The sequence below is a fragment of the Melanostigma gelatinosum genome (genome assembly GCF_949748355.1).
Source record: "Melanostigma gelatinosum genome assembly, chromosome: 23".
Taxonomy (NCBI): domain Eukaryota; kingdom Metazoa; phylum Chordata; class Actinopteri; order Perciformes; family Zoarcidae; genus Melanostigma; species Melanostigma gelatinosum.
Window position 1 is genome coordinate 2,258,146 of NC_136656.1, and position 101,546 is coordinate 2,359,691.

Here is a 101,546-nt window from a genome sequence, read left to right on the forward strand (position 1 = left end):
TTAAGTAGTTTTGTTGACTGAACCTAAGCAGTTTTAAGTAGTTTTGTTGACTGAACCTAAGCAGTTTTAAGTAGTTTTGTTGACTGAACCTAAGCAGTTTTAAGTAGTTCTGTTGACTGAACCTAAGCAGTTTTAAGTAGTTCTGTTGACTGAACCTAAGCAGTTTTAAGTAGTTCTGTTGACTGAACCTAAGCAGTTGCAGGACGTGAGAGCAGCGCTCTGTGTATTTTAATGCAGTAAAAGAATATTTTGTCCCTAAAATACAAAATAATCAAGACAAAGTCGTCGCTCAATGACGACCGTCTTCGCTGCAGAGCGATGACCTCAGCTCCCAACGCTTTACCCTTTATCAATTAACCAGGAGCACAAAGCGGAGCTGAAACCAGAGACACACACACACACACACACACACACACACCAGCAAAACAAACACAAACATCAGCAAGACGCACACAAACAATCCAATATGAACACACACACACACACACACACACACACAGATGTAACCTGAGCCAGTTTGACAACTGATAGCTGTTTGTGCATGCTAGACAATCACACACACACACACACACCTCAGCTAGAAGGCAAAACTACTGACCGAGTGTGTGTCGGTGTGAGTGTGTGTTTTACAAACCACTGTGCTCCATTAACAGAACTTAATGCTCCATGTAAAAGAATGAAAAACACCAAATTGATGAAAGGAGTTCACGCTGAGTGTGTGTGAAGCCGCAATGCTTCGGCAAAACAAAACGACTTTGCTCCCCGCGCGTCACAAACAATACGACCCCCATCATCGGTGTGTGTGTGTGTGTGTGTGTGTGGGCTACAACAGCCTGCCGTGATAAGAAGAGCCCAGAATAACACTCTCGACATCAGCAACCCTCCCTGCTGTCACTCACTATCGATTCACACACACACACACACACACACACACACACACACACACACACACACACACACACACACACACACACACACACACACACACACACACACACACACACACACACACACACACACACACACACACACACGTGACAAGAAAGCAGAATCTTCCCCCCAAAACAAAATCATCTGCACAACAAACCTGTCTGCATGAATATTCATTGTTACACTCAAGGAAACCATGTGTATTTGTACTTGTAGAGGTACTTTGGAATACTGCAGGAGGTATATTGGGCTATTTTTCAAATAGCTAAATATATATACGAGCGTAAAAAAAGCAAGTGAGGAAGTTTGATACAATGTTGCTGTTTCCGTGCAGCTTTTTTACACAATACTTCATGATGTGCATTCAAAATATGTGAACATAGAAGTTCAAACGTCCCTCTTTATTTCTACATGAATGAATAAAGTTGTGTCGTCACCTCCTGATAAACGTAGAGAAATAAAGAATCACTGATCTTCTTCATCTCAAGTAACAATATTTAAGGATGCGTTCGCATTGTTCACCACTCGTTATACTTCCAGCAGTGAGAAGTGCGTTTACTCAACTATAAGTACAAGTTCAGAGGAAAACGTTGTACTTGTTACTGCACAACATTCATCAGCTGGACTCACTTTACAGATTCATATTTTATGATCAGTTTATAGAATATGATACAGTTAATGTTACCTGGTGTCAAAGCATCCAATAATACATAAATAAATAAATATATAAATAAATATAAATATATATATATATATATATATATATATCTCTCTGAAAGGGATCCAAGAAGTACTTTTACTTTAAGTGCATTTTGCCGTTTGTACTTTTACTCGAAAGTATTCTTTAACATTTTCGTTGTTTCTATTAAAGCTAAAAATAAAAGAAAGCTTTGAGAGCAGACGCTAAAGAGCACTTTAAATAAAACCAACGATTGTAATAAGTTAACATGTAGTGGAGTATTGAGCTCAGCGGCCGTTGCTTTTACACAAAGAAACACAAACGCACACATTCGGTTACCGAGAAGACAAAGTATGCAGAACACCAGTGGGAGGTTTCTCCTTTTTTAAAGCATTTCATTTTCCTTTCTTTTCCCAGAGAGGTACGTAGAGGGAGGGAGGGAGGGAGGGAGGGAGGGAGGCATTAGAGGAATGCCAATATGATTGGAGGCAGAGAGGAGTGTGTGTTCGCTGTGCATTCAGCAACAATAGCTCTCCAGCCGTGTTGTTCCAATGCACATCCACATGATCTGTTATCGGCCCCGACACGCACCGCTGGGGGAGAGCGAGGGAGACGGACGGAGTGATTGAGACGAAGAGACAGAGATGAGGGGGACGAAGACGGGGAGACAATTAAAGACAGAAATACTCTGCTTGATAGGGGTGAGAGATGAGGAGGGGGGGGGAGAAAGTGGGTGATAAAAAGAGACAAAAATAGCGATAGAAACACTCAAGAACAGGGAGGTGACATCAAGCCGAATAAACTCCAGCGTGTGTGTGTGTGTGTGTGTGTGCGTGTGTGCGTGTGTGTGTGTGTGTGCGTGTGTGTGTGGTCAGCTAAAAAGAATACAGAGGTCACTCTCCAACAATCCAGTGACTCCACAGCAACACAAGACACAGTTAATAATCAGCCGATGCTGAACAACCATCACTCGCAACGGTGTCGCCCCCCCCCCCATGTGAAATTCCAGGACTTTTTATTTTTCGAGGAGCTTCCAGAAATAAGTCGCTCAGACTTATTTCTAAACGTGCTTGTTTTCCTCCTCTAGTTTTAGTTTATGCTTTTTTTTGTTTCCCAGGACTGTGATTGAGACAAATGGCCGCCCAAAATAATTCAGCACCATTAAAGGCTAGCCGAATTAGCAGTTGCTGTTTGCATTGTACCCGTTAATGTACAGACCACCATCACTGTGTGACTGACACTGAAGGAGACTTTCTGTGGAGCTCACAGGACGACATGTTCAACCCACTGACGGCTTTCAGGCTTTCTGAGGTCCGGCTCAACATTTCGATGCTAACATTTGCAACAAAACCAGAGTTCAGGTTTTGGTTAGTGCTGCACAGGTGCGGTCTCACCTAGAAGTGGAGTTCCACAGTGAAGAGACGTGTTGAAGAACAGAGGACCTGCTTCATCTGGTGAACGTCTCGATCCTCAACAAGTCGTGTTTGGAGCGCGCTTCAAAATGGTGGAGATCCAAAACGGATGCACGGGACGCAACTTTAGAGATTTAATGTGATGGGACGGTTTAACGGAAAGAAGAAGCCGGTACAGTAGGTCTACACACACACACACACACGCACACGCACACGCACACACGCACGCACGCACACACACACCAGGTATTAAAAAACGTCTGTTTACACAAACACACATTAAAGCTGCATTTTCTGTTCCAACGAACCCGCTCTCAATCTCACACACACATTAACACTTACGTAAACACACACACACACACACACACACACACACACACACACACTGACTGGTGAGGTATAAAGTAATGGATAATGAGAAATGAGAAGCTTTTCCATCAACAGAGTCAACTGGAAAAAGTGTGTTTGCTCTCCGTATATTGTTTTTACTGAAACAAGTGTCTGCACATTTAGCAGCACACACACACACACACACACACACACACACACACTTCCATCAGGCAAAGTCGATACAGTAAAAGCATCATTTTCAACACCGAAGCACAAATAAGTAACGACACTGTTGACAGGAACAGGAAGTCAGTTTGAAGAACGAGTCAATAATTATGTTTTCTAAAAGGATGTCTTGTAAAAATCTCATGTCCAAGCAGAAATACAGGAATATACTGTAAATTTGATGAAATGAGATTCACGAGGAAGGTTTTAGAGATATTAGAGGAAAGTAAATCATCAATAAGGATTCATATTTCTGGCATATTTTGACTTATTAACTGCTTGTATAAAAAGAAAATGTGACACATCGCCTCCACAAATATTCAGTTAAATAAAGTCGAAGTTGTTTTTCGTGTCTCAAACACACGTGACGTGTCTGGTTGTTGCAGGTTGACAGTCGGAATATTACAGAAACATTTAGAGGATTTAGAGCCACGTGCAAAGGAAACCTTCCAAATATGAGAAAGAAAAACGTGCAAAAAGACGCTTCGTTTTTTGCGAGATTTGAATGTCTCGGAACTTGTCGGTAGTTTCGCTACGAACACACCGGGAAGTCGTTGAGTAAATTGCAGCGAAACTGCGAGACTTTAAAGTGGAACATCTGACAGATAATAAAGAACAACAACAAGGCGACTAAAGTGCTGACCGACCTGGCGCTGGTGCAGTCCTGGTACAGGATCTCGAAGTCCTTCCTGGAGATGAGCTTGCAGCGGTTCACGCCGGGCTGGATGGCGCCGAGCCCCCGCAGGACGCGCACCTGCTCCACGGTGCACACCACCGGCGCGATGTCCAGCCTCTTGAGCTTGGTGTAGACGGTGTGCAGCCCGCCCACCAGGTGCTTCAGGAAGAGGTCGAACACCTGCGGCAGGCAGATGAGCTCCTGGCCGTCCACGCCGAAGCTGGCCACCTTCACGCCGTGCACCTCCACCAGCTTGCACTCGCTGCAGAGACCCGGGCTGGCGGAGGTCTGCACCATACAGGGGGAGCCGGGGGTCAGACCGGTCGCGTTCAGCGAGCCGAGCCCGCCGAGGGGACCCAGAGCGGCGGCGGCGCAGCCCCGGTCGTGTCCGGCGGCGCCGCCGTTGCCCAATCCGACCAGCGCGCCCCCTGGTCCGGGCAGGAAAGCGCTGAGCATGCTGCTGGTGAGCCGCGGCGACGGGGATAGGGAGTGGGAATGGGAGTGAGCGTGGGAGTTGGTGTGGCCCGGGCTGGAGGTGCCGGTGGAGCTGACGGAGGTGTGGAGCGCGTCCGGCGCAGAGCGGTAGAGCGCGGCCGGAGTCGGGGCGCCCGAGCCCGGCGGCGAGAGCAGCGGAGGGGAGCCGGGGAGCGACATGGAGCTGAGGCGAGTTCTGTCTCCCCCTCTCTCACTCACGCACTTTCTTCTTCTCTCACTTTCCAGTTGAGAAGAAGAAGAAGAAAATAAAGCCCTCGTGCGTGTTTTTCGGATTGTTTTCCTGTCACTTTTTCTCCTCTTCCTGATTTTCCTCCGGTTCTTCTCTCACTCTCGTTATCCGCGCGTGGAAGAGCGGACTGTCCGGTCTGTGCGTAAAAGCTACTGGATCAGACTCCAGGTCAGCCCCCCCGCCCCCCCCCCCCCCCCCGTTCAGGCCCCGCCCCCTTCAAACATGACTGACAGCTGGCTGGGCCAATCTGAGAAGACATCCCCACCCCTCCCTGTAGGACTGAGGGTGATTGGCGGGGAATGAAAGAGGAGGACTTGATTACACTCCATTGATGTGTGTGTTTTACGCGCGTTCGTGCGTGTACATGCACGCGCGCGTGTGTGTGTGGAGGGTATCGGTCCCATCTCTCGTTCTGTTTCATAAACTTTCTCACGAGTTGCTTGAGTCGCAAACGGGAAGTTTTTATTTTTCTTCTCACCCATTACTGTGTGTGCGTGTGTGTGTGTGTGTGTGTGTGTGTGTGTGTGTGCGTGTGTGTGTGTGTGTCCAGGAGTGGCTCACATGCGAGCTCTGGTGGCGAGACGGACGCATGTTCCTCACGCAATGACCGCTGACCAGTGAACGCATCACCGGAGGTGGAGATGTGAGGAAAAGGTTGGACAGAAAGGGAAGGAGGGAGGAGGAAACGAGGAAGGAAGACAGTGGGTGGGAAGAAATAAAGGAAGGAAAGAGAAGAAGGAAGAAGGGAGGGATGGATAGGAAAGACAAAAGGAAAGAAGGAGGACACAGGAATTTAGGAAGGATGTAAGGAAACGAGAAAGGAAGGAAAGAAGGAAAAAAAGAAGCTAAATGGAACGTGGTGATAATTTATATCACAAAAGAAGAAGAAAGGGATTAAAAGAGAAAGAATGAGAAAAGACATGATCGTGTAGCAGCAGAGAGAATGAATTACGTGTGTGTGTGTGTGTGTGTGTGTGTGTGTGTGTGTGTGTGTGTGTGTGTGTGTGTGTGTGAGAAACAGTGAAATGGGATTGAGCGGTGTGGATTACAGACAGACGGGGTTTTATAATCCCGTGTAATCTCATTACGTTGAGAAGCCTGACTGAATGAAAGAGAAAAGAGACGACGAGACGGAGAAAGAAAAGTTTTTTAAAAATAAAGAAATAATTGAAATCTGTGTGAATAATCGACCGTTCTACTGTTCGATGTTCTATCATTAGAATGTTTTAGCTGTAAAAGCAGGATTTTACTGTTTTAGTTGTCGAGCTGGAGCTCAATTTAAAACTGTTAACTGTTGATTCTTTTTCTTATGGATTAATCTGCTGATTATTTTCTCCATTAATCAATTTGTAAAAAATAGAGAAAATAAAGAGATAAAGCGGTCAGATAAAGAATCAAAAGAAAATGACTCAAGTGAAGGCAAAAACATTGTTCTTCATTTACTGATTGTACGATTTTTGGTTTATTTTTCTTTCATAACTCGTCTTTTTTCAGACGAGTGGAAAGAAAACATTTATTTTATTACTTTATCTGTTTACGTCTGTAGATTTGGTTTAAATTCACCAAAAGTTACCATTAGATAACGCCTCATTTACATATTTAAACGAAACATTTCAGAAAACTTGTAACACATAAAATAATCATCTTAATGTCACTAATGAACCGGTGAAGTTTAATGATATCTATTCGTTGAATATTTGACCCCATTCACCTGTCGTGTCTTTCAGTAAATGTACTTTCCTCAGTCGTCTGTGTTTCCCCCTCAGGAGACCAGGAAGGGATGAAAAAAAATAAATACACAAATAATAAGAATTTAAAAGTGAAAAAGGACAACGAAGGAGGAATGAGCGGTAAAAAAGGTGAGAGGAACAGAGAGATGAAGAGAGAGACACGACGGCAATAAGTCGTCTCTCAGGACTAATAATGATGAAAGCCGAGCTGGACTCAGAGAGAGGCAGACAGAGAGAGATGAGGTCTTAGCGGAGGTGAATATCTCTCTGCGGGGTTATAATGACCGTTATGATCTTGGACTTTGGGATGTGGAGAGGAAGAGGAGACAAAAAAGGGCACATGTGAGGAGAGGAGGAAGAGTAAGAGAGAGCTGCGATGGAAGAAGAGGAGGTGACAAAAAAGTGGAAAAACTTGTCTGCTAAATGCTCTTCATCCCCCACGAGAGAGAGAGAGAGAGAGAGAGAGAGAGAGAGAGAGAGGGGGGTGGAGAGGTTAGCGGTTTTGAAGCCTTGATTTCGGCATTTTGGCCGTCGCTGTCTTGGCTTTTGAAACCAGAAGTTACGCAAAATTAAAAAAAAATTTCGGGCGACCAAAATATTGTAATTAACTTACATGAATTGAAAACACGCTGTGAAAGGGTTAAAGTTGAAAGACGAAAATGCTGTGGTAGCGACCTGTCAATCACAAGGTAGCCCCGCCCCTAAATCATACCCTACTTTGTCACGTTGCTTTGTCACGTTAGTTTGTCACGTTATTTTGTCACGTTACTGTGTCACGTTATTTTGTCACGTTACTGTGTCACGTTATTTTGTCACGTTACTGTGTCACGTTATTTTGTCACGTTAGTTTGTCACGTTGCTTGTAACGTTGCTTTGTCACGTTACTGTGTCACGTTGCTTTGTCACGTTAGTTTGTCACGTTACTGTGTCACGTTATTTTGTCACGTTAGTTTGTCACGTTATTTTGTCACGTTGCTTTGTCACGTTAGTTTGTCACGTTATTTTGTCACGTTGCTTTGTAACGTTGCTTTGTCACGTTACTGTGTCACGTTACTTTGTCACGTTGCTTTGTCACGTTAGTTTGTCACGTTACTGTGTCACGTTACTTTGTTACGTTAGTTTGTCACGTTGCTTTGTAACGTTGCTTTGTCACGTTACTGTGTCACGTTATTTTGTCACGTTACTTTGTCACGTTGCTTTGTGACGTTGCTTTGTGACGTTACTGTGTCACGTTATTTTGTCACGTTATTTTGTCACGTTGCTTTGTAACGTTGCTTTGTCACGTTACTGTGTCACGTTACTTTGTCACGTTGCTTTGTCACGTTAGTTTGTCACGTTACTGTGTCACGTTACTTTGTTACGTTAGTTTGTCACGTTGCTTTGTAACGTTGCTTTGTCACGTTACTGTGTCACGTTATTTTGTCACGTTACTTTGTCACGTTGCTTTGTAACGTTGCTTTGTCACGTTACTGTGTCACGTTATTTTGTCACGTTATTTTGTCACGTTACTTTGTCACGTTAGTTTGTCACGTTGTTTTGTCACGTTGCTTTGTGACGTTGCTTTGTGACGTTGTTTTGTGACGTTACTGTGTCACGTTACTGTGTCACGTTACTTTGTCACGTTACTGTGTCACGTTATTTTGTTACGTTAGTTTGTCACGTTATTTTGTCACGTTACTTTGTAACGTTGCTTTGTCACGTTACTGTGTCACGTTACTTTACGTTACTTTGTTGCGAAACATTGTTAAGCTGTCATTTTAACACAAACCATGATCTTTTTCCTCTTTATTTTACCGTAAACCAAGTAGTTTTGTTCCCTCAACCAAAGCCATTGTTTCAAAACGTTTACAACGTATGCATTTCTGCAACCGTGATATGAGGCTGATATAAAACATCATCAAACATATTTATAAAACATGTTTTTTGGTCAGAAACTTCGACATTCAAAAATTTACAATGTCAACTATTTTTTTTTCGTCGACTGGCTTCAAAGGAACAGACTGTGAAGCAGCATGATTTACTTTAAACACTCAAAAGGTAAACAACCAGCAGATATTTTAGCTAATGTTAAAAAGCAACGCCACCATACAGCAAAGAACATTCCCATTGACATACATTACTTTTTACGTTCAACTGAATTCCAGAATTATAATCACTGACAAACCATTTTAAGTAGAAAACAAGCAGAACTAGACCTGCTTAGTCGGGATAATAAAGAAAGTGGGGAGAATCTTTTTCTTCGCTGTTATCTCTCCTAATCACTCTTCTGCTTCTAAAAAGCACAGGAACGACAGCAGGGAGGGGAAATAATGTAATTTGTGAGTGAAGAGAAAGTCCCTGCAGGATGTACAGTGACACTTGACAATGATGTATGTTCAAGGAAAGTTATCGGGACTCAAACTGAGCGAAGGAAGACAACTGTTAAGTTTGAAAATGGAACCGTTTTGTTTTAGCTTGACCACCGCTGCTTTAACTTATCAGCCGGAGAACCAAAGAACAGCCTGGAATCCCACTAATGAGGCTAAAACACGAAAATCACCACATAATATTTTCCAAAATTTCCATCCGCAGTTTATAATCTTCTACACTGGAAACTAAATCATTATAATGATTGTTACCGTGAGTCACTGAGTGTCTCAGCCTCTGTGTATGTGTTCCAAACAGTAGAAGTAATAAATTAAGCCATGCAGTTTATTTTCTAGGAGACAGTGTTCCCTCTCAACTGATGGTTTCCTTTCACCATGACCACCATCTTTTCCTAACCTGAAAGATGCAATAATCTATATTTTAACAATAAGAATAGGCCAATGTGGTCGTGGTGAACTGCAGCTCCCCTCAGCTTTTCACTGTGAGTTTCAGCTCAATGCTTATCCGCACGGTTCTGGTTCACTCTCATCGCCAGTGTTGCCAAATCAGATTGAAGGTTTCCAGCCCAATCACAACTTAAAACCTGCCAAATATCATTACAAACTCATAAAATAAGCAAAGATAAAATGTTAGATAAATATGTTATCACAACCCACAAGTAGTGCAGTTGGACAACCAAATGCACAAATTCCCATGTCAATGACGGTTAAAAAACAACTCATGGCAGTCACATATTTCTGAAATTCAGAATCGATAATATGAATTAGTGGACAAAAATAAAGTTTCCTAAATTGTCTATGTGTTTTTGCCAATAAATGACAGCTTGTTTGGTAATATATTGGTAACATTTTGACCAAAAGAAGCCCAAATTTCATCAACGCCCAACGCTATTTTCCACCGACCAACTCAATCAACACTGCTCACCACTTAATAAAGCATAATATCACAGGAAGAAGCTGTAAAACGCGTCTATACAGACAGACTCAGTCAGAGACCAGCTGGTGACAACAGCGGAGTATTTATCTCATAAAGATATTTCCATCAGGAGGTGGTGGAGACCAAACACAGAGCAAGAAGAAGAGTGAATGTTGGACTTTAATTCAGCAGGTGGACACAAACACAACTCCTAATTAAAAATAATGTTGCCCTGTAACTGCCGGATGTGTAAATAAGCAACTAGTTGCTAACTAGTTACCGTAACAATCAATGGCGTGAATATTGACAGTGTGTCTGGAGCCCAAGAATTGGCTAACTGGACGCAATGCACTGAGCGAACATCAGATTGTTTCAGTATTTCTCAGTAAAGATGTCATGAAGCGACGTGTCTGCTCCTCCTCCGACGCTGACGCAGTTAATATACTTAGAGAGCGACGTCGCTCGCGGTATTTCTGAACAACTTTTCCGTGCTCCATTCGCCAACGTTTGAAAGACGATAACCCGGTTTGACCGTAACGGTAAAGACGAGTAAAGAGGAGAGAATAAAGAAATAGAAATAGAAGAACGAGGAAAGGAAAATAGCAACAACAAATAAATGAATGAATGTAGCGATTGATTATAATGGGGACAAAAGAGAATGAAAAGAAGCGGAACAGAAGAGGAGAGCGGGAGAATATTTTACACCGCAGTGTCGGGTGACATTGGTCTGCTGGCTTTTTATAATTTTCTTTTTTAAATTTCACTTTGGGACAAAAACATGAATGAGAAAAGAGCCGCGGGCTGTGTGAGAATGTGTGTGTGTGTGTCTTTTCAAACTCTTGTCACACACACAAACACCTCAGTTCTTATCCAAAGTGTTTCTGCAAACACAATCACACACACACACACACACACGCTGCTGTATCTGAGCCATCACTAGAGGCCATCAGGATTTATTTAGCTTTTATTTATACAAGCTTAAAGTCAAACCATCCATCTCACACACAATAGCCCCCAGCTTTCATTACAATGTGTGTGTGTGTGTGTGTGTGTGTGTGTGTGTGTAGCAGATGACATTGCGTGCATGTAAGCAAGTTTGTGATGATATACAGTAATTCCGAGATGACACGTGTGTGTGTGTGTGTGTGTGTGTGTGTCTTTTCCCATCATCCTCGGCACCTCCAGCGATGATGTCGATGGCGGCGGCTCAAGTTGTGTTCTTTAATAATCTAATTCAACACAATTACCAAGTGTCAAACTGCAGCGCGAGCGTCTCGGGGCCGGACGGAGTGACAGCGGCGCGTTGTTTCCATACAAGGTGCTTTTTTAAAATGTTCAATCATCAGCTAAATTACAACTCACTGGACACACTAAATATTGAATACAAATCTCTTGTTTCACACTCAAATGGGGTCGGAAATAGTTTGGTGAATCGCTACGATCGGGTGTTGTGTGGCAGCAGAGAATACCAGATTGTGATTGGTTAGCGAGTGTGCATTATATCCATATATCCATATCAGCATGCTAACATGTTAGCATGCTGATGTTAGCATTTAGCCCAAAGCACCGCTGTGCCAAAGTACAGTCAGGTTTCCTGGAATATTCACTGTATTGTGATGTTTATTAATATTGTGGAATAAAATGACTGTGATGGAAGTTTAGTAGAAGACAATGCAGACTTTTTAGATAGTTTCCAATGGGCACTAGAACTGACTGACTTAAATCCTGCAGTCAGTATTTGGCTTCGTTTTTCTTTCTTTTTTAAACAAATCCGTGCCAAAGTTTCAAATATGAAATAAACGTTGAGACAGAAAAGGGACGGACATTTTATGCCATAAAAATGTTCCAGGGCAATATCAAGTCTGGGGTAATAAAGGCCGAGCTCATTCCTGTTTCCACTCTTTTCTGTCCCCATCTCTCTCCCTCTCTTCCCTCTGTCCTCCACCTCTCCTTCCCTCTCTGCCCTTCATCCCCCCATCTCTTTATCACTCCGCTCATAAAACCTGCTCATCCAGAAAGAACAGACTTTAGAGGAGGAAGGGTGAGAGAGAGGGGGAGGAAGAGGGGAATGAATGAGGGATGAAGACAAGGAGAGAAGAGAAAGAGGGAAAGAGGGAAGACGGAGGGATCATTACGGGCACGGTATTTGAAATAGTAACATTTAAGGTACAAATCAATTGAAATTAAATTAGCACGATTCGTGGATTCACTCACAGTTTTGTGTAGAATCCAACTTTGGTGAACTTTGACACACAGATGAGCGGCGTTGACTGATTGTAAACCGTCTCGCTTGTGCCGACCTTTGAGGGAACTTAGAGTCACAGAGTCCTGATTTGAGCAAGCTATCCATTTGAACTGTGTCGCACCATTTCATTTCATGTAACCTGCTTTGCTGGAGTATAACCCTGCTCCTCAAGAGAGGCTTGCAGTTGTGAGACATCTCTTGGATAAAATGAGTTAAAGACACAGTGTAACATTTTGGGGAAAAACCATTACTTTCCAAAACTGAGTTGAGAAAACTCATATTTCACTCATGTTTAACATTTCAATCTTCTCATTTCACTCTTGGAAAGAAAGCCAATAAGGGTATTTTGCTGGGCTAGCCAAGTTAGCAAGCCTGTTAGCTTAGTGGGCTATTGTGACAAGCTAGCTCTAGCATTGTTTTTGGTGAGTTAGCATGTTATCAGCTAGCTCACCAGTAACAGTGGGTCGCAGTATGTATATTATATATACATCGTATATCAGTACTGGGCCTACTAAGCGTTCAGCACAAATGTCACGAATTTAAACGCTTTCATTTTCCCAAATTGTTGAAGTTAACTTTATGTTGGGTTAGCTAGTTAGCAGGTCAGCTAGCTTGGCAGGCTAGAGAGACTGGTAGGCTAGCGCTTCATGTTATTGGTCAGTTAGCATGTTAGCGCAACAGCTTAAAGTAGGCCGCCTGTATTTGGTCCGACTGGGCACCAGGAGACGGACAAAGAGAGAAAAGGGAGGAAGGGGAGGCAGGAGGCGAGATTACGTGAGAGAAAGAGATAGAACAGGTCTCAAGGTGACTCGTCATTGTCCTAATTCCTCTTTTAAAACAGCTAAAGAGGCCAAATACACAACTCTCTCTCCCTTTTCTTATGTCTCTCATTCGTCATCTCCCTTCTTCTTTTCTCCCTCTATTCATGCCATCGTCACCAAAAGAGGCTAAAAACATCCCCCGTCTCTCTCTCTCTCTCTCTCTCCCAATTTGTTTTATATTTAACTCGTTCTCCTTTAGCATTTACATCCCTTCATCCTAACGCTACCCCCCCCCCCCTCTCTCTCTCTCTGTTCCTGTCGTCTTTGCCAGCAGCGATGTCTTCAGACTCTGATTGATGATGGTTGCCGTCGGTTAACGTTGTGTCCTGCTTTCTGTTTTTACCAAAATACTCTTTATTTCTTTCTCTCTCTCTCTCTCTCTCTCTCTCTCTCTCTCTCTCTCTCTCTCTCTCTTCATCCTCCCACAACTTTTTCAACTTTTTTTTAAACTGCTGATGTGAAAGTCAACTCCCCCCTGCTGGGTTGTGTGTGTGTGTGTGTGTGTGTGTGTGTGTGTGTGTGTGTGTGTGTGTGTGTGTGTTCAAAGTAATGCAGGGGCTATTGCCTTATGCATAACAAATAGGGTTACTTGTGAAAATAGTACATCAAATAAATACGTGGAATATTTTAAAGAAATGTATATTACATTAGATATGTTTTATTTAATCTTTATCATTTTATATTATATATAACTATATATTCTTTATAATATAATTTTTTATAATTTTTACAAAATGCATATCCATTGTCTTTTTAATTACCTGTATATTACATTGTTTATTAAATTATTTCCATGCATTCCATACTTGATTTGGATAACATCATCATCTCTTTTGTCTTAACCTAAATCTCTGACTGCTTAATCATTTCTTATGTATTTCGTCTCCCAGATCTCTGAATCATCTCAACCTCAATCATCTCCCTCATTGGTTGATGTTGATTGTTTTCTGTCACTGTACTGTTCAATTTATTATCATTATTATTGTTGATGTGCGTAAAAGTGTGTTTGTCACCTTTCATAGTGACGACCGTGAGGTAAGAAATATAAATATATTCCGTCAGTGAACACGTCAGACCTTTTTAATTGCTGAAAAGACGTTGGTGATGTTTTCTTTTCTTTATTTTTAAAATTGAATTAGCAGATAAACCTCTTGAGATGCAGCACTCAGACATTACGCCATCATCAACAGTATTTTTTTGTCGTCTCTCCCAAGACAGACAAAATAGCAACAAGCGTGCACGAGATTGATGCAACTGTGCAAGATGTCATAAGTCAACGTTTGTTCCTTTGGTCAACATGACAAACATTAAGTTAGCTGCTTTTTAGCAACAACAACCACGTCTGTGACTAAAATAGGACGGATTTAACCCTGGCTTCTGATTGGTTCGGTCAAAATAACAACCGCAGATGCATAGACGGATGGACGGATGGATGATGGAAGGACAGACAGACATAGATAGATAGACGGACGGACGGATAGATGAATGGATGAACGGATGGACATAAATAGACGAACAAAGGGACAGACGTACGGATGTAGATGGACGGACGGACAAACGGACGGATGGATATATGGATGGGTGGATGGACAGACTGGTAGACGGATTGACGGATAGATAGATAGAAATGTAAACAAATAAACAGGTAGATAGATAGTGTGGTTGGTTCATTAATAGCGAGCTTCATTGAATGTGTTTTTAATGTTTATTTCATTATTAACATATAATCAGTGCCATCAATCACTATGACAGCCACCTATTGTCAGCCTGGCTGTCACCCCGCGCCGCTGTGTGTGTGTGTGTGTGTGTGTGTGTGTGTGTGTGTGTGTGTGTGTCGCAGAGAGAGAGACATAGAGAGGGAGAGACGTCGAGTGTGTGTTCGACGCAATTTCAACAAGGTGTGTGAAATCAATAGCCCTCGTCTTAAGGCGAAGGACATGTGGGAGCCGCTCAAGGAGACGAGGGAAGGGAGGATGAAAGGAAGGAAGGAAGGAAGCAACAAAGAAAGGATGGATTAAAAATAGGTGAAGAACGGAACTGGAAAATATAAAAAGGTAAAGGAAAAATAAAGAACAAAGGAAGGACAGAAAGATGACATCATGAAAGGCAAAGGCGGAGAAATTAAGTGTTTTCTTTTTTTAAATATTAAATTATAACAACGATCCTCATGGCTGCGATATTTGATTGAGTTTCCTCCCGTTCTGTCGAGTGAAGCCGATGCTTCATGTGTTAAAGCTGCATTCTCTCTAGTGTCCACCAGGGGGCGACTCCTCTGGTTGTATAGAAGTCTATAGAAAATGACTCTACTTCTCTCTTGATTTATTCCCTCAGTAAACATTGTAAACATGAGTTTATGGTCTCAATCTCTAGTTTCAAGTCTTCTTCAGTACAGCATGATGTTCATTTAGTACATTATGGTCCATTTAGAGTCACACAGACCATAAAGCAGGGGATGCTTTAGGGCGGGGCTACAGTGTGATTGACAGGTCTCTACCAGAGACGTATACGGCGTCTCTCACTCCTCAGTCCAGATATGCTCACTTCCTGTTCACTGGTTATGAAAAACAGTCTGTGGTTCAGACCGCAGAGCCTCCGTGACATTAAACACTACAGTGTATATTTTGAAAATGTCCGTTCCGAACAACATTATTGGTGAATTCCTTAATCTGCGGTGCGAAAACTCAAAAAATAAAAAAATAAAACCTCTGAAAGAAAAAGTACATTCCATATCGTCTGAAAGTTCTAAAATATATGAACGTATATTTAAAAAAACAACAAACTCGATGTGTAAAGTTAGGGTAGTGTTGTTGTTTTTGTACAAACATTTGATGGATACCAACACAACAATAATTAATCACTTTTATTTTTTTATTATGATTATTATTATCATCATAACACATAAAACTGAATCTGTGGTTCAGGTAAAAATCAACCTCTTTGAGTGCTGCTGCAAAAAATTGGAAAACAAATCAAAAGTATTTGATTATAAAAGAACTTCACTGCGGTAAAACAGTGTTTCAGCAAAAGAGTCAATCATGGACCGGTTAAGAAGCTCAACATTCATTAAACATTAATTAAACATTAACAAAGAAAGAAATACCTTCAATGGAATGAAGCAAAGCTGCTTGTTGTTGTGGGGGGGGGGGGGGGGTGAAATCAACGGGGACGGGGACATGGCACGGGAAGAGTGGACGCTTTTGGACGAGGGCTCGGCTTCTTAAAATTTGACTCGGAAAACTTTATTGATCCGAGTGCCAAGCGGAATTACAGAAACGAACCCCCGGAGCTCTGAGGAGAAGTTTCACTGTCGTTATCGGAAGCCCCTATCATCCATCATCTCTGGGAATCAAATTAACATATATTTACACCAACACGCACACTTCAATGCAACACTCACATGATTCCACTGTCTCTGTCACACACACACACACACACACACACACAGAGAGGCCAAATCATTAGTTGTAGGTTAATTAGTGTTATAATTAATAACCTAGCAGACACGTGTATGTGTGTGTGTGTGTGAGGTGTGTGTCTGAGTGTGTGTGTAACGAGGGGTCGGGAGTTAAATCACATTCATTTCAACATTGATTAAGCAATAAAAAAGACTTTTAACTAGCGGGGGTGTATATCACTTCACCACACAGGCATCGCAATTTACATCTATGTATTAATTAAAATGCACGTGTGTGTGTGTGTGTGTGTGCGTGTGTGCGTGTGTTGCCAAGCTTGGAGGTTTCTAGAGCGAGGGAGGAAGGGATCAACACTCTTTAACAGAGATAAAGAGGGAGAGAGAGGGGGGAGGGAGATATCTGAAGGGGGGAGTGATAGCAAGAACATGGATGTAATTCAGAGAAAAAGGAGCAGAAACGAGGAGGAAGAGGAGGAAGAGGAGGAAGAGGAGGGGAGTGGGATCGAGGGACTGTGTGAGAGGTTTAGATAAAATGAAAAAAGGGAGGAGAGAGAGGGAGGGGGAGAGGGGGGAGAAAGACTGACTGCTGTGTGATTGGATAAGCGCCAGTGACTCTTTGAAATTGCGATCTCCTCAGATATGCATTTCAACGTACAGCTTAACTTTTCCTTTTCTTTTTTCCTCCTCTCATATAGATAACGGCTTCGTTAGCGCCGGAAAAACTTTTTGCTGCCGGTTGCCAACTTGAAAGCCGTAAAGAGAGCATTCCCGCCCTTAACCCCCCCCCCCGTCTCTGGTTGATTGATCTGCTTTGAAGGAGGCGAATGCAAAAAGAGGTTTTTTGACTTGGGACGGGTTCACGTGGCAGCGACTCTGAGGTGCGGAGGGTTCCTCGGAGCTGGGGGGGGGGGGGGCGCAACAAAGGTGGGAAATAATTGAGTCCTAACTGCATTGTTGAAGCGCTGGGAGTGAGTTACTGGCTGAGTTTTGGCTGCCAAGGCCCCCCCCCCCCCCTTATACCCAAGACCCTGCAAGGCCCCAGTGAAGGTAAGCTCCATAAAACACTGCAGGCTGGAAGGTCAGCAGGTGAGTCTTATCACAAAGTAGAGCCGCAGCGTGAGAGGACGTCTTCTCAAAAACGGACTTTAATTGGACTTTCTGCTTTGATTGAGCCGTGAAATGTCCCGTTGAGATGGAAAATCCCACAAAGTTCTGGTGGAGGTGGCAGCAAAACAAGGAGAGGAAGGAAAACAGAATTAAAAGTGAGGCCAATGTTCTCATATTTACTCCAACAGTCCATCAAAGGTACAATTTAAAGTGACGGATTTAATGGACGAGAACAAACAATTTGTGTGTGATGGAAGCTGAAAACCTCTGCAGGCTCACTTATTGCTGACATGGTCGTCAGCTGTTGGTTTGTAGACTGATGTTTTGAAGCCTCGAGTTTGCCGTTTTGGCCGCCGCCATCTTGGATTTTTGCAACCAGTGAACACAAGTGACCATATTTGGACTGAGGAGCTCTGGAAGCAACCTGTCAATCACCGCGTAGCCCCGCCCCAAAGCATCCCCTGCTTTATGGTCTGTGTGACTCTAAATGGACCATAATGTACTAAATGAACATCATGCTGTATTGAAGAAGACTTGAAACTAGAGATTGAGACATAAACTCATGTTTACAATGTTTACTGAGGGAATAAATCAAGAGAGAAGTAGAGTCATTTTCTCATAGACTTCTATACAACCACGTACACAAAGTAGGAAGTGATGCTTCACCTTTCCATGAACATGAGTTCTTGTTATGGTTATTTATATATATATATATATATTTATATATAAATATATATATATAATATATATATACATATATATATATGTATATATATAAATATATATATACATATATATATTTATATATATATATATATATATAAATATATATATAATATATATATATATATATATATATTTATATATAAATATATATATATAAATATATAAATATAAATACAAATATATATATAGATATATAAATATATATCTATATATATATATATATAAATATATATATATATTTGCAATGCTAACTGCGTCCAAGTTGTACCTTTAACAGCATGAAACTAAAACAAAACAACCTCATTGCACAAGGAAAAAAACAGACATGTCAGGTTTAAACACACACACACACACACACACACACACACACACACACACACACACACACACACACAGTCACTGCAGGGTGTTGGAGAGAAAAATGATGAGAAGATCAATCATCAGCTGTCAACAGTGGCTAATAGAGTATGAGAACAACATATTAACTATACTGGTCAGATTAACACTCTCTCTCACACACACACACACACTCACACACACACCGATACAATGTTAACTATTGATCAGTTTCACAGTTGATTGGTTCGACAGTCAGACCCTCTGTGATAAACACACTGTTTTACTCCTTGAACGCACAAAGAAATTGACACGCAGCTTCAAAGACGCAGTAAAGTGCACCGAGGCAATGAAAGCTTTGATACCTGCCGCTGCCCGGCTGCGTGTCATGGTGGTAAACACGTTGATCTCCAGGGAGACACAAACCTCCTCAAACCTGCCAGAGAGGAGCAGAAGAAGAAGATCGCTGGACTCTGGATACCAGAGGGTTGATGATAAGAGCTGGAACGTCACCTGGAAGGATGTGAACTCTTCTAACGAGGAGGAGGTGAGAGGAGTGCTTCACTTACGTTAAAGTCCAAACAGCAAATGTGCTTCTTCGCTTTATTTAAATGAGTGGGTCGACGTGAGCTTCGCTTCGCACAAATACTGGAAACAGCTGCTCTGGCTTTGTCTCCAAGCTAAAAACAGATCACACATATTCATACAACTTGAAAAAGGGTTAGTAATGTAACAGAACAGCTGGTTAATTGTTACTCAGGCAGGAATGAATGGGGACTACTTTCAGCAGCGGATGATTGTCGTGAGGCTTTGGAGCAGCGGGACGGTGGAAGTGGGACTGAGTCAGTTTTCTTTCTATATTTTGACTTATTTTAATATCAACAGACTTATTCAATACATCTATGGAGCTAATTAACCTTGAGGTTCAGCATCTAGTGGCCATTAGCGGTACTGCAGCGCCAGTCACCTCCACAGTGACTTCCTGAATGCAAATACTTACTAAAACCAAGAGTACAGCTGGAAATAAAATGCTAAACACGTCCACGTGAACAGGATTTCTGACACACACAGTCGAGTTATTTTATGACTCTGGGCGACACTCCATTGACTTACACAGAGAAGCTCTGAAAGTCGAATTTCGCACCTTTAAACAGAGAAAAATTAACAGGAAGCAACAGCGCTGCTATCTTTGACCTCCTTAATGATTCATTACAGCAGTGTGTGTGTGTGTGTGTGTGTGTGTGTGTGTGTGTGTGTGTGTGTGTGTGTGTGTGTGTGTGTGTGCGTGCTGACCTTTCCCCAGTGTTAGCCGGTCGGAGCCATCACAGGAGGTATTAATGGACTAATCACATTAAACAGAGAATCATTAATCATCTCCCCTCAGCGCTGTCACTGCCACGCAACGCCTAATCAACTCTATTGTTTACACACACACACACACACACACACACACACACACACACACACACACACACACACACACACCGGCTGGCATGAGCCTGCCACAAACACTGATGCACACACACATACGGGGGGAAAAAGACACTCAAGCATGAAACGTGCCATTTTTTGCAGCAAAAACACAAAAATGAGCAAATTATTCACCTTAAATCTTACATTTTTTTTCGTCAATGGTTTTTATCTCTCATCACATTCTACACTTATTTTATTTTTATTTCTATATTTATTTTCCTCCCCTCTCATCCTTTTCCTTCTCTCTCCTCTTCTTCATCTTCTCTTTCTGACTCCCCACTCTTCCTTTCGCTCTCCTCCATCACCCCTCCGACTCTCCATCTTTCATCTTCTTCCCGCTGCGTGCTGTTTTTGCTGACTCAGCAGCGGCGTCATTAAGACACACACACACACACGCACACGCACACACACGCACACGCACACACACACACACACACACTTTGCATCTTTAATAATAATCACACACGAAGCTGAAAGTGACACGATGCTGAACAAAGCGAAAAATATATAAGTTCATCTAAATTCAAATTTTATTGAAATTTCCTCACCTTGGTGCTGATTGGCTGTCATTTTACTTTAAGTTTCCTTTTGTTTTTTGTCGATAAATCAGCTAATTTCATTATGTTTGAGCTCCAGAGTTCGTCCTGAATATGCACTACGCTGCAGTAAATCCACCTGAAAAACTAAGATTTCAGAATTGACTGCAAAATAATTATTTAAATAATGTATATATTTTGATATATATTGATATACTATATGTATTTATGATATAATATACGACACTTACACTATACCATATGTTTTATATCGCTGTACGATACAATACATTGTATTATGTTGTACAATTTCTTTACACGATATTATGCTGATACATAATACTGTTAAATTACATTTTATAATTAGATTTCGACTATGTTTCTATATTAGCAGTCAACCAGAGGATACATATTATACATTAGTCGGGCGATTCTTATTTTAGTTTATATTTCTTTTACTTTCTCTATTTATGTGTATTTATTATATATTATATTATATATATATATATATATTTATTATATATTATATATTATATATTATTATATATATATATATATATTTATTATATATTATATATTATATATTATTATATATATATATATATAGAGTTCTAGCAAAGTAGTCAGACCCAGATCCTCCATCAGAGACCGGTCCACCGTGGACAGACCCAGATCCTCCATCAGAGACCGGTCCACCGTGGACAGACCCAGATCCTCCAGCAGAGACCGGTCCACCGTGGACAGACCCAGATCCTCCAAGTCCTGATAGTAGCTTTAAAAGATCACGTTCATGAACCCTGAAAATAGTTTTTTGTTTTGAACTGTTGAAGTCACCGTTGGGCTCATCAGCTCTCAGTCGAATATTTATGGGAAAGACTTTCGTGCTCACGAGGCGCCTGGTTCACCTCGATGGTTTTTGTGAAACGCGAAACTCAGAACGGATGCTTGTTCTTCTAATAAATATAAGATGATGATTGATGATGGAGTAAACAAATAAAAGCTGATTTATTGTTTAAAATACTGTCATTTTAACTTCACAGATCTCACTGGGGCCCCCTGCTGGCCGACGGTGGACACTACGTGGTGCTGCACACGTCCTGCTGCACGTGCACGCTCCTATTGTCACTTTAACATGTGAATGATTCATTGACACTTGAACGCCTCGCGGGGCAGTTTTTGAAACGGGTGCAGGCAGATGTTTCGAAGGCCGGACCCAGATGTGACGGATGATGAATGTAAAACAGAGAAACTATTTAAAGAAGGCTCTGTTGTTCCTGACAAAAAGAGGAATGTTTTTTCAGTTGTTCTTCAGAGAGCTGCCAGTTAACACGGCTCATATATTCCACCTCCGCTCATCCAATGTAACTGGAAAGTGTGTCAATGATTAGACATGGAAGAGAGGGAGGAAAGATCGGGGGAATTCCTTCACTCGGAAAACACAAACACAATTATGTGAGAAAAGGAGAGAGAAGAGAAAGAGGGAAGACGAGCAGAGAGAAGTGAGATTAAAGGCGGTCGATCAACGTTAACGATTAACGGGGAGCAACCGAGGACGGAAGAGAAGCAGAGTGCAGAAAGAAAGAAGGTTACAGAGAATCACAAACATGTTCAGAAAAAACTAAAAACGAAACCAAAACAAAGGAAAGAAACAGATCAACAAACATGTTCAGGAGAAGATTTTAAAAATGAACAATAAAAAAGTCAACATTACAAAATAAAAAAGGTGAAATGAGACGATCACACCATGAAAAAGTATGGAGGTAGAGAGCGGAGGATGAACGCAGGATGAACGGAGGAGAGGAGGATGAACAGAGGATGAATGGATGATGAATGAAGGAGAGGAGGATGAACGGAGGATGAACGCAGGATGAACGGAGGATGAACCGGAGGATGAACGGAGGATGAACGCAGGATGAACGGAGGATGAATAGAGGATGAATGGAGGAGAGGAGGATGAACGGAGGAGAGGAGGATGAATGGAGGATGAATGGAGGAGAGGAGGATGAATGGAGGATGAATGGAGGATGAATGGAGGATGAATGAGGATAGGAGGATGAACGGAGGATGAACAGAGGATGAATGGAGGATGAATGGAGGGGAGGAGGATGAACAGAGGATGAACGGAGGATGAACGGAGGATGAACGGAGGATGAACGGAGGATGAATGGAGGATGAACGGAGGATGAATGAGGAGAGGAGGATGAACGGAGGATGAACGGAGGATGAACGGAGGATGAACGGAGGAAGAGCGTCTGTGTCTCTACGTCTAATAAGATGAGCGAGACAGAGAACTAACCAAGTGGAAAACTATGATTAAACCTTCTACTGTAATTATGAGATCTACTCAAATCCCTTTAACACCACACACACACACACACACACACACACACACACACACACACACACACACACACACTTCAATCCAGGATTTTTTTAAATTTAAATTTCAGGTCAGTGGTGTAATTTGCATCAGTGTTTCTGTGTTTCACTTTCAGAGCTCATCCTGCGTTTCCTGTGTTTGATTTGCAGACTTCGTCTTCAAGTACAATTACTGAAGTATTAAAGTTACAGTGAGGAACTTCAAACTGGTCCTGAACCAGTCTCAGTGGAGTCCTGATCCTCTACCAGGGCTAACAGCGTGGAGAAGTGAAATCTAAACCTTTTAATCTCTGTAATTGTCAAAGCGAAACCCTCCAACAAACGTTTCACACAGACTTCCATCCCCGGGTGTGAAATGGGCTCTTCAGCCGTCCTAACTGGCTTACAGCCGTCCTCTTCTGTTTCAAAGACAAATCCTATTTTCAGCTCTCATCAGTCAAGAACGGACACGAGGATGTCTCATTCAACCACACACACACACACACACACACACACACACACACACACACACACACACACACACACACACACACACACACACACACACACACACACACACACACACACACACACACACACACACACACACAGCCTGTTGCCACAGCTGCATTTGGAGACAAATCCCTTTTTCTGCTTTGCCCTCTCAGACAAAAAACACTGGTCTCATTTCCTAACCCTGCCTGTTGCACAAGATAAAAGAGGACTTTGTGTTATCAAGTGCCTTCGTTTACGTTCTCTCTTTTCTTCTCACCTCCTTCCTTTCATCCTCTGTTCTGAGCTCCTCTTTCCTCTGCTTTCCCGAAGACTAAATCATGCTCTCTGTGTGTGGCCGGGACATGAAACCTGCAAATTACGTTCACGTTTAAATTACAGTTACGTTACCCCGTTACGTTACTCCGTTACCCCGTTGCGTTACCCCGTTGCGTTACCCCGTTGCGTTACCCCGTTGCGTTACCCCGTTGCGTTACCCCGTTACGTTACTTCGTTACTTCGTTACGTTACTTCGTTACATAATTTCATGTTGTAACGTTACATTGTTATGACTTTTACATTACATTGTTGCATTAGTTTATGTTGTAATTGTATATTATGGTTTGTTACGTTACGTTATGCTACGATGTTACGCTACGATGTTACGCTACGATGTTACGCTACGATGTTACGCTACGATGTTACGCTACGATGTTACGCTACGATGTTACGCTACGATGTTATGTTGCGATGTTATATTACGACGTTATGTTGCGATGTTATATTACGTTAGCATGCTAACGTTCATGGGTTCTTCATCGTGTGTGTGTGTGTGTGTGTGAAATAGAGTCATGCTTGAAACAGGTGGGTAGCCAGCGAGGCTCCTCTGCACTCACTCAGTGCTGCAGGGACGGAGGGATGAATTGGAGGAGAAGAAGTGGAAACGGGGAGGATGAGGGAGACTAAACAGAGGGAGGGATGACAGACGAGGAGGAGAAGAAAGACAAGATGACAAAGAATGAATGAAATCAGTAGAGAAAGAAAGAGGCACGAAGGAGAAGAGAAAGAAGAGATTAAATCACAAATACATGAAACTAAGAAAAGGAAAAAGATATTTAAAATTTAGAAAGAAAGACAAATAAAACTGAAAAAAATTAAAGTTGGAGAGGAGAGAAATATCAGGAGGATGGAAGGATGACGAAGCGATAGCAAGCAAAAAAGAAAGAGAAACAAAGAATGAGAGAAAGAAAGAAAGAGAAATCGAGAAGGAGAGCGTTGTTGTGAAAAAATGTTGTAGCTGTCTTTCACACTTAGAGCAGGTTTAAGAATGAAACAGAAGCTCTCAGAGGCGTATAGTTAAATCAAAGCAATAGATTTATTTATCAACAGAGTTATTCAGCCCAGCCATCAAACAAGCTTGGGTGCTAATGGATGAACTTCGCAGAGATTCACCATGAGACACGCTTCAACACATCAGCGTGAAACTTAATATAGGGGTCCGCCCCTTGATACACATTGGCCAAAGTCAAAGATGCAGGCGTGGCACGTTTGTACGTTATGGCGCCTGGATGGAGGCCGTGAATGTCCATTCACCTTGGCCCCTCCCAATAGGCGTTGGTTTCCATCAGTGTGAGTGAGGTGTTGCATGCGAGAGGTCCTAAGAAAGAGTGTGTGAAGAAGCCGGGCTCAGCTAGGGCGTTGGCCCTCGCTTGAATCTCACTGTCTTATCTATCTGAAGATGGCTGCCTGTTCCTTGTGACGCAGTTAAATAAGTAACCTTTCACCTGCTTCTCTCTGGCCCTGCTGTGTTGTGAGCACTGTATAAGTGGTTAATAGAGCTGCATAAGCTAATGGTTATTAAAACTACAAATATGCTAGTGATTAATTAAACTGTATATAAGCTAGTTGCTACTTAAAGCTGCATATAAACTAGCTGCTGATTAAGCTGTATATAAGCTAATTGCTGATTAAAGCTGTATATAAGCTAATTTTATCAACAGCGTCGGTCTGGTTGTTCCCAGCAGATAGGATCTCCGTCATCAGCTTTCTTTTGGTTTTCACATCGTTACAATCAGACCTCCATTATCTCCCATTAAGCAGCAGGAAACACCGCGCTGCTTCCTGCTGCACTTCACCTCCAGGTCCTTCAGTCCTGATCCGACACAAATCACAGACATGTTGTAAAATATCACGCTGATACGACACAAATCAGAGACATGTTGTAAAATATCAAGCTCGGCCTTAATGGCACAGGAAGTGACTCCGACTGAGGTCATCCATCACCGAGACGGAAAAAAAGATGCAATCTCAACATACAAAACAGTTTTCTTTTCAATATTTACAAAGAAGTTCACTGCAGTCACACACTGGGTTATTGCCATTGATTCATCACTCCATTTTTTTTCATTTATCAACTCATCTTTTACCCACAAATGTCCGAAATTCGTCATAGATTCGTCAATTACAAAGTCCCACACAGCGGCAACCTCCGGTTCTGTAGAGTGAAGTCAATGTAGACGTACTTTAAAGCTGCATTCTCTCTAGTGGCCACCAGGGGGCGACTCCTCTGGTTGTATAGAAGTCTATAGAAAATGACTCTACTTCTCTCTTGATTTATTACCTCAGTAAACATTGTAAACATGAGTTTATGTCTCAATCTCTAGTTTCAAGTCTTCTTCAATACAGCATGATGTTCATTTAGTACATTATGGTCCATTTAGAGTCACACAGACCATAAAACCGCCGACAGAGTTACAGCTGCTCACATTATAAGACAACGATAAGATCAGGGAAGAGATCATAACATGCATAATATCTTGGCTACGTCCAGAGAGAATACGTCCAACATTTGCCAAGTTGTTCTTTGTGGTTTTAAGCATCTATTGTTTTGTTTTTTACAAGTTTGTTGAAGTTCAAATTTGGATCCAGCATCACGCTAACATATTAAAATGATTGTTGTTTTTTATGGTTTTAGAGAAAAACAAACCTTTAGTCGTGTCAACGTTTACACTCAGACACCAAGAGTTTGGATACAGGATAATGCTGTGAAATGGATTTCATGATGAATATTCGTTTTTGCCTCTTTTGTTCGGACTCCGTCAAAGTCTGTTTATAAGTGATTTGCCTCCAATTTTCAGGCACTTTTTCTGGGACCATTGAGAGCTTTTAATTAAATGTACATTGTTTTTGGGTGAACGATGCCTCTCGTCTAAATAACCTCTCGACAGTTTCTCACCTCTGGTCCTCAGACGTCCATCGGAAACAAAGACAGGGAAAGACCGCACGAGGGCGCTGGGCGTCAGAGACGGCTGGTAGAGACGAAGAAGCAGAAATAAGTCATCGTTAAAATGACAGCGGAAAACATCCTGAATACATTTCCTGCGCAGCTCGACATTAATCCAGTTGAACTTTTAGATTTCATCTGGATCTGTGAGACACTTTCAGAAGAAAAAAGCCGACAAGAAGCGAGACGGGACGTCGTCTTAATTCAGCTTCCTGCTTCTCTTATTTCCATAATTTTCACTCCAAATTAAGTTTAAACCAACAGCTGACGTTCTCTTCGGTCACATTAATCAAGATAATGAGATCAACACGCTGCAAAAACTCTGCTTTTAACAAAACGGAGATATTTAATTTAAAAAAAAATTGTTTTAACTCGATGTGAAAAAAGCTGAAAAAGGTGTTTGTTTCGAGCTGCAGGGTGGAGCAGGCGGGTGGAGTTTAGTGAAATTGGGGGGCACAGAGTCTCAGGTGATAACTCGGCGGTGGCTTTAAATGGTTTCCTGTGATTCTCTCTCACACACACACACACACACACACTATTTGACTTTCCATGCAGCGGTTAATGGTTTCCACCTGCTCTGTTCTCTGCAGCTTTTTCCAGCGTATCCTTCATCAGCACTCACTCTGTGTGTGTGTGTGTGTGTGTGTGTGTGTGTGTGTGTGTGTGTGTAAGAGAGAATTCTCTCTTTTTCCACATCATGTCCCCTTCCTCGTCACGCTGCATGTCTTCCTTTGCTTCATCTTGTAGAAGCGCCAGGATCCATGCGCACGCTTCCATGTTGGATTTTCCCTCGAGAGGGCCGACAGATGTCGACATCAGGATTTCATCTTCATTTTCGGGTCAAAGGTCGCCACAGCCGACAGATGACGCGACGCTAACTTCACGTCCAGAGGTGATGTCTGCTACTTGACGAGATGTGATAGAAATGTTCACAATCGAGCACCGTGCGACGTTTTATCTTTGATATGTTTTGAAGTTCAGTTCAGTCTTCTTATTGTCTAAAGAGACACTTTTAGACTCTACATAAGAAGTGGACGTCACTCATTGATTTGTGGACTGATTATGAAGCCTTGAGTCGCCATCTTGGCTTTTTGCAACCAGTAAACAGGAAGTGACCATATTAGGACTGAGGAGGAGTGACGTAGAGACGGTGTATACGTCTCTGGTAGAGACCTGTCAATCAGCGTGTAGCCCCGCCCTAAAGCATCCCCTGCTTTATGGTCTGTGTGACTCTAAATGGACCATAATGTACTAAATGAACATCATGCTGTATTGAAGAAGACTTGAAACTAGAGATTGAGACATAAACTCATGTTTACAATGTTTACTGAGGGAATAAATCAAGAGAGAAGTAGAGTCATTTTCTATAGACTTCTATACAACCAGAGGAGTCGCCCCCTGGTGGACACTAGAGAGAATGCAGCTTTAAGACTCTTCCTCATCGGCTTCACTCGGCAGAACCGGAGGTTGCCGCCTGCTTTGGACCCTGGTCAGAGCTGGACGATGCTACGCTGTTATTGGCCGGTTTGCGTTGGAGGGGCGGGTCTTAGCCAACGGTCTATTGACTCGTCTTCCAAAATGATCTGCTAAAATGTTATTTATTTAGACTTCACATAACAGTGATTTCTTAAAAAAATGTGATCAAACACCGTATCAGCCTCCATCAGATGTTATGGAGCTTCATCATAATCTACGTATCCGTCTGTGTTGTTATCTTTAAAGGCAACGTTCCCTCTTATCTAAACCGTTTCATTTAACTTCAGCTTTCTATAAGAAAATGAATGATAAACAATGGGAAGAAATCTAGTTTTTGTTCCTCATGTCATCAGAAATAGAAATATGTAGTTCCAGCACTGGATGAAGTAATGTTTCACATGTTAAGTCCTGGCATGAAACGAAGGGTCAGTCCGTTTCATTCAGGAGTGAAGGACTCAAACTGGACCTGTGTGTTAAAGCTCCGTTTATTCTGATTCCTAATGTTGAAATAGTTTTGCTAACATGAGCTGTATTTTGTTTTAAATGTTTATTATTAAGCAGACGTATCACCTGAGAGTCTCAGCAGGTAACCAACGTTAACCAATGTGAACCAGCGGAGTTTAGAGGACGACGGCTGCTGCAGTGCAAGAATTATATGAGAGGGAGAGCTGTCAGTGTGTGTGTGTGTGTGTGTGTGTGTGTGTGTGTCTCAGGTGGGAGGCAACAGCATAAAGATGCCAGATGCTACTGTGTCAGGCAGGTTAGTGTGTGTGTGTGTGTGTGTGTGTGTGTGTGTGTGTGTGTGTGTGTGTGTGTGTGTGTGTGTGTGTGTGTGTGTGTGTGTGCGCGTATGTGTGAGACAGACAGAGAAAGTGAGACGGGTGAGGAGAGACAGAAGGAGGGAACTGGAGACAAGGGATGGAAAAATTAAAAGTGTGTGTGTGTGTGTGTGTGTGTATGTAGGTGTAGGTGTGTGTGTGTGTGTGTGTGTAAGTGTAGGTGTGTGTGTGTGTGTGTGTGTGTGTGTGCGTGTAGGTGTGTGTGTGGCAGATGGTGAGTCGAGACGGAGAGGTTCATATTACAGTGTCAAAATATCTACTCATGTTTACTGGACGTGTGTGTGTGTGTGTGCGTGCGTGCGTGTGTGTGCGGGTGTAGGTGTGTGTGTGTATGAGAGTGTGTGCGTGTGTGTGTGTGTGTGTGTGTGTGTGTGTGTGTGTGTGTGTGTCTCTTCCATCAGCTGCTCTGGATGATCTTCGGGTCTTTATCTCCATCTAGTGGTCTGTTGTGATAATAAAAACAAAGTCAAATGTACTTTATTTTATATTGATGTCTGTACTCTATATGTCACATATACTCATAGTTATACTTCTGTCTATTGTACTTGTACCTGCACTTTATGTTGTGGTAACCGTCATGTTCATACTGTACTTGTATATCTTAACGTCTTCATATTTACACTCTTGGAAATAAAACGTTCTAACTAGAACCATAAATGGTTCTTCAGTTTGTCCTATAAGAAAACCGTTCTTGGTTCCTGGTAACCTTTTATTTTATTTTTTATTTTATTTTTTATTTTTTTATCTGTGTATGTAATTTATTGACCCTAGGGTCACATTGTGTTTTTTGTCTGTGAAAAGCGCTCTATAAATAAAATTCATTCATTCATTCATTTTATAAAGATTCCATTTGGAACCCTTTCAGAGGGTTCTACCTAGAACCCAACATAGACGCTTATACCTACAACCATCTGTGAAAGGTTCCACCCAGAACCCTCTCAAGAGGATTTGTGCATAAACCTTCCATCTTCTAAGGGTACCGACAAGAACCCACCCTTTCATATTCCAAAGGTTTCATCAACAAACACCTTGGGGGTTCTACAGGGAACCCTTTCATATTCCAAAGGTTTCATCAACAAACACCTTGGGGGTTCTACAGGGAACCCTTTCGTATTCCAAAGGTTTCATCAATAAACACCTTGGGGGTTCTACAGGGAACCCTTTCGTATTCCAAGGGTTTCATCAATAAACACCTTGGGGGTTCTACAGGGAACCCTTTCGTATTCCAAAGGTTTCATCAATAAACACCTTGGGGGTTCTACAGGGAACCCTTTCGTATTCCAAAGGTTTCATCAATAAACACCTTGGGGGTTCTACAGGGAACCCTTTGATATTCCAAAGGTTTCATCAATAAACACCTTGGGGGTTCTACAGGGAACCCTTTCGTATTCCAAGGGTTTCATCAATAAACACCTTGGGGGTTCTACAGGGAACCCTTTCGTATTCCAAAGGTTTCATCAATAAACACCTTGGGGGTTCTACAGGGAACCCTTTCATATTCCAAAGGTTTCATCAATAAACATCTTGGGGGTTCTACAGGGAACCCTTTCATATTCCAAAGGTTTCATCAATAAACACCTTGGGGGTTCTACAGGGAACCCTTTCGTATTCCAAAGGCTTCATCAATAAACACCTTGGGGGTTCTACAGGGAACCCTTTCGTATTCCAAGGGTTTCATCAATAAACACCTTGGGGGTTCTACAGGGAACCCTTTCGTATTCCAAGGGTTTCATCAATAAACACCTTGGGGGTTCTACAGGGAACCCTTTCATATTCCAAGGGTTTGATTAGAACGCAGTCATGAGGCTCCTCAGGGACCGGGCCGATGTGGTGCAGCTCAACCCACAACCATCTTCGTTCACGATCACAGCTGTTTGTGGGTCTGAGAGGATCTTTTAACACCCATGCTTTCAACAATCTGTGAAGAACGCTTTCTTCCAAAAAGGGTTCTTAATGGAACCCTTAGTCCTCCAGAAAACCCTTGAAAAAGGGTTCTTCCGAAGCAAATGGTTCGAACATCAGCCCTGCAGGAGGAACCCTAATTTCTTAGAGTACCTCTTCTATTACACTCCTAGATACTGGTTTTTAGAGCTTACTTCCTGTTTGATGCAGTGCTTGTTCTCTGTGAAATGTCAATAAAGTTTAATCGAATCGAATGTAAGTGTGACTGTGTGCATGTGAGTCAGTCACAGAAACAGACAAAGGAAACAGAAAATGTCTTGACCAACATTCTGTGTGTCACTCTCACTCACACACACTCACACACACACACTCACACACACACACACACACACACACACACACACACACACACACACACACACACACACACACTCTAAGTGCTCAGTCCATGCTGGAGGCGAGTGGACGCATTGCACTACCAGCCTACTTTAGGACGGGTCAGTCCTCTAAAAGCGTCCAGCCACCGTGAAATTCATATTATTCCCATGGAGGACACACACACACACACACACACACACACACACACACACACACACACACACACACACACACACACACACACACACACACACACACACACACACACACACACACACACACACACACACCATATTGATTGTATTCACGCGCCAGTTCACAGAAAATACAAGAGCAGAAAAGAAGACTTCTACAAACCTGAGACTGGACTTTTCAGTGAAGGAACGTTGTGTGTTGAGCAGCGAAACTTCTGAAATCAAAAAATATGATTTACATATCAACCAATGTATGTATTTTAGTTTTTTTCCATTTTGAACAATAGTAGACAAATACATTTAAAACATAAATTATTATTCCAAGCAGAGTATTTTTTTGACCACTCAAATAAAGTACCTGAAAGTGTATATTAGTGTAGTAATTGATTAAATGTACTTTTCACTACGGGTTGGCTTAATAATAATAATAATAATAATAAGAAGAATAATAACAATAACAATCGTCTCACGAGGACTCATCTGCAACATAATGAGTACTTTTAAGTATTTTTCTGATGATATTTCAGTACTTTTACGCGAGTATTATTCTGAATGCAGTACTCAGTACTTCCTCCACTGTAGTACTGTAGTGAAGTAAAGTGTGGAGAAGCTGTGTTGGTGGAAACAACGTCACGCATCTGGAGAGCGCGCGCGCTCCAGCGGCAGCCACGGATCCCCGGAGAGGATGAGGATGGTGCGATGATGAAGAGGAGCGCGTGAAACCGTCGTGGTTCTGCTCTGACGTTTGGATTTACCGGCAGGATGGTGGAGGGTATCACGGAGGGAGTCCCGTGGTTGTAATCCCTCGTGAGAGACACGGAGATGGGGGACCGTCCCCGGCGGAGACTCGGGAGCCTCCCGACCAGGTCCCGGGTCTCCAAGGAGACGAAGCTCCGGCTGCGCGTGGTGTTCCTGGATGACAGCGAGCGCACGTTCGAGGTGGAAGTAAGTTCGTCACCAGCTGAAATAAATCGGTTTATTTGTACTTATTTCGCGTGCGCACGTGCAGCCCTCTCTATGCTACACATCGTTTACTACCTGCGGGCATTTCATCAGGTCCACTGTGAACTTAAAGTGTTTCCATTTTGATGCGACTATCTTCTTCCACACCAGATTCATTTGAGAGCTTTATGGTTTGTCTACTTTTATAATCCGGGACTTTTAGTCACAACAGAGTATTTTTTACCATGAAAGTAGATCAGAAGTAAAAGATCAGAGTACTGACTGCAGGCCTGAACAGTTGCGCTGTTTCAGTTCACGACCGTTTCCTCCCACATAACCACAGCTGCATCTTGATTGTTGAGGCCTTCACTTCTGTGCTTACTGTAAAACCAGCAAAATAAAAACTAAATGCGTCACGTTCACAGCTCCATAGTGTCCCTTCACACCCATTTATGAGAGTATTGCTTCTTCTTAAACTATCCATGAATTAAAACCAGCAACAGTCACCAACGTCTCATATTTACTGTATTTACATATATTCTATCCAGGCTCCACTCATCCATCCATCCATCAATATATCCATCCATCCATCATCTATCAGAAGCATGAGACTACAAAATATAGATTTGAAAGATTAAGGTGACATAAAACAGATGCTTAATGCCTCAGAAGCGGGCAGAGGTACCAGATATACTCACATCACTGCCTTTCATCAAACGCTACAGACTGGACTGTCATTTGAAGTTAAAGTGTTAAAACAAGAAAGTCAGCTTCTCAAATGTTCATTTGTGTCTTCTATGACACTCAACTAAATATATTTGGGTTTAGGTTCGTTGGTCGCTTTTGGTTTTAGGAAATACAAATAATAAAATCATCAGGAGATGAATGATGAAAAGCATCGTTTGTTGCAGCTGTAGATGGATTCCTGAGACTAGAAGACACGAGCACATGAAATATGATGATTATCATGAATGAAATATTGTTCTTCCTCTAAGAATGAAATGCCAACTCAACAACACGTCACGCTAAAATCATTCAGTTACTCAACTTGAGCTTCATACAATATCATTATGATTTACAATAAACACAGAGAATTGGACTTATATAGATTTCTAATTAAATATCTTCGGGAATCAGATAAATACTGAGGACATCAAACAGTTACAGATGTTTCCCCGGCTGCCAAACATCTGTGTGACGTGGAAACGTCTGGATGTGAAGCGTGAACCCTCATGTGCTCCGCTGCACAACAGCAGAGTTCAACACGCTGACGCCGCCTTGGAGGAGTAACGCAATCTAAAAAGTGCGCGCGCGCGCGTGTGTGTGTGCGTGTGTGTGCGTGTTACTCGCAGTATTGTGTTAGCAAAGTAGCTCCTGTCGGTTTCCCTCCGGGACATTAGTAGCATCTCAACAAGAGGAGGAAGAAAGGAAAAAAGAAGGGATGAATGGATGGATGAGGACAAAAATAAACTGCAGCCACCCTGTGATACATATAGTGTGTGTGGTAAGATGTGTGTGTGTGTGTGTGTGTGTGTGTGTGTGTGTGTGAGAGAGACCAAAGTCATACTAAGATGTGGAGATAAAAGACGGATGGATGCGTGAAGGAGGAATGATGCTCGACAGACTTAAATGTTCTCTCAAAGTCTATTCTATGAAAAAAATGTAACTTATTAGTTCTTATGATTTCAGGAATAGTAAAATAATGTGTCAAAATGAAACCATCTTGGAAATATATGTATATATATATATTTATATATTTATATGTATATATGTATTTATATATATATATATTTATAGATATATATGTCGAATAAGAAATGTAAGACTTTGGTGCCACTGCTACAGAGGTCTCTTCTCTCCAACTCCACACCTCCGTGTTATTTTTCATTTTTAAACTTCTCAGTCGACATAATTATAAAATAAATCATTTTAGGAAAAAAAGGATAATCCGCGTTGTTCTCCATCACCATGTCCAGCAGATTGGACCGTCAAGTTGCTTTCCGCTCCGTTGAGACTAACTGCTCTGTTGTTCTGGGGGCGGCCATTTGTTTCAGTAATCACGGGTTTTGGGCCCGTGTTCTCTTGATAATGGCTTACAGCTGCTGCCTCCCTCCTCTTCCTCCCTCCTCTTCCTCCCTCCTCTTCCTCCCTCTACTGACGAGTTAATGAAGGGCGGCCAGCGACCCCCGCGGGGCGATGAACGCCGGAGAGCAGACTAAAGACTAAAGAAAGCAACCTGTGCTGCAATGCATGAACAGCATCTCTGTAGAGGAGAGAGGAGAGAGGGAAGGAGAGGAGGAGAGGAGGAGAGAGGGAAGAGGAGAGAGGATAGGAGGAAGAGATTAAAGAAGGGAGAGAGGAGAGAGGAGAGAGGAGGAGAGAGGAGGAGAGGAGGAGAGAGGGAAGAGGAGAGGAGAGAGGGAAGAGGAGAGAGGATAGGAGGAAGAGATTAAAGAAGGGAGTGAGGAGAGAGGAGAGGAGAGAGGAGAGGAGGAAGAGATTAAATAAGGGAGTGAGGAGAGAGGAGAGAGGGAAGGAGAGAGGATGAGAGGAGGAGAGAGGGAAAAGGAGAGGAGAGAGGATAGGAGGAAGAGATTAAAGAAGGGAGTGAGGAGAGAGGAGGAGAGAGGAGAGGAGGAAGAGATTAAAGAAGGGAGTGAGGAGAGAGGAGAGAGGAGAGAGGAGAGGAGGAAGAGATTAAAGAAGGGAGTGAGGAGAGAGGAGAGAGGAGGAGAGAGGAGAGGAGGAAGAGATTAAAGAAGGGAGTGAGGAGAGAGGAGAGAGGAGGAGAGAGGAGAGGAGGAAGAGATTAAAGAAGGGAGTGAGGAGAGAGGAGAGAGGAGAGGAGGAAGAGATTAAAGAAGGGAAAGAGGAGAGAGGAAAGGAGAGAGGAGAGAGGGAAGGAGAGAGGAGAGAAGGAAGGAGAGAGGAGAGGGAAGGAGAGGAGGAAGAGATTAAAGAAGGGAAAGAGGAGAGAGGGAAGGAGAGGAGGAAGGGATTAAAGAAGGGAAAGAGGAGAGAGGAGGGAAGGACAGGAGGAAGAGATTAAAGAAGGGAAAGAGGAGAGAGGAGAGAGGAGGAGAGAGGAGAGGAGAGGGAAGGAGAGGAGGAGAGAGGAGAGATGGAAAGAGATGAGGAAGAGATTAAAGAAGGGAGAGAGGAGAGAGGAGGAGAGGAGAGAGGAGGAGAGGAGAGAGGAGAGGGAAGGAGAGGAGGAGAGAGGAGAGGAGGAAGAGATTAAGGGAAAGAGGAGAGAGGTTTGAGGTGGAAAGGATGAAATGAGAGGAGCTGATCAAATACAAATAAATAAATAAATACAGACAATAAAACAGTCTGAATAAGATAACTTATCAAAAATGATTTTGGATATCTATTATTTGAAGAGAGCTGCACCATAATACAACATGTAATCATTATCACCGTAGAAGAAAGGGGGAAATACACAAAGTGTACGTGTTACAGTATGTCGCAGTAAAAAGACAAAGACACGAGGAAAGACAAAGCAAACAGAAGAGACGAAAACAATGTAATGTGTGTGAACTGATATCAGCTGTTAGCCAAACACACCGTCCAATCAAAATCTCTGTTTCTAAAGTGAACTAACATTCACGAAAAACTCTCAATCTCAACCTGATTCCAACACAAGTTCATGTGCGGAGCCCGACTCACGTGTTGCATGTTGGAGCACATGCGTTGACCGATGACATGAAACCGCAGCACAAACAACAAAGTTCGTCCTGCAGTCGAACCACACGCTCACAACAAAACGCATGAAATCAGCATCGAAACGTCTCGTTAACACCGAGACATCTTTGACTTCTCTCCTCTTTCTTTGTGTGAAAGGCAAAGAGTCGATGGACCTCCAGCTGATACTGTGAACAGAGACTATTACACACACTCTCAACATGCAAAGTCAGCTAATTAACAGAGAGCTGCACCACATAGTCTGGTCCCCCGAGTGTTCCTCCATCTTTTAATTCTCTCTCAGCAAAAGGTTGTAGGAGGCGACTTCTTCAACAAAGTGTGCGGTCATCTGAAGCTGCTGGAGAAAGAGTACTTCGGGCTGGAGTTCAGACACCACGGCGGCAACTACGTAAGAGAAGGTGAAACGCACGCACACACAGATTGTTCTGGATTTCTTTGTCATATCGCTGTGTTTGGGTTGCAGGTGTGGTTGGAGCTGCTGAAGCCGCTGGCCAAACAGATTAAATGTAAGTTCCTGAAGAAGCTCTCATCTATTTTGTGGTTTCGCTAATTCCGGCTAAAATAATCCTCTTTTGTCTTTCATCCAGCTGTTTGAAAGCAGTGTGAGGATTCATTTACCCATTTATCTTGAATAACACTGGGCTCTTATTTTGAAATTAAAGCCAAATGAGTCAGAAGTTGGAACTGTGATCTGCATTCATGCGATTGTGGTTGAGAGCTGATTATGCGTGACGTCTCATTTTATGTGTGATGCATGTTATGACTCCTCCTGGATAAAACGCATCGGGTAAGATAACCTTCCATTTGTGCGTGGAACATAGCTAAGTTAGCTCGCGAGCTAAATTTGGTTATTTTTCAGTGTATTAACTTTCATTGTGTTGTATATTTCAGCTGTGCTTCTCTTTCTCCTCCCTCTCTCTCGTGTCAGACACCAGCGATCTGTTCTTCAGGTTTATAGTGAAGTTCTTTCCACCAGATCCTGGACAGCTGAAGAGAAGCCTCACCAGGTAACAGCGTCCTCGGATATCATTGATGCTTTCTGCTGAATTTGCAGTCATAGATTGTGGTATTGTTTGTGTGTAGGTATCTTTTTGCCTTACAGATGAAGCAGGACTTGTGTCACGGCAGTCTGACCTGCAATGACAACAGCGCCGCCCTGCTGGTCTCTCACATACTGCAGTGTAAGCATTACATCGTAACAGTTCCTGTCCAGGTAAAACCTCGTATCTCCACATGTGTTGATGTTGAATGTTGGTCATGTTTTCCTTTATGTGTTGAGAAACATGATGATCTTATAGAATATGATGCATTGGTGTAGATTAAACTAGTTAAAAACATGCAACTTGCACATTAATGCAGCAGTAATATTAATCCAGAAACATCTTTTTTAACGGCTTTTTTTTAATGTAAGTGTGTGTGTGTGTGCGTGTGTGTTGCAGCAGAGCTAGGCGACTATGACGAGGAGCTGGACAGTCACCATTTAGAGATGAAGCAGTACGTCCCAAACCAGGAATATCTAGACCACAAGATCACCAGGTTTCACAGGAAACACAGGTACACACTCTCCTGAGGATGTGCCGATTTCAGGCGGCGACCTCCGGTTCTGAAAAGTGAAGCCAATGTGGAAGTGTCTCAAAAGCTGCATTCTCTCTAATGTCCAGCAGGGGGCGACTCCTCTGGTTGTATAGAAGTCTATAGAAAATGACTCTACTTCTCTCTTGATTTATTACCTCAGTAAACATTGTAAACATGAGTTTATGTCTCAATCTCTAGTTTCAAGTCTTCTTCAATACAGCATGATGTTCATTTAGTATATTATGCTCCATTTAGAGTCACACAGACCATAAAGCTGTTGTCCGGTCTGGGAGTTGTCCATGTTTTTGTCTGAGAACTTTAACTCTTCCACAGTGCGTTTTCAATTCATGAAAGTTAACTCTAAGATTCTGGTCAACTACAAATGTTTTTTTCAGCGTTCGGTTGTAATTAGCTCCGCCTTTTCATGTCACCTTTGGTTGTAAAAAAACAAGATGGCCACAAAAACCAAGATGGCGACGGCTATAAAACCAAGATGGCGACGGCCAAAAACCAATAGGTGACGTCACTGTGACTACGTCCACTTCTCACATAGTCTGTGGTTGATTTTGACCCAAACACATGGCCACAAAACCTCACGTTAATCACACCCATCGTCATTAATGGTAAAAATGTGTTTGGTTCATACGTTCTCCGTAGAGGTTCGTCTCCAGGAGACTCGGACATCCAGCTGCTGGAGGTGGCGAGGAAGCTGGACATGTACGGCATCCGGCCTCACCCCGCTCACGACGGGGAGGGAATGAGGATCAACTTGGCGGTCACACACTCTGGAGTCCTGGTCTTTCAGGTTCGTGGTTCACAGTTCCAAACATAAACCTGGCGTGGCTCTAGTCCGCCAGCAGGAGGTGCTGTTTATGTCCACAGTAGCAGCTCAGTTCTCGGGAGGGTTCATCCGTTTGTTCGTCCAAAGCGAAATATCTCAACAAATATTAAAAGGATTGCCATGAAATTTGGTACAAACATTCAGGGTGTCCAGAGGACGAATCCTAAAGAATTTGGTGATCCCTTGACTTTTTAATTTAGCGCCATGAACACGTTAAAACGGACCACATTCTGGACATTTTGATGTTTTTTGTTCTGCACTTTCTAGGGAAACACCAAAATCAACACGTTCAGCTGGGCGAAGATCCGCAAGCTGAGCTTCAAGCGCAAACATTTCCTCATCAAACTACACGACAAAGTCGGGGTGAGGACCCGTTACGTTCCATATGTTCAACATCCATCTGTGCACGTACTGTGTGCCTCTATCGATGGGAAATGTTTGTCCATGCAGCCGTCGTGTAAGGACACGCTGGAGTTGTCCATGGCCAGCCGAGATGTGTGCAAGTCCTTCTGGAAGACGTGTGTGGAGTACCACGCCTTCTTCAGGCTGTCCGAGGAACCCAAGACGATGCACAAAACACTGCTGTCCTGTAAAGGCTCCAGCTTCAGATACAGGTAAAACACACTGCGGGGTGGAAAAGGTAATAAACTCCAGTCGGTTTGCTTTTGTCACATTTTCTTGTTTGTCTATTAAGTGTCATCACATAAGGTCTGAATTAAGGTCCGTGTTCAACAAAAGCTGAGGAGATTTTAATGTTTTGTTCTACGATATAAAATAGGTCGGTAAATACCCCTCTGGTGAATTTAGAAGCTTTTACGTGACTAAACAACGAGCGTAATGGTGGTTACGTGAAGTCATGTGGAGTTCCTTCATAGATTGTATTCACGCTTTCAAAGATCATAAAAATGGTGTTCATTTGTGAAGATGATCTTGATGAACAAAACTTCATAAAGGATCATAAACGAGTACATTTTCTGCAATAATCCAAAATGGCTTTTTGTCGAGGGAACCAGTGAGATGCTAACTTCCTGGTTGGCCTTCAAAAATACGTCCTCCGTGCAGCACTTTATACTGAAAGCTTAAAGAGGATGATGAGGATGTTTTTTTGTTTGTGTGTCAGCGGACGGACGCAGAAACAGCTGCTGGAGTGTATGGGGTCAGGGAAGAAGCCTTCGCACTTTGAGAGGTGAGACTTGATCGTAGTTTACACTCATTCTGATGCTAAAATTCACCCGTTTTATGAAAATACCACCAAAAAGGTGCAAACATTGTGCTGATCCACCCGAAACTAGAGCTTCATAATTACTTCTTTCAATCAAAGAACTTGGATGATCGAGTCCAACTCTTTGATCTATTTTCCTCCTGTGAACCTCAGGTAATCATATAAAGGGAAATTAGGGAAAAGATAAAAACAGGATAAAGAAGGCTAGAAAGGCCACTTCCTTTGGTTCTCATATCTTTTTGTCTTCTCGCTCTTCATCCAGGACTTCCTGTCAGTCAGACTTCGATCCCAGACAGTGTCGCTCTTCTCCCGATCTCCTCACGGATGTTTCCAAACAAGTAAGAAAAACCACCATTTATGCACATAAAGATGCATATGGACTTCCTTTCTCTTAGTACACATGATGATGATTTTTGTGGCTCGATCGAAAGCGAAGGCAGAATAACACTTTGACCAACAATGGCTCGCAATTTTTGTTGGCTTGTTTTTTAACAATGGCTGAAGAATGTTTCTCAACTAAACTATTAGAAAGATGGAGAGAAAATGTTGCTAATAGCTGATTAATAGCTAATTAAAATAATTGTTGCTTGCAGTATAGGAAAGTCTAATGTTTGTGTTTCTTACCTCCTCAGATGTACGAGCACTCCCACCTGTTCACCCGGTCGGGTCACGCCTTTGCGGTCTGCAGTCAGGATGAGTCGGACCCACACCACCGAGGCGTGGATGTCGACATCAGAGGAGGAGGGGCTAAACGCAGCCAATCATCCGTCGAGGTCACCCAGAGGTCCCGTCCCCTCACCCAAGTCACCCCCCTCTCTCCGTCTCTTCACATGTCAACCCCCTTGCCCAAGACGAGATCTGCCTCCACATCCCTGATGGAGGACCTGAGGGGGGGCCGGATCGGGGTGCAGCGCCAAGCCCAAAGGCTAGCCGGCGTCTACGGTAACCGCTCACGCCGTCGGCCCAACCCCCAGCCACACCCGGACGCCGCTCAGCAGCTGGTGCTCCTCTACCCGAACAGTCCAGCCTACCAGTATCACCCCATCCTCCCAACGTTCCCACTGGCCGGTTCCTCGCCTCTCAACCGGCACCCTTACTTATTGGACTACGTTGCCGTTTCCTCCCTGGAACGCTTCCCGCAGCCGAGGAGGCGGGATTTCGTGGCGACGGACGGCCCGTCGCGGACGCCTTTTTATCCACGGAGCTACGGCTCGCCCTCGCTCTCGCCAATCAGGAGGAACCTGCGCCCCTCCGGGTCCGGCGGGTTGGGGTTGGCTCGGGTTTACCATCCGGGTAGTAGCGGGGCGAGGCTCCTGGCCGTTGGGCGCACAGAGGCGGGTCATTACAGCGACGACTCCAACTTCCTCCCCGGGCTGCCTCGCCGCGTGGTTAGCCAACCCGATGTCAAGTTTCACCTGTCGAGGATTTCTAACCCCGCCTCTGAGTTCCGTCCCCTTGGTTACTACCCCCACCTGACACGCCCCTCCAGACCCACCTACCTCCCGCTGAACTCCTCCCCTCTGCCCGATCGACCCGCCTCGCTTTGCGTGATCGGAGGAACCTCGGGAAGCTACAGCGACTCGGACCCGGAGGTTTTCTACCCGTACTACTGCCCACACCCCCTCGGTAAAGTGCCGCGGTCCGCCGGACTCGCCAGGATGAGGTACTCCTCCGGGAGCCTCCAACTGGACGAGGAGGAGGAGGAGGAGGCGGAGTATAGAGCAGCTAGAGCAAAAACAGAGTTGAAGGGTGAAGAAGATAAGAAAGCGAAGACTGCAAAGATCACTGAAGTCACTCTGTAGATGGAGGAAAACAAAAAGGTTCATGATATGATCACACTCAACACTGGCAGGATGGTTTAAGAAATAAAGAGCCGAGAATAAACAAAGACATTATGTGTGTGTAACAGAAGTGTTGTTTTTTAGGTGTACTGGCAGATGAAATGTACTGTTTTTGCCTTGTTTTACTGAAAACCTCTTTCAGTAGCATCATTACGGGTACAAGCTAGCTCATCATCAAAGGTCCAACAATTTGTTGCAGCCTCGGCCTTACCCACCGACCTGGTTTACAGATACTTGTCTCTTTTTTATATCCAGTCATCAGTTCACTCGTTATTGTATTTCTATAATGGCGATATATTTAATTAAGTCAGATTTTTGTGTTTGCATGATGTGAAAATTTACCACAAGACGCCACAGCATCAGGGTGAAGATGTGAGTCAAACTAATGTGAGGATTCTACTCTGTTCCCGCCCTGTAGCCGAGTAGCTAACGCTAGCAGATATCATGTCTCATCTGAACACAAACAGCTGCTTAGTTTAATAAAAATAGATTTGTTTTCTACTTTGTTGAAGCATCTAGTATTGACAGTCCATATCTGTATGGGATGCATTATTCAAATTATCCACAAGGATGTTTGTCGAGCAGGTGGAGCAGCTCAATTATATTGCTTTTGCTTAGCTGTCTTTGAAAATGACGTTTTTATTCTTCTGACGTTTGGCAGAACATTAACTTTTCTGGCCACATTGCCTCGTCCTAAATTCAGTAGACCTGATGTCTGAACTCTTGTCGGTTTGATGCGTGCGTAGGTCATTGGATAACTTTATGGCTGCTGTAACTGGGTATGTGCTTGTTATTTTCAATGAATGGTTCTTGTGAATTCTGTAGGAAAATGTGAAGGTTTTTTGGTTTAAAGCACCAATAAAATGAATAAACACAGAAGGAAATTATGGTCATATTAATAGAATGCACCAAGACCTAAAAATTGAATGATTCTGGTATGTTCTCTACGATTTATCACATCAATGTTGGGTATTTTCACCCAAGCAATCAGATCACATCTAATTGTTTAAACACATTGTGAGAACAGAAAATCACATGCAAGCAAAATGGTCCATTGACTAACACACAAAATTTCTAAAATTTACATTTATGAAAACTTTCATTCAGAAAAATCGCATTAAATTAAAGAAGAAACATGTTCCTCAATCAAACTTAAATATTTATTCATAAAACTCAAAGTCCCGCTACTAAAAAAACAAAAAAAAGTACACTTATGTAAATCTTTCATCTTACATTTCCCCCCTCAACAAGCATTTTCACATCCCTTATGATATATAAAAAGACAAAAATGTACAATGACCACGTTTTATAGTGTCTTTGGTACAAACTATCAGTAAAGTCTTTGATTACAGCTCCCTTCATGCTCTTGAAGAAGGACCTGTGCTACTTTCCTAGGTATTAAAAACAATGTTGTTACACATTAAGCATTTTGTTAAGAATCAACTTTCAGCTCTCAAAAATGTTTTCCCAAACTCGATGCATATTGAAAAAGAGTACAGTCATTTCATGAGCAAGTGGAAGACCTTTGCGTGGTTGCGTCTAACTTGCAGATCCTTGAAAATACTCTTTTCCATTTATTTCCACTGAAATCTTATTCCAAAGACACTTTTTGAACATCCCAGAATTGAATCTTAACCAACATTTACATCTAGACAAATTAAACCATTCATTTATGTTATTTCCACAAGCTAACGTTTGTACAATGCTACTTGTTGTGTTACCAGACAAGTAACTCCAGTGATTGTATTCAAATGGCAGCCATTTTGAACATTTAGGTTGTCACTTTATCTTAACAAGCTTAATAAACTTGAGGATCTTCGACATTAAATGGTTTAATTTAGCGAGTTACTTTGGAAACAACTTCACAACAGTTAGCTAGCAAGCTAGCTTACGTGTTAGCAAGCTACAAGCTGCCTAGCTAGTCTGGTAGCTTCCAAAAATGAGTCAGACATTTGTCTGGATTTTTGTTAAATTGTTGCTTTTACAGTTTAAGAAACTTGAGCATTTTAAACATTTATATAGATACATTTGGCGAGTTACTTTGGAAACAGTTAGCCAGCTACTTGTTAGCAAGCTACTAGCCAGCTGGGAGCTCCCAATAATGAGTCAATAATGGGTCTGAATTCTTAAAATTGATTTATTTTAATAGTTTCACCAGGGAAAATGTTTCACCTTGGATGTTCAAAACAATCACCATTTGAATCCATCAGTACAGCTAAAACTTGTTCCACTGGTGGGTCACATATTTAAAAGCATGTATGATTTCCATTGTTGTAAAACAAACTTTATAAGTTAAAATGACCAAATATAACCCTGAAAACTTAAAGTTTCGTGGGCCCTCAACTGAATTCCGGGATGAGGGAACTGTAATTTAAAGCATTGCTGAAGACAACAAAAAATATGTAATATTGGCATATAATCTGTCTCAAGTGCTACTGGACGAACATATAAACATCTATAAACATCTACAAAGTCAAGACGAGTCGTGACAAAAAAACAAAACATACCACTGCTAACGGACGAGAACCCTCTTCTATATATTTCTCCGTGTATTTTCCTGTGTACTGTGTACGATTAGAAAATGACTGCATAAATAATCAAGGCACACGATGGTCATTTTAAGAATGTTTAAATTGGGGACTTAAATTTGCATTAAGTCTGACCCAAAAAAAAGAGAAGTTCATGAACCTAAAAAGGGGAAGGAAAACCATAAACTTTTAAGATTGTTTTTTCAAAACTTTAGAGCAGTTGATTAAAAAATTCAGCGAACTCGGGGGAGAAAAAAGGTCTTAAACCTGCAGCAGTGAATATATATATATTTATGTATTTATAATCTAGTGTATATATTACATTAGTAGTGTGTGTGTGTGTGTGTGTGTGTGTGTGTGTGTACAGCGAGGAGACATCGCACAGCAAATCTCCTCCATTTTTCCAAAATGGTCCAGCAGCGTCACCGTACGGAGACAGTCTCTCTTCACATAACGTTTACTTCCTTCTTCCCCACAAACAGTTCAGAGTCCCTCAGTTGGTCGAGAATCTGAGGCCGAGTGACGGAAATCGAGAAAGAGGAGAGAAAGAATAAAAGCATTTGGTAAATAAATGATGTTAGGATACGGACATATTGTTCTGAATTACAACTCAAATAAAAGAATACGAAGACAAAAAAAATTAAGAAAATTGCAGAAAAAATACACGTATACAAGTTCATGAAATGAGAAGAAAAAGTAACAAACAAAAAAGGAAAGACTGACAAACTTGTGGTACCTGGCAATGATGTGTGTGACCATCCTGTCCGTGATGCCGGGACAGACCTCTTCAGCCAATCGGATGTTGCGTTCAAGCTCCTCGATGGCCAATCGCTGCTCAGAGTGCTCCTTGTGCTGCTGCTTCAACTAGAAGAAGAAGAAGAAGAAGAAGAAGAAGGAAAAGGAGAAGGAGAAGAAGAAGATCATCACCTGCGCCTCATTTTCTACAACACATTCAGCCGCATTCCATTTATTTTGGTGCATTTTTATTTTAACCACAAGATGCCGTAATGTGTAAAGCACAGAGGCGGCGAGACCGATTTGATGACGCCTCGTTGTGTTTGGAAATGTGCTGTATTTATGTGTGTGTGTGTGTGTGTGTATATATATATATATATTAACCTCAGTGAAGACAGGAGAGATGACTGTGGTCAGACTGGCAGATTTAGTCAGCTGGTCCTGACCCTGCACAGGTGAGGAAGAGGAAAAACAAGGTGAGTCCAAAATGTAAAATAGGGCACACACACACACACACACACACAACTGACCGTTCCATTGAGGACCGTCCCTTCCTTCGGTGCCTTCGGTGTCTTCGGCTTACGGACGACGGTGAAAGACCACTCAGGTGAGTCGCTGTTCTCCTTATTGCTGGACTCACTAATACACACACACATAAATAAAACACACTTAGCACTGCACCATTGCACATGCAGACAGGACACAGATCAGCGCTTCCTGCTTTAAAGAAATGGAGTAATTAAATTACCCGTCCGAGTCGTCGGAGCTGCTGCCGCTGTGCCCCTCCTCCTTCCACCGCCTGTACCTGTCAATCAACTCGCTGAGGTAGGACGTCTTCTTACAGTGTTTGATGATGAACTTGTGTTTGAGGAGCTCTTTGGCTGTTGGACGCTGCAGAGAGAGAGAAACACAAATTCACTTTCATGAGCTTTTTTGGGAGAGAAAGATGAAGAAAGGAAGAGTCTCGCTCGGTTTGATCTTAAGATTCTTTTTATGGGTCATTTTTTACGGAAGAGGCGCTTTCTGTCCACCAGGGGGCAGCGAAACGCAGCTACAGCCACACAGTAAAGGACATGAAAACACACTGATGTGACTCAAACCTCTTCACCTTAATTAAAGAATTTAATTTACAGGATGACCAACAGAACAAATGACAAAGAATACTGAAAAAAACAGGGAACCGTGAATAAAAAAACGATAAAAACATGAAGGTTTACAGCTCAAAATCTCATTCCTTATACTTCCTGTATAATAACAAGATGTTGGTATTTGATACATTTAGTTATTTATTTATTTTTTCATCTCGATTTAACATTTTTTAACAATTCATTCTTTTTGCCAGACTGACCAGTAAAATAAAACTGTAAAAGTCTGTAAAGTGTGTTGAACCAGTCCTGGAAGAAGTATTCAGATAATTTCCCCAAAACGCAAACATGTTCCGAACATCGGGGTCGGGCTCCTCCAAAAGGTCCTGAGATGATTAACGGGAGAGAAGAAGAAAGTTCTGCTACACCAATCACTTCTCTTTATTGTGATAATTTGGGACTCAAAAAGTTATTTATGTGAGAAACGTGGAGGTGAAATGTCTCTTTGGTGGAACTGAAACATGACAAGGGGCCCAAACTCAACTCCAGTTTATTTTAAGGGCCCATGAGGGGTTTAATATTTCAAAGATGTGCAGAAATAGAAATAAATAGCGTAAAGGACCGAAAAATGCCCCTTAAAATGTACAAAACACATTTATTGAGCTTGAAAAAGTGTCACAATAATGATTTAAAAAGGGGGAAAAGATCCTTTTGAAGACCTAAAATAAGAACGCAGTCTGAATTCACTGGAACTGAGCAGTTGTTTGTGCGTCTTACGAAGGTGGGGTCCTTGTTGAGGCACGCTTCGGTGAACTCCTTGAAGCTCTTGGAGAAATCGCCGCTCAGCGTCGGAGGAGGAGACTTGGGGATGTGGAACAGCACTCGCATGGGATGCATGTCCGAGTTCGGGGGCTCACCCTTGGCGAGCTCGATGGCCGTGATGCCCAGCGACCAAATATCGGCCTGGAGAGACACACACACACACACACACACACACACACACACACACACACACACACACACACACACACACACACACACACACACACACACACACACACTCTGTTACGACAGACACTTGGCAATCAAACTGGGAATCGTTCCTGTGAAAATGAGACGTCTTTTCAAAAGGTTGGCGGTGTTTTCTTTTCTTTTCCTCCAGGGATTTTTGTTGACTAGAATTTCCTCAGAAGAGTATTTATTGTGTCATTGGAATCATAAGACCGACTCTGTTTGCGATAAACCTTCAACTGCCGTAAAGCGTCCGCTTCGCCGTAAACCGCCAACTGTCATCGCAATTAAAAAGACAGTTTCTGTGTTCTGTGAGCAACAGATCAAACCCCAAAGACGTTCACTTCATAACGATATAAAAACATGAGGAAACCACGTTTGAGGAGCCGGAACCAGAAAACAATGTTTTCCCCATTTAGCTTGATGAATAATTAAAACAATACACCAATAGTTTGATACTATTTTGTTACAAACTAAAGTTCATTCCGAATAAAGTAGTGAAACAAAATAATGCAAACACACACACACACACACACCTACACACACACGTTCAGGGTCACATTACAACAGGATGCTAAGTCACTGTTTGACTGTTAACTCTGCCGGCTCCATTACTGTTACACACTAACGTCAGCTCGTGATGTGCTTTGAATGAAGAGACGGCGTTTGCTTTGTCATCGGGGATCACAGCCAACTATCTACTTTTGTGTGTGTTTGAGTGCAGCAGGTGCAGCTATGCATGCAGGAGGGTTCGATGCGGCTCATTTGAGACGAGGGAATCCCCTCCACAGTCAAACATTACGAGGATGGATTCGAGGTCTAAAAACTGTATCATCTCAGAAGTCCAGACTGCTTGACACGGTGGGAGTTTCCTCTGAAGAAAACGCTGTGGAAACAATGCAAACGACCTCAAAGCCAGACAACATCAAGCCCACGTGGCGGCGGTTGCTACAGCGACATGCAAAACAATGGCGCACGGTGTGACGGCGACAGAGGACACGAAGCCATAAAGTGAAGCGTGAAGCCAGACGAGCCGTTTAACGACGAGGGAAGTTTGTTTGTGCCGACGAGAGCAAACACACACAGAGAAGAGTGCAAAGACAAACACGCACTCGTGGTGGAAGTTCTGTTTTGAGGTACTTGTACTCTAGTATAATAAAGATGCAACAATAAAAAAGGCTTTGAATGCATGAAGATGTAACTGGTTACAGTTGCTGAGCTATGATTGGACAATTAAGGTTTTAGGGGAGGGCTTTAGCAAAAAAAAGAAAATGTATAGGAGCTAAAGGCGGCTAAAAGACGTTGCAGCCTCCGGCGGCTTTACGGTGCTGAAGAAGAAGAAGAAGAAGAAGAAGAAGCAGAAGAAGCTACGGTGACGTGTCTGACCTTGGAGTCGTAGGCGGACTGCTGGATGACCTCGGGCGCCATCCAGAACGGCGTTCCCACGAAGGTTTCCCTCTTGATCTGCGTGTCCGTCAGCTGACCGGCCACCCCGAAGTCCGCCAGCTTCACCTGGCCGTGCTCCGACAGCAGCACGTTGGCAGCTAGCGACGGAGTAACAACATCGTTATGACGAGCTCTGGCTCAAAGTCACATGATTCATTTAAATACGACTTTAGCCTCACTGATTGGCTAACGTCAAGTAAAACACAACAACAAAGAGCAATGTTATATTAAAGTGTAATAAAGTGCCACACTAATCACTGGACCGACACCAATCAGCGAGGAAGACGACTTTAAGAGCAGCGGATCTTTGCACCTTTGATGTCTCTGTGGATCTTCTTCTCAGAGTGCAGGTAGTCCAGACCCTTCAGGATCTCCTTCAGCATGGTGGCAATCTGAGACTCATCAAACGGACCCGCCCGAAGCTGCACACACGCACACACACACACACACACACACGTGATGACACGGATAGAAAACACTCACTTGACATGCCTTTTGGCCTAATTGTCAGTCCGGTTTTGAGCTAGCGTCACTATATTGGCGTTTTCTTGATTTACTTTATGATTATCCTGTAATAACACATTGTTAATCATGCAGAGCGGACCTGTGTCGACTCCTTTGAGAGTAAAACAACAGAAATGTCACCGTCAACTTCCAAAATGGCTGTTATTAGAATAAACTGATCACATATTGTGAATGATTTAAACTTCTTGAGAGCTTTTAAAGAGTCAGTTTTTTTGGCAAGTAAATGATATAAACCAGAATATAAACCAGTCTTTGCATTTAATTCATATCTCTTTCCAACTTTATTATCCATCCAGAATGACTCAGAAACCTTTAATGCGAGGATCACGTCTGAGGAAATGCTGCACCGTATTCACATCATGGCGATTTATCTTCTTATTATTCGACTGAATGAGATCAATAAATGTTAAAACTCACCAAGTCGAGCGCTGAACCTCCTCCCAGATACTCCATGATAATCCATAGTTTACTGCCCTGGAACAAGAGACAACGCTACATTAACTCAGATTATGAATTCAACACAATGAATCAATTACTAATCTAGTAATAAAACGTTTATTATTCTGCATGACTTTCGGCGCTTTAAGTATATTTGGACTCCGTTACGAGTAAAAGTATTAGAGTATTTCTAGAGCGTGGTAATACTACTTTCACAGATAGTATTGGTGTATTGGTATCTACCTTCAGATAGGAGCCGAAGTACTTGGTGATGTACGGACTGTCGCACTGACTCAGAACGGTGATCTCCTGCTGGATGTCCTCGATCTCGTCCTCAGCCTCCTCCAGATCTATCGTCTTTATGGCAACTACGCTCTGAGTACGGTTATCGATTCCTTTGAACACCTGGAGGAGCAGGAGGAGGAGGAGGAGCAGGAGGAGGAGGAGGAGCAGGAGGAGGAGGAGGAGCAGGAGGAGGAGGAGGAGCAGGAGGAGGAGCAGGAGCACGAGCAGCAGCAGCAGGAGGAATTTGGGAAAGGAAAGAAAATTTGAAAAGAGTCAAAAATTAAAGATGGTCAAAAAGAGAAGCAGATGAATATAATAAAGAAAAATAAAATAAAGTAAAAACTTTAACAATTTATCAGATAACTTTATAAAATGAAATGTGAACTATAACACACACCTCTCCAAAAGATCCTTTTCCAATGCGATCCAATTTAGTGAACAACTCCTCCGGATCACTCTGAGAACACTGAGAGGAGGAAGAGGAGGAGGAGGAGGAAGAGGAGGAGGAGGAGGAGGAGGAGGAGAAGAAGAAGAAGGGAAACAAGGACAGGAGAGACAAACGGAAATTGATTAATTTGGATATTTACACAGGAATTAAATCATAAAAAAAATGGACATAAAGTTTATAGAATATATTATGCAGAATATTCATGAAAATAATGTTTAATTAAGTATTTCTCATGTAAAGTCCACAAAAATATAATTGAAGCCGTTTTGATCACTTTCCCAGCAACTTTGACTCTTATTTCTCCACACACACACACACACACACACACACACACACACACACACACACACACACACACACACACACACACACACACACACACACACACACACACACACACACACACACACACACACACACACACACACACACACACACACACGCACACACGCACACACACGGAAGCCGGCATGCCAGTTGAAGATAACAGGAACTAAACACACAACTTATCTCTGAATTATTGCCACTGACTTGCATTCATTTCCTAAACTGTGTTGCGTGTAAAACTCTTGAAGGCCGTGTGAGTTTACAGGAACAAGCGTCGCAAATGTGACTCTCACGTTTCCTGTCTTTTAAATTAAAAACATCTTCCGTCACATTTCAGCTCATCACGTCTACAGCTTCAAAGAAACTCGCACTCTGAAGACTCTTCTGAAGAGGAACCACAGAGGATTTTAATGCGACGCTTCGGATTTGTTCCGGCGTCAGAGGACATGTCACGAGACCACTGAAATGAAAAGGGTTCCTCCTCTGGGGAGCATGAATGCGTTTGGTTTCTGTGTGCACGACTGGAACGTTTTGTTTTTACCAGCAGAGGAAAGTGAAAACTTGCTAAATGCAGCTTTCACAGGAGCGATTGTTTGACGGTTCAAACGTTTAACCCTCTGAGCCCCAAACACACCGGGGGGGATTAAACAGCATTTCTTTAAACAATTGCCGTCCACTGATTATTTGGAGTGTGTGGCCACACATTACATATTAAAACTGCAATATCTGTCCAACACACACACACTTTTGCTCTTAAAACTCAAGAATTGCTTGGATGAACATTTAATAAACACACCCACAGACGTGTATGATATTCCTACAGTGCTGGTTGAGTTTCCTCTCTCTCTGAACTAAAAAAAGAAACACACACACACACACACACACACACACACACACACACGGTGACCACAACGTTGCCACACCCAGTCAGCAAACACAGTGGTTACTGTCTGCTGATACTTTTAGCTCATTGCAGAGAGACGGAGAAGCCGAGACGAGAGAGCAGAATAAAATAAACTCACAATACGATGAGATAAGAAGCATAACAGCAGCAACTTTAATCATGACATGGAACTGAAGAAAATTACCTTTAAATGTTCTAGTTTCACAAAGATTTAGCGGAGCTGCAACAGTTTGAACGCAACTTAAAAAGCCATAAACCGTCACAACACTCAACAGAACAACTCAAGGGTTAAAATAAAGTTTGAATGAATGTGTAACGGGTTGGTTGAACGGTCAGAAGCATCAGTAGTTCACTGTTAGTCGACAGAGAGGAGGGTTTTAACATAATAGGAACTATTTAACTAAAAAAACAAGGTGTTGGTACCATTAATTCGTGGCATGGCTTTATGTTTTCAGAATAAAACGTCAGTATTTGGTCCTCATCTTTCACACATTACCACCAAGAAAATGTACCAAAAACATCCTTTAATTTCTCTTTTGTGTTTGCCATCCTGGGAAAATGTAACCGCACGCTGCTATGATTCACCTCGCGGCAATAAGGAAGTCAAGCAATCGGCCGTTTAGATATCAATTATGATGTCATAATTTGATCAGCAAACAATGGGGCTTCGCCAGCGGACTATGAACTCTCATCATAACGGCGATTATTACTCAAAGAAAACACATTATTTCTGGGTTGTAAGCACTAAAATAAAGTTTTTTTAAGTTGTTATATATCGTGAACCTTCAGATCATAGGACAGAAACACCAAAATCAAACAATCGTTTGTCGCCAAACTCGGGGCTCCAAAACCGTGGTCCACCAACCGATGGGTGACAACGTCCACTTCCTGTCCACAGTCTTTGTGTTTACCATGTTCACTACTTTAGTTTAGCTGGTTAGCGCGCTAAACTTTTGCTAACTAGCACCAAACACAAAGTACAGCTGAGGCTGCCGGGAATATGAATAAAGTTACTGTCAGTGAATATTCTACACGGTTGCATTATATTTCTTATTCCAATTTAAGTTCCCAAAATACATCCTGAGAAGTGCTTTCATATTTATGCGATATTTAAATTTATTTAATGCAACAAAATCAGCAAGACATGAAATGAATTGAGGCGTTTCTCAACAACAAATACCTCCAACATCAGGAACATTTGACTTGTGAAAGTATAAGGAGTATAAATACTAAAAGCCTCAAAGATGAAATAACAGATTCAAGAGGGATGATATAAAGCTGAGAGGTTACTCTTTGACCTTTCTGTAACAACAACAGAGACGGAAGTTAAACATTCAACGCTCTCTCAATCATTACAGAACACTTCTGTTGTTTATAGATAAATTCTGTTTCCACAGTCGAGGAGCAGAAACTGTAAAAACGACACAAGAAACACGCTTCCAGTCAATGATTCACTGACGGTTTATAATCAGGAAAACAACTGTGACACGCAGTCTGGGAATTTTTATTTTTCAGCGTGTCAGTTACAATAGCGTAGTTCAATGAGAATCACACAAATGTAAACAAACCTACGTTCCAGATTTTAAGAAGCCGGTTGGTGTTAATGTTTAACCGGAGCCACAATGTCAAGAGAGGATATGGATCACGTTGCTCACTCTTGATAAATCCGTACGCCGTAAATCTCCCAGAAAGTGTTTAAATATCTACGAAGAGAAGCAGGAGGCGTGTTGCTGTGTTGTGTCTTCACTGTGCATCCATTAACCTGCACAAGCTGTTAGATAACCAACCAGCCAGCAGGATCACTGGACACAAAACACAGCAAACATGTTACATGAATGAGTTTCTTTTTCACTGTCTTTAGACGTTTTATGTAAAGCACTTTTAATTGCCTTTTTGCTGAAATGTTCTTCATAATTAAACTTGCCTTGTATAAAAGAATATGGTGATTGTTGTTAGTTGTTATGGTAAGAACCACAACACAGACAGATGGCAGGCTAGATAGCCAACCAGGGCTGCTGCCCGGCTCATTTGACCTTTGACCTGTAACTAATGCAGCATTAAAGCATGGTGGCATTGGAAAGCTAGCCAACTAGCTAGCTGTCCACTAGTTAGCTAACTAGCTTGCATTAAAGCATGGTGGAATTATCAAGCTAGCTAACTAGCTAGCTGTCCACTAGTTAGCTAGCCAGCTTGCATTAAAGCATGGTGGAATTATCAAGCTAGCTAACTAGCTAGCTATCTGTCCACTAGTTAGCCAGCCAGCTTGCATTAAAGCATTGTGGAATTATAAAACTAGCCAGCTGTCCACTAGTTAGCTAGCTTGATAATTCCACCACGCTTTAATGAAACACTGGTTACAGAAAACGAGCCGAACAAAGTTGTCACTCGTGTGTTGATGGCTTTTCTACGCCGCGACAAGAGTGAGTGAAGCATACAGTTATTAAATTGTACTCATTCAAAATAAGCAAATCATTATTTGTTCAGAATGTCGATTCACAAGGTAAGTTCGTTATTTTCCATTTGGCTAATTTTCCAAACAATTTCAAGCCACTGCTCATTCTCTGGGGGAAACTACTCTAACTTTTGCGTCGGCTTATGAAGTCTCAGAGACGCATTACAGCACATTTGACATCACGTTAGCCTGAATTTAAATGCAGACAGAAGATTTAAATACTGACAGAGGTTAAATGGTGATAAGGGAAACAGCGGTGAGAGAAGTCAGCTTCAGGTTGAAGCTACAAAGACAGAAAGAGAAGGAGAGTTTTACAGGTCAGTGAAGGCAACATGCAAACATTCAGCTGCATTCAGGAAAACTTGGCCGCGACTGTGGAAACTCTGTGTGCGATTAAGAGAGTGTGTGAGTGATCCATGTTTTTACTAACAAGTGGTGTCCAACTATCCAACCAAAAAGGGGTTCAAAGGTCACAGCTGCTGGAGGAGGAAGTACAAACACAGCATTCTCAAAAATGACCTTTGCAAAGTCGCATCATGTGAACATCTCACCGCTCTTCAAACATTTCCTGTTTCGTTTCAAGTCGACAAACATGACCTGTTGAGTCACATCAACGCCTGTTGTTTTTGTTTTAATTGATGAGTTACAAAAACTATTTTTTTCATAATTATCAAAGAAATTCCACCTGCGTTTTGTTCTTTTTTAAGATTTATGTCATAATAACTGTTATTCTGCACTGAAGACATGTTTGAGTTCTCTCTACTTCCAGCCATGGTTGTGATGTTTCCATAGCGGTGCAGACGGTAAAGTATCGCACACACGTCGTCAATGTAGTCGTAAAAACTCACAATCTGTGCGATGAACAAGCTTAAAAACAAGGTTTAGACAACAAGGAGGTTCTGCAACTTTGACGAATCCATTTTCTCCAAAACAATTTGTTATTATAAACATAAACCTGTGTTTTTGTAGTTTCAGCTGAAATTTGAACCAAAATGAAATCAGTGTCTTAAATCATTTATTAGTTAATTGGCGGATGCTTTTCTTTGAAATCGAACATGACGACGACCGTGATCCTGAGCGAAACTGGCGACTTTGACTCAATCGGACTCGCCAGATGTGTGACGCGACATGTTGTTGAAACTCCAATAAGAAGGAGCCTCTGGTGTAGGAAAATGTAAACAAACCAGAACATATAAAAAGCTATGATTCAGACCACAGAAAGACTGACTCACTGCCCGAAGCCAACACCAAAGAAGCAGCTGATCATTTCTCACCCAGGAACACAACAGTCTCTTTTAAGTGTCAGTCTGGTGGAGCCGGTGATTGTGTCGTGAAAGAGAAGAAGAAGAAAAGGGCACTCCCCGTCTCTGTCGACACACCTGCAGACGGCTTCCATGCAATGTCAAAACAACCTGCCAGCGCTGCACCTGTTCACGTCAGAGCGGGAGACTGATTCACTACGGGAACTTTTCACACCAGATGTTGGGAAAGCTTCAGCTGAAAATAAAAAAGTATGCCCCGCAGGAGTCACAGTTTAGCGTCAGATAGACTATAAAGCAGAGTATGCTTCAGGGCGGGGCTACACCGTGATTGACAGGTCTCTACCAGAGACGTAGGCCCTTTTGGGAGTAGTCCGTGTTTTCGTTTTACAACTCTAAACCTTTCACACCGTGTTCCCTTCATGAAAATTGTAACATTTTGGTCACCTGACAATTTAAATATTCAGCCTTTAGTTGTCCTTAGCTCCACCCTCTCGCGTCACTTCTGGTTTAAAAAAACAAAGATGGCGACGGCCAAAATGCCAAACTCGAGGTTTCAAAATCGCAGTCAACAAACCAGTGGGTTCGAGTCAGAAAATCTGATGATTTTCATTTGTGTAAAGAAAAAAAATAATTCACGCGCCAGATCAGCTGTAGACTGTAGACAGTCAGCGAGTACTTTCCTAGTGTCACTTCAGTCCATCACTTAAGCTCATAGAGAGATATAATAGATTATGTTTTAGTTATAAACAGAAGGAACTTAAAAGCATCATAATTTAACTGAACCTTCGTTTGTTAGCCGTTAGCGATGCTGCTAACGTTACCAGCTTCTCCTGTTAATTTATCAAAAACAAGAGATCGTCATTTATGTTTTTCTAGTCGTCGGCCTCTGATGACGTCCCACTGTGAACAACAAATTCAAATAGATAGGAGGAGACTGTTTTATGTTTTACTGCTGCTAAAAAAACAGCAAATCCTCATATCTGAAAACACTTTGATCAGCAAATGCTCAGCAGCAAAAAACAACGATGGAACCTGATTTTTATGAGCTAATGCAGACATTTGAGTTTCTGCAGTCTTTGAAAGACAAATCTCTCAAATTTGGTCATAAAATACAGGATCTCTCTAGAAAACCAACAACTGAAACACTCATTCAATAGTTGGCCTTCTCCGTCGAATGTAGCACTTCTGATAAAGTCTCTCGAAAGGATAGATGTTCATAACAACGTCCATCATAGTTTAATAACTTCTGTGGGAAACCCTGAAAGAGCATAAGCCCGAGGCAGCAAAATGTTAGTGTTGAACAATAAGTGTATTCTTATTAACAGACTTTAAACGCATTGTAAAGAATTGAGTCGTGATGAGGGCATCGTTTTGAAATGACATCAGAAATACATAAAAAGGATGTGAAGACCAGCGTCTGTGATGAGCGAATAACCCACTAAACGGTCAGCCGCCTGGTATCGGTGAGGGTTTCACAACAGTGTCATCCATTGATCAGAAAACACTGAGGCGCCTTTTGAGATGATAGCAGCTTTAAGTTACCAGAGGAAGTGGTTACGTTTTCAAATTGACACGGTTACTTGTACAACGGGGTTTTGCAACGAAATACAGTCTGTGGTCACATTTTGGTACATCAGAAAAACACAAGAAAACGACGTTAGCCTGAGGAAAGAAGCCACGCTGTAGTCTGGTGCTACAGCAGCTGATCCTTCTGCATCTCCTTCCAGAGGGCAGCAGGGTTTAAACATGGCTGAATATGATCTTTACATATCCAATGGGCTCTTCGCAGGCACCCCTCGTCACCAATATCACTTGGTAGACGCGTACCAATGATGTTCCAATCACCGACTGTGAAGACAGTTTCTATTGTTTTCAGTCAGGGAACATTACAGCACTTGCTTATGTACTTAGAGTAACTTTAGGAGTATTACAGGGACCGCTTTAGAGATATTTACACTATAATGTTACTATAACGCCAGTTCGTAGTACTAAAGTCACATTTGAAGTACTTCAGGAGTGTTACAGACACATCTTAAGAGATATGTATACCACAATGTCACTAAAAACTAATTTGGAGACTTCGTCGGTGCAGCAGCTGCTGCCGTGGCGTCAGGTGTGTGTGTGTGTGTGTGTGTGTGTGTATTTAACAAGCCTTTGACACCATTACCGCCACACCCACCTGAGGCGAACAGAGCCGGCAGAGCGAGTGCACCGCCAGCCAGTCCCACAGGTGGACACACCTGAAAGCCAGGCAAACAGGAGGCCGATAACTCGCCCTGCACACCTGGTCGAGGAGCCGGAAACTACCGACTCACCTTCACTACGCAACAACAAGGGTGACCCTAGAATAAACATTGAGTCTTATCATACAATCCAATGTCCAAGCAACAGTCTAATCAAAGACATTAGTCTATGAGTAACACTATAGTAGTATCTCACACTATCATCTGAGGGCAATCTAATTATAACTCATATAAAAGCAGATAAAGATACCGAGCCATAAATACGCCTAAAATAAGCTCTCAGACACAATGAGTCACTCTGTGAGTATTACAGGGATAACATCACACTCAAGAGCCATTTTATCATAAAACAACGACCCAAAAGTGCCAAAAACAGGTCAGTATGGGGTTCCACAGACACAATGAGCAAATAAAGGAATATTTTAAGAGATGTAAACACCAGAAAGTCAGTGTGACGTCAACATGGAGCACAAAAGTCACATTATGGACCGTAGAAACAAGAAGGACTGTACTTGTATGGAGCTTTTCTAGTCTTCAAACCAGTCAAAGCGCTTTAACACCGCACGTCATCATCCATCCATTAACACCCATTCATACACTGACGACAGATATCAGTCACCAGGAATATTTTAGAGACTTCTAAAGAGATATGAACACAGGAAAGTCGCTTAAAAGGTCAGTACGGACGACCGAAACCACAGCACGAGTCACCGTTTGAATACTAAAGGGACGTCTTAAAGGGTTGAACACTACTGGGTCACTATAATGGCATCTTAAGAGATATTAACACCACAATGACACCAACAACTCAGTTTAGAGCACCAAACCTATGTTTGAAGTACCTTTAGGAGTATTACTACACCTCACTGTCACTATAAACTCAGTTTAGAGTACTAAAGTCACATTTGAAGTAACTTTAGGAGTATTACAGATACATCTTTAGAGATATTTACACAATAATGTGACTATGAACTCAGTTTAGAGTACTAAAGTCACATCTGAAGTACCTTTAGGAGTATTAGTACACCGTAAACTCGGTGTGGAGCGCCACATGTTACATAAGGAGCTTCTTAAACAGCACCACGGTGACTTTTCTTCAGACTGGAGACAGAGAACCGTTCGCTCGAGCTCACAAACCTCCTTTGAGTTCAAACATCACACAGAAACACGACACGAATGTGTCGGAAACGGCCCGTAGTTGCACAATTACCCCCCCCCCCTTCCCTCCCTCCACTTCATGATAAACTGGTTCAGTTCGCTCCCAACGACGACAGAAACAGACCGAACAACCTTTACGAACTAATCCACAACCGAGTGCACCTTTCTGCTCACCTGCATACCAGGAACTTCCATGGTTTACTCCTCCAGGTGTGCGTTTTCTTCTTCTTCTTCCCCTTCTTCTCCTTCTCTTGACTCCTGCTTTCTTTCTACCTCCTCCTCCTCGAGAGAAAAAACAAACTCCAAAAAGAAATTAGGTTTAACTTCGACGAAGAAAGTGGAGGAGACGTATCCGATAAGAAGAAGAAAAACAGGGCGGTGTGTTTTTGCAGTTGAAAAAAGAGAAATGAGCAAACTACAAAACACGACCTGTTGAGTCTCTGCAGCAGCAACACATGAAAAGAAGTGTTGAGCGAAACGAGGCGGATGACGAGGGGTTACTGCCTACTTCAGGGGCGGAGCCACAGAGTCGTAAATGACAGTTTTTATACACGAGGAAGTCTGCTGACACCTTGTGTTTATATACTGGCAGCACTTGAAGGGGAAAAATAATTTATATATATATATTTAATATATTACAGATAATTTTATATGTTTGTTATATACATATTAATATATATTTATATTAATATATGTATGTATATATATATATATTCAATATTATTCTCAACAAAATAGAACAGTCTGACAAAATACCTCAAAAACCAAAGTACAAGATAAAAATAATAGCAATAAATAACCAAGTAGTGAATAAATATATAAACACCTACACATACATGCATGTACAGTACACACACATGCATATGTACACGCATACACACATATATATACATGTACACAAAAAACAATATTAATAAGGAGGAGAAACAAAATATAATATAAATAAGTATATACATTACCATATTAGTATTATATTTAGTGGATTTTAATAATTGAACAGATCATTTTGCATGTGCTGGCTTAAACAATGAAAGAATCTTTAGTAGTTGTGAAGTGTAAGACAATGTCACTGAGACATCGGTGTGAGTAGTTGTTGCACAAATAGTTTGCAGTTGTACTTCCTCTTTTGCACACATGTGCCAAAAACATGTGCAATTTACTGGAACGAATGAGGAATTAAAATCAGTTGTGAGCAAAATAAATGTTCAGAGATTTGGACTCAATGTTTTGAAAGAAAAAAAAAGTCTCATCGAAGAATTAAACGAATGCGAATGAGAAGGCAGCTTTATGTTATGTACTTAATATATCATATTCAGTGGACGAGAATATATATCAGGAAAAGCTGAAGTGGAACTAGCAGATTTGCTGTTGTTTTATATCATCGAAAACTCAATATTTTTGAGTTTCGGGGCTTTTTGTTGGACAACAAATGCATTCAAGGAATCTATTATTGTCAATATTGTATTGTTGCACAATTAAAATGTAGTTGTAGCCCCTTCAATCCAACACACACACACACACACACACACACACACACACACACACACACACACACACACACAGACAATGTACATACCAAAATTACAATTTTTTAAAATAATAATGGAATACAAACAATAAATAGAGCCATGTATGCACACTCAAACGGAAGCAATGCAAATAGGAAAAAACGTATAATTAGTTTTATGTATGTTAAGTAAATTGTCGTAAAAATGGAAAACTTTGGTTCCAGAATATTTTAATACAAACACCTAATATTCGACCACGTGCGTTTCATTATTTTGTCATTTTATAGATCAGGAACAAATAAAGGCCGTTTTTGAATTATTCTTCTTTAAATTTGATTGGCGGGTCGCAACCAACTTGTATAGGTGCATACCGCCACCTACTGTACCGGAGTGTGCAGTTTCAGGGTAACCTTTTCTTCACTGTTTCCACCTAAATCCTGCGGTCTAATCCCGTTTCTTTAAGAAATCGCAACAGTGCTCTGCAGCACTCTCGCCATTCTCCGTCCACTGCCAGAACTCTCTCCAAACTCCACTTCCGTCCCAACTGACATGTTTTTTGCTTCAAGATGTTCCTGTCTGAATTGTATCTTTGACATTTCAGGATAACATGCTCCACGTCTTCAGTAACATTTCAAATAGTGCACTTATCTGAGTCCATTTCCGTTTTTTAATTGAGTGAACTGGCCCTTTAAGAACAACATTCGATTTTCTTACGGTCCCGGAAAGCAGCGTCAGGTTTAAGCGTGACGTTCCCCGGAAGCGGGAGGAGGGGGGCGGAGCCCGGAAGAAGATGGCGCTCGTCCGCTGTAGGCGAGACCTCTGCGGCGTTATCTGTCTGATTTTAACTTATTTCAGCGTGTTCTACGCGGACTACGTGGTCATTCAGTATGTCCTCATCACCGCGTACTCGGACAGGTCGGTGCTTTGTGTATTTGTGTCGTTTAAACCGTTAAAACACCGACATGGCGGCTGCTTCTCTGCGCTGTCTCCATTCATTTGACCGGAGCTGACAGCTTCCTGCTCTCACGCGCTGTCTTTCTCTGCTGAATCTAAACCAAACTTGTATTATTTTTGATGACACTAACACGTGTTTATATGTATTCAGGTGGTTGTTTCTCCCGGTTTTATATTGAAGTGACACCAGAATACGTGTGTTTCTTTGGTTTACTATCAGCTGTAACGAAGGAGGTTTCTGTTGTTTATCTCTGATACATTACACTATATTTGTCATTTATATTTTACTGTATTCATTTTTACTAATTAACAGTGGCTGTGTTTTAACTAAGTACTTAAGTACATATTCGAGGTATTTTTACTTTGAGTATTTACACTTCATGCTACTTTATACTTTTATTACATTTCAGATATTATTTTGTGCTTTTTACTAGTTACTTTAAATATTAACGATTTACATAATACTAATTAATAATAATAAATATACATATTATAAGATAATGAAATAAAAGTGGCTAAATTAATAATAATATTTTGATCAATGACACAACAAATGATGCTTTTTATTGGTTCTAAACGAGCTGATCTGTGCATGAAGTTGTGCTTCTCTGACCCTCTGACAGCGTGTGGTGCTCTCTACACGGATCTGTGTTCAACCTGATTCTGCTGCTGCTGCTCGCCTGCCACGCCAAGGCCGTCTTCTCAGACCCCGGTCAGTACGAGTGTGTGTGTGTGTGTGTGTGTGTGTGTGTGTGTGTGTGTGTGTGTGTGTGTGTGTGTGTGTGTTTTCTGAATCTGCAGCATGTGTGTCAAATTGGTGAAGAATGTTTTCTTAATTCGTTTTGTGTTTACTGTCAAGTTGTAGTGCGTTCGAGAGGCTTAGGGGGGAAAAGCACCAAAAATAGTGTTGCTTTACTTAATGTGTGTGTGTGTGTGTGTGTGTGTGTGTGTGTCCAGGTATGGTGCCTCTTCCTGAGACAGCCATGGACTTCTCAGACCTTCGCTCCCAGTCGTCTCGGATGAATGAGCGGGTGAGTCTCGAAGTTTAACATTTTGTAAATACACAAAGTTCATCGTTTTACTGCAAGTAAACCGTTACTGCAACAGTTGAATTTCTTTGCTGATTTATTTTACAAAAATTGGCAAGCAATTAATCTATACATCCACCATTTTGGTAAGTTTACACAAGTGGAGGCTCTATATATCTATATCTATATCTATATCTATATCTATATATTGAGCTATTTACATTTTTACAGCCTCTCCTCTCTCTCTGTGTTCAGCAGAAGTTCAGTCAAAGTTTCACTGATTTGTTGTCACATGACTGTTGGTCTCAGATGAAACAATCATGGTTTCACTGAGGAGCTCAGAATTTAATGGTTTTAACAGAATCTGTTTAAAGTAAACGGTTTATTCAGGGCGAGATTTAAAATGAGAACATGTAGAATAAAATGTTTTTGATGTGTTCGTTACACATGATGCGTTCAAGGACCGTCGGAAAGATGAAAATCTTCAGATAATTATGTTTTTAAAGCTCCTGGCTGTGATAATCGGTGTAGTTTTGGTGATTGTTTGAAGAAAACATGCTTTAGCTCTTGAGGTCGACTCACCTGCGATTACCATTTACAGCCACAGGGGCCGCCAAAGAGAACGAAACGGAAATCTTTCTATTCTTCTTAAAAAATAAGTATTTTTGGCTGCACACAACTGAATGTCAGAGTTTACAACTAAGAATTAAAGTAGACTTGTCCACCTTTTGGGCGTGTTTTGGTCATGAATTAAACAGTTAAAGGCTGATGATAGAGAGCGCTTCTCTCAGATTATAATTACAATATTACCAACTGTATTTATCTCACGGCGTCTCTGTTTTTACATCTCAGCAGCTGTACTTATGTCTGCTCTTGGGCTTGTTATTATGTACTTATGATGTCTGTGAAGTGACGTATGTCTCTATAGCTCGACTCAAAACAGGAATCTGTTGTTCTGCGGTGATGATATTGGCAGATAGGTGTTGGTAAAATTGCAACTACAAGCTTCAATTTTATATTTTTTAAAGATTACCTCAGTAAACATGAGTTTATGTCTCAATCTCTAGTTTCAAGTCTTCTTCAATTCAGCATGATGTTCATTTAGTACATTATGGTCCATTTAGAGTCGGCTGTGAAGCGGTTAGATATGCATCAGTCTGCAGGTGTTTCTTCAAACCTGCTGTCCTGTTGTCTTCCAGGGCTGTGAAGGCTGGACGGTGTGCAACAGCTGTGAAACCTACCGACCTCCCAGAGCGCATCACTGCCGCGTCTGTCAGAGGTGTATACGCCGCATGGACCACCACTGCCCCTGGTGAGGAAACGCACACGTTTATTTCTCCTCTTCCTTCCTCTGCTCTGACTTTGTCTCGGTCCCCTTTTTTAAAAATAGAAATCAGTTGAGTCATCTTCTCCATTTTTTTATTTGTTTTAGGATCAACAACTGTGTCGGAGAGCTCAACCAGAAGTATTTCATCCAGTTTCTCTTCTACACCGGTGAGTGTAGAAGAATTATAGCTTTTATTTAGACTGATTTGGGAATGTTTTGACCACTACTGGGTATTATATATGCGTGTATGTATGTACATATGAGTGGCGCTCGTAAACACTACCGCTTTCATCCACAGGGACCGCCAGAATCAACACAAAATGAAAGTTCCTTGTAGTAACTTCCAGTAAAGGATCTGGATCTTCTTCCACCACTACGACTGTCGTTAAAGCTGCTGATGTTGTGATTGTGTGTTCTCCGTCTTCACACGCAGGCCTGGCCAGCCTGTACTCCATGGCGCTGGTGGTGTCGGCCTGGGTGTGGCAGATAAGGAACGAGAGAGAAGGCGACGCAGAGAAAGAAGCCGAGGAGACGCCCAGCAAGCACCTGATCGTGTGAGTTACCAAGCCGACGGCCGTTTCTGTTTCACTGTCAAACCGTCTCAAAGTATTGAACTGGATCGTTCAGGGCGTCGGTGGTTCTGATTGGTCGGCTCGTTGTTGCTGTCCCTTCCTCTCTCGTAGCGCTCACTACATCATCCTGCTGGTGGAGTCGGTGTTGTTCGGCGTGTTCGTCATGGTCATCGTCTACGATCAGGTACACGCAGCAGAACTGTACTCCATTACAAATGCGAGGTACTTGAATGTGTACTTCTCCTCCACTACATCACGACGCCTGAAACAATTCCTCAAATGACGGGAAATAATTAGAAACTGCTGATTTTCCTTTTGCAATGAGGATCATTTTAACGTATTAGTAATAAAGTTACTGTGAAGAAACAAACATTACATGTTATCCATACATTATCCATATATGTGATGTAATTCTGTACTTGCTTCCCTCCAGTTGGTCTCCATAGTCACAGACGAGACTCCCATTGAGCAGAAGAAGAACAGACTGATGATCAAGGACAGAGCATCTTCATCCTCCTCCTCTTCCTCTCAGCTGCCTCACCCCCCCACACACACCCGCAAGCCTAAGCTGGCTCTGCTGCGGGAGGTTTTCGGAAGAGGTGGGGTTTGTGTTTCATCGTCTACAATTTAAACTTTGCAAAACATTGGCGAATCATCGTTAGTTAATCATTTGTTTTAGTTCCCCTTTAAATTTCAGATCTAAAATAGTGTTTGATCTGTTTTCATCTCTCCAGGTTCGGTCTTTTGCTGGGTTCTTCCCCTCCACTCCAGCCCTCCGGCGGTCGGCGGCATCACCTACTCCGCCCTGCCCGACTACGACGTCTGATCTTGGCGAGGAAAGGTTTTGTGTGTGTGTGTGTGTGTGTGTGTGTGTGTGTGTGTGTGTGAGAGACAGAGAAAAAAGAGTGAATTTTCTGCCGAGCTACGATGTCTTACCTTTTGGAAAGGCGGATGAAGACCGGGATGAATGAAGTTCATCTGATTTTTTTTTTTCCTGGTGTTTGATGTATTAATCTACTTCACTTTGTCCATTTTCACGTCCAGAAATTGCAAACATTCAGCGCCAGATTTAATAAGAATTAAGAATATGGATCAGGAGGGAATTTATTGGTGGATTTAATAACGTAGTGATCCTCCAAAACAGCTGCGGTTCAAGTCCACCAAAAACCGATTATTGAAACACAAATTTGGCGTTGCATTCCTTTTAACGTTGTCGAACTCACGCTGGACAGGTTTTCAAAAACAAAGGGTAAAAATCGATGCAGCAGAATCGGAGATTTCATCTTTTCTTTTGTTCCATTTTTCCTCATCAAAACCTGGAGCCTACATTACCCAGAATGCAACGCGACACGGTTTGGGTGTGTTAGTAGACACCAAAACTGTCCAGTGGAAACTCCAAGATGGTAATAATGGAGTCTAATACACATGATGCAGAAGTATTTCTGTATGAATACGAGAAGGATTGATCAGCGTTGACCCACATATCAGTCCGACCCGCTGCTTTTACTCAGTCAGTATTTATGACAGAAGATTTAGAACAAACTTTACCTTTTACTCAAACAAGCATCAGCCGCTAGTTGGCATGTTTAGTGACCAACTTATTTTTAAAATATATTTATTTTATCCACTAATATGTCATTTTTTACGAGATGGAAAACAAAACGATGGCCTGTGAACTATTGCCACCAAACTGGTACAACAATAGAAATAATAGAAACGAAAACGACGTGTTCATGTGATGCCTCGGGTTCATAAGCAAACAAGAAACAAGAATGTCCTCAAAGAGATTCATTTTTGTGTTCATTTTATTGCCTCATTCTTGTGTTTATTTGTGAAGTACAACTACGTTTGATGTGTTAACTAAATAAACTGAGTTACACTTCTAGAACTAATACACACACTCAGAGTACACTTCTCAGTATTCTGCTAAATCTCAGTGAAGGGACGATTTTTTAACTTATTGTTTAACTATTCCGTGGAGTTATCTCCACCAATAACTGTTTTGTTTTTTAATGTGACGGGGTGAGGTCGTCTTTGCTGCTGTTGTAGGAGCAACAATTAAGTGTGTAGTGGGGAAACAAAACAGTTTGAGGGTGAGGTTTAAGGCCGAACAAAACTACTTTCTTAGGTTTAGGCAACAAAACTACTGAAGTTAGGTTTAGGCAACACAAATACTGAAGTTAGGTTTAGGCAACACAAATACTGAAGTTAGGTTTAGGCAACAAAACTACTGAAGTTATGTTTAGGCAACAAAACAACTGAAGTTGGGTTTAGGCAACAAAACTACTGAAGTTAGGTTTAGGCAACAAAACTACTGAAGTCAGGTTTAGGCAACACAAATACTGAAGTTAGGTTTAGGCAACACAAATACTGAAGTTAGGTTTAGGCAACACAAATACTGAAGTTAGGTTTAGGCACCAAAACTACTGAAGTTATGTTTAGGCAACAAAACAACTGAAGTTGGGTTTAGGCAACAAACCTACTGAAGTTAGGTTTAGGCAACACAAATACTGAAGTTAGGTTTAGGCAACAAAACTACTGAAGTTAGGTTTTGGCAATCAATCGGTGATGTAATCGTGTTTTCAGCATGCCCCATTTAATAAAAATAAAAATGGAAAGCCAAAAATGTCTTTGAGAGAAAAGTGGCAGAAAAACCGGCAGACGCAAAGACAACTTCACCCCTCTGTGTGTTTTTATGTGTGTAAAGTTATTCTGTGTTGTCTTCATTTTTAACAAATGTTCCTCAAATGCTACAAAAACAACTGCCAGTTGGGAGATGGTGTCACTTGTTGACTAATGTCAACCGCTCTCCAAACACTTGTTGACGGGCAGGTGTCCCTTACAGTACATCCTCGCCCAGGTTTGGTTCAGCTGTACATAGGAAGGTTCATCATTTATATATCGGTGATGTGCAATTTTCATGAAGGGAAAAGTTTCTACTTTTTATTTTTTTCTGTGTTTTCTATCGTGATCTGGATAAAACAAAACAAAGGTTTGAAATGTTTTTGCATGAGTTGCGCGATGGATTTGTCTCATCTTGAATTTTAACATTTAACTGTTGAAAAATGCAGTTGATCTGTTTTTTTGTTTCAGTTGTTTTTTGTAACAGGGGGCACTTGTTTCGGTTCCTCCGCACTGGTTCTATCATGTAAAAAACATTCACCAGCTGTCAGCTGAAACAAAACAAGCGCACCCCACTTTGCTGTTTTCCTTGACAGCGGGAAGGAATGCGTGTACAAACAAAGAGGGCCTGAGATTAATGATTCGCAACCAGCCAAACATTTAACATTCACTCCTGCTAGCCTGGCAATTCAAAAGCATGTACAACTGTATTGACTTCACTTTCCCTCCTCGAGCTACAGTGGCTTGTAATTGTTGCAAAGCCGGGGGTTTTTTTAATCATAATTTTGAAAAGTAGTTCGCCAATAACACAAAAAATTCAACCAAAGAAGTAATATACCAACATTTGAAATGGTGTTTTGAATATTAAACACATACAAGTTAAATGAAGTTTGATATCTCCGATGTGGTTAAAGTGTCTTTCACCATTGAGGTCAATGAAGAGTCTCGTAGACTCGAGTTCGTCTTCATATTTTGGCACATTTGGAGGAAACTGAGGAGTTTTCTTCAGCTTGTAAAACTATTTGTTGGCTGGCTGCCCCCCCCCAAAAAAAGTTAGTTTCACGCCCTTCAAACAAAAGCAACAGAGTTTATTATCATGTGGCTTCATGGTGAACAAGTTTACAGCCAGCTGATGTTTTATTTATTGGTACTACCGTGACCTGTGTGTTATTCCTGATGATGTGCTGCTCCTTTAAATGGAAGTAAAGTCTTTTCAACTTCACTGGCTCCTTTTGGTTCCTTTTGTTCAAATGAATTCTTAATTCTGAAGATGAATTATGTTTTTGGGGGGTTAATAAATAGACCAACAACATGAGTTTGTCTCAATCTCTAGTTTCAAGTCTTCTTCAATACAGCATGATGTTCATTTAGTACATTATGGTCCATTTAGAGTCACACAGACCATAAAGCAGGGGATGCTTTAGGGCGGGGCTACACGCTGATTGACAGGTCGACACCAGAGACTTATACGGTGTCTCTACGTCACTCCTCCTCAGTCCAAATATGGTCACTTCCTGTTTATTGCCTGCAAAAGAACCAAGATGGCGACGGCCAAATTGTAGAACGATAGTGAATGATGTGGGCAGCAGACCTCATCAGGACCTCATTACGGTTTCATTCAATGAGGTTTTGGTGATTCACTTGATTGCGCATGAGGGAAACGGTGGACTCACGGGCGGACATGCTGGTGCTGTGTGTCCTAAAGATTACTCGTTTCTTTTAAGGGTTATGGATTGATCTCTCGCAATACGTGACGTCCGCAGCAGATGGCAGCATTACATCAGTCAGAGGACATGAACTCACCGGCAGAGAGACGAGTGTGATTCTGCCTCATGTGCTCATCGCATGGTGGAAACATGCATTCATATATGGTGGAGCTTGTATGTGCTTTGAAAGAGCAACATGAGTAAGAGAACATGCAAATGGATAAATTCAAATGATTCTCATAACATTTACATACAACATACAAACATGAACGCCTCCATGGGTCGTTAGGTTATCTCTTCAGATGGTTCATATTGTTATATTTGTTAACATTATTCATCGGGGGACATATCTTATAAAGGTGTGTTTTTGTATATTTCTGGCTTTTTGCATCGTACAAATATCAGAATAAAAACTACTGTGTGGCAATATCAAAGTGACGGAAACGTAGAGTTAACGTGCCAACAAAACTATATGATGGCAGGAAATATCAAAAAATGAATGAATATTTAAAATATCAAACAAGCAGAAGACAAAAACAAACGAAATATACAGTTTCACAAGTAAGAGGAAAATAAAATGCATAAAGAACCTTTAAAGGAAAGCATGTTGAAGAGGTCATTGCATTTCTCTTTCAGTCATTTAAACATTTACAGCTTTACGTTGAGATCATAATCTGAAGGCCTGAACACAAACCAAGATGGACATATTGAACTTATTTACACGAGTCATCACAATATCGTGCACTGTTACTGTTGGAGTTTAAAGTATTGAATGCATTTAAGAAATAACATTTAAGAGCAGCAGATACAGAAATACTTGCTGTTATTATTGTTATAAATACTTTTGATGGAAATTGATTGAGAGTTTGCTGGTCTAGTTTTTCTTGCAGCTTTACTTTCTTTCACTCTGGTTTGTCCGTGACTCGTTGTATTGTTCTGTCCGGCATGCACTTCATATTCATCAACAAAATATGGGTTTGAGCTGAAAATGAAATGTTTGGCTGTTTATGTCATGTGTGTTGTTTTTGCTGTATTGTGTCGCGTAAAAAGATTCTTGTGTTGATGTTAAATGATGCAAAACACATGAAATGCCTCTGGAGGATGAACCCAGGGAGTTCCTGCTTTCCCTCTTGTTTCTGCAGACGCTGCGGCTGTTCTTTCTGTTTGCTGAGCCGTTTAAAGCTGCAGGCTTTCGTCACTAATCTACTTCCGGATGCGTATTGGCTGAGCGAGACGCACGAGAGGAGGTCTCTGTGCGCGTCTCAGCTCTCTCAGCTGTTTCGAGCGAAGTGGCTGCTGGTTCCTGGAAAGACATGCTGATCTTTTGTCCCCCGGCTTCCGTTCTCCGCACAAAGGGAAGTCCGGGGACGCGCAACATACAAAGCGCTGTACCACAATGCTGCTTCCCTGGTGTGAAGAGCGGCCGTCCCAAAACGACGCGTTCCCCGAGCAACACACGCCATCAGAGGTCCAGCCGAACTCCCAAAACCGCTCAATCACAAGAATCTCTCTGGATGAATGTGCATTTACACTTTAATGCATTTCACACACACATCACATTTCATTTGTGTCCAAAACTTAAACTATTCTCCCGAGATCACCGGAGTTTAATGCACTTCTAGGACATTTAAGGATCCGCGTTTCATTTTCAATGGCAGACATTATTTCTAAGGACAAGTGTTGTTTGCTGTCAGTACATCTCGGACACCCTAACCCTAACCCTAAGCTGAAATGAAGTCATGAGGTCATGAGGTCATGTCTTCAGAGTGATTTCTTAGAGTAAACTTTGGTGTGAAATGTATAAAAAGTAATTTCATGAAGAAATGTCAAAACTACAGTGCGAATGGTTTTGTTTTGTAGCGGTTTGTGTTATTTTAGAGGCGGAAACCAGAAGAAGCGAGCTGTGAAGCACAACTCTCCTCTCAGCTGACCAAACTGAACTTTGACGTTGTTTTGACGGTTGGACTCTGAGACGTCGGTCACGTGAGCGGGACAAACGCTCGCGTGTCACGTATGAAAAGCTACTTACCGGCCAAAAGAGCTCCAGGAATGAGGAAGCGAGCGCTCGTTGTTTCCGAGGTCAACGGGTCACAAAAACCTCGTGAAACACATGAATGAGTACGAGTTCGGTGGAAGGAACACAACACATCCTCAGTCGTGTTGGTTCCTTCTGCTCCGTTATTCATTCAGGATGTAATGTTCAGTGTAATTCTATAACTGGGTTCATAACGATCATCTATGTTCCAGATCACGGAGGCAGTCGAATGAAATTAAACAAAGACTGAGAAGAATATCGATAAGAATGATGGGACGTCTAAAATACGCATTTCCCCAAAAATGTTCCGTATTCGTCAAAAGATATCTCAAAATGTTTTTGCATCTCAAAATAATGATATATTATCACTAAAGTACAACATGTACCTCTGAGATGTAGAAGTGTAAAGCTGCGAGTAAAGTACAAATACCTTGATTGTGTACTTGAGTAAATGTACTTTCTGTACTGTTGATGACACATCAAACACAGAGACAGATGTTTACATGAACACATTTTTATTGCAATAGCTCTATCGAAAGCAAAAAGGTTTTGATAAATATAAACACTATGCCGATGCTCCAATCGCCTCCGAGTACCCCTCCCCCCCCCCTCAGAGAGCGAGCAGTAATGCTGCGTTCACACCAAACGCGTCGGAAATTCGACGCGCAAATTCGCGCCGCACCAGTCTCATCGCGCCAGTCGTCAAATTTTCTACGCGTTTGGTGTGAACATGGCATAAAACAAAATAAGGTGTGTGTGTGTGGGGGGGGGGGGGGGGGGGGGCTAATAACATGAAAAAAAAGCGACAACTTGAGTTTTCCGTATTTACAGGAGGATTTCCATTTACACAGTTTTCTCTTTTTTTTCATATATCGGACAAACGTCGCTGAAAAATAAAGCAGGTATGAAGGAAACACCTCCACAGTATTTAGTGTTTAACTCTGTCCTGTAAAGCTAATAAACAACCGCATTCAACTCAGAGACTCAGGCACAGCAGGGTGTGTTCACCAACACCCCGCTCTATTCATCCCACTTTCTGCAGGACTGGGGGGGGGGGGGGGGGGTAGCAGCTCATCGTCCAACTGTTAACTGTACTACACAGCAGCAAATAAACTGTAATATAGTTACAAAAAAATAAACATCAGGCACAGGTTGTAACCCATTTCTTTATACAAATAACTGCAAAATGCCTATGTGCTCTTAAAAAAACAAAGAAAGAAATACTAGCCTTGTATCGCTTTGTTTTTCAGTAAAAACAAGATTTTACATCAAAACAACCAAAGAAATACACCCCCCCCCCCTCTCTGTAAACTAGAATAGAAAATAAACGGAGAGATTCGAGGAAGAAGGAAACCAAAGTTTGCATAAGGATGCAGTACCATAAATCCTCTCTGGCGGGACTAATATATATATATATATATATATATATATAATTAATATATATTAATATATAGATATATATATATATATATTTATATATATATATATATATATATATTAATATATATATATATATATATATATATTTATTTATTAATATATATATATATATATATATATATATATATATATATATATTTATATATTTATATATATATATATATATATATATATATATATATATATATTTATATATATATTTATATATATATTTATATATATATATATTTATATATATATATATATTATATATATATATATATATATATATATATATATATATATATATATATATATATATATATATATATATATATATATATATATATATATATATATATATATATATATATATATATATATATATGTATATTTATATATATATATTACGTACGACTTTTCATTTCTCTGCCCAGAACAAGAAAAAAAAAAAGATTTTTTTCCAACATCAGAAATTTTGTAACATTGACAGTTTTTTGAGGTTTAATTGTTGCCAAAATAAAACACAGATTCTGTGTAAATGAATTCAGTCATGACAAGAAGGATCAAACAGGAGGGTGAACTTCAACACAAAGGCAGTCAGACATTTATCCTTTTTGTTTTTATCCGAATAATGCTTCAAATAAATTAAGATGGATTCTTCCCAAAATCCCACCGAAAAGTACCTCTTATTTTGCCGTACCGTTAAAACGTAAAAAAAAAAAAAGGAAAGAAATCTCGGGCCACCGCAGCCTAAATATTCTTATATTCTTTGTTCGCTCAAAAAGGTGAGAAAATATGTCAAAATGTTTATAATGTACATATAAGACACGTCACAGGCTTTTGAATCAGACCGTTAAAAACGTGCATCTGATGGCGGTTTAACATCACGACGCCTCCGGAGGCAAAGAACCGTTTCCTGTTTCTGTACCGGCCGAAAATGAATCCTTCTTTATCTTTTTGGCTGTCGTCGCTGGTTATAAAGGGAGATGGGATGGAGGGGAAGAGGGCGGACATTTGGGGATTTGCTTCAAGCGGAGCTCCTCATGGCGCCGTACTGGGACATCAAACGTTTTGATAAAGATTCTTAGTTTTGATAAAAGATTTTAATTCTTTTTTTAAACCTTGTGCACACAAGATAAAAGCTTCTTTTTTTTCTTTATCTTAGTTGCACAAAATATATTAAAATGAATATCTTTCTGAGCTTCAAGACGTCATCAAATCGAGCAAAAACTGCTTTTTTTTGCTGAATATCTGTGTTTGCAAGTTATGAATCTTTTATTTATTAATAATAATAATAATAAAATACTGCAGCGTCAGAGTGTTTTAAAGTTGTTTTCAAGTTGTCAAACTTGAATTATCACACATGACCTCAGCATGTGCACCACGCAGTCACACCGCTTACAGCTGTTTCTGTTCTTAACGTACGCAGAGTTCTGGACGTTCACGTTCAGAGATTAATATTCATCTAAAGATTCCTCAGCGTTCCTGCTGCACGGGGCCCGAAAAACGACGACGATACGGCCAAAAAAATAATAAAAACAACAAGGGGAAGTCAAACGAACGCGGGATGCAGATTAGATGAGTGAATACTGAACAAAAAAAAAAAAGTAAATTATAAAAAATTGCATTTCCGTTTGCTACGTTAGCGGTCAGTCTTTGAGTTCTTTCAGCACATGTTGAGTAGAAATGTTAAATAAAGACGTATCAGTGTTTTAAAGTGTGAGAGCGAAAAGAGGCAGACTGATAGTGTTAGTGTGTGTGTGTACGTGTGAGAGTAAGTGTGTGTGTGTGAGTGTGTGTGTGTGTGCAGCAGGGTGAGTATGACCAGCGCGCTGCAGCTGTGGTTACTGGAAATCTCTTTACGTCACCGGAGCCGGTGACGAAAACCAAAGCATGCATATATGCGCGCGTGTGCGTGTGTGTGCGTCATCAAGATCCGCTGACAAAGAGCCCAAATGGGAGCACAGCGGCGCTAGCCTCGCCTAAATAGGGCTGCGTGACTTCCTGCATGTGCTATGAGAGCGGACCGCATGACCGCGACATGTGTCTCTTCATGACGTGTGTGTGTGTGTGCGCATGTGTGAGCTTCACTTGCAGAGGTTTCATGTCTGCGTCAGTCTTAGTGTTTGCATCCCAGTCTGTACTTTGTGCTTTTTTTTTGCTTTCACAGCATTTTGTGTGTGTGTGTGTTGCCGCTCTCCCTCGCTAACATGAACTGTGCGACGGACCTCGTGAGGTAAAACTGAAAAGAGAACATGAGCCGGTCGAGCTTCCAAAAACCTCTACGAGCTACTTTCATTTTTCGTTTTGTCATTATTATTTTTAAAAGGGATAGTTCTGTTAGAATGAGATAAATAACACTCAATATGTAGCTCGAGCCAGCATGCTAGTTAGCTTAGCATAAAGACAGCTAACCATCATGTCATATCTCGTTTGTTTCATCTGCACCAAAACTCTGCGTTTTACAGAAAGACGAGACTCCAGGAAATAGTCGGCGAATTGTCAATTTTTTGCACTTTTTCTCCGACAAACGAAGATAAAACCGGTTTAGTGACGGAGCTTCTGGGTCGCTGGAAGGCTTCAAGCTCAGCGCTCGTTAGAGATCTTCGCACTCGCTCCGATCGCCTAAAACACTGCATCTTTATGAACTATCCCTTTAAAACATCCGTTATCCGAGTCGACCGTCGCTGCCGTGAAAGCAAAACTACAGAAATGTATCGGAGCATTTGTACCGTTTGCAAACAATAAATAACAATATGTGCTGCAGAGCGTGTGTTTGATGAGCTGGTATGGCTCCATAGCTCCCAGTTTATTAACTGGTAATCTGTTCCAAAAATAAAAGTACATTCTCTACAACTTTGTCCACAATGTGTAATAACTGTACGGTACCGTGTTGAGGAAGGATTATGCACGAGGAGGGTAAAAATAATAATAAAAAGATACAAATTAATATTAGAAAGTCATCATTTTTTCCAAGTAGGTACCTTAATGCCTTTGCCTCCCTTTTTAATACCGTACGGAGAAGAAAGAGCCCGCTGACCGACGTCTGGTGGAGCGAGCAGCGCACACTGGCAGCACCCGTCGTGATTTAAAAAACAAAGATATGCATATAAAAACACAAAAGATAAAAATCAGAGATGACGTACACTTAGGAAAAAATCTGCAAGCGTTTTTGTCATCTGTTGTTTTTCTGCATCCAGTCGGAAGAGGTCAGAGGTCACCGGCGGGGAGGGGGGGGGGGGAGGGGAGGAGCCAAACGGTCACAGAGTCAAGTACCCGGAGGAGGAGCCTCCAACATCCCGTCACTCAGTCTGAAAGAGGAAGAGAAAAAGAGGTGAGTTCATCTTCAAACGTCAACGCACAAATATCAAGTTTAGGATGTAAATAATACTTCAAAAGGACATTAAGACAGAGAGAGAGAGACAGAGAGAGCGAGAGAGACAGAGAGAGACAGAGAGAGAGACAGAGAGCGACAGAGAGAGAGACAGAGAGAGACAGAGAGAGAGACAGAGAGACAGAGAGAGAGACAGAGAGCGACAGAGAGAGAGACAGAGAGAGACAGAGAGAGAGACAGAGAGAGAGAGACAGAGAGAGAGACAGAGAGCGACAGAGAGAGAGACAGAGAGAGACAGAGAGAGAGACAGAGAGAGAGAGACAGAGAGAGAGACAGAGAGAGAGAGACAGAGCGACAGAGAGAGAGAGAGAGAGACAGAGAGAGACAGAGAGAGACAGAGAGCGACAGAGAGCGACAGAGAGAGAGAGAGAGAGAGAGAGACAGAGAGAGAGAGAGAGACAGAGAGCGACAGAGAGACAGAGAGACAGAGAGACAGAGAGACAGAGAGACAGAGAGAGAGAGAGACAGACAGCTCAAATTGTGCAATAGTGAGGAAGTTCCCCAGAATCCGTCTAATGAAGTGAACCGACGTCACATTCCAGTAAGTCGCTGCTTCATAACGACCGTATGACAGAGACAAAGAAAGACGAGAAGCAGAAATAAAAAGCCACGAAGCAGAAACGGGGGTCCCTGCGTACCTGTGAAAGCTACACTGAAGAGAAACCAAAGACCGGACACACCGTGAGCACACCGTGAGCACACCGTGAGCACACCGTGAGCACACCGTGAGCACACTGTGAGCACACCGTGAGCACATAGCTCACGGTGTGTGTGGGGATCCATTCATTACTGATGAGACAACATTTCCCTTTGCGTGAGCACCGCGGCGCGTTAGCACACTCTGCAGAGCTCAACATTCACCCGAATATCTAGAAGAAACTCCACGTCTCTGCTTCAATAACGCTCAGAGAAGCTCAGGTTACAATCTCATGAATACAGGTAGAAGTCCTGCAAAGCAGAGGGCGGGGAATAATGCTTATGTTAAACATCGGTATCAATGTCCAGGCTGGTCCCTCACAAGCGTAGCCATGCGGACGAAGAACAACACGGCGGCATTCGTGCAAAATTATTTTGTACGTGAACGAGGAAGTATAAAGACCGACGTGACGTCAAAGTTGATGTTTTTGTTACGTAACTTGCGTACTTCAAAAACGCTACTTCTGTAGTTATTTTTAACCCAAACAACGATCTTCTTCTACACCAAACTAAGTAGGTTAGGTTTCAGCAACAAAACTAAACACCTGCAGATTAACTTTATTAAACTTTATTGGCTGTAACATCCGTGTGCACACATGACGGTTAATAATTCTAACATCTGTGGGCATATCTATCGGTGGATTTAAGAGCGCGAGCAGCACACACTGGGTCCTGTTACGAGCATGCCTCGGACCGGCCCCATGAATCCACGCCGGGTCTGGAAATAGACCTGTAAATATAGACTGATGCCCGGCTGTGGAGGTGGGAATGAGAGAGGGAGTAAAGGGGGAGTAAAGGGCAGCCTGGTCCCGTCTTCTCTCACCTCTTACTGGTTTCTCAGAGAGATAAAGCTGCCTCACACTCCCACTGACCCGTTACCACCTCATAGCCACTTGGGGGAGGGTGGGGGAGAAAAGGGCAGCTTCCCACGCGGTCGCTTACATGTATGAAAAATAACAAGCGTGTATTCCGCCTTTCACAATACGAAGTTTCACTGATTTGTTGTCACGTGACTGTTGGTCTCAGATGAATCAATCATGGCTTCATAGTTGCTCTGAGGAGTTCAGAATTTAATGTTTTTAACAGAATGTGTTTAAAGCAAACGGTTTATTTGGGGCGAGATTTTAAATGAGACATGTAGAATAAAATGTTTTGATGAAATATCACAATTTTAAGGTTTGATTTGGTTGCTTTTGATGATGGAAGCGTTTGTCACACATGATGTGTTCAAGGACTGTCAGAAAGATGAAAATCTAACGATAATGACAGTTCTTACAGCGTCTGGCTGTGATAAACGGTGTAGTTTTGGCGATTGTTTAAAGAAAACATGCTTTTCAATCCCGCCTGAACTATCTCAACAGCTGGACCGCCAAACGACATCCCGCCTTCAACCTTCGGCTGAACTCATGTTTATCTAAGATCACGCTGAAGTTCCCCGACAGCTGGCCACAGGTCTCTCCTCCCTCCCCTACCCTCCTCTGGGTCAAGGATCCAGGTGTGTATCACCTGGATCTGTTCAACGCCACCGCTGACAGGAAGTGCATTCCTGGGCTATGATGATGCGTTTCCTGCCGGCCCCCCCGCCGTGTGCCTCGACACGCCGCCGCAATTAGAGCACCACATGAAAGGGGCCGCCGGCCACGACTCAACGCACATAAACACACAACACAGACTGAGTGTGTGTGTGGATTTACATTTCTGAATGTTACCTTGAACTGCATTAACACACACTTAATAAACCTGCTGGCAACAGCTGAACAAACACAGACTGGGATGTGCTTGAGCGCTTTGAGTGTCAGTTGATCTCTCACACACACACACACACACACACACACTTTCATCTCCGGTCAGCGCCGCGATAAACAAATGAGTCAGCCGGCGTTTGCAGAGAATCCTGACTCATGCTCAACACACAGACACGAAGCTAGACGGGGGAAACATTCGGGGAAGGTAGCGAGGGAATAGCAGGGAGGAGACGAGCGCATGAAACAGAAAAAGGAGGCGATCAAAGGCTGAAAAAAAGAGTCAAAACATCCTCGGTTGGGGCCGTCTCCACCACACTGACTGTAGACGTAAGCTCAGCACATGTCTGGACTCACAGAAACACGCGCGTAGGAGGCCGTTCACGTGTCATTGTCCCAGAAACAATTACAATGTGAACGTAATTTTAAGACCGCTTGATGCCCTCTGACGAAATAATATAAAAGCACAATAATGCAGGTACACCCTTTAATTAAAAGAGCAATTCGTCTGTTTAAAAGTCGCCTTTTGAAACCTGGGAAACGTCATTTTTCTTCCACTTTTGTTGTTGTTGTTGCACGTTTTAAACTATGTGACCAACTGAGAAAGTATTACCTGCAGAATAAAACAGCAGTTGTCACAAACTACAGAGCCTCAATGAACATCTCCCAAAACTGAACACAATGGAGCGTCACTAAATCACACTTCACCTCAGATAAACCTCAGTCCATTCAGCGAGCTAATTGTCTTCCAGTCTGCTCTCTCACACACACACACACACACACACACACACACACACGGGACCTCCAGATGAACCGCATATTGGTGCCACTTCCTGCACACCGGCCCGGTTATAGCCGAGACTTCAGTTCCCCGGACGGCTGCCGTCAGAAGACGACTGTCTGGCTGCTCAAAGCGCCTGAACGAGATCACAGGGACGCCATCGAAAATAGATCTCACTAGAAGGAGCTGCAAATTGATATAATGCGACTAATAATAGCACGCGGCACTAAGGGGTTATTTTGGATTTTCAGAAAAAACACTTTTACTCACACATGAAAGCGAGACACCATTATCTGGCTGCTGTGTAAACTCCCAAATAAGAAAAATATGCCAAATATGATTGTGAAAGTAAAACAAAGCACCTTTAAAACAGCTTCCTGACACTTTAAACACACGCTTGTATTTACTCACCCTTTGTTGTTGTGGTCACCCCGTCAGATTTGGTGAAGTCTATACTGGCGTAGGATCCGTTCTCCGGCACCGACGTTGTGGTCGTCGTCGCCGCCGCCGAGCTCCCGTTGCTGTCACGGGCTCCAGCGCTGCTCCCGTCGTCACTCAGCTCCAGGGCGATGTAGTTCAGCCCGTTCTGGTAGCCCACGGACATGTTCCGGCACATTCTGCCGGAGGAGGAGGTCCCGGCGGCGGCCATTTCCATGGCTGTAACTGGGGCATGGGGAGCCGGCAAGTCCCCAAGTCCCTCCATGGACACCCACATGCTGTCGAAAGACGCCGAGCTGGCCCACCTGGAAGCCTGGCCCTCCGTCAGGTACGAGCCGTTGGAGGCCGCGGGGTTGGCTAGTGTCGGGTGGGTGGATGAGGCTGCGGGTCCTCCTCCAGAGGGGGTTGAATTAGAGGAGGTGGAGGAGAACGTCTCCGAGCTGTGCCTCCTCCTGCCTTGGGGGTCCGCGCGAACCACCTTGGGCTCCAGCTGTTGCGTCGGCGGAGGAAGAGGGGGAGAAATGGAGGAGGCGGCAGGTGGAGCGTGGCCGTAATGTTCCTCCATCACGCAGAGGTGCTGCAGCATGGCCGTGGGGCTGGTTTGCGTCCTCTCTCCTCTGCTGAGGTTGAACGTCATGTCCGTGTAGTCGTCCCCCATCGACTTCCAGTGACCTCCGGCGGCGGCTCCGGGGTTGGTAGCCAGGGGTCGGATGTAGCTGGGTGGGTTCCAGGGGGCGACGAGGCTGGGTCTGGGCGACAGCTGGTTTTTACACCCGGCGCTGTCCTGCTGGTCCGCCACCTCCACACTCATGTAGTCCTGGTGAGGGGAGCGACTGTGGTCACTAGACCCCAGGGAAGGTGCTTTGTCTTGGGCAGAGAGGGGATAAGCAGGGGGCTGCTGTTGGTGGGGGTAATGATCCCCGAACTCAATGTTGATGTACTCCCCGGGACTCGAGGGCCTTTCAGATGAGCCGGCGGCGGCGGGGGCCGAGGCGGAGCTGCCGGCCGACGTCGTGGTGGAGGGCTCGCTAACCCGCAGCGGACCGTGGAAACTCCTCCTGCCTAGCGGGAGGCGGTTGGGCCTCGCGGCGCGTCGGTCGGCTATTGCCGCGGTCGTATGGTGCGCCCCGTAGGGCGGGGGTGGGTGCGAGGGGGTGGAGGTGTTGCTACCTCCCCCACCCTTCTTCTCCGGTGTCAACATCGACGCCGTGGCGACAAATGAATAGACGGGCTTGGCGGGAGAACTCATAGGGACGTACTCCCCGTACTCTCTCTCATCTCTGTCTCTGGTGGGAGCTTTGTAGGAGCGAGGGAGGGAGAAATAAGGGCTGTGAGACTTTGGGGTGCCCTCGGGTGTGCCGGGCGTGTAATACCCGCCGTTGCCTTCATTTGAGAGCTTGCGCCCTCCGCTGCTGCTGCAGTACGACATGTCCATATACTCCCCGTTCTCGGGTCTCTCCGCTATGCTGTCGCTGGCACCGGCGCCCGTGGCGCTGGAGCTGTTGTGAGGGCTCGGGGAGGCCTGTCCTGGGAGCATCATCATGTAGCCGTGGGAGTCTGAGGAGGACTGGGACTGGTGGTGGGCTGAGCGGGGACCTAAAGCTGGACTGTGAAACTGAGGGGATTGGGAGACGGAGTGGGTGTAGGAGCCGGGTTGCATAGGCATGTAGTCGGGAGGCGTGTCTCGCGGCGAAGCAGCCACGCCGCACAACATCGGCATGTAGCCGCTGTCTTCCTTGGCAGAGGAGGAGAGCGGAGGGCGCTCGCCGCCGGCCTCCGTCCGTGAGAGCGTGGAGGGACGGCTCTGCTGGCTGTGCTCGGAGCAGGAGCTGTAGTCGGAGCGGAGCGAGGAAGAGGAGGAAGACGGCCCGCCGCGGAGCAGCCCGCTGCCAAACGGCAACACAATATCCGACCCCTCGTCCAACGAGAAGTTCGTCTGGGTCATTTTCTGGTAGACCGCAACCCCAGAACCGCCGGTGGCGCCGCCGGCCGTTCTGGAGAAAGAGTGCGCCCTCCTCCTCAGCGACGACGACGAAGAAAAGCGGTCGTCCTCAGTCGTTGATGTGCTCTCGTCCCGCGGCGTGTCACCACCGCTGTTGTTTCCAGAGCCCCCGCCGGTGCCGAAGACCTCCCGGTTCCAGCCCATCGCCATGTAATCGTTCAGACAGTTCTCTTCTCTGATTGGCGGGGTGTTGCCGAGAGAGTCCGGCGTGTTGCTGCGCACCCGGAAGTACCGGAAGTCGCCGGGACTGGAGCCGTACTCGTCCGACGAGTTGAAGCCGCCGTCGGATGGGGAGCCGCATATAGAGGCGCTCGACGGGCGGGTGAGCGTGTCGGAGACGGAGCCGTGGCCGCTGCTGGAGGACACGCTCACCGGACTGGTGGTGGAGGGGAAGTGGGACACCGGCAGCGAGGCGGAGCGGGCGTGGTAGGTGGACGCCGGCCCCGGGACGGCTCTGACATAGCGTCCGCCGACCGTGCTTGTGCCGGCGTTTCCTGTGGCGACACCACAGACGCCGCCGCTGCTGCCACCGCCTTCCTGGCGCCCGTGCTGTGCCCGCGTAGAGTTGAGGTGCACCAGACTTCCTGTGGCGGAGCGGAACGGCCGGTTCATCGTCCCCTCGCCCTCGCTGGACGTCCGGAAGCGATAACCACTAGCCCCGGAGCTCTTGCTTGACGGCGGCGTGCCGACGACAGACTCCGTCCTCGACCGCCGCTGCAGCCCCGTCTGGCTCGGCGGCAGGTTTCCCAGGTGGCGCCGCGTCGTGATGAACGGCATCGGGTTGGAGCCCGACGACTGGCTCTTGCTCCTGGGCCGAAACTCAGCGAAAGCCTTCAGGGCTTTCATCGTCTCCAAGATGGTCTCGTGCATGTTTTGGGCCACGACGGAGTCGTCCACCTGCATCCATATCTCCCCGGGCCCGATGGAGGAGGAGCGCCCCACCTCGATGAAGAAGAAGCTCTCAGAATGTCCACAACGCCTGATGTTCATCAGCTGGAGGTTCACACAGGGAGTCTCAGAGTTCAACTTCACCAGGTGAACGGTTTTAGTCGAGAGGCAAAGCCGGTAAACACCTGTGAGGTTTTTAGTTTGTCCCAGTCCTTTAGGTTTCACATTCACCTGCCACACCTCTTTAAACACAGTACCAGGTGTGACCGTACCGTACCCGTCGTCCAGATCATCAGAATCCACGTGCCCTTTTTTACCCTCGTTCATCAGCTCGCTGACAGCCACGTACCAATCCTCTTGCTCCTGCTCGTTTTCGGCCACTATGGCAAAGTACTCGTCCTTGGTGTAAAGGGCGATGAGGTGCTTGTTTTTGGAATCCGCCCTTTTGTTCACCGTGAAGCACTGGTAGAGGTAAATAACCCTTTTCGGGGGAGAGGCGGCGGCGACCGCTCCTCCGCTGCCGCTCGCGGCAGCCGCAGCAGCAACAACGGCGGCGGCAGCGGAGCGCAGGCTGCTCCTGAACTTCTTCTCGCTGTCGTAGTACTCCAGGCGGCTCGGTCCGAGGCGGCTGGCGGCCCGGAGCACGAAGAACCTCTTGTGTCCGTGTTTCTGCTTTCTCAGGTAGCCACATTTTCGAATATCGTCCACCGCACTGTCCGCCGCGGTGTTCGCGACGTTAACGGCCGCGTACACGTGGCCGCTGCTACTGCTGCCGCTGCTAGCAGTAGTAGCAGCAGCAGCAGCAGCAGCAGCAGCAGCAGCGGGGTCCTCGGAAAGATGCTGCTGCGGAGCCAGCTGGTGGTGATGCGGTTGATCCTTTGGCTGCTGGAGGTGATGCGGTAAATGTTGATGGAAGCGAGAGCCGCTACCGCCGCTACCGATGTTATTAATTAACGGAGAAGAAGAAGGGGGTTCCCCGTCTCCGTCCGCAGCAGATTTCGTCCCCACATCCACCAACAACATCGCCGCTTTGCCCTCCTGGTAGTTCGTGAAATTCGCCATCAGAGGAACACAATAAAAAGGTCACTTTACCAGCAAGCTAATCCGAGTGGACCTAGAGACCCCATTCTTGTGTTTCGTGGAGGAGTCCTGGCTAGGCCAGCAACGTTGACTCTCTACGGTGCTCGTCCTTTTCTCTTCTCCCGAAAACCGGTTCTGTTGTTCGGTCAAAAAAATAGTCCCCACCTCGTCCTTTTTTCCTCTTCCGGAAGCGGAGGTAATCCAACGCGGACTTTTTTTATGACAAAATAAATCGCACCGTGTGCAACATGACCAACGCTCGAGCCGCGTTGACTACAATCTAGCTAGCGCGGTTAGCAATGCGTTGCCTTCTCCTCCTGTACACATCTCTACCAGAGCACAAACAACACGTGACCCTCTTGCGTCACGCACCGAAACGGGAGGAACAAAAGAGTGGAGCGCGGGCTGTGATTGGCTCAGTTGGTTTTTTGACTGACGTTCGTCTCGACCAATCGCTATGCTAGACATTATTAAGTGCCTCGCGGCGTCAAATGATTGTGGTCAATCACGTCGCGCAGAATCGTGTTGAGGTAAATAAATATATTATAATAAGGCGGTGATGCTGTAGGGCTGATCTGGAGTCTTTTTTGTTCGGCTTATTTATATATTTATTTATATATATACATATATATATTTTTTATTTTTTATTTTATTTATATACATTTATTTATATATATATATATATATATATATATATATATATATATATATATATTTATATACATTTATAGATATATATTTATTCAAATATATATATATTTATATTTATTGATATATTTATGTTTATTGCTGATATTACTTACTGGGTTACATCTTTTTCAATTTGGACTATAAATGTGAATTTATGTTGAATTTATTTACGTTGTTTCTATGAATTAACTTGTAAAATGCTGCTATTTTAATTTACCCTTTAAACTGGCTCAGTGAGCATTGCTCCATTAGTTCTTGTGTACTTTTTAAGGTGCAGATGGCAAATAAATCTCTTAAATCTTGAAATTAAGACAGAGCAAAGTGTAAAAACCCAACATGTCATTTTGATAACGCGTGTTACAACTAAAGAACAATATAAACTGACAATAAATTAAGGTTGAGGTCTTATATATACATACAGCTGTTATTTTCAGTGATTCAATCAGTTGAAGCCAACATTGAGTAGGTTATGTCTTCTGTTACGTTATAACCTCATGGAGGAGTTTGATAACATGAAGATCACAAATAAGGCTCATTCCACTGTGTTTCACACCAAATATCTTGCAGATTGAACTGTTTTTAAGCAGCTAAAAGTGGCTCTGGAGCTGATTTTTGGGAGATTGATGAGGTTGTAAAGTAGTAAACAAGAGTAAAGAAAGCAGAATATCATAAATAGACATTCATTTACATAAAACCATTTTTGTTTATCTTCTATTTCGCATTTTTATGGACCTTCTTTATTCTTTCTATATTTCTCTCCTCTTCTCTCGTCCTGACTGATGTTGACACAGCGCCCTCTGCTGGTCGGGGTGGCGCATTACAACAACCCGGCTGCTGCCTATTGCTTGCAACAAAGGAGCAGAGCCAACAAAGCTGAAACACACACACACACACACACACACACACACACACACACACACACACACAAAGGAAAGCATGCTTCCCTTTGTTGCAGACTCGGTCTGTTATTTCAGAACGACCACAGTTGCTGCTGTTGACAATTTAAACAGACACACAGTTTATTTGTTCAACTGGCAACAAATTGTTCAAATCTGCACACGTTCAAACACGTTTTTCTGACCAGTCACTCACCATGTCAACTGTAACCTCTATAATACAGTGAGTGCAGTGAGCTTAAGTACTTACAGTGTATATTTCATGTATTTTGAAGTCGTTGTGGTAAACTGGAACCACTTCATTCTTTTATTTTCTTTAAGTTCAAAGTTCCAAAAAACAATGTTGCACAACATTATGATTGTTATATAATAAGTTTCAGCTGTGTTCCTTGTTCTGGTGCATTCAAAACAAATGCTGTACAAATATATTAAGTGTGTTTTTGTGCCTGCAATTAAAGGACATCAACATTGCGCTGTTATTGCATTGTGATAAAAAGATATCCATATTTAAACACACACTTTTCCTGCTTCCTGTGCTTGTTTTCTTGAGATGTTGAACAGTTTTTTGTTTTGTTTTTAGATAAAAACAAACTGTTTTTCCTCCCAGATTGATGGTTTCTTCTGTTCGATTCCCTTCGTCTCACATCACCATGTTTGTGCTTCTGCAGGATCACTCAGAGTTCGATCCCCGGACCGGCAGCATGAGGTGGAGGAGCGGTTTCAAGGTATGAATGCATGTCAATGTGAGAAACTAGAGCCTGGCTCTCTGTGTGACAGCTTCCTGAGCAAGTAAAGGACAACAACAGCAAAGATGAACACCAATATGAAAGAAAATGTGTCAGTAATGAATCTCTAGACGCCAATAAAAGTTCTAAATGGACAAATTCTTTGAGTTTGAAAGATGTTCAGGTTGACACAATGAGTGGCTTGCAGTTCTGGTTTTAACTCACGTTAGCAAACCAGGAAACCTTTAACTTGTAGCAAGAAGCAGGAAACCACTGCTCCAAATAATAAGTTCCACATTTGTGTTCATGTGCATATTTATTATTTATTTCAGCTTTCATGGGCTGGACTTATGTCTCTGTGAGTCTCATCTGACGGCAGTTAATCCGCATCTCATCTCCCATTCCTCAATGTTCTGTAATCGCTCCAATCCATATATTCCTCCTTGTTCCACATCACCGTATCATAATCTACACGATCCCTTTCCTGCCCACGAACAAACCGCCATCAGCGCGCGGACAACAGCGTAAGTCCTCCGGGAATCACGGGCTGTGGCAAATTCATCGTTAAACACACTGCTGACGTGTGTTCTGTTCACCTGTATTCCCTTCATGATGTCCTGATGCCACTATGCATTCTGCAGTTTGCAAGCCAGCATGCGCTCCTGGCTTTCCTGACCCATAATGCTTTGAGGGTCAAAGTTTAAGCTGCAATGTGTTGACGACGTGTGTACGTCGGAATGTAGAGCATGCTGCGTAGCAGTATATACACTTTAAACACATCAGAAATAAGGTTCACATTAATGTTGCGTCACTAGAGGGCGCTGTGGGTTTGTTTAAATAATCACTGATTCACAGGACGAGACGCACGCGCGCGCACACACACACACACACACACACACACACCACTGAATTCAAGCACCAAAAGGTTTATTGCGTGTGGTTACAGAAGAAAAGTGGACTCAACGCTACAAAGAGAGAAACATTTAAATGACTCTCTGATCACGTTCAGGATCATTTCCAACTCATATAACGAATGAAACAGTAAATAAATGCCTGCAAGACGATTCAAATGTCAAACAATATTTAAGATGACACTATTTTATCGTCCACTCCTCTCTTGTTTCCTTTCCTCTCTCTTGTTTCCTTTCCTCTCTTGTTTCACTGTCAGTGAATCAAAAGAAGAAACCTGAAGACGTCACCTTGAACTCTGGGAAACAGTTTCACTATTTTCTGACACTTTCCTCTCCTTCCCTTCAAACGGAGGAACAAGGAATCGAGGGAGAAGGAAACGAGCAGGAGATAAGCCGCTGCTGACAGACGGTCTTCCGTAGATCCGCGCTCTGCTGAGTCGCCACTTCCTCGGCCTCTAACGCACGACTTCATCTCCTCGCGCCGCTAACACCCCGACACACGTGGCGATAATCTGAATGAACACTTTCACGATCTCTCCTCCTGGGAACTTGTTCACAGCGGATGAATTTCATAAGGATGATTTCTAATCTTAAATCTTGACCTGAAGTTCTCCTCTTCTCCTCCATCACGTCCGCTCAGAGTTTAATGTTGTCCTTCAGGCCGTTGCCGTCGTCTTCGGGCACGTAGAGTTGAGTGACGACGCGGACGTGAGTGATCTTCTTCACCGCCTTCTGAAGCAGATGCTTCACGTCCTGCGACTCGTTCTTGGAGACGCTGATGTGGTGGCAGACGCAGGAGGGCGAGAGTGAGGAGGGGGGAGGACAAAGGGAAGAAACAATGAGCTACCACGAGCTAAGTTACCCGACAACACAATAAGTCGACGTGACGTCGGGTTGAACGGCAACATGGAGAAAGTTACACGTTTTCAAAACTTGTGAAGTAGAAGAACTGAGTTTTGTTGGTGACCAACTCACCAAAGATGGTATTTCTCCCCCTTCTGATGAAAGCGGGAAAGATTTTTAATTTATGGACATGAAGCCCCCACGTCTGAATGTCTCTGTGCTTTATGTGCATTTACTTGGATCTTGATTAGAAACCAACTCAAAAGAAAAGCAAAGACCGTGCAGCAGGAAACATCTGGTCAGGACCACGGCCTGGTACAACATCACTGTCGTAGTTTGAAATCCCACCTGCAGTCTTAAGATGGATGTCTCGTTTTCAAAATAAAAGCACTTTTCTTTTTGTACCAGAACCCAACGTTTGAGCAGCGGCTTCTCATTGTGGCCAACGTTTCTTCCTCGTAATCAAGATGCAGCTGAATGCAAACACACTGCAGTGACACCTCGAGACAGTTCATGCCGACAAGTATTTGCCAAAGAATGAGTCGTGTTGCCAACCAAGCCAGCGATGTCATACATGTTGTTTTTACAATGCACAGCATTACCTCAGTTTTTCTTCTTTGCAAGCTGTTCCTGCTGGTGTTGCTTCTCGGCTTTCCGTTTCTTGTACTGGGCGATCTCGGCCATCTGCAAGCCGTGGGCCATTTGCCTGTTGGGACGAAGTGAACAGCGTGAACACAGCACACACACACACACACACACACACACACACACACACACACACACACACACACACACACACACACACACACACACACACACACACACACAAAAGACCTTCTTCGACGTTAAGTATGAAAGTATTTGGTCTCTGGCTTTTTTTCTTCCAGTACTATTTCTGAGACTTTGTGCAAAGAAATCTCAGCGAGAACTCTTTGATTCTGTTTCTGCCACCAAAACCTGATGTTTATAAGAAACATACACACGTCTGGGAATCATTCTCGGGGTTGACTGGCCAGCATGGGTTGATGAAGGCGAACCAGTGCAGGACTCAGAACTTACTGGGTGAAACATAGTTGAGGTGTTAGGAATAAAAAGAGGGCGAAGAATGAAGCAGACAACTGAAATGCTCCTACTTGGTTTTGACTTCTGGAGGAACAGGAAGTGGTTTGTTAAATCCTTCTTTCCCTACGAGCCAGTAGGTCTCCTCGACTCCTTTCCCCTGAGAAAGAGACACATACTGAGTGTACAGACTGCACTCCAACCATGCAGAAATCCCCCTCGACTAAACGCGTCGTACCTTCACTTCATTCTTCCCTCTCAACTCAAAATTGTAGCCGAGATTTAGGTCGCGCAGGACTTTCACGGTACTCTGGTGGACGTGGATCCTGCAGGCTGCAGCAAAGCAACAACAAGGAACAAGAACACAATGAAATGGATTAGAACAAGACGGAAGAATTGTCGACGTCTGGTCAAATTTGCAGGAAGACATGCTTTCTCTGGTTTTTAGAAAAATGTTCGAAGAATTTTGCGACACGATTAATTGTTTTAAAAAAAACGAGATTATTTCATCCATAAACACTTATTTTTGTACTTACGCAACCCGCTGGACTCCATACGAGAGGCGGTGGTCACTGTGTCTCCAAAGAGACAGTAGCGCGGCATGGTGAGACCTACCACGCCTGCTACACACGGACCTGGAACACACAGAGCGAAAGTTAACTGAAGTTATAACAAGGCAGTGACACCCTTCACTTGTGTGACGTCCATTATTTCTATACATTAATGCCTCAGACTGTTTATTGGAATAAACGTCACCCATTGGTTGTTTTAAAGCCTTGAGCAGCGTTTTGGTCGTCGTCATTTTGTTTTTTGGTCGTCAGCTTCTTGCTCTTTGTTTGTCGCCATCTTGTTTTTTGGTTGTGGTCATCTTGTTAAATAAATATCATCAAAACAACCCATTGTCTCGTGAGATATGAAACACTACCCATTGATAGAGGGTCACGTTGACCCTGTACCGGGTACAATAGACGCAAATTGACCCGGCGATTCATTTTCTCCGGCCCTCCTGCCTCACCTGTGTGTAGTCCGATGCGAATCCTCACAGGAACGTCGGGCATGTGTCTCATTTTGAAGGTTCCCACGGCGCTCAGGATGTCCAGCGCCATGTTGGCGATCTCTGCAGCGTGCCGGTTGTCGTTAAGGACGGGAACACCCGACGCCACCATGTAAGCGTCGCCGATAGTCTCCACCTGCAGGAGGACGAACAGCAGCTGTGAAGTAATGTGATTTACCGCCACAATGCTGACATATAAAGATAAGAGATCAAAGCGCGGCACCTTGTAGACATCATGGTTCCCTATGATGGCGTCAAAGATGGTGTACAGGTCGTTGAGCAGGTCGACCACCTCGATGGGCTCGCTGTTGGCCGAGATGGTGGTGAAGCCGACGATGTCGCTGAAGTAAAGCGACACGCAGTCAAAGTGCTCCGGTTCGACTGTCCCGCCCACCTTCAAAACCTCGGCCACGGACCTGCAGCGCAGAAGACGGGACGCGAGACGGTTCATACGATTTGTGATGTTTCTGTCTTCCATTGAAACAAAACACGCCACAAAACTTCTTACTTTCTGCAATCATCCCAAATCCCTTTGGATTTCTGTCCAGGTAACGATCCTAACTTCTCGTTGGCCTACGAACATACGTCATCTCTTCTACAACCTTCTCAGCGTGTTTGAATCTACGTCAACTCACGGAGGCAGCATCTGAGTCAGCAGCTTCTCCGTCTTCTGTTTCTCGATCTCCAGCTCCTCCGTTCGCTCCCGGATCAGCTCCTCCAGGTTGGACGAGTACTGCTCCATCATCCTCAGCATGGAGTCGATGATGTTGGTCTTCTTCCCCTTGTTGTTGTTCTTAAACTGAAGGGAGAGGAAGGAATAAAAGACCGGAAATACAGAGAATTACAAGAAGTTCAACTACTTCAGTCCAGTATCAGCAACAGACCCCTTCAGACGGTATCCTCACCTTTATACCATCAGAATGAATATATTCCCAAATATTATTGACTTCCAAATTGATTTCAACAAAAAAAAATAGACAATTTTCAATCCAATATGTCGCAACCTTCCAGTTTCTGTATTATTTTAGGATTTTAAAACAACGTAAAAGCAACATTTCATGACAATTTGTTAAATATGAGCAGTTTATTGAAGGAACAGTGGATTGGTTCAGTCCTCTGTAGTAGAGCTTCAAATAAAAAAATAAAGCAACCAGCACCAACAAATCGACACTGGTATATCAGTTTCACACCAGCTAACAGGATATTTTGTAACATTTAGAGGTTGATATTGTGTTTGAAGTAAAGCATCGTGTATCTACCTGGTCAAAGATCTCCTCAAAGCTCAGCCTCTTGTCTGGCTGCTCGCTCCAGCACTGGTTCATCAGCTGGATGCACTCTGAAGGAGCGTAGTCTGAACTCACCACCGGGCGGAACAGCGGAGGAGGCTTACGCAGCTTCTCTATGATTTCTGAAACACAGAGAAACACCAGCCGTTGTGTGTGTGTGTGTGTGTGTGTGTGTGTGTGTGCGCGCGCTCATTGTCTGTTAGCCGTGCTAGCGGTTTGGCGTACGTCATTTAGGCCTGTGTGATCCTTTAACTGTTCGTCTATCGCCAGACACAGGCTTTACTCCTCTGTGAGAGTTTGAGCTGCATTCTAACACCATAATGCTAACATGCTAAGCTAACATACTGACGCTTAAATGCTAATATTCAACATCATAGTTCAGTACAACTGAGGCAGATGGGAATGACAGTTTGCGGGTATTTGGTCACAAACCCAAAGTATTGGACAAATTAAAAGTTTGACTCGAGGATGGCGCTGAATAAAAGGTCAGGATGAGCATCAAAGGTTTTATAATTCATCCTGAGGGGGACATGAATGTCTGCACTAAGTTTCATGGAAATCAATAAAAGAGTTGGGAAGATATTTCAACCTCATGGTGGCGCTGGAGGAAACAAAGTCCGTAGGATACATCCTCTGGAGACTCTAAACATCAGCAGCACAAACATCCAATATTCGTCAAAATATGTGGATTCCTGCTGTGGATTCGACTGAACCATTAGCATTAGCGTAACATCTGCTAGCTCTGTTTGTTTTAAATTTACGGCAGAGGAAATCAAAAGAGCAAGAGAAGAAGAGCATTACTGTCAGCGAGTTCGGTTCCCTTTGGAAGAGCTTTTGTAAACTTAACAGAAACAATATTTGGGACGCGTGCTGAACTCCCAACACAGTTGGTGAAGTTGTTGTCTTGCCTGTGGCGGACATGTCCATCATGCAGTAGGGAAGCCCTCTCATCACCACCTCCTGCATGATGATGGCGAAGCTGTAAATGTCTCCGGACAGCGTCCCGTGGACCTCCGGCTGCCCGCTCCTCAGGATCTCTGGAGCCGTCCACAGCAGCTCTGCGGCACAAAGCGCCGCGTTAGTTTTGCTACGACTCACACAGATGGTTTCCCTCATCTCAGCTGCTCTCTCTTCTCTTCTCACCGTCTGCAGGTTGTTCTACGTAGGGGAACCTCTGGGCCTCCAGGACCTCGTTGTAGCCGTAGTCGGTCACCTTCAGGACAAAACGCCCGTCCACCACGCAGTTACGGGACTTGAGACGAGCGTGGGCCACGCCGCGGTGGTGGAGGTACTTCATACCCTGAGACAGGAGATGCACAAGCACTGGTACTGTGAGTCTCAAGTGAGTCTGAAACGATTACACCACGAATCAATCACTGAACGACAGAAAACCTATCGTCTATTATGGTGATAGATGTCATTTTAGTACTTTTTTAAGTCACGACGCTGTCCGTGGTGCTGAAGTAGCAGACGGAATTGTTTTTGCAACTATATATCTTGGGGGGATTTGTTAAACACCAACGCTGACCTTAACTAAATCCAGCAGCAGCGACGACTTGAACATCCAGTCGAGTTTGACGTCATCGTTCAGCAGCAGGTCCTCCAGACTCCCTCTGGAGCAGAACTCGGTCACGATGGCGAACACGCCGCAGTCGAGGAAGAAGCCCAGGAAAGGGTTCACGTTCTCGTGACGCATGTCCTTCATCTGCAGAAAGCAGCGTTCTATGAGCTGTGTTTTTCATGACTCGGCGTTAAGCCGATGGATACTTTCTTTGTCTCACAACGATGTCACGTACCAGTTCAAACACATGGCTGGTTTTGGGGTGGATGCTGCTAAACGACCCATTGGGAAGTCTCTTCAGCCACGCCCAGTCGCCCTGTAGGAGAGGAAACAACCAAACGTCAGCTTTCTTACTTTACTTCTCATGGTAGTTATTATTTCTCTTGACCTGTTAGTTGAAACATCAACAGCCCTGGTCCTTACAGACAAAACATAGACTGCATGTGAAGACGCTGTTGTGATGATCCAATTGACTTGGTTGTTTCCATTATAGTTAGTGGTAGACCCCCATGAAGTCAGAAAGATCAGTGACATGGTTTGATTTCAGTTAAAACCAGGCGGCAACCTCCGGTTCTGAAAAGTGAAGTCAAAGCTTCATGTGTTAAAGCTGCATTCTCTCTAGTGTCCACCAGGGGGCGACTCCTCTGGTTGTATAGAAGTCTATAGAAAATGACTCTACTTCTCTCTTGATTTATTACCTCAGTAAACATTGTAAACATGAGTTTATGTCTCAATCTCTAGTTTCAAGTCTTCTTCAATACAGCATGATGTTCATTTAGTACATTATGGTCCATTTAGAGTCACACAGACCATAAAGCAGGGGATGCTTTAGGGCGGGGCTTACTGTGATTGACAGGTGAATGAATGAAGTGCATCTTTGGTCGTTACAGTTTTAGAAAGGACTGGCAGGAGCTTTGTCATTGAGTTCTGCATATTAAAATCGATGTCTCACCTCGAAGACGACGATGTTGGAGTTCTCGTAGGTGGCCGGTGATTGGGTGGAGACCGGCGACGGGGCGTCTGATACGCTCCTCGTGCCGCTCGCTCCGCTGTCGTCCTGACTCAGCTTCTATAAAGGAGACGACGTTCAGCGTTTGACAAACAAGTTTTTCATCACTTCCAGTTTGAACTGATTTTAAGGGCAACCTCGGTACAGCGGTGGAGGGAGTACTCAGGTGATTTACTGATTTAATATTTAACTTAACAATGCTACTGTGTAGAAAGATTATGTTACAAATAAAAGTCCTGCATTCAAGAATAAAAACAATTTAAATAAAATGAAATGAAATACTAAAATTAAATTTAAAAAGTTAATAAAGTAATAATTAATTAATTAATTTGTCTAATTATTTTTATTTTATTTTTATCTTTTTTATCATACGTATATTCATCTGAAAAACTTTATTAAAATGTTGCTTTTATATATATATATATATATATATAAATTAATGAATTATGATTATTTATGCATTAATGTGCTCCACATGTTTCATCTGGTAAAAGTGGAACTCATTTTAATTACTTCATGTACTGCTGTGTATCTTAATCTAAATGATATTTTATCTGTTGATAATATTTTTTGTAGTAATAATCTAAATCTCTAAACTTACGAACTAAAGTGATCTATTATGCTTTCCTGTCATTGCTATTTAGTAGATGTATAAACTAATGCTCAAGAAAAGTACCTCAACATTTGAAGTACAGTAACTGTATCTAGTTACTTACTTTCCCCCCAAAGCTTCAGCTACACAAAGTCTTCAGGTGTTCAAGAAATTAGGATTTACTTCATTAAAATATATAATAATATAATGAATATATATAATATAATATAAATCAATACTGCATAGTTTTAGTGAAAAAGCACGAGTCCGTCGGAGAGGGGCCGACCTTATTGCTGAGCGACGGGTTGATGAACGTGACGTCGGCCAACGTCAGCAAGATCCTGTTCGGACCTTTAACCAGTCGGATCTGAATGATGCGCCGCCTGCAGCAACAAGGGACAGAGCATTAAATCCACGTTACAAAAAGCTGCTTTACTCGGATTGATAGTCAGAAACAAATACAAACAACTACGTGTTCTTTGACACCAAAATGATGATTATTATTTGAATAAAATATCTTCTCAACAAACAGGATTTGATTTGATTTTCTACCTGATGCAGTAAAAAAATGACACTCCGAAAACAGAGGCGGCCATCGCTCCGAGGAACATGCCGATGGTCAAGAACAGATCCACGCCTGGGACAAGAACAACTGTTACTGTTGTGTTTCTGGAAACATTCAAAGTGTTTTCTTTTGAAGAAACAGAGTTTTTTGGTAGTGCCGATGCAGGAAAACATGAGATCAAAAGTCTCACACATGGATGCACGGTGTGTGTGTGTGTGTGTGTGTGTGTGTGTGTGTGTGTGTGTGTGTGTGTGTGTGTGTGTGTGTGTGTGTTCCTAACCCCCTGAGCAGAGGACTCCAGGAGTAAACCAGCAGGACGAGTCCTTCCTGGGTCCGTAGCCTCGCGGGAAGTGGATTTCTCGACCCGTGAAACGCACCAAACCTGCCTCCATGTCGATCCTGTCGTCAATCCATCCGATCACGTTATCAATAAGATAAGACAGAACTTTAACAATCCCGGAGGACAATTCTTACAACGACAGAAAAAGAAAAAGACAATAGAATAAAAATACAAACATATATGAACAATAGAGGAATAAGTATGACGTGTATACGAAGTAATACCAACATACCTAATAGACAGTAAAATAGAAAAGTAATATTGAGAGTAATGCGACCCTTTAAAATGTGTGTATGGCCCTTTAACTCATCCGCCTGCAGGTAGTTTCCTCACACACCTGTGTGTGGGCCTCAGCTCCCAGGAGACTCCGTCCGTGTCCAGGATGAGGTACTCCAGCAGAGCCGCTCCGGAGCCGTTGGTTCTGATGCGGTGACTGAAGCCCTGAGACGTAGAGTCAGATGTTTTATCATGCCAGGGAACTTCAATCTTTGGGTTTGGATACTAGAAACGCGACTACAAACATATGCTGAGGACTATTTCTTCAACCGTGTGTCTAATTTGGAGCAGAAAATAAGTTTCCTTCCTGTTGTTTTAGACTAAAGTACATAAAGTTATGATAATTATTAATATAACCTGGAAGTCCATGTTGCCGGTGTGTCTTGCCAGGTTTCCCCCAGACATCCAGTCCCCAGCTTCCCTCACCCGACTCACCGCGTGAGCCATGAAGAGCACGGAGCTGTAGATGGTGCCAAAGAGTGGCGACACCTGCAGGACACACGGGCAGATTGAGCTGCCTTGCTCAAGGGGGCGTCACAACAGTGCACAACAAAACGCCGGCCTCTCTACTCGCGCCACGCATCACCTGCTGAGGCTTCAACGTCCCGGCCACCTCCCCCCTCGCCACGGCCTCCCCGTAGGCCTCGTAGAAGGACGCCCGGGGCGAGTCGACGGTGACGGTGAGCACGGCGTCGTACGCCCGCAGCAGCTTGCGGCTGCTCTCCAGGGCCGGGTAGCTCACGTTGCGGTAGGGCAGGCTGTAGAGCAGGGCGTCGTAGGGCACGAACACCAGGGAGCCGTCGATCAGCTGCATGTCGTAGGCCGTCTCCAAGAGCTGCTTCTGGGCTCCGCCGCCGATCAGAGCCGAGTGCATGCAGAGGACCACGACTAGGACGAGATTAGGACGCTGAGATTAGGACGCTGATGAACGAGCAGGTCTCATCCATTTAACACGATATGCAAGTAGGACAAATACTGGAAACTGGAGCTCACGTCGTATTTCTTTCATCTTGCGGAGCTTCGTCAGAGTTCGTCTGATGCCGTGAGGCGTGTTCTCCATAAAACTGACCAGTCGGACCGGCAGGCCGTGAGTCCTCAAGGAATCAGCTACCTGGACGGGACAGAGACAACCCACACATTGACGTGGATGAATTACTGAACGGGCCTACGTGTACAGGCCCGTGGGGGTAACTCGTACAGGCCAAGAAGAGACTCACAATGTCCACAAAGAAACGCAAAACGACAGCAAAGAGACACAAAATTATCTCAAAGAGACACAAAACAACTGAAGAAGACACAAATATTACTACAAATGGACAAAAACACCAATGGTTCCCAAAAGGCCCAAGATGAAGTGAAACTAAAGCTTAGAAAAACAAAACTCCACAAACGAGAACAAATTATCTCAGAGACACAAAACCACCAAAACGATCGCAAAGAGACGCAAAACTACTGCAAAGTGAAGCTTCATATTCATATGTTCTATGTCCCAGCAAAGAGTGGGTTCCGCCATCATGTAAGAGTTTTATTGGATTTATCTACAACAAAAACAACAAAAGATTCAAACCTTGGTGGCCGTCTCCACCCAGACGTCCTCTGAGGAGGAGATGATGGCGACGTTGGCCCACCTGAAGTACTTTATGATGCTGAGCAGCACCCAGGTGGGCCTCGGCGTGGAGCGGGCGAAGGTCGGGTGGCTCCGCACGTCGTCCGTGTCGTAGCCGACACACCCCCACGGAAACAAGGCCTGATGGGAGGAGCCAGCAGAGGTGACGTGACCACACATACCCAACCTCAAGTCCATCTAAAACCCGAGTTCCCTCAGGAGACCTACTTTGTTCCAGCCTTTGCTCAGCATCGAAGCTGCGTCGCAGTAGCCGGGGTTCGCCGGGCCGATGTAGCCGGACGCCTTGGTGTGGAAACCGATGAACTTCTCCAGCGCCCTCGATGTCTCGCACGGCTCCTGAAACAATCGATGCATAAATGAATCGGTGCCTCAACCGGGCAGTTTGATTCGATTCAGGCTGAGACGGGCGTCGCACCTGCAGCACGGTGAAGTCGAACGTGGCGGCGCGGGACAGGAAGGGGTCCTTGTTGATGCGGTTGACGGCGAGCTGCGCCGCCACGCTGGGGAGGGCCTTGGCGAAAAGAGGGTCGCACCCCCACGGGCCCACGACGCCGACCCGGAACCAGGCGGCCCGAGCCGGGCGGGGCAGCGAACACAGGGAGACCAGGAGGACCAGGAGGAGCCGGAAGAGCCGGAGGAGGGACGGAGGGAGCAGAGGAGGAGGAGGAGGAGGCGCAGGCCTCCATGTTTGAGGTAAGAAGATGAAGGCACGTCGCTGTGGTTGCATCTCAAAGTTCAGGAGACCAGGAGGAACACCAGGAGGAAGACCAGGAGGAAGACCAGGAGGAAGACCAAGACCAGGAGGAAGACCAGGAGGAAGACCAGGAGGAAGACCAGGAGGAAGACCAGGAGGTGCTGCTTCTCTGGAACAATGAAGGATTTGGAGAAAAGTAACAGCGAACTTCATTCCACTTGCCATTGTTAAGTTGGAATAACTTTACAAATTGAGGTGAATACAACTAAATGTAAGCTTAACAAGTAGATAGTAAACATAACTTAATACTAATAGTTGTATTGACATAACCTAAATCGCTTCCTTCATTCATTATCTTCACTAAAGGACTCCTACCATGCGGCGATGAGACGGGCGGCTCCTCTTCGACTCAAATCTTCTGCAGCGATGGAAGCTTTCATCACTTCCCTTCGTTATTTGTCATCCAAGAGGCAGAAACGTCGTCCATCAGCAACAAAGTGAGTGTTGCTGTGTGTGTTACCGTGTGTGTGTGTGTGTGTTTGTGTGTGTGTGTGTGTGTGTGTGTGAGACGACCTAGAACAAGTGTGTGTGCGACCCGTCCTGTCAGATTATATCAAATCCGATCAGGACGTCTTTAAGCCGCATTGACTGAGATGAAGATGAAGGTGATGATCAGTTTGCTTCCAGTTTCGTCGCGTCAGACATGGAAATGTTTGATTGACATTTAGTCTGAATCCACATGGTTTTATATGGAGACATTTTAATTGCTGATGTATAGAATCTCTTTTTTAATTCATTAAAACATTTTTCTGTCGCTTCCCTCGTGATCCAGTAGCTGCAGAATAAATCATCATTTAGTTATCTTTCTTAATTTAAAATAATCAAAAGAAGAGGAAGTGATGATGAAACGGGTTCAGTGAGTTTCTTCTCCACGTGTTTTATTCCCCAATTGAGCTGCATTTTGTAGTTTTACTGTAACAGGTGAGACGGGGATTTTTCTCTCTTAAAACAAAAGATAAATTCGATTATAAGCTGAAGTTTTGCAGCAAAGGGTGAGTGTGAAAAATCCACCTGCATCCCGTGAAAATAAACACTCCTCGGTCTCAAAATGCAACATTTTTCAGCAGATGCAACCCTGAGTTTGTGCTTGCACGTCTCATTGCCCTTCTCCTCATTCATGCTCTTCACCTTTCATTCAATGAGTGCAGTGCTGCTCTGACCGCTAGAGGGCGGCACGATGCAGAAACACCACCATCCTCTGGGCACAGAACGCTGTTGTGTGCGGAGCTTTCTGGAAGAGTTGCCGCCTTGAATCCAAATTTAAAGCAGATATTTTCTCGTCCCAAAAAAAGTTAAATGTCGTTGCACAATGTGCACAAATCGGAACATTTCTGTCACTGTTTCCGCTGTTTACTTCGTCGGACTCACCCTCTCCTCTGGGGTTTGCTCAGGCGTCATGATTTAAAACATGTTTGAACATTTTAAAATCTCAAAAACAAAAGCAGATCAGGACAAGTGAAGGCATCGACGTGTTTCCTCTCAGCCGCTACGTGAGAATCAACCGTTGTTGTGGTTTATCGTGTTAGAGGCGAGGAGGCCAAAGGCAACAGCATCATTTCTGGATGGTGAAGTTGTAACTTGACTCGACCAACATTCTGTCATAAGCGAAGCAAATCGGTCCAGATGTGAAGTCCTGACCTGCCAGAGGAACCCTCTTACTCTGCTCATTGTTGGAATAAATGCTGCTTTAACGCCCTGTTAAATAATTGGGTTTAATCTTTGTGTGTGATGTTTGATCCCACGGATGATGTGAGATATTTGAGCAAACTGATCAATTGACGATGAAGACCATGAAATGGGGCAAAAAGCTCCAGAGGAAACCTCGTTAAAGGGATTGATTTTACACATCAAAGCCTATTTTCAGGTTTTGGGGAGTTCTACTGCCATGAAAAAGATTACTAATACGAACATATTAAAGATTAACAGAACAATTAACACAACAGGAAATGTAGTCTTTGCTTGAAAATCACTAAAATAACTTTACTTTTTGGTTGATTGAGGTATAACCCATTGACATACACACAAAAGTAGACGCAGCTTTATTTGAATGGTTCTTCAGCCAACAAGTTTGGGAACCATTGTAGAGATATTAAACATCTTCCACGTGGCTGTTTTTAACAAGCAACTTCAACATCTTAATATGGATAAAAAAGTATATTTTATTATTATTTTGGTATCATCAGTGGAGGTTATAGTCGTGTTTCTGTTTGTCACAGAGTTCATTTCTACAGCAGAGTTCAGCCACAGGTTAATGTACACATCCAAACCGTCTCCTTATGTCCAGGTGTTGACAGGCTCTGCAATAAGCGACTCTTTGAATTGATCACAAGCTTTCTTTCAATGGCACACATCTTCATGAAACGACCACTTAGCGGTCGCTGACGGAGGAGCGCCTCGTTCTCACGACTGGCCGGCACCGCGGTGTCCAGAGGTGGAGGGGCTGGATGAGGGTCTCCAAGCGGCTCCACGCAGGACAAAACTGGTTTTCACATTCCATCAGTGGCGACCATCCCCTGCTTTATGGTCCGTGTGACTCTAAATGGACCATAATGTACTAAATGAACATCATGCTGTGTTGAAGAAGACTTGAAACTAGAGATTGAGACATAAACTCATGTTTACAATGTTTACTGAGGTAATAAATCAAGAGAGAAGTAGAGTCATTTTCTATAGACTTCTATACAACCAGAGGAGTCGCCCCCTGGTGGTCAGTAGAGAGATTGTCTTCACTCGGCAGAACCGGAGGTTGGCATCTGGTGGGCGACAGAAGCTGAATACAAGGCTCCATCTGGCGGCCATATTGGATGTCCTCCAAACTATGCTACCCATTGCCGGGACCACCAATAAACCAACATTTGAATGCTACTGTATGTCATGTAAAGAAACAACAATTCATACAAATTTAGAGAATAGCTGGTGAACATTGCGTCGCAGTTTAAGCTAAAGAACCAGATATTTTTCGCAGGGGTTGGTGGAGACCCAAAACGGAGCTCAAATAAAAGTGTTTTCAAGAATTAATGCTGATATTGTTCCTCAACTGCCATGTAAATGACCAACCGTGAGCTAACAAGATTGTTATTATGGATGTTGTCAATGTTGCACTGCTCCGAAGAGACCAGCAATATATTAATGCAGGTTTAAACAACATTTCCATCAAACGTTTGGCCAAATGTCAATCTACCTCTTGTTCTCTGCAATCTAAACAGGTCTTATATTCGCAAACGAGTTACTAAATGTGAATTAATTGGTAATCTCTGACGTGGTAATCTCCATTTAGTAGCCTAAACACTTGATTTGTAAGGCCAGTTTTTAACTTACAAACTTCTGCTCCAGGACACAGTTCATGACTTAGTCTACTTCTGTTACAGTAGACCTACATAGTGCATTTAATAGCAGTCAATTCCACATTGACCTGCGTTGAAATATCCATTCAGTGGCTTTCTTTTCTTCTGCCGGCCCTACCTCGGTCAGTCTACAAATCCTCCTTATCTGATGTGGTCTGTAATTTGACCGCACATGAAAGGAGGAACGATGAAAAGTCAGAAATGCAGAAAAAAGCAAGAGTGACATGAAAAATAAGAATGAAGAGGTATTTATGCCAACCTTACCACCCAGAAACTACCACACACACACACACACACACACACACACAAACTATATTTCATTCTATATTTCAGAGTCAGTTAGCTTTACCAGTTAACTTTTGAGTTTCTGTCTCAAACGCACAGACGCATGCAGGGTTTTCTCTCCTCTGTGTGACTTCTCTTCTGCCGTCTGACGGTGAATCACTCCACCAGTGCTGACCAGCACACAGTGTTGCTGTGGTTGCTGTTTACTCGTTATGGCAACTAGAGGATCCCTAAAATGTTCCTCTAATCTCACTCCTCCCCGTAGAGCTGCAGGGTAACGTTCAGCATTTGCTTATTATGGAAAACACATGAGGCTGTATCATCAGGCTGTATCATAAACTAAACACAGTTATCGGAAAGAGCTTTTTGATCGGGCTGTGTGGAAGAGAAATTGATGGTTCGTGCTCAAGATGCTAAAGATATGATTATGATCTGACCTGAAACACACATTTGTCATCCAGGAGAGGATATTTATGTGACAGTGTCTATAAATTCAGGTGATTATTGTGGAAAAGGCTCTGAACAAAGGCATGCTCACAGACCTTTGAAGCCTGAACATGTAGGCTTAAGTATGTATAACATTTCAATCCAAGAACATATTACATGTGCTTATTTGCGTAATAAATACAATAGATCAATCTCTCTCTAATGTCAGTCTGTTAAGCTACAGCCCAGTAAAGCTAAGTCAGGCTAAACCTGTTAGCTTAGCTTGACTGAAAACAAGTGGACACAGCTAGCAGCCGGATGGCTTAGCTTTTATGAAAGTAGAGGGACACAGCTAGTAGGTTGCTTGAAAACAAGGGACAACACCCAGCAGCCAGTTAGCTTAGCTTGACTGAAAACAAGGGACAACACCCAGCAGCCAGTTAGCTTAGCTTGACTGAAAACAAGGGACAAGACCTAGCAGCCAGTTAGCTTAGCTTGACTGAAAACAAGGGACAACACCTAGCAGCCAGTTAGCTTAGCTTGACTGAAAACAAGGGACAACACCTAGC

The 101,546-nt window shown here is 43.2% G+C and overlaps 6 protein-coding genes across 6 annotated transcripts in view; 2 read left to right on the top strand and 4 right to left on the bottom strand.

Annotated features, from left to right (window-relative positions):
- LOC306796869 (dachshund homolog 2-like) overlaps positions 1-4,986 on the bottom strand; it is a 68,774-nt gene extending 63,788 nt beyond the window's left edge. The window contains exon 1 of the mRNA XM_079295933.1: positions 4,224-4,986. Within this exon, the coding sequence (XP_079152059.1) occupies positions 4,224-4,906 (683 nt within the window). The 5' untranslated portion in view covers positions 4,907-4,986. The remainder of the gene's footprint in view (positions 1-4,223) is intronic.
- A 27,402-nt stretch (positions 4,987-32,388) lies between these two features.
- LOC306796912 (FERM domain-containing protein 7) lies at positions 32,389-41,999 on the top strand (the record flags this gene model as incomplete). The annotated part of the gene is made up of 12 exons (XM_079295983.1): positions 32,389-32,511; positions 36,497-36,601; positions 36,677-36,719; positions 37,142-37,220; positions 37,297-37,394; positions 37,653-37,767; positions 38,446-38,593; positions 38,897-38,992; positions 39,080-39,243; positions 39,750-39,815; positions 40,114-40,189; positions 40,484-41,999. 12 exons carry the CDS (start codon positions 32,389-32,391, stop codon positions 41,651-41,653), a joined length of 2,283 nt encoding a protein of 760 aa, XP_079152109.1. The 3' UTR covers positions 41,654-41,999.
- Positions 42,000-42,630: 631 nt separating this feature from the next.
- Positions 42,631-58,989, bottom strand: stk26 (serine/threonine protein kinase 26). Its single transcript, XM_079295094.1, has 12 exons — positions 58,714-58,989; positions 50,143-50,211; positions 49,704-49,865; positions 49,440-49,496; positions 48,811-48,919; positions 48,438-48,595; positions 46,818-47,003; positions 45,704-45,846; positions 45,486-45,594; positions 45,340-45,402; positions 44,957-45,084; positions 42,631-44,729 (listed from the first exon to the last, which is right to left on the bottom strand). Exons 1-12 carry the CDS (start codon positions 58,732-58,734, stop codon positions 44,714-44,716), a joined length of 1,221 nt encoding a protein of 406 aa, XP_079151220.1. The 5' UTR covers positions 58,735-58,989; the 3' UTR covers positions 42,631-44,713.
- A 1,809-nt stretch (positions 58,990-60,798) lies between these two features.
- LOC306796212 (palmitoyltransferase ZDHHC3) lies at positions 60,799-67,698 on the top strand. Its single transcript, XM_079295038.1, has 9 exons — positions 60,799-60,962; positions 61,625-61,713; positions 61,959-62,032; positions 63,229-63,341; positions 63,462-63,523; positions 63,790-63,910; positions 64,040-64,112; positions 64,362-64,527; positions 64,663-67,698. Exons 1-9 carry the CDS (start codon positions 60,838-60,840, stop codon positions 64,752-64,754), a joined length of 915 nt encoding a protein of 304 aa, XP_079151164.1. The 5' UTR covers positions 60,799-60,837; the 3' UTR covers positions 64,755-67,698.
- Positions 67,699-74,914: 7,216 nt separating this feature from the next.
- On the bottom strand, positions 74,915-82,937 carry irs4b (insulin receptor substrate 4b). The gene is made up of 2 exons (XM_079295069.1): positions 78,738-82,937; positions 74,915-75,024 (listed from the first exon to the last, which is right to left on the bottom strand). The coding sequence occupies exons 1-2, from the start codon at positions 82,714-82,716 to the stop codon at positions 75,020-75,022; spliced, it is 3,984 nt and encodes a 1,327-aa protein (XP_079151195.1). The 5' UTR covers positions 82,717-82,937; the 3' UTR covers positions 74,915-75,019.
- A 3,655-nt stretch (positions 82,938-86,592) lies between these two features.
- On the bottom strand, positions 86,593-97,087 carry gc2 (guanylyl cyclase 2; the record flags this gene model as incomplete). Its single annotated transcript, XM_079295829.1, has 24 exons — positions 86,593-86,731; positions 87,443-87,505; positions 87,933-88,018; positions 88,097-88,191; positions 88,395-88,493; positions 88,874-89,048; positions 89,136-89,328; positions 89,548-89,711; positions 90,172-90,320; positions 91,107-91,256; positions 91,342-91,498; positions 91,727-91,903; positions 91,995-92,075; positions 92,712-92,828; positions 93,647-93,743; positions 93,913-93,997; positions 94,206-94,324; positions 94,603-94,706; positions 94,899-95,030; positions 95,128-95,429; positions 95,535-95,652; positions 96,109-96,288; positions 96,376-96,504; positions 96,584-97,087. The coding sequence occupies 24 exons, from the start codon at positions 97,085-97,087 to the stop codon at positions 86,593-86,595; spliced, it is 3,615 nt and encodes a 1,204-aa protein (XP_079151955.1).
- Positions 97,088-101,546: the final 4,459 nt, after the last annotated feature.

Coding starts and splice junctions, on each gene's coding strand:
- irs4b (XM_079295069.1), bottom strand. CDS start 82,716: ATGGCGAATTTCACGAACTACCAGGAGGGCAAAGCGGCGATGTTGTTG.
- LOC306796212 (XM_079295038.1), top strand. CDS start 60,838: ATGGCGCTCGTCCGCTGTAGGCGAGACCTCTGCGGCGTTATCTGTCTG. Junction 61,714..61,958: donor GGCCGTCTTCTCAGACCCCG/GTCAGTACGAGT, acceptor GTGTGTGTCCAG/GTATGGTGCCTCTTCCTGAG. Junction 63,911..64,039: donor CCCAGCAAGCACCTGATCGT/GTGAGTTACCAA, acceptor CCTCTCTCGTAG/CGCTCACTACATCATCCTGC.
- stk26 (XM_079295094.1), bottom strand. CDS start 58,734: ATGGAAGTTCCTGGTATGCAG. Junction 45,595..45,703: donor AGCTCCGACGACTCGGACGG/GTAATTTAATTA, acceptor TGTGTGTATTAG/TGAGTCCAGCAATAAGGAGA. Junction 45,403..45,485: donor GGACGGTCCTCAATGGAACG/GTCAGTTGTGTG, acceptor TCACCTGTGCAG/GGTCAGGACCAGCTGACTAA.